This window comes from Pleurodeles waltl, chromosome 5 (assembly GCF_031143425.1).
Source record: "Pleurodeles waltl isolate 20211129_DDA chromosome 5, aPleWal1.hap1.20221129, whole genome shotgun sequence".
NCBI lineage: Eukaryota > Metazoa > Chordata > Amphibia > Caudata > Salamandridae > Pleurodeles > Pleurodeles waltl.
In genome coordinates this window covers 1516255384-1516399562 of record NC_090444.1, presented here as the reverse complement: position 1 = coordinate 1516399562, position 144179 = coordinate 1516255384, and positions in this window count along the sequence as shown.

Below are 144179 nucleotides of genomic sequence, written 5' to 3'. Positions count from 1 at the left end.
TGTGCATGTCTGTATAGTGCATAACTGTGTGACTTAGGCTCTGCTACCCAGAACCTCAGTGCTTATGCTCTCTAAATTTGTCACTATAGGCTAGTGAATTCAGTTACCAATTTCAATTGGCACACTGTACCCCCACTATAAGCCCCTAGTATATCGTACCTAGGTACCCAGGGCATTGGGGTTCCAGGAGATCCTTATGGGTTGAAGCATTTCCTTTGCCACCCATAAGGAGTTCAGACAAACCTTTTCGCAGGACTGCCACTGCAGCCTGCGTGAAATAGTGCACACACTTGTTCACACCCATTTTCAATGCACATAAGTAACTTATAGGTCACCTATTTGTTTAACCTTAATTTAATGAAGGTTAGGTGCAAAGTTACTAAGTGTGAGGGTACCCTTGGACTAGCAAAGGTGTCCCCACATAGTTCAGCACCAATTCCCGGGACTTTGTGAGTGTGGGGATGCCATTACACATGTGCACTACATATAGATCAAAACCTATATGTAGCTTCACAATGGTAACTCTGAATATGGTCATGTAAGGTGTCTAAGATCGTGCAATTGTCCCCCATTCCAAATCTGGTATTGGGGAGACAATTCCATTCATCCACTATGGACCCCCAGTACTGCCAAACCAATTCTCTGATGCTTGCAATGCAGCTACAGCTGCTGCCCCATCTCACAGACAGGGTTCTGCCCTCTTGGGGTCTGAGCAGCTTAGTCCCAGAAAGGCAGAACAAAGCATTTCCTTTGGGAGCAGGGTGTATCACCCTCTCCCTTTGGAAATAGGTGTTACCGGCTGGGGAGGGGTAGCCTTCCCAGTCTCTGGAAAAGCTTTGAAGGGCACAGATGGTGCTCTTCTTGCATAAGCTAATCTACACTGGTTCAGGGACCCCTTGTCCTTGCTCTGGTGCAAAACTGGACAAAAGAAAGTGGAGTGACCACTCCCCTGTCCATCACCACCCCAGGGGTGGTGCCCAGAGCTCCTCCAGTGTGTTCCAGACTTTGGCCATCTTGCTTTGCAAGGTGTGGGGACACACTAGAGGCCTCAGAGTGGCCAGTGCTTGCATGTGACGTCAGAGACCCCTCCTGATAGGTCCGTACCTGATAAGGTAGCCAATCCCCCTCTCAGGGCTATTTAGGGTCTCTCCTGTGGGTTCTCTTCAGGTTGTACTTGCAAGTTTCCAGCAGGAGCCCTCTGCAACTACTACTTCATCCTCTGACCTCGGATCAACCGCAGACTGCTTCAGGAACCGCTATAATAGCAACAAAATATCCAGAAGGGCTACTTTTCCTCTGCAACTTCAGCTCCAGCCAGCAACTGCAACAGTTTCCATGGTGTGCACGCTCTGGGGACTCCCTGTCTTCACCCTGCGCCCGAAGGACCGAAGCAATCTCCACCGAAGTGACGGAGTCACTTCCCTACTCACACAGGCACCTCCTAAGTCGACGACTATTTCTCTTGGACTCCTCTCCTGGCGATGAGCATGCTCCTTGGAACACAGAGGGTGGACCCCATCGACACAGACTGTCATGAGGTCCTGCTGTCCCCATTTGGAGGAGGTAAGATCTTGCCTTCCCCAAGAACGACAGTACCTCTGTGCACCGCATCTTCTTCACCTCCTGAGGCCTCTATGCACTATTTCTAAAATTCCTTCATGCATAGCCTGGCGCAGGTCCCCAGCACTCTTACCTGTGACGCTCAACTCACTGAGTTGTTCTCCGGCGGTGTGGGACCTTCTTTTGTAGTGCTCCACCAACCACATTTTGCACCTCCTTTGTCCCCGTGTCCTGGGACTCCCGTGGGTGCTATCTGGCATCCTGAGTGCTCTCCGAAGTGCTGAGAGCCCCCCCCTTTCCTCCTCACACAGAGTTGAGGCCTCCAGGCCCACCCTGGTTCCAGATAGGGCCAACTTGACGCAAAACGCAACTTTGTCGGAACTAAGGCTTGTTGGAGAATTCCAGTGCCAAAACTCGTCTGCATCCAACTTCTTTTCGTAGGACATCCATTGCATCAAGCAGGAACCCGCTGACATCTTCCTTGGGAGCATTTCTGCAGTCTTTGTCCAAACAGGGACTCTTCTTTTGCACCCTCTTTTGGGTTGGCAGGGACTCCTGTCCTTCCTGAAACTTCTTTTAACTTCTGGACTTGGTCTCATTCCCTTGCAGGTCTTCAGGTCCAGGAATCCACCATTTGGTGTTTGCAGCCTTGTTTGGTTCTTGCAAAAACTCTAAACACGACTTGTAGAATGTCCTAAGGAAACTTGCAGTACTTTACTCCTGCTTTTCTGGGCTCTGTGGTGGGTAATTTACTTACCTTTATGGTATTCTTATTCTACCAGCGATTCGGCACACACTACACTTGTCTAGGGAGGAGTTTGTGATTCACATTCCACTTTCTTAGTATATGGTTTGTGTTGCCCCTAGACCTTTTTCTTCCCATTGCATTCTATAGCGTTTCCTATAGTTTGCACTATCCTATGTCTAATTACTTTCCTTATTTTGGTGTCCAGTGTATATATTGTGTATAATACTTACCTCCAGAAGGAGTATTGCCTCTAAGATATTTTTGGCCTTGTGTCTCTCCAACCATCTCCCCCAAACCCAATATAAGACAGTGTATAGTGTATGGAGTGGTCCCTTTCACATATCAACACACAACAGTAATTTAGCCAGCTTGTTAATTTCACAGTCCATCAACTCCCGGACCTTTTAGGCATTCTTATGTATTTTTGCTAATGTTATCATATTGTGAGTCTTTTCATCAGTTTCCTCACCTGATTGAGCTGGGCTTTAGTTTTACTGAGTTGCACTTGAGTCAATTTCAGGACTTCCATATATTTACCCAGTGTAAAACCCCTCACATAGACCTTGAAGATCTTCCATACCATGGCAAAACCCATCACTGTGTCAATATTGTTCTTAACAAACTCCTCAGCAGCTCCTTGAAGCTCCTCCCAGAAAGCTGTCTCCCTGAGGGCACCGTTAGGGAAGCACAATATACAGTGGAATGGGCCGTCACTTGGGGGAAATCATAAGCATTATCAGTGAGTGGTTTGATAAAGTAAGGGGTAAGTAAGTAACCTCCAATATCCATGGTAGGACCTCAAATGAGCTCAGCCAGAACCCCACCTGAGTCCTGTTTCTCCCTCCACACATCTCTCATCCCCTTCATGTAGGAAAGTACCATCATTCTTGTTATGTTACCCCCATTTTTACCTGTATGTCAGTATCTTTTTGCTTGTCTCACTGGGATCCTGCTAGGTCAGGACCCCAGTGCTCATAGTTTATGGCCTGATGTGCATGTCTGTATAGTGCATAACTGTGTGACTTAGGCTCTGCTACCCAGAACCTCAGTGCTTATGCTCTCTAAATTTGTCACTATAGGCTAGTGAATTCAGTTACCAATTTCAATTGGCACACTGTACCCCCACTATAAGCCCCTTGTATATGGTACCTAGGTACCCAGGGCATTGGGGTTCCAGGAGATCCTTATGGGTTGAAGCATTTCCTTTGCCACCCATAAGGAGTTCAGACAAACCTTTTCGCAGGACTGCCACTGCAGCCTGCGTGAAATAGTGCACACACTAGTTCACACCCATTTTCACTGCACTTAAGTAACTTATAGGTCACCTATATGTTTAACCTTAATTTAATGAAGGTTAGGTGCAAAGTTACTGAGTGTGAGAGTACCCTTGGACTAGCAAAGGTGTCCCCACATAGTTCAGGACCAATTCCCAGGAGTTTGTGAGTGTGTGGATGCCATTACACATGTGCACTACATATAGGTCAATACCTATATGTAGCTTCACCATGGTAACTCTGAATATGGCCATGTAAGGTGTCTAAGATCATGCAATTGGCCCCCATTCCAAATCTGGTATTGGGGAGACTATTCCATTCATCCACTATGGACCCCCAGTACTGCCAAACCAACTCTCTGATGCTTGCAATGCAGCTACAGCTGCTGCCCCATCTCACAGACAGGGTTCTGCTCTCTTGGGGTCTGAGCAGCTTAGTCCCAAGAAGGCAGAACAAAGCATTTCCTTTGGGAGCAGGGTGTATCACCCTCTCCCTTTGGAAATAGGTGTTACCGGCTGGGGAGGAGTAGCCTTCCCAGTCTCTGGAAAAGCTTTGAAGGGCACAGATGGTGCTCTTCTTGCATAAGCCAATCTACACTGGTTCAGGGACCCCTTGTCCTTGCTCTGGTGCAAAACTGGACAAAAGAAAGTGGAGAGACCACTCCCCTGTCCATCACCACCCCAGGGGTGGTGCCCAGAGCTCCTCCAGTGTGTTCCAGACTTTGGCAATCTTGCTTTGCAAGGTGTGGGGACACACTGGAGGCCTCAGAGTGGCCAGTGCTTGCATGTGACATCAGAGACCCCTCCTGATAGGTCCGTACCTGATAAGGTAGCCAATCCCCCTCTCAGGGCTATTTAGGGTCTCTCATATCGGTTCTCTTTAGATTCTACTTGCAAGTTTCCAGCAGGAACCCTCTGCAACTACTACTTCATCCTCTGACCTCGGATCAACCGCAGACTGCTTCAGGAACCGCTGTAATAGCAACAAAATATCCAGAAGGGCTACTTTTCCTCTGCAACTTCAGCTCCAGCCAGCAACTGCAACAGTTTCCATGGTGTGCACGCTCTGGGGACTCCCTGTCTTCACCCTGCACCCGAAGGACCGAAGCAATCTCCACCGAAGTGACGGAGTCACTTCCCTGCTCACACAGGCACCTCCTAAGTCGACGACTGGTTCTCTTGGACTCCTCTCCTGGCGATGAGCATGCTCCTTGGAACACAGAGGGTGGACCCCATCGACACAGACTGTCCTGAGGTCCTGCTGTCCCCATTTGGAGGAGGTAAGATCTTGCCTTCCCCAAAAACAACAGTACCTCTGTGCACTGCATCTTCTTCACCTCCTGAGGCCTCTGTGCACTATTTCTAAAATTCCTTCATGCACAGCCTGGCCGAGGTCCCCAGCACTCTTACCTGTGAAGCTCAACTCACTGAGTTGTTCTCCGGCAGCGTGGGACCTTCTTTTGTAGTGCTGCACCAACCACATTTTGCACCTCCTTTGTCCCCGTGTCCTGGGACTCCTGTGGGTGCTATCTGGCATCCTGAGGGCTCTCCGAAGTGCTGAGAGCCCCCCTTCCTCCTCACACAGAGTTGAGGCCTCCAGGTTCCCCCTGGTTCCAGATAGCGCCAACTTGACGCAAAACGCAACTTTGTCGAAACCAAGGCTTGTTGGAGAATTCCAGTGCCAAAACTCGTCTGCATCCAACTTCTTTTCGTAGGACATCCATTGCATAAAGCAGGAACCCGTTGACATCTTCCTTGGGAGCATTTCTGCAGTCTTTGTCCAAACAGGGACTCTTCTTTTGCACCCTCTTTTGGGTTGGCAGGGACTCCTGTCCTTCCTGAAACTTCTTTTAACTTCTGGACTTGGTCTCATTCCCTTGCAGGTTTTCAGGTCCAGGAATCCACCATTTGGTGTTTGCAGCCTTGGTTGGTTCTTGCAAAAACTCTAAACAAGACTGGTAGAATGTCCTAAGGAAACTTGCAGTACTTTACTCCTGCTTTTCTGGGCTCTGGGGTGGGTAATTTACTTACCTTTATGGTATTCTTATTCTAACAGCGATTCTGCACACACTACACTTTCCAAAAAGTTCTTTTAACTTTGCAAAGGTTTTACAAAGTTTTTGAAACAATTTCTTCTTGTCTCTAAAAAGTGAGCTCTGTTAGTCTACTAACATTTTACTCATTTTCCTAAACCTTTTCTTTTTCAATATGTATTCTGTAGAACCTACCCCTAGAGTTGTAAAAACTACCTATGAGAATCTAAACTTTAAAAGTTTGAGGGGTCTCTGTATTGAAAGAAGTCTAGGGATTAGGAAGAACCCCAATAAGTAGTTCCTATCGAATCTTCTCCTCCAAAGATGAACAGGGACTCCGCACTAGTCCAGATTAGTACCCAAAGTACCCACTACAAACCAGGCCAGCCTCCTACACTCCAAATCTAGCATTTTCAGCAGAAATATGGAGGCTCTAAGGTGGTAAATGTGGACAGGGTCACTACTGTCAATCTCGAGGTGCAGGGCCAGGTTAAATTCCCCCTCGTAGTATGCTGAATGCAACTCTTTGACTACATAGTGTCATCACACCATCAATGATCTTGAGGCTGTAAACACTGAGAGCATACATTTTTATCAGGGTGATGTGTGCCAAGTTAACTGGGCCTTCAACAGAGAGCTAACTATAACCTGCACCTCTGCTATGCATTGCTTATGACCTCACATATTACATCACTCATGGCATGTTCTATGGCATCATTTATGATATCACTCATAACATGTTCAATGATGAAACCTTCCAAGCTTCTGATGCACACATTGTTTTATAAACTAGTATAAAATGTGTACGGTGCTGAAACACAGCATTACGTAGAATCAAATCCAAGTTTATCTCTGTAGGTATGAGTGTTGATGAGGAGATATTTGTACACTAAAAGAGGATAGCAACAATAGACTTCCTGCATTCGTGAACAAGGTCATATTTTTATATTTATATTTTCTTTTTATTTGTTCATATAGGAAGATGTTTCTTTCAATGAGTGTTGGATTGTATAGCACTAGAGTGAGTTTGTGCTCTGCGTTTTGTATTGGAGTTTTGATTTTCAATTAATTTTTGTTGTACCTATTATGCAATTGATTGGTATAATTATATTGTACATTTTTATCCTTTTTATGGGACCAAAAGGATGTAATCGAAGGAGAAGCAATTAGCTGATTGGGACACTGGTTACTTCAAGACACAGTGGCTTTTTGAATTTGTATATGATATTGGCGATTATAGTCTTTTATTCTTCTTAGCTGGTTTCCTGAATAACTTTCAGTGTGCGTAATGAGCAATGTATCATCATGGCCGATGATGCATTTTCCTACTCTGGCTTTGGAGATTAATATGAGGATACATTGTATCATTTAAAGTAACATTAATATATAATGGGCGCTGGTAACTTTAAGACACTAAACCATTTGGGAATCTGAACATGAGATTGTCTACTATAGCCTGTATTTATTTTGAGCTGATTTCCCAAATAACTTTCAGTATTTAACATAAGTAATGTATTTCATGACCAATGTATTTTGCTTTGCCTGCCATAAGAACTGAAATGAGAATGCAATGTTTCATATCCGTGTTTTGTGCCTGGAAATACATACAGGGATGTCGTAGTTAGCGTCACATTTTAAATGTACAAAACCATAGAAATTCACCTGTAAAAGTTTTAGCAAGTAACTATAACTCGTGCCATAAGGTAACTATAACTTGTGTTCTCACCATGCACGGCAGATTGCCCCACAAATTACGGCACTCTTGGCATCTTTGTGACATAATTGATAATGTCAATGTAATATCTTCTGTAAAGCTTTTGACAAAAAACTGTATATCGCGGGGGCACAAGTTATAGCTTCCTTAGGGCACAAGTTATAGTTACTTAAGATCACTCTAACTATAACTGGTGAATTTCTATGGTTTTGTATGTTTAAAATGTGAGCCTAACTATAACATCTCTGTAACCTTTAGGTTTTTAAGTGACTATATATTTGTATATATATATATATATATATTTATATGTATATATATATATATATATATATTTATCTATCTGTGTGTGTACATATATGTATAGATATATAAGTGTAAATACATATATATGTGTGTAAATACATACATATATATACATATATATATATATATATATATATATATATATATATATGTTCATTTGCTGTGTTTACATAGTCGCGCACTCTTGCTGCCGGTGCTGACGTTGGAGGTGCAACCAAACCTCCGAATCTCAATCCTCAAAGAAACAACAGGAACGTCACACTCTGGGAAGCGTTTTCACCACACTTTCTTTATTGTGTAAACGTAACTGTGCCACCACCAACGAGTTACGACTGTTACCAGACTTGTTCACAGATACTTAGTCCTTCTTTTGATTCTATATAAATAGTCCTTTAGAGATATTCCTAAAGCAAAGCATTCAGGAATCAGCAGTGCTGATTAGTGTTGACAATAAATGTAACGTGACACCTCAATTGTAGGGTGCTTTGTTGAAATTACAACACATCATTGCTAAGTGCTATTTCTGATTTAAAGCTCTGGTTTAAAGACATCATGTACATGGCCATTATTAATATTGCAATGTACTCTGAATTATGTATTATTATACTGTATTCATTTCATTACACAATGACATTGGAATTGTTAAGATATTATGAGTGTAAAGACATCATATCTTAGTGCTGTCCCTACTTGTGCCTTTAATCCTAATTTCATTATGTAGTTTCATCATATTACATTGCACTCAATACTCAGCTCTCTGTAAGTGCACATATTAATGTTAAAAAGAGGAGATCTCCTTCATGTTTTCATGTGCTAAGAGAGAGTTTTGAGGGACTAATCCATTAAAAACTAATCTAGTAAAAGAATTCTATCCACAGGGGTTTTATTCCTCAAAGTTCTTACAATGCTTCTGTGCTTGGGCATGGACTTTTTCAGTAATCGTACTTAGTTTATACAGGTTATTCAAAGGTGTATATACGGTTTCTTGTCTGTGCTTAGTCCAAACAGCGTCTTAGTTCTTAATCAAATGATATATCATGACTTTAGACGGCAAATGTCAAGGCTCTATTCCCACCTCTTTCATTTTTAGGTGCAAGTACTACTCAATAGTACAACATTGTTTTCCAGTCACTATCAACGATGTTGTACATACTGTCTGGCGATGGCATACCATGGATCTTTCTTTTGTATCACTGTTATGTGCTGAAGTATTCACTTTTTTAGTTTAAAGGTGGTGCTTCCCACATATTCCATGCTGCATTCACACTCTAACACATATATCAAATAATTTGTCTCATTAGGGAAACTGGCACTTTGTTGCAGTACCCCCCACTTTTTGCTGGCTTCTGGATACAACTTGGACTGGAGTGTACCATGATCCTGTTAACCAGGTTCCCAGTGCCAGTGTTCTTTCCCTAAAATATTTTAAAGGTAATTGGATACACCTTTAGCTACCATTATAAGTCCCTAGTAAAAGGTACTTAGGTACCCAGGGCATGGGCTACTAAGGGTAGGCCCATATGGCACTGAGTGTGCCATCCTCTAGGGCCATACATCCAGATGCACCCAGCACTGCCATTGCAGGCTGAGTGTCCTGGTGCAAGCCTAAAACACAAACTCAACATGGCACACTGTCCACCATACACTGCATTTATTATGGATAAGACACCCCTCTGGCAGGCCTTACTGCCATAAGGCAGGGTGCACCATATTGTATGTGAGGGCATAACTGCATGATCAAAATGCACACACTGTGTGGTTGCCAAAGCTGGGACATAGGCCCTCATTACAACCTAGGCGGTCTTCTCAGAAGACCACCGAGGCAGCAGGTGCCAGAATACCACCAGTGCTGGCGGTATTTCTGGATCCCTATTTCTACTTTTCCACTGGGCCATCAGACCGTAACAGTGTTACCGTCCGCTGGCCCAGTGGAAAAGTCACATCAACATTGCTGCCGGCTCGTAATAGAGATGGCGGTAAATCTGATGTGCAGCGGGTGCAGTAGCACCCATCACGCATTTCACTGCCGGAAATTCGGGCAGTGAAATGCGCGATGGGGCTATGCCTTGGGGCTCCTGCACTGCCCTTGCCAAGTGCATGGGCAGTGCAAGGGCCCCCAGGGGCACCCCATGTTCCCCTAACCACCAGCCTTTCCGTGGCGGACTCATAATCCCCAGGGCAGCGGTGCTTGCCTGGCGGTATAGTAGAGGGGCCGGCGGTATGGCCGTGGCTATTGCGCCATAGTCATAATAGCTGGCCAAACACCACCAGCCTGTTGGCGGTTTTACTGCCAGCTTACCACCAGCCGCCAGGGTCGTGATGAGGCCCATAGTGAGTGAACAGAACAACCATTCTAATACATGTGCTGGATACTGGTCAACACCGGTTTGTCCACTCTGAACCCTGGGTTGTTTAGTATCAAACAATTCAGAATGATAAATCCAAACTGGTACCAGTACTGCATTTATCCCTAAATGTACCCAAGGGTCACATTAGAGGAGCCCCCTGCAAATGGTAACTACCATGGCATGGTTGCTGACTTGTTCTATTCAAGCCAGCCAGCTATATACACCCAATCTACAATCCTTGGGGAGAGCCCTGTTTCTCTGATTTGTAGAACAATGCCGTTCCGGGGTGGAGGTTGTAACACTCCCTCCCTGAGGAATGTGCAGTGCCCTGGCTGTGAGCTTCAAAGGGTTTACCGCCTTTGACACTTGACCCCCAGGCCTGCAGCTAGCAGCAGATGTTCAGCTCCTTTGCAAACCCCCATTTTTGGTGGGAGACAAGGCTGGAAACAACACAAAGAGTAGGGGGAGTGGCCTCACCTGGCTTGCACCACCCTGAAGGTGTTGTCTGCGATGTGGGCACTCCATTTCTTTTCCTCCATCTTAGATGGAAGGATAATGGCCAATCAGGAACAGAGAAGTGACCCTTCCTACAGAAAGTGATCACTATAGTGGGTGTAGCCACCCAAAGGTAAGTGTCCCACAGGACACTACCAGGTTCCCGCTAAAGCGCCCACTAACTTCAGTGTTTAGTGGGCATCCCTAGACCAGGTAATCAGATAGGAAGGACACAAAAAAGACCAGCCCAAAGAAGATCCAAGGCATGAGAACTGTGGACCTTCTGCACAAAGAAAAGGGACCAAACCTTGCCTGCTGCACCCAGGCCCCGACAATCTCTGCTGAGGAGCTGCTGGGCAACTGGACTGACCTCAAGTAACGAAGGGGACCTCCAGGCTTCACCAATCACCCAAGAACTCCCTCCACAGTGGAGGTAGCACTCTGCAACGAAGAGGACCAGCAACCCACTGAGGGACACTTAATTGACCGGCTGCTAACTCCTGAACTGAAAGACACACCAATGACCAAAAGGCCAACATCTGCAAGTGTGCCAAGTTTGGTGGCAGTGCACCATCCAGTGAACCAACTGTACCAATACCCTGGGTACTGGTCAGCTGACATCTGACTCCAGGATAACCAGCCTACCGGGACTGAAAAAGGACCAGGAGGAAGCTCCAGTCAATGGATTCCTGGAAGACCCTGGACCTCCCACAAGAGTGCCCCGATGTCCTGCAAGTGACCCTTAAAGTGACTTACCTGCATATCTCAAGGGCCTCTTTGCACAGAGCTCAGGGCTAATTAGTTCTCACTCCCCTTGGTCACCCTGTACCCTCCAACGAAGAACCTGCTGTGTCCTAAGGATCCCTTGTTACTTTGACACTCTAAAGGGACCGCAAGGAACCACCTCTAAAGTAACCTGTGCAGTGCTTTTTCAAGTGGTCCCTCACAATGGCCCTTGCAGTGGCCCTCACCAGCTCCAGAGACATTCTATTGATGCGCCCGCAAGAACCGGGAGCTGCCGAACTTCTCCAGCTGCCACAGTGTGCCCACCAACGACCTCGACCAACCTGCAGAAGAAGAGCTTGGAAACTCAACTGTATGATTTTATTTGCATTTTTAAAGGTGGCTTTCCATTTATTCCGATAGTACTTTATTACGCACAAAAGACTATGGCCTTCATTATGACACTGGCGGTAAATCCTGCTTACCGCCAAGCTTACCGCCGCGGTGGCAGATGTCCATTCACCATATTATGACACATACACACCAATCTGACAGAATACAGCACATACACAAATCTGCCAGACCAAAGGTGCAGAGATAATCTGGCAGTCTCAAAACCCACACCGTTACGCCAACAGAACAACGCCCATCACAGTATGACCCACGAGTCACCACAGCAGACATTGAGTGGCGGTAAACCATTGGCGGTACATGCCACTGCGCTCACAATGGAAACCCACAAACAAAACACCACATTGAACAATTCAAATAACACACACCTGACAACAATACACACACCACACCCACAACACTATAAAACACACACCCACAGTACCAACAACCCTTTACGAATACAAATCATTGCCACCATACACACACCCACACCAATATAAGACACACACCCACAGTACCAACAACCCTTTACGAATACAAATCATTGCCACCAGATAGACACCAAGACTACTGCGACAACTAGACACACACACCACTCACACCCATACACCCCTCACGCACTCCACATCACACACCCCAACACATTATCCAACACACCCTCACCAACACACATCACATAACATCCATGGCACCACAAAGGCACCCCCGTTTCACTGAGGAGGAGTTAAGAGTCATAGTGGAGGAAATTGTCAGGGTAGAGCCACAGCTATTTGGGGCACAGGTGCAGCAGATATCAATAGCAAGGAAGATGGAGATATGGTGGAGAATCGTGGACAGGGTCAGTGCCGTGGGACAACACCCAAGAACAAGGGACAATATCAGGAGGAGGTGGAAACACCTATGGGGGAAGGTACGTTCCATAGCAGCAAGACACCAGCTCGCTATACAGAGGACTGGCGATGGATCCCCACCTCCTCCCTCACAACTCACAGCATGGGAGGAGCAAGTCTTGGCAATACTGCATCCTGAGGGCCTGGCCGGAGTTGGAGGAGGACTGGACTCTGATAAGTCAACTTTCAACAATTATCACCCCCATACCTGCATGATATCACACTCACTCACTCCCATCACTCCACTCCATCCCACACACCCCACCATCACATCACACTAATCCCAATGCCAAGCTCTGCATGCTGTACCAATGCATGGACACCCCTCACAGTCCTGCATGGACACTCATCACTAAAGCATGCACAGAATAAAGAAACTAACAATCCCACCATACACCAATATACACAAGCAAAAGCTGGCAGGGCAACACCAACCATAGAGGGGAAGCCAGGGATTTACAAATGTCATACACCTGAAGCAGAATACATTATTTACATCCCCACAGGTACCCCAGCCAATGTCACTGGAGAGGAGGTGCCATCACTATCCAGTCCCCCAACAGAAGAGGCCCACAGTTATGACAGTAACTCTGGACTTCAGGATCTGGATGATGTACCTGGCCCATCAGGGACCACTGGACAGTCGGTCACCCAAGCCCAGTCACAGATCACCACAGAGCCTCCCCCATCAGGAACCAACACCACAGCACCCACCCTGCATCCCCAAACCTCTGTCCCCAGGACACATTAATCAGCAGTGTGCCCACCTGTACAGGGACACCAGACCACACCTCGCACACAAGACAATCAGGGACCTGGGGTAAGTGGAGGGCACACTGTTCAGGGGGCAGAGGCACAGGCCAACAGGGACACTGGGAGGACTGCTGTGTGCCAGGGGGAGGCCAGGACCAGGGAACTGACTCTCTAGGAGGCACTCTCTGAGGTCCTGGGAGCCTACCAACATTCCCAGGACATGATGGGAAAGATTCTAGACAACATGCAGAAGAACAGGCGGCTGCAGGAGGGACAGTATCAGGGGATCAGGGAGGACTTGCCGGCCATCAACAACACCCTGATCTCCATAGCAGGGGTGCTGGCAGACATGGCAAACATTATGAGGGAGGCAATGTCACACCAGAGGGACCCTACCACTAGCCAGTCAACTAAACCGACCTCCACTTCCGCTGCCACTAGTGGCCTGGAGGTCCTGCCACAAGACCAACAGGCCACAGCACCCCTCACCCTGCAGAAGGTGACCCAACCCACAAACGTTCCCTACGAACCAGACAGAAGCCAGAGACACTTGCCAAGACCACCGCCAGGGAATGTGATTGTCTCTCTTTTGTCCCAATCAGTCACCTTGTCCACATTGAACTGCCATTAGTACCCTTCCTATGTCCCCATGGACAATGCAACTGTGCTACAAACAGATTGGAAGAATACACTGGACTTTCCTCCATCATCATCCCATTCCATTGCACTTTCCCCTCTATATTTTATCACTACAATAAACACCCTTGGATAAAACTTGACTATGAGTATTTCATGTATTTCAAATATGTATTGATTGAAACAGCTACAACCATTGCACATGAACTGTACATAGAATGAGCATAGAATTAATGACCTGTAGCTGGCTGTTGTGATCACACCAGGAGAATTTGTCAAATGACCACCATCTGCAAAATGAATATCCAGATGAAACAGTAAGAGGGCAAAGAAGTGGGAAATGCCAGCATGCCAATGCCACACAGAATACAACCAAAGTCATAGAAATGTAAAGTTGCACTGTCTCACCTGTGTGTCATTGGAAGTACTGACGTATCACGGATGTTCTGTGGGCCACATCTTCATCCTCTGCCTCCTCATCCTCACTGTCCTCAGGGTCAACTGATGCCACAGGGGCATCTCTAGTCTCCTCCTCCTGCAGAAAAGGCCCATGTCGTCTGAGGGCCAGGTTGTGCAACACGCAGCATGCCACTACTATCTGGCAGACCTTCTTGGGTGAGTAGCACAGGGATCCACCTGTTAGATGGAGGCACCGGAACCTGACCTTCAGGAGGCCAAAGGTTCTTTCAATGATCCTTCTGGTTCGCCATGTGACTTATTCTAACGTTCTTCTGCCCTTCTCCTGGCATTTCTCACAGGGGTCAGCAGCCATGATAGGTTTGAGTAACCAGAGTCACCTGCAAATATTGAGGGAAAACATTTAGCCACACACTATACTATATGGCCAACAGCATAGGCATACACCAACATACACTGGGTGGGAGCAATGGCTCACCTCTTAGCCACACCCTCTGCCTTTGTAGTTGGGAAATCACATTTGGGATGCTGCTATTCCTCAGGACAAAGGCATCATGCACCGACCATGGATACTTAGCAGTGATGTGGGAGATGTACTGGTCCACCAGGCACACCATCTGCACATTCATGGAGTGGAAACTCATAGGATTCCTGAACAACTGTTCATTCTGGCGTGGAGGCACAAATGCAATATGTGTTCCGTCAATTGCACCTATTATATTGGGGATATGTCCCATTGCATAGAATTCGGCCTTTACAGTGGCCACATCCTCAACCTGGGGGAATGCAATGTAGCTGCACATGTGTTTTATCAGGGCAGACAACACTCTTGTTAGCACATTTGAGAACATTGGCTGTGACATTACTGCTGCCAAGCCCACTGTCACTTGGAAAGAACCAGTTGCCATGAAATGGAGAACTGATAGCACTTGCACAAGAGGGGGGGTCCCAGTGGGGTGACGGATAGTAGATATCAGGTCAGGCTCCAATTGGGCACACAGCTCTGTGATTGTGGCCCTGTCCAGTCTATAGGTGAGTATTATGTTCCTGTCCTCTAGCGTAGCCAAGTACACCAAGGGTCTGTACACAGGGGTATGTCTCCATCTCCTATTCATCGGCAGAGATAGGTATCTAAGGGACAAAAGAGTGAGTAGGCTATCACAAACTGAACAATGGAGCCACAACAGCAGTCCGCAATGTGCAAACATATTATGGGACAGTGTAATTTGTGAAGTATGTTCCTATTTATCTTGTGACGCAGCATTAATCCATAGGCCTGTTCACTCCCCCTTGCATGGTGTCTGCCTGTCCTATGTGGAGGGACAGATGGAAGTGAGGTAATGCCGCTTACGTTGTGCGCCCTGGCAGTAGGCGGTCGTTAAATTCCTCATTGGTTATAATTGGGCCCTATGGGGTACAGTGGCCAATAGTGATCTACACCAGCGGTGACTGTATGCACTGCCGTGGATGTGACCACCATTTTCTATCATATTCCTCACTTGTTTCCTGACCTTCCATAGGAAAGGACCTACGCTGTAGGTGCTGCTGTGATCTGTGTCTGGAACCTACTATGGCCTGTGTGACCGGGGAAAGGGCCCCAGCATTCACTTCTGAGGAGCTGGAGCAACTGGTGGATGGGGTCCTACCCCAGTACGGACTGCTGTATGGGTCTCCAGACCAACAGTTGAGTACACTGTGGGCACGATGCATGTGGCATGAATGCATGGAGTTGTGTGTGAAGCCCTTGTGTAAGGGGGTGGGTGGATGTCCTCTTGGTGGTGTACACATTGTGTGCTGGGCTATGTGTGTGCCAATGGTGATGGAAATGGGTATGGTCGGCCATTTGTGTGACTGGCTGGACTGTTTGTCTAATGGTGTTCTCCTGTCTGTATTGCCTCTGCAGGTCAGCAGCGATCAAAAGAAGGGAATACGGCATGCCATTGCCAAGGAGGTGCGGACCGTGGGGGTTTATGGAAGGCTGAGCACCTACTGTCACAAACGGTGGGGACCTGAGACGCAGGGCATGAAAGACCATAGAGGCCCAGCTTGGGATGGCCTCCCAATGAGGAAGGGGTACCCATCAGACCCTGACCCCCCTGACGGCCTGCATACTGGCGGTGGCCTACCCTGAGCTGGATGGGCACTTGAGGGTATCACAGCAGCCACAAGGGGGAGAGTACAGTGGCTATCATTTAAACTCACGGCTGGAAGGGTGGTATCCGGGTTGTGGTTGTGTGTCAGTGGGTTCCCCTAGGCCAGACCAGACATAGCAGTGTAGGTCTTCTGGTGGCCAAGGGTTTGATTGTGAACTACTGCTTGCCTAGCTTGTTAGTATTCACTACTGGTCAGGGCTGCGTGGGTCCCAGGTGTGCTGCAGTTGGTGGTGTGTACCCCTCCTCATTCCTTGTTGAATAGCCATTTCACTGGTAGTGCCATGCATAGTGCGTAGGCCCGTTCCCTATGTGTGAGGGTGCTGTGTACGCCAATGATGGCATTGGTGCAGTTATTGACTAAGTGTATCCTTTGTCTCTCTCTCCCCTTTCTTGTTTTGTCATCCTGTCCTTATGTGCATTGCCATCATGTGGCGAAGGAGCAGAAGCACCGGCGACAGAGGGAGCTGCATCCCACAGGACCCTGGAGGCAGAGTCCACAGATGCTGAGGGCAACAGTGGGTCGGAGGGCGAGGGGAGCACCACAGTGGAGACTAGAGGGGACAATACAGACTCTGATACCTCGTCTGATGGGAGCTCCCTGGTGGTGGCAGACACCTCTGTGACCACCCCAGCGGCAGGTACAGCTGCCATCCCCCGAAACAGCACCTCCCTCCCCGGAGCACCTCAGCGAGTTGCTCGTGCTCGCTCACCCAGGAGGTTGGGCATCTCCTTCGCCCCAGGCACCTCAGGCCCTGCCCCAGTGATCCCTGCTGCCCTGAGTGAGGAGGCTATTGACCTCCTGACATCCATCTCTGTAGGGCAGTCAACCATTGTGAATGCTATCCAGGGGCTGGCAGCCCAGATGCAGCAATTTAATGCATTCCTGGAGAGCATTCATGGTGGATTGGTGGCCCAACAGATATCAATTCAGGCTCTGGCCTCGTCTCTGATGGCAGCCATTGTCCCTGTTTCAACTGTCCCGCCTCCAACTTCCACTTCCAAGTCCCATTCTCCTCAACCCCAACCCATCCCAAGCACACAGCCAGACGAGCATGCACACAAGACAACACCCAAGAGTGTTGCAGGCAAACACAAGCATCCCACTTTATCCCACAGTCATTCACACAAACACAATTCAGTTGCAGACACAACATCCACTAACTCCACTATCTCCCCCTCCTCCTCCTCCACTTCCCACCCAGTGACGTCAACTCTCACACCTGCATGCACTACATCAATATCCACTATCAGCATCACCACACCAAGCAGAACACACCCCTCACTGGCAGACACCTCCACAACATCCATGCACACGTCCCCTCTGTCCTTTCCAACTATGTGTGCGCCCCTCTCCTAAATTACACAAATGAAAGCACTCAGACACCCAACAGCCATACACCTCACAACAACAGACAGCCCATGCACCTGCACCCAAATCCAGTGGACAAAACACCTCCAACAACCACTCCTCCATCCTCCACTCCCATTACTCCTCCCTCTTCCAGCCCCAATGTCCCTAACAAGCTTTTCTTTTCCCAGATTGACCTCTTCCCTACCCCTCCACCCCCGTCCTGCATGTATCGGCAGGGTAGCAAGGACCCAGTCAAGCACATCAGCCAAACATTCCACGGGCCCAGTGGTAGCATCACCTAATCGTGGTAGAAAGGATTCCAGGCCAGCAATACTGAAGGGGAAGGAGCCTGCAGCAGCTGCAAAGAAGGGGAAGGAGCCTGCACCCGCTGCAAAAAAGAGGAAGGAGCCTGCACCTTCTGCAAAGAAGGGGAAGGAGTCTACACCAGCTGGCAGAGGGGGGAAGAGTCCATCCACCAGTGCCAGGAAGGGTAAGGGGACCCCAAACCCATGAGCAGGAGGAGAGGAGGCAATCTACGTCAGCAGCCACCAGCTGTCACAGAGCCCCCACCGCCAGCCGTGGTTGTGCAGCAATCAGAGAGTGCAGGGGCTGAGCAGGAGCCTCCCACAACCACCACCACAGTGCAGTGATCAGAAGGTGCAGGGGCTGAGCACGAGCCTCCCACAACCACCACCACAGTGCAGCCATTGTAGGATGCAGGGGCTTAGCAGGAGCCTCCCACAACTACCACCACAGTTCAGCCGTTACTTCCAGTGGACGCCATATAGTCCAACCTCCAAGGGCTGCTGTGCAGCCTGCCCCCTCCAGAACCAGTGAGCAAGTCACCCACTTGAGAGACTGTGGCCTTGCACTCCCCAGGACAAAGCACAGGGCATGTTGCCCCTTCCAAAACACCCACTTGAGAGGCTGTGGCCTTTCATTCCCCAGGACAAGGAGCACAGGGCATGTTGCCCCCGTCCAGAACCAGTGGGGAAGACACCCACTTGGGAGACTGCCCTTGCACTCCCCAGGACCAAGCACTGGGCATTTTCCCCCCTCCAGAACCAGTGGGGAAGACACCCACTTGAGCGACTGTGGCCTTGCACTCCCTAGGACAAAGAGTACAGGGTATGTTGCCCCCTCCAGAACCAGTGGGGAAGACACTCACTTGAGAGACTGTGGCCTTGCAGTCCCCTGGACCAAGCAATGGGCATGTTGCCCCCTCCAGAACTAGTGGGCTTATTTCCACATACGGCTGAGGTACCCCCGAGGTGCATGCCTATTTTCCAACTAATGCCTCTGCAGTGTTTACTCCAGATCGGTGCAGTATTCAAGTGGGGCCTTGGACTTTGCCCTGTGGCCAGGTGGAGCATAACGTACAAGATCATCGGAAAGACTTGCAGTTCGGGTTCAATGGGAGCGTGGTTCTTCCCTGTTTCTCCAAAGGTGAGTCCTTTTTCTTCTGTGATGTGTTTCTGTCAGGCTTTTGATGGCATTGGTACCGCCCCAGAAAATGTGGTGGAATCGTCAGTCGAAATATGGTAGGCAGTACTTTGTGTTCCGCCTGGCTGTAGGTGGCTACCGCCGTGGTGACTGTTGTTTCTGCCCTGGCAGTCAGTATGGTACATTGGCTGTCTATCGGCAATATCACCGTCTTGGTCATAATTTGGCGGTACTTATTGCCAGCCTGTTGGCGGTATTACCAACACTTTATCACCCACTGCCAGGGTAGTAATGAGGGCCTAGTTTCTTTAAAGTTCAAAAATCCACATCTCCAAAAGTACTTAACCAATTTTGATCATCTTGGTCTTAAAACTTAAAAATTATCTACAAAATCTGAAGTATTTTTAAAAAATGGTGTTGAGTTATTCCTTCGAATGTATGAGTTGCATTATTGACACAGTGAGTACAACAATTGCTTTGCACTTTTCCAAGATTCGCCTAACCAAGCTACCATTAATGTTAGAGCATTAGATGATCTAGTTTTTACCTCTGTAAACCAACCTGTGGTTACCTGGACCCCCTATACAGTGTGCCTAGCTCTGCACACTACATCTCACACTTATGCAGTCATTACAACATTGGCGGTAAATGCCGCTTACCACCATGCAGAACACCGCCAACACACCGCCACAGACGCAGAATTCTGCCACAGCTATTATGACCCACAGCTCGGAATCCGCCAAAATACAGACACCCACACAAGTCCGCCACACCAAAGGTCAGTGATAAACTAGCGAAAACAAAACCTCCACCGTCACGCCAACAGAAATACACCCACACTATCACGATCCACGAATCCACGCGGCGGTCTTTCAACTGCGGTATTCCATTGGCGGTACACACCGCCAAGCTCAAAATACACACACATCTCCAAAACACAGCCACATTGGACAATTCAAAATACACACACCTGATACACATACACACACCACTCCCACACACTCAATACAATATAAAACACACACCACATCACCCACAAACCCTTACGACAACAAATCACAAATGAAAGCCAGAGAGAGACACCACCATCAACAACAGTAGCATCCACGGGCACAAAACACTATCACCCACATAACTTCCACACACCTCACACAACACCCCACTACATATCAGCACACTTATCACCCCACACACCACCCCACACATCACCTACACCACCCCTTGGCACGGCAAAGACACCCCAGGTTCTTGGAGGAGGAGCTCAGGGTCATGGTGGAGGAAACCGTCCGGGTTGAGCCACAGCTATTCGGATCACAGGTGCAGCACACCTCAATTGCAAGGAAGATGGGGCTATGGCGAAGAATAGTGGACAGGGTCAATGCAGTGGGACAACACCCAAGAAATCGTGAGGACATGAGGAAGAGGTGGGACGACCTACGGGGGAAGGTGCGTTCTGTGGTCTCCAGACACCACCTGGCGGTTCAGCGGACTGGCGGCGGACCCCCTCCTTTCCCACAACTAACAACATGGGAGGAGCAGGTCTTGGCGATTCTGTATCCTGAGGGCCTCGCAGGAGTAGGTGGAGGAATGGACTCTGGTAAGTCAAAGCTTTACTATTACATCCCCCAGCCTACCTGCATGCCAGCACATACCCCCACCCTCACCCTCACCCCCTACTCCTCACAAATGTCCCACTATCAAAAACCACACACCCTAACACCAAGCCCTGCATGCAACAACAAAGCATGGACACCCATCACTAAAGCATGCCCACTGCACATACCCATACACCCCCCTAAACCATCATCACACAAGGTCCCACACAGGATTGCTAGCACTGGGGTACACGGTTACCCACCCATTACACACCTTGACACACACAGATGCAATCATCATGCTTTTATACCCCTGCAGGACCCCTACCCAACGTCACCGGACAGGAGGGTCCACACATGTCCACACCACCAACAGAAGAGGCCCACAGTGATGACAGCACCTCTGTCCAACTGGATCTAGATGACCAGCCCGGTCCATCGGGGACCTCGGGACAGTCGGTTCCCCACACCCAGTCACAGGCCACTACAGAGCTTCCCCCTCTGGAAACACCAGCACAGCACCCACCCAGCGGGCCCATACCTCCGTCCCCAGGACACGTCAATCAGCAGTGTGTCCACCACTACAGGGAACCCAGGCTAACCCACCACCCCAACAACAACAGGGACCTGGGGGCAGTGGTAGTGGGCACACAGTCCAGGGGAAGGAGGCCCAGGAACACAGGGGAACTGGGAGGGCTGCTGTGCGACAGGGGGCGGACAGGCCCAGGGAACCCACTCTCCACAAGGCCCTCTCCTCCATCATGGGAGCCTACCACCACTCCCAGGAGACGATGGCAACGGTACTGGCCAAGTTTCCGGAGATCCAGCGCCTGCAGGAGGAACGGTATATGGGCTTCAGGGAGGAATTCAGAACCATCAATTCCACCCTGGGCACCATCATAGGGGTGCTGAAGGAAGTATTCAACACCAGGAGGGACACTGTGGCACTACAAGGGGCCCCTGACACTAGCCTGGACGATGAACTGCCCACCACCTCCGCCAGTGCTAGTGGACAGGAGGCACCGCCACAGGACCAGCACCCCACCCCCTGCAGAGGAAGAACCACCTCGCAAACAGTCCCTGAGATCCAGGACAAAGACAGAGAACGATGCCAAGACCCCCGCAAGAAATGAGACCACCCTGATTGTCATCCTACTGTCCCACTTTGTCACCCTGACAATCCTTAAACTGCCCCAGATCCACTTCCTATGCCCATTTGGGCAATGTACCTGTGAGACTAATAGACTGGACTCTGCCATGGACACTCCTCCGCCATCACCCCTCACCATGTTACAACCCCCTCCAATATTGAGCACTTAATTAAACACCCTGAAAACACAAAAACATCTGGAGTCTGTCTGTGATTTCGGAATACTGTATTAGGAGTAACTGTGGCAAAAAGCTTTTTCATTGGTAATGGCAACATACCTATGTCACACAGCTCTAGTCCATGAGGAATCAAAGCAGATGTCACACAGTGGGACCCACATCTGTGAAATCGTAAGGGAAAGTGACAACTCAGTGACCATACACTGGGTGAAAACGACAGACAGTAGAGAGGTAGTAGTGTTTAAGTACATGTAGTAGGCAGGTTTCTATTCTTACCTGTGTCTCACTGGAAATATTGCAAGATCACTGAGTCCCTGTTGTCGATGTCCTCTTCTTCAGCTTCCTCAACTTCACTGTCCACAGCCTCCACAGCTGCAACAACACCGCCATCTGGACCATCCTCCTGCAGAAAAGGCACCTGTCGTCGCAAAGCTACGTTGTGAAGCATACAGCAGGCCACGATGATCTGGCACACCTTCTTTGGTGAGTAGAATAGGGATCCACCTGTCATATGGAGGCACCTGAACCTGGCCTTCAGGAGGCCGACGGTCTGCACCCTCCTAGTTCACCCATGGGCCTCATTGCAGCGTTCCTCTGCCCTTGTCCTGGGATTCCTCACTGGGGTCAGTAGCCATGACAGGTTGGGGTAACCAGAGTCACCTGCAAATGGCGAGGGACAACTGTTAGACACACACTAACCTGGAGGGATATCCCTAGACCCAGACAACCATTCCCACTGACTAGCTTCCAGGTGCTCACCTAATAGCCACACATGGTGCCTCTGGAGTTGACCCATCACATAAGGGATGCTGCTATTCCGCAGGATGTAAGCGTCATGCACTGTGCCAGGGAACATGGCATTCAATGGGAAATGTACTGGTCTGCCAAACATACCATCTGTACCTTCATGGAATGATAACTCTTCCAGTTTCTGTATACCTGTTCACTCCTGTTGGGGGGTACCAAAGCCACATGGGTCCCATCAATGGCACCTATGATGTTAGGGATATGTCCCAGGGCATAGAAATCACCTTTCACTGTAGGCAAATCCTCCACCTGAGGGAAAACGATGTAGCCGCGCATGTGTTTCAGCAGGGCAGACAACACTCTGGACAACACGTTGGAAAACATAGGCTGGGACATCCCTGATGCTATGGCCACTGTTGCTTGAAATGACCCACTTGCAAGGAAATGGAGCACTGACAGCACCTGCACTTGAGGGGGGATTCCTGTGGGATGGTGGATAGCTGACATCAGGTCTGGTTCCAACTGGGTACACAGTTCCTGGATTGTGGCACGGTCAAGCCTATATGTGATTATCACATTTCTTTCCTCCATTGTCGACAGGTCCACCAATGGTCGGTACACCGGAGGATGCCGCCATCTCCTCACATGTCCCACCGGACGGTGCCTATGAAGGACAACAGCGAGCACAGAGTCAAACAACTCAGAGGTACGTACCCACAGCTTACACAGAACACCATTCATACTCAAAAAGTGGCCTGTACGTGTGTTGAGTCTATGCCTAGGTATGTGTGACTGTTGAAAATGAAGCCAGGTGGGCCCCTGAAATGGCGGCTGCCTGACCTCTAAAGTGGGACAATGGGATTTGAGGTAACTGTGCTGGCGTTGTGCGCTGGTAGGCGGTCGAAGACCGCACCGCAATGCTGCATTGGTTAACATTGAACCCTATGGGTCCCAGGAGCCAACGACGATGTACGCCGGTGGTGACGGTACGCACCGCGGTGGACGTGACCGCCATTTTCTGTCTGTGCAATCACTCGATACCTGATCTTCAACAGGAGAGGACCTACACTGCAAGTGCTGCTGTGACCTCGGTCTGGAAGAGACAATGGCTCGAGTGTCTGGGGAAAGGGCCCCTGCCTTCACATCGGAGGAGTTGGAGAAACTCGTGGACAGGGTCCTCCCCCAGTACACGCTAGTCTACGTTCCTCCAGACAAACAGGTAAGTACACTGGGAGCAAGATGTATGGGCTATGCCTGTGTGGAGAGGGGTGGATATAAGAAGGAAGGGGGAAGAGTGCGGTGTGCATGAAACGACGGTGAGTGCATGTGCCACATGGCAAGGGTAGGGATGGGGGCCAATCACTTTGACGGTGCAGTTGGTAATAACTTTCTCTTCCCCCTGTACAAATCATGTAGGTCAGCGCCCACCAGAAAAAATATATTTGCGGTGCCATTGCCAAGGACGTCCGGACCCTAGGGGTCCACCACAGACGGAGCACCCACTGCCGGAAAAGATGGGAGGACATTCGCTGATGGAGCAAGAAGACGGTGGAGGCTCAGCTGGGGATGGCCTCCCAACGTGGGAGGGGTGCCTGTCGCACCATGACCCCCCTGATGTTCAGGATCCCGGCGGTGGCGTACCCGGAGTTGGATGGGTGCTTGAGGGCATCACAGCAGCCACAAGGGGGTGAGTACACTTGCATTCTGCTGACTTTGCGTGCAGTGGAGGGGTCTGGGTGGGTGAGGTGGGCTGTGGGTTTCCCTAGGCCAGGGCGAGTTCCGTAGGCAAGGTCCCTCTGTAAGGCAGGCCATGTGGCACCCCAGCCCACCTCTTTAGAGTGACAACTACACCTAGTCATGCCCCTGTGTCATCTATGTGTGCAGATGTCATCCATAGCCTTGTGGACCATTTCCCAGGAATTGAACAGTGAAGCCCAAGAGCGCGGCGCAGTGCAGGGGGCTTCTGTGTCGTGTCCTCCAACAGTAGCGGTAAAGCATGCACTCAACATGTCTTTCTTCTGTCGTCCCCCCTTTTTTTGGTCTCCCTGTTCTTGTGTGCATTAGCATCATCAGGCGGAGGAGCAGTGGCACCAGAGCACCAGGGGGCTGCATTCCACATGGCCATGGAGGGCCACACAACGGAATCGGACTTCACCAGTGGGACGGAGGGGGAGGGGAGCTCCACGGCGGGGACAGGAGCTGAGACCAGTGACACAGACTCGTCCTCTGATGGAAGCTCCCTTGTGGTGGCGGCAACATCTGTGCCACCCCCATCTTCAGGTACAGCCACCCCCCCCTTCTAGCACCGCCCTGCCAGCAGCCCCTCAGCCTTCGCCCTGTGCCCGCTCACCCGGGAGGGTGGGCATCACCTTTGTCCCAGGCACCTCAGGCCTTGCCCCAGTCACCCCTGTTGCCCTCAGTGAGGAGGCCATTGACCTCCTCAGGTCCCTCACTGTTGGGCAGTCTACCATTTTGAATGTCATCCAGGGTGTAGAAAGGCAGTTGCAACAAACAAATGCATTCCTGGAGGGCATTCATTCTGGTCAGGCGGCCCTTCAGCGAGCTTTTCAGACTCTGGCCTCAGTACTGATGGCAGCCATTGTCCCTGTGTCTAGCCTCCCCCTCCAACTTCCTCCACCCGACCAAATCCCCTGTACCTCAGCCTATCCCAAGCACACCTACAGACCAGCATGCACACACGTCAACACAGAAGGGAAGCTCAGGCAAACTTAAGCACCACACATCCCACGGACACTCACGCAAGCATCACACACATGCAGACACACCAACATCCACTACCTCCACTGTGTCCTCCTCATCTCCCTCCTCCCTCCCTGTCTCGTCTACACTCACACCTACATGCATTACCTCTACAGCCACTATGTCCCTCTCCAGCACACCCACCACCACACCCCACTCACTTGCAGTCACCACCCCCACTACGATTCACACGTCCCCTGTGTCCTCTCCCAGTGTGTCTGTGACGCCCCCTCCCAAGATACACAAACGCAGGCACACACCAACCCAACAGCCATCAACCTCACAACAGCCTCCAGCGCATGCACCTTCATCCAAAGTCACCAAACGAACACCTCCTACAACCACAACCTCTTCCTCCACTCCCAACCCCCTCCAGCTACCTGTCACTGTGTGTCAAAAAAACTTTTCCTGTCCAACCTTGACCTCTTTCCCACACCTCCCCCACCCCGTCCGTCTCATAGGTCCCGAACTAGCACCTCAGCCACAGCATCTCCGGGACCATTGGTGCCTGTAGTCACCGGAATCTGGAGTGCACCAGCCACCAGGGCAGCCAGTGTGGCAAGGAGCCACAGCACAGACAGTCCCCCACCTGTGAAGCATCAGAAGTTGACCAGTGCCCAGCAGGAGAGGGGGAAGACTCCATTCGCAAAGCCGCTCCCAGGAGTACAGGTGTGAATGTGGAGTCAGCTGCGACACCTTCCAAGTTGGGGAAGGGGCACAAGAAGGTCAGCAAGTCTGGGAAGAGCAGCACGGCGGAGAAGACCGCCATCATCCCAGCGGCCCAGGAGGCCACCGCCAGCACAAGCCCAGCTGGCCAGGAGGCCACCACCAGCACAAGCCCAGCTGCCCAGGAGGCCACCACCAGCACAAGCCCAGCTGCCCAGGAGGCCACCACAGCACCAGCCCAGCTGCCTAGGAGGCCAGCACCAGCCCAGCTGCCCAGGAGGCCACTCTAGCACAAGCCCAGCTGCCCAGGAGGCCACCGCTGGGCCATGAAGGACCGCCAGCAAAAGCCCCACTGGGCCATGAAGGACCGCCAGCACAAGCCCCGCTGGGCTATGAAGGACCGCCAGCACAAGCCCCGCTGGGCCATGAAGTATCGCCAGCAAAAGCCCCACTGGGCCATGAAGGACCGCCAGCAAAATCCCCGCTGGGCCATGAAGTGCCGCCAGCAGCTGAGTCCCTGCAATGGAGACCGCTGTCTCAAGCACCGCTGAACAGGGCACAGCCATCTCAAGCACCGCTGAACAGGGCACCGCCGCCTCAAGCACCGCTGAACAGGGCACCGCCGCCTCAAGCACCGCTGAACAGGGCACTGCCGTATCAAGCACCGCTGAACAGGGCACCTCCGCCTCAAGCACCGCTGAACAGGGCACCGCCGCCTCAAGCACCGCTGAACAGGGCACCGCCGCCTCAAGCACAGCTGAACAGGGCACCGCTGTCTCAAGCACCGCTGAACAGGGCACCCCCGTCTCAAGCACCGCTGAACAGGGCACCACCGTATCAAGCACTGCTGAACAAGGCACCGCCGTCTCAAGCACCGCTGAACAGGGCACCGCCGTCTCAAGCACCGCTGGGCCATGAGCGCCAAAGCACTGATGCTACTGAGTCCGTCACAGGCAGAATGAAGCACTCTGGGCACCATGCCCCCTCCAGAACCAGTGGAGAGATCCATCCACTACCTCTGTCCTTAGCAGGATGAAGCACTCTGGGCACCATGCCCTCTCCAGAACCAGTGGAGAGATGTATCCACTACCTCTGTCCTTAGCAGGATGAAGCACTCTGGGCACCATGCCCCCTTCAGAACCAGTGGTGAGATCCATCCACTACCTCTGTCCTTAGCAGGATGAAGCACTCTGGGCACCATGCCACCTCCAGAACCAGTGGAGAGATCCATCCACTACCTCTGTCCTTAGCAGGATGAAGCACTCTGGCACCATGCCCCCTCCAGAACCAGTGGAGACTTTTATCCACTTGAGAGACTGTGGCTTTGCACTCCCCACGATGGATCAGTGGGCAAGCCACCCACTGTATAGACTTGAGAGACTGTGGCTTTGCACTCCCCAGGATGGAACAGTGGGCAAGCCACCCACTGTAGAGACTTGAGAGACTGTGGCTTTGCACTCCCCAGGATTGAACAGTGGGCATGTGGCCCCCTCGTGGATTTGGCGTTGTGCACTCAACAGGCTGAGGTGCCCCCCGTTTCCCTCCCCCTGAGGTGCCTGATTTGTTGCTCTCTGATGCCCCTGCAGGGTTCTCTCCGTCATGGTCGGGGATCTTGTGTGGGCCTTGCCCATACCGTGTGGGCCCAGTGTTCCACGGACTTAATTGGAGCACCACCTGGACTACTATGCTTGGTGTATATTTTGTAAATGGTGTATATATATATTTTTGCATACTTGATTTTAATATATTACAATGGTTAAACTCATTTTCTATTGTTTTTGCATTCTTCCGGTGGGGTTGGGGGTGTAACTGTGATGTATTAATATGCATTAGCGTGTGTTTTGTAGTGGGTGAGGGTGGGGGTGTTATGTGTGTGTGTCCCTGTTTTTTCCCTCCCCCCTCCCCTGTGTCGTAGGAGCAGTACTCACTGTGGCGTTCGTGCTCCTGGTAGAGGAGCAGGAAGACTATCGCAGGTAGAATTTGGAGTTCTGGGTCCATGGTGTCCTCATTCCTCGTGGGGTGTGTAGAGGTGAGCGTTTTCCCTTCGGAATTCCTGTTTCCGCCGTATTTTTATCTGCGGTGAATCCGCCCCGGAAAAGGTGGCGGATTGGTGGGTTGTAATAGTGTGGGCGGTACATTGTCTTCCGCCTGTCTGTTGGCGGTGACCGCCGTGCTGTTTGTTTGTACCGCCATGGCGGTCGGAGTGTTAAAGTGGCTGTCTTTGTTGGTGGTTTCCGCCACGGTCGTAATTGCTAATTGTTTACCGCCAGTCTGTTGGCGGTCTTACCTCCACTTTAACAGCGTCTGCCAGGGTTGTAATGAGGGCCTTAATGTTTTGAGTGATTTTGAATGTTCAAACTCTAGAGTCCTCCACTTCTTTTTTGTTTATGCCAATGTGACATGCATTACATTTTTGAATTTCACAAATCCATGTGCCTTTTCCTCCACCCAGGTTTTATAATTCTCAGTTACAAAATTGCTCTGCCATAGTTTTTCACGTAGGGATGATGCTTTTCTGTGTGTGATGTTTGGTGTCCTACATCAGGATCATTCCTCAACTGACTCCAATGTTTGTTAAAGATTTTGTAATCTCTTTCTGTTTTTTTGTTTTATGTCAATATTATTCTTATCTTTCGATTTTCATCCATGTCTATTTTCTTGTTCTTCTTCTGTATCAGTATGTATTCTCTGTATTTTTCTTCTCTCTCTGCATCTTGTTGCACAGATTGTTTCAGATATCCCCTCTTTAGAAATATCTGTGAAACTTGCACACAGGGGGCCTGGTTTATACTTTTTTAGTGCTGCATTTGTGTCGTTTTTTTATGCAAACGCAGCGCAAACTCACAAAATGTAATTATATTTTGTAAGTTTCCGCTGCTTTTGCGTAAAAAAATGACGCAAATGCAGCACTAAAAAAGTATGAGTCAGGCCCATGGTTTCTTCATTTCTTGATAATTTCAACAGTTTTGTCTTACTCTTAAAATTTCACCCTATGGTATGCTCTTCATCAAACTTGGTGGATGGAAACTGTTCCCATGCAAGATGCTGTTTGTGGATCTGGGTTTACGATAAAGGGTAGTTTCCAATGTTTGTTTGTGTAGATAACTTAATGTCCAGAAGTTCTACCTGTGTGTTACTTGTCTTACATGTGAACTTAAGTCCCACATCATTGTTGTTCAAGATAGTAAAGAAATCCTGGAATTAAGTATCTGTTCCACTACAAATGACGAACAAGCCATCAATTAACCTTAACCATAATATTACCTTATTCATATATCTCACATTCTACTCTCTCTAAGCCACTTCCCTCTCCCACCAGCCCATGGTGAGGTTGGCATAGCTTGGAGAAAAGGAAACTCCCACTGCTGCTCTGTGTGTTTGTAAGAACAGCTCAGGTTTGAATAGAAAGACATTTTTGGTTAGACAAAAATGTATCATAGACAGTAACATATGAGAGTGTTGTAACTCTTGGATGTGCTGTTGTTTGAGGAAATATTCAATGGCACTTAGGCCCACCTCATGTCTAATTGATGTATACTGTGAGATTACATCCACTGTTACCAACAGACATTCATCATGCCACATGATATCAGCCAAAATACACACAAACAATCACCAGTATCCTTCCTTAAAGAGCTGAGTGTTGGAACTAAAGGTGCCAGATAGTAATTCCCATAAGATGATATTTTCATATAATGATATAATTTCATTTTCAGCTAGATATAACATATTAATATAATAGCTGCACAACATTATATGTGAATCTCACAGTATACCGCAATTAGACATGAGGCAGGTCTAAATTCCAATGAAAAAGAAAGTTTGATGAAAACACCTTTCAGAGTGCAACGTTTCTGCTGTTGGAAAAGGGCAGTCCCAAATCATAAAATCCCCATGCATTTTCCATAGACCTTTTTAGATGGGGCTACACAAAAACTAGTAAAAAAATTACACCAAATTTAGCAGGAAGCTAGATTCTGGCCTGCAGGTGGTGCTATTTGTGATTTTGTGATTTTGATCCATAATTTTTAAAAATCTCCTGCAATAGTAGAAAATCAAAAATGGAGCCCTGTGATTGGTTGAGAGGCCTGTTTTTCCCTTGAGCCTTCATGTTCTCGAGGGAGAAAGAGGTTCCCAATAGTCATGCTAGAGTAAGCATTTTGATTGGCTGGCTATTGGAATGTTAGAAATTAAATGTCTGCCTTAACTGTTTACTCTGAAAAATTGGAAGTGTTGTCGAAAGGAAGTAAAAAGGTGAAATAATGGGGCAGCAGAAAGGCATGCTGTCATATTAGATTTAGAAAGGCGGTATCTAAGTGATAACTGCTGTGAAGATTAAAAATGTATATGTTTTAAACTTATTTTTACGATCTCGCTAGACTCTGGTGGGATCATGAGCAGTAAAAAGAAGATGAGTTCTCAATACAATCTACTAGTAGAAATTAATATTGTGGTGCTTGTTATTAGGAGGAAGTGTATGTGTAAAAGATAAGTAATGTGAAGAGTAGAAGGTTCATTTTTATTTTTAAAAGGTTATTCTTTCGCAAGACTCTCACTGGATCATGAGAAGTAGAAAAGGGTAGCTGCTCTTTGACTGCAATGTAGTATGCACACTTGCTACTGTAGGGAGGAGTGTTTCTGGAGATGCTGTTTATTACTGTCTACTATTTATGTCCATTGGCTTAGGAAGAGTTGTGAGTAGAGTTAAGGCTCTTCCTACACACTACTTTAAACACCCATCACCTGTCATCTGAGAGAGAAGTCTGATCACACACTCTACTTTGTACACCTGTCATCTGAGATATACATCTGACTTGAGATGGCACTCTCTCTCCACACACCACAACACACACCCATCATCTGATAGTGAGGTCTAAAAGGAGAGGCTAGTCTATCCACATACCCTATTAACACCTACCCATAATTTAAGAGAGAGGTCTGAGAGGAGAGGTCAGTTTATTCACACACCCTTCTAAGTACACCTGTTGTCCGAGAGAGAGGTCTGACAGGAGAGGGTAGTTCCTCCCCATACACTACTATGCACACCCATCATGTGAGTAAGATGTCTAAAAGGTGAGGCCAGTCCATCCACACACCCTACTAAACACTTGTCATCTGAGAGAGAACTCTGGCAGGAGAGAACAATCCCTCCCCATACACTAGTATGCGCACCCAACATCTGAGAGAGTTGTCTGAAAGTAGAGGCTAGTTCATTCTCACACTATAAGAAGCACACCTGTGATGTAAGGGATATGTCAGACAGGAGAGACCTCCCCTCAATCTATTACGCACAGCCATATTTTGAAAGGGAAATCTGACAGGAGAGACTAGTCTCTCCACACTTACTACTGTGCATGAATAACATCTGAGAGAGATTTGTGAAAGGAGAGACCAAACCCTCAGCTCACCCCACTAAGCACACCTGTTATCTGAAGAGAGGTGTGAAAGCAGATGCTAGTCCCACTCCACATACTACTATGCACACCTGTCATCTGAGAGAGAGGTCTGAAAGGAGATGCCAGTACATCATCACACTATATGAAGCACACCTCCGATGCTAGAGAGATATCTAATAAGAGAGGTCTTTCATTCCCCTCAAATTATCACTTCACACCCATCATTTGAGAGAGAGATCTGACAGGAGGGACTAGTCCCTTCACACTTACTACTACGCATGTCTTTCATCTGAGAGAGAGGGATGAAGGGAGATGCCAGTCCCTCCAGAAACCCTACTAAGCACACCTATCGTCTTAGAAGAGGTCTAGAAGCGGAGGCCAGTCCCTCCCCATACTCTACTACACACCCATCATCTGAGAGAGAGGTGTCAAAGGAGAGGCCAGTCCATCTGCACCTCCTACTACTGACAACCATTATCTGAGATAGACGTCTGATAGGAGACACTACTAAACCCATCTATCATGTGAGCTAGAGGTCTGAAAGGAGAGACCAGTCCATCCACACAACCTACTACGCACACTTGTCATCTGAGAGAGACATATGATAGGAGAGGGCACTGTTTCCCTACAATCTACAATGCACACACTGACCATCTGAGAGAGATATCTGCAAGGAAAGGTCAGAGCTTCTCCACTCATTACTATGCACACACATCATCTGAGAGAGATGTCTCAATGGAGAGACCAGTCTCTCTACACACACCCCACATCCATAACCTGAAAAATAGGTCTCAGTGGAGAGGTCAGTCCTTCTCCACACAGCCTACTATGCACACCTATCATCCGAGAGAGAGGTCTGTCAGGAGAGGCCAGTCCATGTACGTAACACACTATGCATACTTGCCATCTGAGAGGGAGGGTTCAGATGAAAGGGAAATGACTGTTCATTTGCTACTATACACCCCATCATTTTAGAGAGATGTTTCAGTGGGAATACCAGTATCTTTTCACAAACCATACTATGCACACCCATCAGCTGAGACAGAGGTCTCAGTATAGAGGCCAATTGCTCCGCATACAACCTTACATTCACACCCATCAGAGAGATGTCAAAGAAGAGGCATTCCATTCATACAGCCTACTCTGCATACCTGTATTCCGAGACAGAGCTTTAAAAAGAGAGGGTAGTCTCTCCTCATACCCTAATATGTAGCCATTATCTAAGAGAAGGTTGTCAGTGGAGAGGCTAGCTCCTCCCATATACTTTTATTGTTCTATAATTGTGTTGCTATCTCGCAAGAGACTCGTGATAGCAGTGTGTAAGCTTCAGAGAATGAAGCTTGCTACATGAGGTTCATTTGATTGCCCGATGGAGCCGCCGTCAATGCCTCTGTGCGGCAGGTGCAGTTGCACCCGTCGCGCAGATCACTGCCCGAAAATCGGGCAGTGACCTGCGCGATGGGGCTCTGCACTGGGGCCCCTGCACTGCCCATGCAAAGTGCATGGGCCCCCACAGGTGCCCTGGGGCACCCCCTTTGCCAGCTTTTTCCTGGCGGGATATCCCACCAGGAAAAGGCTGGCAGCAAATGAAACATTATCCACAGGGTAGCGCCGCTACCCTGGCAGATGGTGTTTCAACCCGCTGACGGTGGGAGCCTGGCGGTGGGTGATGGCTGCCGCTGGCGGCCGTCACCCTGTTCATTATATGGCGGCCAAACCGCCAAGTACATAATGAGGGCCTATATCTACGCACAGTGTTAGAGAAAGGAATAGCAAGACCTAATTAGCAAATGAAGTAAACAGCCAGGTTTTAAGTTGTTTCCTAAATATTAAAACATTTGACTTACATCTGAGATGGTCAGGTAGTGAATGCCACCATTTGCATGTAGTATAACCAGAGCTTCTTTCTTCCGAGTGTGCGTTTTTTATTCTGGGAACAGCTACCTTTTTTGCTTTGGTAGACCACAGACTACGAGTGGGTACATACTGGAGAGAAAGAGGACCAACCTTGTGTAAGGCTTTGTGACCCCAACACAAGGCTTTAAAATGTATCTGTTCCCTGATTGGTAGCCAATGTAAATGTAAATCAGAGCTGATTTGTGAAATTGAGCAAAAGTTGGGAAGTTTCATCTGCACTCAGGTTGCTCCATTTTGAAGAGTCTGTAGTTTGTCAGTAGACCCTTCTGGATATCTACATACAAGGCATTGCAGTAATCTATTTTTGAGATTCCGAAGGCCAATATTACTGTTTTCTGCATTTATGTATGAAGAAACTGAAGAATCTTCTTCACAATGTTTAGAGTCAAGAAGCAAGAAGATGTTATCTGATTAATGTAACAGATAAATCCTAGTTTGACATTAAAAATAGCCCCTAAATTCTTTGCTTGTTGCACTGGAGATGGAAGTGATCCTAAATTGGAAGGCCACCAAGTAGTATTCTAGAAGGAAGTGTTTTTGCCAAACAATAATGCCTTGGTCTTCACAGAATTGAAGTTCAAACAGTTTTCTGCATCCACTTAACAATGTTCTGCATATAGATGTGAAATAGTTTGACCACTTGTTTGGTTTAGAAGAGACTGACACCACTATCTGTGTGGCATGGGCATAAGATAGTACTGAGAAGCCATGTGATCTAATAAGTTCAATTAAAGGGGTGATGTGCACATTAAAAAGGGTAGGACTAAAAGAGGATCCCTGAGGGACCCCCAGAAGCAAGAGTAAAAGGGAGAGAACTGAAATTTTCCAAGGCTACAACTCGCTGTTAATTGGATCAAAAAGAGGCAATTGTTTTAGTGCTAGTCCCTTAATTCCAATACAGTCAAGCTGGTTGATCAAAAGAGAATGACTGACCATATCAAAACAGTCTGCTGAAAAATGCTGCTGCATGTATATATATCTCTAAGGTAATATGCACATCTTTTATTCTAGAGACATTTAGACCCTCATTACAACCCTGGAGGTAAATCCCGCTTTACGCCGTGCAGAAGGCCGCCAACAAACTGCTGCAGCCGCTACAGGTATTACGACCCACAGCTCGGAATCTGCCACAATACAGACACCCACACAAGTCTGCCACACCAAAGGTCAGTGATAAACTGGCAATACCAAAACCGACACTGTCACGCCAACAGGAATACGCCCACAGTATCACGAATCAACGCGGAGGTCATTCAACCCCGGCAATCTACTGGCAGTTACACACCGCCGCACTCAAAATACACACACACTTACAAAACACAACCACATTGGACAATTCGAAATACATACACCTGACACACATACACACACCACACCCACACGCCCAATCCAATATAAAGCACACACACCATCTCACCCACAAACCCTTACTACCAACATTTTGAAAGAAGGCCAGAGAGAGAGAGTACCCAAAACAACACCAGCATCCACAGACACACAACACCATCACTTACACAACATCCACGCACATCAAACAACACACACCAACACATCCCCTTACACATCACAACAGACACCACCTCACACATCACCCACGCCACATCATGGCACCTCAAAGACACCCAAGGTTCTCTGAGGAGGAGCTCAGGGTCATGGTGGAGGAAATCGTCCGGGTAGAGCCACAGCTATTCGGATGACAGGTGCAGCAGACATCCATTGCAAGGCAGATGGAGCTATGGCACAGAATTGTCGACAGGGTCAACGCAGTGGGACAGCATCCAAGAACACAGGATGACATCAGGAAGAGGTGGAACGACCTACAGGGGAAGGTACATTCCGTGGTATCCAGACACCAGATTACTGTACGGAGGACTGGCAGTGGATCCCCACCTCCTCCTTCACAACTAACAACATGGGAGGAGCAAGTCTTGGCAATACTGCATCCTGAGGGCCTCGCAGGAGTAGCAGGAGGACTGGACTCTGGTAAGGCAAATCTTCACTACTTTATCCCCCACACCCCACCTGCATGCCATCACATACTGCCACCGTTACCCTCACAGCCATTACCCCAAAAACCCACAGATACCCCACTAACACAACCCACACATCCCAAAACCAAGCCCTGCATGTAACACCAATGCATGGACACCCATCACCAAAGCATGTCCAGTACAGCGACTCACTCATGCCCCAATATCAGCAATCACACAAAGACCAAGCCAATAATGCAAGCACAGGAGTAGAGGGTCACTCACCCAGTGCACAAGATGGCACACACACATACAATAACTATGCATTTACACCCCAACAGGACCCATACCCAATGTCACCGGACAGGAGGTGCCAGATCCCCCCACAGAAGAGACCCACAGTGATGACGGCAGCTCTGCACGTCTGGATCAAGATGACCAGCCTGGCCCATCAGGGACCTCGGGACAGTGGGTTCCCCTCACATAGTCACAAACCACCACAAAGCCTCCCCCTCAGGAAACACCACCACTGCACCCACCCAGCGGGCCCATACCTCTGTCCCCAGGACACGTCAATCAGCAGTGTGTTCACTACTACAGGGATCCCATGGCACACCACAAGCCCAGGACGATCAGGGATCTGAGGTCAGTGGCAGTGGGCACACGGTTCAGGGTACAGAGGCACAGGACAACAGGGAAGATGGGAGGACTGCTGTGCGCCAGAGGGAGGACAGGCCCAGGAATCCGACTCTCCAGGAGGCACTCACCGCGATCCTGGGAGCATACCAACATTTCCAGGATACGCTGGGCCAGATCCTGGACAAGATGCAGGAGAAGATGCGGCTGCAGGAGGGACAGTGCCTGGGGATTAGGGAGGACTTGAAGTCCATTAACACTACCCTGGTATCCATTGCAGGGGTGCTGGCAGACATGGCCAACAGTATGAGGGAGGCAGTGGCACAACAGCGGGCCCCTGACACTAGCCAGACTACTGAACAGCCCTCCACTTCCGTTGCCGCTAGTGGACAGGAGGCTCCGCCACAGGACCAACAGGCCACCAGCACCCCTCCCCCTGCAGAAGGAGAACCACACCGCAAACATTCCCTGCGATCTAGGCAGAAGCCAGAGACTACTGCCAAGACCCCCACCAGGAAATAAGACTCTCCTGATTGTCACCCTTTGTCCCACTCTGTCACCCTGTCCACATGGAACTGCCATTGCTCCCCTTCCTCTGCCCCTTGGACATTGCAACTGTGCTACAAATAGACTGGACTCTAACCTGAACTTTCCTCCATCATCACCCCAGCCCATTGTACTTCCCCCTGTGTAGAGCACTGCAATAAACACACTTTGAAGAAATTCAAGTATGGAGTATGTCAAATGATTTCAGAATGTATTCGTTTAACAAGGTTCAAAAATTGCAATTCAACTGTACAGTAACGTTTACATAGGAAAGACCTGTAATTTTCTGCACTGAACACACCAGGAGCAATAGTGGGGCACCAACATCTGCAAAAAGAGATGCCAGTGGGTACAGTGAGTGGGCATAGAAGTAGGAATTCACAGCCTACCTGTGACAATGTCACACACCAAACTGTCAAAGAAAAGTGAAATAACACTGTCTTACCTGTGTGTCATTGGAAGTATTTACGGATGACTGCACTTCTGCTGTCCTCATCCTCATCCTCTGCCTCCTCATCTTCACCATCCACAGGGTCCACTGCTGCCACACGGCCATCTCCAGCCTCATCCTCCTGCAGAAAAGGCACACGGCGTTGCAAGGCAAGGTTGTGCAACGTACAGCATGCCATGATGATCTGGCAGACCTTCTTGGGTGAGTAGCACAGGGATCCACCTGTTAGATGAAGACAACGAAACCTGGCCTTCAGGAGGCCGAAGGTCCTTTTTATTATCCTTCTTGTTTGCCCATGTGCTTCATTGCAACGTTCTTCTGCCCTTGTCCTGGGATTCCTCACAGGGGTCAGTAGCCATGAGAGGTTGGGGTAACCAGAGTCACCTGCAAATATCGAGGGACAACTGTTAGCCACACACTATCCTATATGGTCCACAACATTCCCAGACACCAACATCCACTGGGTGGTAACCAGGGCTCACTTATTAGCCACACCCTGTGCCTCGAGAGTTGGCCCATCACATTTGGGCTGCTGCTATTCCACAGGATAAAAGCATCATTTACTGAGCCTTGATACTTAGCATTGACATGGGAGATGTACTGGTCCGCCAAACACACCATCTGCACATTCATCGTGTGATAACTTTTTCGATTCCTGAAGACCTGTTCATTTTGCCGGTGGGGGGGACAAATGCTATATGTGTCCCATGAATCGCACCAATGATGTTGGGGATATGTCCCATTGCATAGAAGTCAGCCTTCACTGTGGCCAAATCCTCCACCTGGCGGAAAACGATGCAGCTGCACATATGTTTGATCAGGGCAGACAACACTCTGGTCAGCACTATTGAGACCATTGGCTGTGACGTTCCTGCTGCCGAGCCCACTGTCACTTGGAAAGAACCAGTTGCAAGGAAATGGAGCACAGATAGAACTTGCACAAGAGGGGGGATACCAGTGCGGTGACGGATAGCAGATATCAGGTCAGGCTCCAATTGGGCATACAGCTCTGTGATTGTGGCCCTGTCAAGTCTATAGCTGAGGATAATGTGCTTGTCCTCCATTGTTTCCAAGTCCACCAGGGGTCTGTACATGGGGAGATGGCTCCATCTCCTATTCATGTGCAGCAGTTGCATTCTATGGGGTAAAAGAGTGAACAGCTGGTCATAATCTGTACATTGTAACCACTACAGTTAAATGCATATTGTGATTCTTACAATATTTTGGTGGCATATGTCCAGAATGTGATATTGTGAACTGTGATGCAGTTAGGATCCATGGCCTGCCCCATCTCCCCTGAAATGGTGTCCACCTGTCCAGTATGGAGGGACAGGTGAAAATGAGGTAATTCTGCTGACTTTGTGCACCGTTGCGGGTAGGAGGTCAAGAACCGCCGTACAACTCCTCATTGGTTATCATTGGGCACTATGGGTTACAGTGGCCAATGGTGAGGTATGCTGGTGGTGACAGCACGCACCGCCACAGACGTGACCGCCATTTTCTATCTGCTCACTCACTTGCTACCTGATCTTCAACAGGAGAGGACCTACACTGCATGTGCTGCTGTGACCTGTGTCTGGAACCTACCATGGCTCGAGTTGGAGCTACTGGTGTATGGGGTCCTACCCCAGTACTGACTGCTGTATGGGCCTCCAGACCAACTAGTGAGTATTTATGTGAGCACGATTCATGGGGCATGAATGCCTGGAGTGGTGTGTGTGCAGGCCTCGTGTAGGGGGGTTGGTGGATGTTCCCAGGGCAGCATGCAGCATGTATGCAGGGCCATGTCTGTGCGTAAGGGGATGGGAAGAGGCATGGTGGGCCATGAGTGTAAGAGGCAGGACGGTATGACGAATACCTTTCCCTGTGAGTATTTCTCTGCAGGTCAGCGCCCATCAAAAGAAGGGTATATGGCGTGCCTTCGCCAAGTACATGTGGACCCTCAGGGTCTGCGGCAGGCGGAGCATACACTGTCGCAAATAGTGGGAGGATCCGAGTCGCTGGGCACTGAAGACGGTGGAGGCCCAGCTGGGGATGGCCTCCCAACGAGGAAGGGGTACCCATTGAACCCTGACCCCCCTGATGGCCCGCATACTGGCGGTGGCCTATCCAGAGCTGGATGGGCACTTGGGAGCATCACAGCAGCAACAAGGGGGTGAGTACAGTGCCCTTCAATACAACTTACGCCTGGTGGTTGTATCCGGTTGGGGGATGTGGGCATGTGGGTGCCCCTAGGCCAGGCCTGACATTACAGAGTAGGTCCCATGTTGGGCAGGGTTCTGATGTGAAATTTCTCCAACCTTGCTAGTAGCCATCCACGACTGAGCAGGGGTATGTGGGTCTCAGGTATGCTGCAGTTGGCAGTATGTGTCCATTCCCATGGCCTGGTGACTAGCACTGTAACTGGTAGTGTATTGCCTAGTGCGTAGGGCTGCCCCCTGTGTATGTGTGTTATGTACGTCAACAGTGGTGTTGGTGCCGCCAATGACCAAGCGTATCCTTTGTCTCTCTCCCCCCCTTTTTGTTTTGTCATCCTGTCCTTGTGTGCATTAGCAACATCTGGCGGAGAAGCAGAAGCACCAGCAACAGAGGGAGCTGCATCCCACCATCCACCAACGGTAAGGGCACCAGTGGAACGGAGGGCGAGGGGAGCACCACGACAGAGACTGGAGGGGCTAGTTCGGACATGGATAACTCCTCCGATGGGAGCTCCCTGGTGGTGGTAGACACATCTCTGCCCACCCCAGCTACAGCCCCCACCCCCGTACCATCACCACCAGCTCCAGCAGCACCACCAGCACCACCACTAGCAGCAGCAGCAGCAGCAGCAGTGGGCAACCGTCTGAGGCTGCAGAGGATGGGCTGGAGCCTCCCCCACCACCACCACCAGCTCCGCCAGCATCACCGCCACCAGCACTACCACCACCAGCAGCAGCACCAGTGGGCAGCCGTCCTAGGCTGCAGGTGATGGGCTGGAGCCTCCCCCCACCACCACCAGCAACAGCACCACTGCCACCACTGAACAGCCGTCACCACCAGCGGACATTCTGTAGACCTGCGTTTATTGTCTGTTGTGCGGCCTGCCTCCTGCAAATCCAGTGGGTATGACCCCCATCTGAGAGACTGTGACCTTGCACTCCCCAAGATCTGCCTCACAGGGCATGATGCCCCCTCCAGAACCAGTGGAGATGACATCCACTCACCCCATCCTCCCCAGGATAAAGCTCACAGGGCACAATGCCCCCTCCAGAACCTGTGGAGATGACATCCACTCACCCCATCCTCCCCAGGATAAAGCTCACAGGGCACGATGCCCCCTCCAGAACCAGTGGAGATGACATCCACTCACCCCATCCTCCCCATGATGATGCTCACGGGACACAATGCCTCCTCCAGAACCAGTGGAGATGACATCCACTCACCCCATCCTCCCCAGGATAAAGCTCACAGGGCACAATGCCCCCTCCAGAACCAGTGGAGATGACATCCACTCACCCCATCCTCCCCAGGATAAAGCTCACGGGGCACGATGCCTCCTCCAGAACCAGTGGAGATGACATCCACTCACCCCATCCTCCCCAGGATAAAGCTCACAGGGCACGATGCCCCCTCCAGAACCAGTGGAGATGACATTCACTCACCCAATCCTCCCCATGATGATGCTCACGGGACACAATGCCTCCTCCAGAACCAGTGGAGATGACATCCACTCACCCCATCCTCCCCAGGATAAAGCTCACAGGACACAATGACCCCTCCCAGAACCAGTGGAGATGACATCCACTCAACCCATTCTCCCCAGGATCAAGCACAGGGCATATTGCCCCCTCCAGAGCATGTGGGCAAGTCACCCACTTGAGAGACTGTGGCCTTGCACTCCCCAGGACCAAGCACAGGGCATGTTGCCCCCTCCAGAGCATGTGGGTAAGTCACCAACTTGAGAGACTGTGGCTATGCACTCCCCAGGATCAAGCACAGGGCGTGTTGCCCACTCCAGAGCATGTGGGCATGTCACCCACTTGAGAGATTGTGGCCGTGCACTCCCCAGGATCAAGCACAGGTCATGTTGCCCCCTCCAGAGCATGTGGGCAAGTCACCCACTTGAGAAACTGTGGCCTTGCACACCCCAGGAACAAGCACAGGGCATGTTGCCCCCTCCAGAGCTTGTGGGCAAGTCACCCACTTGAGAGACTGTGGCCTTGCACATCCCAGGACAGAGCAATCAGCATGTTGTCACCGCCAGGACCAGTGGCATTGTACCATCTGCCGGCTGAGGTGCCCCCCGTTCCCCTTCTCCCTGAGGTGCCTGCCTTTTTTCGACCTGATGCCCCTGCAGTGTTCTCTACGTGTTGTTGCAGGAGTAAAGTGGGGCCTTGGACTTTGTAATGTGGCCCTGTGCCCATGAACATTGAGGAGTGGGCAGTCCCCCTACATTTGTAAATATGTATATACATTTTGATTTGGATGTACGTATTTCTACTATTTTATCTTATTACACTCTTTTTACTCTATTGTAGTTGTCCTTGCATTATTCCTGAGGGATACGGAGTAAATATGTTATGTTGCTGCAGCTGATTGTGTGTATCGTGTTGGGAGTGGGGGTGTTGCATGTGTGTGTCACTCTCTTTTTCCACTCCCCTGTGTGCTAGGCAGCTGTACTCACCGTGGTCGTATTCGCCCTCGTTGGTGTTCGTAGTGGAGCAGCACATAGAAGAGCAGTGGGAAGACATGCAGCTTTGGCTTCATGGCAGCTTGTTTGTTCACTGAGTCTCCACAGGTGAGTCGTTTCCTTTCTGTGCAGTGTTTCCACCATACTTTTGATGTCATTGGTAATGCCCCGGAAAAGGTGGCAGATTGGTGTGTCTTAATACAATGGGTGGAACATTGTCTTCCACCTGGCTGTAGGCGGTTACCAACCGTAGTGGCTGTTGTTTCCGTACTGGCGGTCGGTGTGTTAAAGTGGCTGTGTGTCTGAGCTGTTTCCACCATGGTCATAGTTTGTCGGCATTACTGCCACTTTATAACCAAATGCCAGGGTTTTAATGAGGGCCATAGTCTTGTGTTTTTCCCCCAAGTAATATTTCCTACCAGTCATCCAGAGTACTGCCCTCATCCTGTGATATAAAGCAGGATTTGTGTAGCTGCGGCAATATCTAATAAAATAACTCTACCGTAAGGCAAAACTCCCCATTCTCTCGATATCCCATTTCCATCATCAAACCCGTGTCATAACCTAAATCACATTTCATTCACCAACATAATCCTGCCTGGTTTTCATGCGGTACAGAATTCACTCATCCAACCACTCTGACTATTTAAGCGCTGTGCCTGAAAGTACAGTCAACAAGCCCAGCGTCAGTCACCTGCATGTGTTGGTGCTTCACACTCCAGATGAACTCCCCCACCCCAAACATACAACACTCACCTTAATACAGGAACACTCTGCAGAAGGAATAATCCAGTCCGTGACGAGTGCACCTCTGATCACAGCATCTGTATAAGTGCCATCTTTGAATGCCCTTTTATTTGTATCAGCAAAGTTATATCTCGGAAACAGATTAGTCTGATTAGAAGCATTGACATTGAAATGAGATGCCACTAAGACAGTGGCACACTTCAACTTCAAGTAATCAAATTGTGATTGTTATACTTTTCTTGCTTTTTATGTTGGCGAGCAAACCAGTCCCTTCGCTTGAGTATCTAAATATACTGACTCACATTTCTGGCTGCCACTAAATATATCCAAACCTATCCAATGACGCCCAGCTCAAGGCATTCCTTGTAGGAGCAATTGACAGCCAAAGTTTTTACGACCAATCCTTCAACCATGAGTACCACAAACAGGCTAGCCTGTGTTTCTTCCATAATCCCAAAAGAAGGGCTTCACTCATGTTCACACTCTAATAGCAGATGTAGGCTCCACTGACACGATTCTCTTGTGTACGTACCATAAAATAATCGTATACATCTAAGTAGGTTATGACATTTGTTAGACTATATCAAAGTTAATTTACTTTCACTACCCATTCCGGTAGGATGGAAAAAATAACGTATTCCCACCGTGGAGGTCCATAATCACATGATCTATTTTAAAGAACTGAAAGCTCTTATATTGTACCTGAGCTGCATATTCCGTGGCATGGACCGCTATTGGGTATCATACATCCCTTGATTTAAGTGCACTCATATATTCTCCAACTCTGTATCTTAAGGCTCTAATCATGCTCATATTTGCACGCTATAATGTACACTACAAATTTAGTCTTCCAATTAATGTTTGATCTTATTTCATATTCCGCTGTGTTACCATTCCTACATGTTTTGATTTTACTAATCACCCCCTACACATCCCACAAATACCACATTTGTAAAATCCTAAAGCATGCTCTGTCAGCCAATTATTATTTGACTGTTGTGTGGGATAGCTGTGACTCTTCAATGATTTACCTTTCTGAAATGTGATGTCTGGTCTATTAGATATGGACATGTGTCTGATTGCAGAAGATGCCAAGGATTCTGAAGGCATTTGCAAAGTCTATGTGCCATCCAACTGTAATCAGTAATCAGCATTAATTTCCTTGACTTTTTCTTATCATGCATTACCTCCCTTATTGTGCATTCTCTACTTACTTTCAGAATCCTAATTGACATGCATGTTATATCCTCTTTGTAGAAATATCATCTCCACATCCTGTAAACACTTGTGGAAGTCCTGTTAATCACTAAAATTACGTCTTGCCTGCATCATCTCCCCGTAGGGGATTGCATTATTTAGGCATTTGGGATGTGCACTGGACGCATGTAAGATTGAATTAAATGAAGTTGCCTTTCGAAAAAGTCTACTCTGTATTCTATTATCCTTAGTGGAAAGTTTCACATCAAGACTAATAATCTTCTCATCTCTGTACTTATAAGTAAATCTTATAGTTGAATCATTATAATTTAGATATTCACAAAAAACATCAAGTTGTTCCACACTACCTGTCCATATCATGAAGCAATCATCTATGATACAGCCCAAATACGAAATATACTCAATCCATTTAGCTCCATGTGGGCCCCAAATCCGCTCCTCCTTCACCCACACCATGAAGAGGTTTGTGTAAGAAGGAGCAAACCTGGAATCTATCACAGTCCATTGCAGTTACATGTATGACTCATCCTTAAAAAGGAACACATCGCTATACAAAATCAGGGGCATATTTATAAGCCGCTAGCACCACCTTGTGCCACATTAGTGTAATTTTCTGGGACGCTAATGTGGCCCAACGTGACCAATATCCTTGCTGAACAATTACAAAGTGGCATAATACATGCACTGCGCCACTTTGTAACCCTTTACGCTACATTATGCCTGTGCCAGGCATAATGTATGCAAAGGGGGCATTCCCCCATTAGGAGTGCCAAAAAAAATTCTCAAGGAAATCTTACAAATTTCCTTGTGTCATTTTTTACAGCTCTATTAATCCCTGCTCAGAACAGACGTTAAAAGGGGCTTCCATTATTTACAATGGACTCTTACAGGAGCAGTGAGCAGTGTCAATTTTTTAGTGCTATTCCTGTACAGTACATCACTTGCATCATGAAAAAGTATGTTATTGCCCCCTACCCTGCGTCAGTGTTTGCTGTATTTTAAAAATGGCGCACACATGGTGGCGTTAGGGGAGTGGTAAAGGGTGCAAGGAGAGTGGCACTGCACACAGTGCAATGCCACTTTCCTTTACTATGCGCCTCAATTTGGTCATTGTTAACAACATCCGTATGCTCCCATAAACTAGCTGATCCACTGTTCAGAGTATGCCGCAGTGCACTCAATCCCTTATCATGCTTTAGATTTGTGTATAGTAACACAACATCAAGTGTCACCATCAGCATTCCTGGTTCCCATGTAATATCACTCAGTATACTCAGAATAGGTCTAGTATCTCATATATGGGAGGGTAAGTTCATCACAAAGGGCTGTCACTTCTTTGTAGCATGTCACATCATTCAATTGGGAATATATTTCCTGTTCATAATCAGAACGATTCCTGACCACAATGTTTCCTCCTTTATCAGCTTCCCTTAGTATCAACTTTCCATTCTCATATAATGCTTTGAGTGCAATATTTGAGTGCAACTCACTCTCTGGGACCTAGGTTATCACTGCCTCTGCTCTGATGCACCCAGATCATATTTTTCAATGTATGAAGGTCCCCACAAACTAGTTTGTGAAATGTGTCCATGGTATTACCACTTGTTGGCTGTGGTGTCCAATGTGACTTGTTGTTAAGTCCACTTGTTACACTAAGATCTATTTGTACATTCAACTTAGCAAGGGCATCAGCTACTGTCACTGTGTTTTCCGCTCAATCGGAAATATATATTTGTTTTACAGTTTTATGGTCATCTTGTATTGATAATTCACTGGACGCCGTACTATTTTTATTCATCAACACTTGTTTATTTTTCTGTGGGTTTATTTGAAAGTATTTCTTTAGTTTTAATCAGCTCACATATTTATACAAATCAATCTTCATGTTACAAATATCACCCCTCATACCTGGGCAAAATCCAATTCATTTTTAAGAAGTAACTGCACATCTCCAGTCAGTGTTTCATCTGATAAATTAATGATAGACACATCCTGGTTTATCTCCACTCCTACTTCTTTCTGTTCCATGACCTGGCACGCATCCTTCTCTGCTCTTCCTTGTGATTTGCCTCCTTGGACTGTTTTCAAATTGATATATAGAATATTTTGTTTGTTTTTTTCAGAATTGTACTGTGTACATTGTACTATGAGAATTACTGATGGATCACACGTTTTAAATATGTATGTATGTTAGTTTTAATGTGTTACCAAACATATGAATCTTTGATATAGGAATACATTGATCATTTTATAGAAATACAGCGAGACAGAAATTATTTGCATACATTGTTCTATACATTTTTTTATTATTGCCTATTTTAAAACAAAAATATTAAGTTCTAGTGAAATACCATATTGTGGCTTTATATTTTGGGTTACAGGGGAAGCAGTTGGCATGCCATATGCACACAAATGGGACTCTTGTTCACTGTTCTATTCTAAATTTGTACCTTACTACATATCATTTTGGACGGTTGGTGTCCTAAATATGCTGCAACAAATGCTAGAATTTGTTTTAGAGTGTGTAAGTGAATTCAGTCATAAATGCAGGTTACACAAGGACAACATATTTGGTAAAGGAATAAATGTGTTACTAAACTATTTAATGCTGAGGTTTCACCCTTTACAAAGGTGTTTTGTAGTACATGCTGAAATTAAACTCAAACATTAATTATCTGTAAAGTTGAATTATGTACACTGAAGTTTTTATCAAGTTGCACTTTATTTAATCTGTCCAGTGCTAAAATGTGTTGTGCTCTCTGCTGTAAATATAAAGGGTTGTCTTTCATAAAGCAGGTCTTTGTGGAGGGACTTCTTTCTAACAAAAGTCGTTTGCTCCTAGCATTCAGCCTGTGGAGAGGTCTCAGTAAAAAGGCTATTTTGTTAAAAACGTGTTTTACTGGTATGTTTAGCAGAGTGTTTGTATGCAGTATTTAATATGTGCTGAGGTCTCAGCAGAAAGGTAATTTTGTTAGTAAAGTGTTTTAGTGGTATGAGGCAATGTTGTCAACATTTAGGCCATATATATGTCTAAGAAAAAGAGCCCCTTGCTCCTGAAACTGAACCATATATAATCTGAGGCTTGTTAAGGTGTAATAATAGATAACCTAGTGTTTGCATAAATCCTTCTAAATCCATCTCTTATCTTCTTCAGAAATGTTAGTACACAGATAAGCTCTTTCTGATCTGAACCAAAAATACTGTTCACTCTGAGAAAACATCTCGTGAGAGACATGGGTCTATTACCAAATTCCTTCACACTCTGGACATCATCATGACTTTGACAGCCTTTTTAAAAGACCGCCAAAGCTGCTACAGCCAGCACATTGCTGGCGGTATGCTGCCCCCCCTATCAGGAGTTTTCCACTTGGCCATTGGATAAGAACAGCGTTTCCGTCCGCTGGCCCAGCAGAAAACTCACCACAACATTGATGAATGCTAGTAATCGACCCTGCGGCAATGTTGTGTTGCATCAGGTGCAACAGCACCCGTCACGCATTTCACTTCCCATAATTCGGGCAGTGAAATGCGCGACGGGGCTCTCCATGGGGGTCCCTGCACTGCCCATGCCTCGGTCATAATATGGCGGTTGGATAACCCTGTCTGCCATGGTCCGACCGCCATGGCGAGTGTGGCGGTCATGCGACAGCCACACTCGTAATGATGGGCCTCAATGTATAACCTATGGAAGGCTCTTAGGAGAGATGGTGTTTTGTTTTACATCTGAACCATTCAATCTGTATGGGCCTGTGCAAAATGAAATTACTCTTTCATGTCACAGTACCACAACCAAAGTGTACTTTTTTTTACATCTGGTAGCAGAAGGCCCAGTGTGTGTCTCTAAAGACTTCTATACTAACTCTTTACTCTCTTCAGAGATATCTAAACCCATTCATACACCAAGTTGTCACAGAGGAGACATATTTGTTCAGGAGCGAGTTACTCACAAAACCCTTTTATACCAAACCTATAACCTCCACAGATCTGTTAGTAAAGAGGGAATGTTCTGATAACAAGGATCAATCATTCCCTACATAATTATATTATAAACATCTGGTTATATATATATCACAATGTATTATCTCTCATCACTCATCTGGTAAAGTGTAGTATCACAGGGGTTAGAGTTTGTCTGAGTCATTCTACACATACTCTTTATTCTGGTCAGATATATTAGTGGAGATCTTGTTCTTTATAAAACCATATACCACAGGACGTACCAGTTTTCTAAGGTCACTTTTCAGCTGTAACTTAAATAGGCTGCTGTCACAGAGTAGTATGAGATAGGGTCACTCTTGATCCAACTGTTCCCTGCAGAATGCACTGAATGCTGAAATATACTAACACAGTGCCTGCTTATTGTCTCAGTGCTTTGACACAGACTGTGTGTCCTGCTTAAAGGAATTATTACAGAGGATGTTGTTACTGTACTAAACTGAACACCCTATTCAACCAGATAAAACATATTTAGAGATGGATGACTCTCAGTAAAGTCATTGGTGCCCAGCCCTCATCACAAAAAGCTAAAAGGTTATGTTCTCATACAAAAGATGCATTTAGCTTCCATACACCTATAAGAAAGGAGCCCTCTCTCCTGAAACGGAACCATACAAAATATGTGGATTGTTAAACTATGATAATGGAAGACCTAGTGAAGGGAGCTGGGTTCTGGTTTCAGTACCCACCCCCTACTTTTTGCCTGGTTAATTAGATGCAACTTTAACTGACGTGCACTGGGTTCCTGCTAACCTGGTCCCCAATTCCAGTGTTTTTTCCCTAAAATAGGATACCTGGTCACTTGATCCCCAAATGACCAAACCCTTCACCCCACCATTAGTCCCTAGTAAATTGGTACCCCTGGTACCTAGGGCATGAGTACTGAAGAGTGCTCTCAGAGCTGCAGCACAACGCTCAAATATGACCTGGTACACAGCTTGTGTGTCATGTTCACTAACATTACATACAATATATGTAAGTCACCCCTCTAATAGGCCTTACAGCCCTTAGGCAGGGTGCATTGTATTGCATGAGAGAGCATAAATGCATGAACAGATATGCCCCTGCTATGCCTCTGTTGATTCTGAGACAAAGTTAGTGAACAAGGAAGCCATTTTAAATGCGTGTCCTGGACACTGGTCACTACGAGTTCGCCAGCTCCATGATGGCTTCTCTGAACTCTGGGATGTTTGATGTCAAACATCTTCAAATAATAAACCCTCACTGATTCTAGTGATGAATCTATTAAAACATGCATCCAGAGGGCACATTTGTGGTGTCCCCTGAAAACCTACCAGCTACTACTGTGTTGACTGACTAGTCCTGACTCGTTCAGCCACCACTGAAACATTTCTGGACCCCCACAGTGAGAACCAGTGCTCTCGAGGCCCAGAGACAAAAGCCTGCACTGGGGAGAGGTATTACCTCCTCTCTCAGGAAGGATGGACATTCCAGGGTGGGGAACTTCAAAAGCCTTGCCTCCTTTGTGATGCAACCCAGGTCTCTCTACATATGGTGGAGATGACCAAACCACCCTGTCCTGACCCCACTTTTGGTGGCAGCACAGGCAGGAAAATGTGTTCAATTAGGAGGAGTGCCCACTCAATGCCAGTGCCATCAGTAAGGTGGACGAGCTGAAGTGGACACTACTTTTTAAATTTCTCCATCTTATTTGGAAGGAATTAGGCCACTAGGGTTAGGATTATTCCCACTTCCCAGTGGAAATGGTCATAAAAAGGGTATAGTCTCCCTGAAGGTGGTAAGCCCATTGGCTACCGTCTGGCACTCCCTATAATGCCCCTAAATTGAGTAATTAAGTGGCACCCCTAAACCCTAGAACTCAGATTCCTGACAACCTAAGAAGAATGGTTCACTACAGAGTTACATCAGCAGAGAAGATTGCTGACACCAACTGACTTGGCCCCTGCCCTAACAGCCTGTCTACAGCCCTCACCAAAGAAAACCCATCCTGCAGCCCCGCAACCTCCAAAGCTTTGGTAGGACTGCCTTCCTTCGACAAAGATCAAGATCTCCCAAGAACAATGGACCTGTTTGAGAAGAAACCACCTTTAAAAGAAAAAAACTCTGCCCTGAGGAACCACGAAACTGCCTCCAGCACCTCTGCTCCTGACGCCCACGACTCAAGTACAAGTGGCCCACTTGTCCTGCAAAGGCTCCCCAGCAATTCCGAGTTCACCACAAGCTGACCCCTTCTGAACTCTGCCTCAAAGCCTGCAGCCTCAAATTGAAGAATCCCCCTGACCGCGACCTGCCTGGAAAGCTGTTGCTGAAGCCAAAAGACACACCTGTACCCAGACTCTCTGGGTCTTGAGGGGCTGGACTTTTGGTGGCCAGCCTGTGGGGTTTTCTTTGTCCAGCCTTGTGGCCTCAGTCCAAGCCTTTTTCTTAAACCAATCTCCCCATTGATTTGCACTGGGCACCTGATGCTGTGTTGGCACTCTTCACCTGGCTGCCCCTGTGCAACTGATGGTGTAAGTTTGGTGCTACCTTGTGCCCCCACCCTGTGCTTACCACAACCCCAGGAGAGAAACTCCTGACACCACTTTACTCACCTGTGAGCACCAACTCCAAATTCAACTTCTGCACCTCGCCGTCTCTGTTCCACTGTGGTTGCACTCTTGGTACTGATTTGACCTTGCCTCATGTTGACCTAAATGCCCAAAGTCTTTATTTGTAAGTTGTGTACTTACCTGCAAAACTGCATTCTTGTTTTTCTCCCATAAGTTAACATTGCTGAACTGCAAAATTGCACTGATTTGCTTTTTGATGCTGCAGTTTATTTATCTTTTAATAATTGCTTACCTTATGATAAATGTTATTTTCCTAAATTGGTCTCAAATTTGTTAATTGATTGTGTGTCTCATTTATTGCATCTGTGAGTACAGAAAATGCCTAACATGACTTCTTGATCAGCCTAACTGCTTGTCCACACTACCAGAAATACAGCATTAGTCCTATCTATTTTTGCCTCTGCAATCCACTTGATCCACTGGACTCTCTGACAGTTTACTTCATTTTAGGGCACTATATAAAATTCCAGCTTCCTATACCTAGTGGGCCCAATTCACAAAGGTAAACATAAACCAAAAGTCTAGTAAAGTCATAGTAAAGTTAGACTTTTGGTCTACTTTTAGATGTTTGCTGTAAGTTTAGACCAAAAGTCTGAACTTCGACCAAAGTGTAACTTTATTCATAGTTAAGTTAGATTTTTGGTCTAAGTTTAGTCATTCGGTCTAAGTTCAGAGCAAAAGTCTAAACTTAAACCAAAAGTGTAACTTTACTACGAGTAAAGTTAGACTTTAAGTCTAAACTTAAACTTTTGGTATAAACTTAGGCTTTTGGTTTAAGTTTACCTTTGTGAATCGGGCCCAGTGTTTGCATTGATCCATCCACATACATCCCTTAACCTCTTCACAAGTGACAGTACTCTGATAGTTATTTTTGTTGTGAACCAAACACCCTTCTCAATCTGAGAAAACATCTGTTTAGAGATATGGTTGTATTAGTAAATGTCTTCACACCCACTGTGCAACATGCTCAAGGTTGTATGGAGAGATGGCACACTGTTATAAATGTGAAGCATTTACTCTGTATGGGCTTGTGTAAGAGGAAGCTACTCTTTCATGAAACACTATGACAACCAAAGTGTACCCTATTTAAATCTGGTAGCAGAGGGCCTAGTGCTTGTCTAAAGCCTTCTACACTTAACCTTTACTCTCTGCAGCTGTATCAGCAGATCTGTCTGCTGTCTGTAAACCAATTCATAATCATATCCTGTTAGAGAAGGGTCCTTTGTGCACAAGTGAATTACTCTCTAAACCCTTTTACTCCCAACCTACAACCTCTATACAGTTATTTGTAGAATATGGATTTTGTTTTATACAAATGAGCTAATCACTATGTATAAAATTATATTACTAATCTCTAGGTTTAAATGGAATGCTAATACTCTTATGTGCTCTATGGAAACATGTATAGTGTTTGAGACCTTCTATACACAGCCTTTACCGTGTGTCAGTAGACACCTTGCTCTTTATAAAGCCATGCAACACAGTAGGTACTAGTTCTGAAAGATCTTCTACACAAAAACATTGTCTTTCTGGTGAGCTGTCATTTAGAGAGACTTCTGCTGCAGGCTAGTATGAGGTAGGATCACTGTTTGATCAAACTGCACCATGCAGAATGCATGGTATGCTAAAAAATATTTGCACAGGGCTTACTTGTTCTTCTAATGCTTCTGTAGAGACTTTGGGGGTCATTCGACCTCGGCGGTCTTTCAGTAAGACCGCCGAGGGACCGCCGTACGGAAGACCGCCAGTGCTGGTGGTCTTCCGCACGGGCCATTCTGACTCTTGGCTGCGCTCCGCCCGTTTCCGGACGAAGCGCCGCCAACAGCCATACTGGTGGCAGGCGGGGAAGTGGAGGTAGCTCCACCTCCACCGCCACGCCAACAGAACACCGCCCAGCGAATCACGACCTGTGATTCGCTGTGGCGGTGTTCTGTTGGCGTGGTGGCGTCAGCGGAGCTGCCCCCATGGGTCCCGTTCCCTCCCGGAGGACCACCAGGAACAGGTGAGGTGATCGTCCGTTAGGGAAGGGGGGTAGGGGGTGTTGTGTGTTGTGTGCATGCATGGGGGTGTGCGTGTGTGTATGTGGAGAGGGTGCATGAATGCGTGTATGAATGCGGGGGATGTGTATGTGCATGAATGCGTGTATGAATGCGGGGGGATGTGTATGTGCATGAATGCGTGTATGAATGCGGGGGGATGTGTATGTGCATGTATGCGTGTATGAATGCGTGCGTGTAAGTGTGTATGTATATGTTGGGGATCGGGGTGGGGGACGGGGGTCCTGCACCCTTTTGGGGGTGGCAGGGGTGGTGGGGGGGTAGGGGAGGGAGTCGTGGTGGGGGTTGGGGTTGGGGGAGACCCCTATCAGTGCCAAGGAAGGAATTCCCTGCAACTGATAGTGCCTACCGCCATGGATTTCATGGCGGTCCCAAACCGCATGAAATCCATGGCGGTAGGCCGGGGTAAGGCGGGTTGGAATACCGCCGGCGGTATGTGACAACCGCCGGGCTGGAGACCCAGGTCTCCAGCCCGGCGGTCGTGACCGCCGTGGCGGTCGGAACGGTAAAGCGGCGGATGGCCATGGCGGTCACCGCCATGGTCAGAATGCACAAAAAAAGACCGCCAGCCTGTTGGCGGTCTTCCCGCAGCTTCACCGCCGACCGCCACGGTCAGAATGACCCCCTTTGTATTTTGCACAGAGAAATCATTAGAGCGGGTGGTGTTACTTTAGTGAACCAAATACCCTGTTCACTCAGACAATACATCTTTACATCTTTAGAATGTGATGACTTTGACAGTAAAGCCTATCACACCCAGTGCATTTAGCCTGTATACACTTATAAGAAAAGGAACCCTTCTCTCCTGAAACTGAACCATACATAATTGGAGGTTTCTTGCAGTGTGATAATAAAAAAGGCCTAGTGTTTACATACATTCTTCTGTATAAGACCTGTATACTCGTCAGAAGTGTCAGTACGTGGATAGCTGTTTGTGAATTGAAGCAAACACCCTTTTCACCATGAGAAATCATCTGTTGAGACATATGCTTCTATTAATAATTACTTCAATTCCACTGTTTAACCTGTACAGAGCTGTGAGGAGAGATGGTGTGCTGTGATTAATGTGAACCATGCACTTTGTATGGGCTTGTGTAACAAGAAGTTAGTGCTTTATGAAACAGTACTACAACCAAAATGTACCCTGTTTAAATCTGGAAGGAGAGGGCCTAGACTTTCTCTAAAACCTTCTACAGTAAATCTTTCCTCGCTTCAGATATATCAGTAGAAACCTTGCTGTCTGTAAAGCCATTCATACACCATGTTATCTCAGAGGAGACACCTTTGTGCCAGGATATGTTATTCACTAACTCTTTTACATTCAACCTATAACTTATTACAGATCTATTAGTAGAGTGGGAATATTCTGATACAAATGAACTAACCAATCTCTATAGAATTATATTACAAACCTCTGGTCTTATAACAAACTTTATTATCCCTCATCTCCCCTCTGAGAAGAGAACTCTTACACACACCCTTTATTCAGTTCTAGTATATTAGGACACACGTTGCTGTTTATAAGGCTCTATAGGACAAGAGGTACTAGCCCTGAAAGGACTTCTACACTAAGCAGTTGGTTTCTCTTTAGGTGACACTTATACAGTGCTGTTACAGGATAGTATGAGATTGGATCACTGTTTGTTGGAACTGTACAATGAAGAATGTGTACCTTACTAAAATGTAGTAACAAAATGCCTGTTAGACATAGCATCCTCAGTGTGGTTTCCCCTAACTTTGTGCCCTGTGACTTCCTGTGTTTTTTTTACCTCCTTTTTGATGCCTTTTAAACTCGGGGCACTTTACCTCTGCTAAACTGTGCTAAAGTGTAGGTGCTTGAAGGAGGTGAGGGTATAGCATTATTAAAGGAACAGTATAAAGGACTCTGCAAGAGACGTAATCTGGTTTTAGTGATGTTATTTTATTGTCTCATTTATTTCAGTCCCTTTGTTTCTCATGAGTTCTACATAGTCAGTTTTCTATTTGTTCTTGGTTCCTTTCTCCGGGCTTTTTGTCTTTTCCTTTATTCTCTTCCTTTATTTCTAATTCCTTGCTTTGTCTCTTTATTTCAGGAGTCTTCTCTTCGGTAAGATGCTCCCCGTCATCTGAACAGAACTGGAAGAACCACCGGGAGGAAAATCGGGAGAAAAAAAAAAAGGTAAGTGGTTTATTCAGGGACCTCTGCGGTAGGGATTAGAAGGGGAACTGTAGCGTGGTGGGTGAAGGGACAGGGAAACCCTTAACAGATTCCCAAAATATCACCAAATTGTGGGGTGTTTCTTTGTGCCCTCAAAGTTATTCTTCTGAACTTGATCAGTGAGGCTGTTATATTCACAGCCCTCGTTGGTGCCCAAAAACAATTAGTATTTCGTTCTTTATGTCAACGGTGCTGAGTTGACCTTATTAACCTTTCCCAGCACTAGTCCCCACACCACCCACTTTCTCCTCCCGTCCGAAAATTGTGTTATAGGGATTTCGGAGGGAGGTATGTACCTGGGATAGCCACGTCCCTCCAGGTACGTGGCGGGAAAGTGCTCCTGTACGCTGTTTCACCGTCAGCATCTCTGGGTCTTGACCTTCTGCGGCTTTTCTTTCGTCCTCCGGGTTCGGTCGCTCTCCTTCTCTCTCCTCTCCTCTCCTCTCCTCTCCTCTCCGTCTACGGGGTTTCTCTCAGACGCCGCCCGTGTCAGAAGTTCCTCCTTTATTTTCATGGTAACGCGGATATCCAGGTTTGTGCAGGACTCCTCTGTTTTGCTCTGCTCCTCGGTGCCCCGGGGCATTGGTTGATCGGCCCAGTGTCGATATCAGTAACCAGGGCCCTCACGACCTGGTTACAGTGCTCTCTGCTTAAAATATAGCAACAATGCCTTAGACAAAATTGGCATATCTTAATTTACTTTTATTTCCCTAGTAAAGTAGCCTACCCATGCCCAGGATCTATAAAGTAAATGCTACTGGTGGGCCTGCAGCATTGATTGTGCCATTCCTGTACTTCTGCCTACCATTGCAGAGCCTGTAGGTGCAGTTTTAAATTGCCATGTCGACCTGGCAGGTCAACTCTCTTGCCAGGCCTACACCTTCCTTTTTATTATATATCGGGCAGCCTTAAGGTAGGCCCTGGATTGAACCAAGGGCAGGGTGCAGTGTATTTAAAATGTTGGACATTTACATTTTACTTGTTCAGGTAGTAAAAAAACTCTTAAATTCATATTTCACTACTGCAAGGCCTATCTCTCTCATTAGTTAACATTGGGATTGCCTTATTACATTTTAAAAGTTTAGTTTCCAATTGGACACGTTTGGTGTTTCTGGAATTGCAATTTAAAATCAGAACTGATGGTAATGTCACAATTACACTTTTAGAAAGTTGAACATTTTCCTCCCTTTAATAATCTAGTGCCTTCTGCCTGTCTCTGAATACACATATAGGATGGCAGGGTTGAAGTAACACTTAAACCTGAATGGATTGTGTCCTGATGCCACACAAAGGGCTGCATAACCCCCTGTAGTAAGTTTGGAGCCAGGGCACAAAGAGCAGGGACTCTGTCTCCCCCACTTCAAAGGTATCACTGTATATAAGAACTGAGCTTCTGTCCTCACCAAATCAGTACACTTCTGGACCCAAGAACATGCCACGAAGAAGGCCTGCTGTGCTGCTGAAGAGACTGTGACTTTGCTGGACTCTGCTGGACTGACGCTCTCTAGTGTCTTCCCAGCTGCCTGATGCCCTGTGTTGGACCTGGCCCTTTTTGCGGGTTCATCCCTGTGAGAAAGTAGCCTCTTTCTAGCCTTGTTACCCCCACTTTTGGCCTGTTTGTGAGTGTATGTCAGGGTGTTTTCACTGTCTCACTGGGATCCTGCTAGCCAGGGCCCAGTGCTCATAGTGAAAACCCTATGTTTTCAGTATGTTTGTTATGTGTCACTGGGACCTTGCTAGGTCAGGACCCCAGTGCTCATAAGTTTGTGGCCTATATGTATGTGTTCCCTGTGTGGTGCCTAACTGTCTCACTGAGGCTCTGCTAACCAGAACCTCAGTGGTTATGCTCTCTCATTTATTTCAAATTGTCACTAACAGGCTAGTGACCAATTTTACCAATTTACATTGGCTTACTGGAACACCCTTATAATTCCCTAGTATAGGGTACTGAGGTACCCAGGGTATTGGGGTTCCAGGAGATCCCTATGGGCTGCAGCATTTCTTTTGCCACCCATAGGGAGCTCTGACAATTCTTACACAGGCCTGCCACTGCAGCCTTAGTGAAATAACGTCCACGTTATTTCACAGCCATTTTACACTGCACTTAAGTAACTTATAAGTCACCTATATGTCTAACCTTTACCTGGTAAAGGTTAGGTGCAAAGTTACTTAGTGTGAGGGCACCCTGGCACTAGCCAAGGTGCCCCCACATTGTTCAGAGCCAATTCCCTGAACTTTGTGAGTGCGGGGACACCATTACACGCGTGCACTACATATAGGTCACTACCTATATGTAGCTTCACAATGGTAACTCCGAATATGGCCATGTAACATGTCTATGATCATGGAATTGCCCCCTCTATGCCATCCTGGCATAGTTGGCACAATCCCATGATCCCAGTGGTCTGTAGCACAGACCCTGGTACTGCCAAACTGCCCTTCCTGGGGTTTCACTGCAGCTGCTGCTGCTGCCAACCCCTCAGACAGGCATCTGCCCTCCTGGGGTCCAGCCAGGCCTGGCCCAGGATGGCAGAACAAAGAACTTCCTCTGAGAGAGGGTGTGACACCCTCTCCCTTTGGAAAATGGTGTGAAGGCAGGGGAGGAGTAGCCTCCCCCAGCCTCTGGAAATGCTTTCTTGGGCACAGATGTGCCCAATTCTGCATAAGCCAGTCTACACCGGTTCAGGGGACCCCTTAGCCCTGCTCTGGTGCGAAACTGGACAAAGGAAAGGGGAGTGACCACTCCCCTGACCTGCACCTCCCCTGGGAGGTGTCCAGAGCTCCTCCAGTGTGCTCCAGACCTCTGCCATCTTGGAAACAGAGGTGCTGCTGGCACACTGGACTGCTCTGAGTGGCCAGTGCCACCAGGTGACGTCAGAGACTCCTTGTGATAGGCTCCTTCAGGTGTTGCTAGCCTATCCTCTCTCCTAGGTAGCCAAACCCTCTTTTCTGGCTATTTAGGGTCTCTGTCTCTGGGGAAACTTTAGATAATGAATGCAAGAGCTCATCCGAGTTCCTCTGCATCTCTCTCTTCACCTTCTGCCAAGGAATCGACTGCTGACCGCGCTGGAAGCCTGCAAACCTGCAACATAGTAGCAAAGACGACTACTGCAACTCTGTAACGCTGATCCTGCTGCCTTCTCGACTGTTTTCCTGCTTGTGCATGCTGTGGGGGTAGTCTGCCTCCTCTCTGCACCAGAAGCTCCGAAGAAATCTCCCGTGGGTCGACGGAATCTTCCCCCTGCAACCGCAGGCACCAAAAAGCTGCATTACCGGTCCCTTGGGTCTCCTCTCAGCACGACGAGCGAGGTCCCTCAAATCCAGCGACTCTGTCCAAGTGACCCCCACAGTCCAGTGACTCTTCAGTCCAAGTTTGGTGGAGGTAAGTCCTTGCCTCACCTCGCTGGGCTGCATTGCTGGGAACCGCGACTTTTGCAGCTACTCCGGCCCCTGTGCACTTCCGGCGGAAATCCTTTGTGCACAGCCAAGCCTGGGTCCACGGCACTCTAACCTGCATTGCACGACTTTCTAAGTTGGTCTCCGGCGACGTGGGACTCCTTTGTGCGACTTCGGGTGGGCACTGTTTCACGCATCCTCGTAGTGCCTGTTTCTGGCACTTCTCCGGGTGCTACCTGCTGTTGAGAGGGCTCCTTGTCTTGCTTGACGTCCCCTCTCTCTCCTGGTCCAATTTGCGACCTCCTGGTCCCTCCAGGGCCACAGCAGCATCCAAAAACGCTAACTGCACGATTTGCAGTTAGCAAGGCTTGTTGGCATTCTTTCGGCGGGAAAACACTTCTGCACGACTCTCCACGGCGAGTGGGATCCGTCCACCAAAGGGGAAGTCTCTAGCCCTTTTCGTTCCTACAGAAACCTCAGCTTCTTCTGTCCAGTAGAAGCTTCTTTGCATCCACAGCTGGCATTTCCTGGGCATATGCCCATCTCCGACTTGCTTGTGACTTTTGGACTTGGTCCCCTTGTTCCACAGGTACCCTAGATTGGAAATCCACAGTTGTTGCTTTGTTGGTTTGTGTCTTTCCTGCATTATTCCTCTAACACGACTTCTTTGTCCTTAGGGGAACTTTAGTGCACTTTGCACTCACTTTTCAGGGTCTTGGGGAGGGTTATTTTTCTAACTCTCACTATTTTCTAATAGTCCCAGCGACCCTCTACAAGGTCACATAGGTTTGGGGTCCATTCGTGGTTCGCATTCCACTTTTGGAGTATATGGTTTGTGTTGCCCCTATCCCTATGTTTCCCCATTGCATCCTATTGTAACTATACATTGTTTGCACTGTTTTCTAAGACTATACTGCATATTTTTGCTATTGTGTATATATATCTTGTGTATATTTCCTATCCTCTCACTGAGGGTACACTCTAAGATACTTTGGCATATTGTCATAAAAATAAAGTACCTTTATTTTTAGTATAACTGTGTATTGTGTTTTCTTATGATATTGTGCATATGACACTAAGTGGTACTGTAGTAGCTTCACACGTCTCCTAGTTCAGCCTAAGCTGCTCTGCTAAGCTACCATTATCTATCAGCCTATGCTGCTAGACACCCTATACACTAATAAGGGATAACTGGGCCTGGTGCAAGGTGCAAGTACCCCTTGGTACTCACTACAAGCCAGTCCAGCCTCCTACAATCCCCAGACTTTTTGCCTCCTTCCTCCTATTTTCTTTTACATCTTGATGTTGGCTCTAGGAATCTGAGTACTTAATCACTACTGATCAGTGCTAAAGTGCAGGTGCTCTCCCTTCTAATTTTGGCATGGTTAGCTTACACCTAGTTGTCATATTTAAGTTACCTGTAAGTCCCTTGTATACTGGTATCTCTATGCCCATGGCCTGTAAATTAAGTGCTACTAGTGGACCTGCAGGGCTGCTTGCGCCACCCACAGAAGTAGCCTTTCAAACCTGTCTCAGGCCTGGTAGTTTACTGCCACAAAGACCTGGCTTCTAAATGTTCTTGCCAGGCCCAGAACTCCCCTTTTACATGTAAGTCACCCCTAAGGTAGGCCCAAGCTAGCTCTATGGGCAGGGTGCTATGTATGTGGAAGGTAAGACATGTGCCTGGTTGCGTGGCCTGTCCTGGTAGTGACAAACAGCCTGTTTAGTTTCTCACTGCTGTGAGTTTGGCCTTCTCATAAGATAGCACTGGAAATGCCCTGCCTTATGTCTAGGGGGTATTGTCTGACTTATGAGGGCTAGCGTAGACATGTTTGGTATGGTTGTAATAGTAGTGAGGAATGCTGCTTCCAGGTATAGGTGGATTTTGTATTATCATTAAAGAGATGCCACTTCTAGAAGGTCCAATCCACATCTGGGCAGAGTGACAGTTAGGCTTTGTGCATACTTTTCAGACAGCCTTTACGCAGGGAGGGTGGAGGTGTCACAGAGGTGCATCTGCATATTGAATGGTCTTCCTGGGCTGGGAGAAGGGGAGGATGAGCACACTTGTTTCTGGAAAGGCTGTGCCCTGGCCTCACACAAAGGGCTTATTTACTCCCAACCGATATCTGGAACCTGTGCTGGCGGAGAGAGGTGACACTCCTGGAACCAGTTCTAACTGGTCAGAACCTCCTCTCCCCCTCATTGTTAAACCCTTGCAAAACTGAGTATAAGTATAGGAGATTCTTCCCCATAAAGAGTGCACAAGAAACTTACTTGAAACTGGATACAAAGTGCTGCTGAAGGGGCTCACCAGGACCTGCTAGCTCACCTGGAGGAACTGCCACTGTCTCCCTCTATTTATGGTGGTCTGCTGCCGGGACCTGTTGCCCTGTGCTCCATCCTTGTGTTTCCCAGGGGCTGGATGCTGCGGCTCCTGACCCCTGCAACTGTCAGCTTGGTTTTCGTCTTGTGGGGAACAGCGCCTGGTGAGCACTCATTGTATTACCCAAGAAAGCCCCTTGAGAAGTGCTTCCCTGATTTTATATAAAGGTTCTTTTCACCACTTTCTGGAGAACTTGCCAGCGATGGAATCTGACCTCTGCAGCCCGGGTGGGCTGTTTGCTCAAATCGCAAATAAATTGCATGGTGTTTTGCCCCCGGGGATGAAGAAAGTGCGATCAGAGTGAGCGTACTCCCATTGATGCCCTCGGGCGTAGTACACACCCAGTTGCACACCCAGGGCACCAGAAGGTTCTCATTTAGGACCGATCACTGCTGCGGCCTGGATGGGCTACAGTAGACTTGCGCACGAGGTCCGGGTCCGGGACCCAGGACTGGACGGATGGGGCCCAGGCTTCATCAGAGGTCTCCATGCTCCATCGCGGCCCTAGGTACAGGTTTGCAGGATGAGTGGGGAGGAAGCCTCATCGGAGGCTCCCCGCCCCACCGGGCCACATTTTCTTGTGTGATGGGTGGGGAGGAGGCCTCATTTGAGACCTCCATGCTCCATCCCGGCCCTAGGTACATGTTTGCAGAATGAGCAGGGAGGAAGCCTAATCGGAGGCTCCCCGTCCCACCAGCCCCCATTTTCTTGTGTGACAGGTAGGGAGGAGGCCTCATCGGAAGCCCTTTCCCTCTAGGCTACTAATTTGGGTGCTCTGCTCCCCCAGGATGGTCGGTCATGGCCCCAGAGATTGTGTAGTGCCCAGATCAGGCACAGGCCCCAAGCGGGACCACTGTATGAAATCGGAGGGGGTGGGTGCCATCCCCCTCCTCCCCAATCATCAACATGGTACCCAGATTGAGCACCAAGGCAGACCGGAGGCCCCTTTTTGCTCAACAAGGCATCAGAGGTGTCTCCAACATAGCGGCAGGTGCATGTTTTGTACCACATGTGTGTTAGACCTGACAGCCTTAGGGTGGTCACCCCTAACTTTTTGCCTGCCTCCTTCCACTTCTTGGACACTGCTTTTGCTGGTTTTATGACTTTGTGCACTTTACCACTGCTAACCAGTGCTAACGTGCATATGCTCTCTCCCTTAAAACATGGTGACATTTGTTCATACCCAATTGGCTTATTTGATCTACTTGTAAAACCCCAGTAAAGTCCACTACATGTGCCCACAGCCTGTAGATTAAATACTACTAGTGGGCCTGCAGCACTGGTTGTGCCACCCACATAAGTAGCCTCTTAACCATGCCTCAGGCCTACCATTGCAAGGCCTGTGTGTACAGTTCCACTGCCAATTCGACTTGGCATTTAAAAGTACTTGCCAAGTCTTAAACTCCCATTTGTATACATATAAGTCACCCCCTAAGGTAGGCCTTAGGTTACCTATAGGGCAGGGTGCTATGTAGATAAAAGGCCGGACATGTACCTGTGCAGTTAATGTGTCCTGGTAGTGTAAAACTCCTAAATTTATTTTTACACTGCTGTGAGGCCTGCTCTTTTCAGAGGCTAACATTGGGGCTGCCCTCATATACTGTGTGAGTGGTAGATTCTGATCTGAAAGGAGTAACAAGGTCATATTTAATATGACCAGAATGGTAACACAAAATCCTGCTGACTGGTGAAGTTGGATTTAATATTACCATTTTAGAAATGTCACTTTTAGAAAGTGAGCATTTCTCTGCACTTAAATCATTCTGTGCCTTACAATCCACATCTGGCTAGGTTACTTGACAGCTCCTTTGTGCATTTCACTCAGACAACCCTGAACACAGGCTGCTCAGTCACACCTGCACACATCTGCATACTGAATGGGTCTTCCTGGGCTGGGTGGGTGAAGGGCCTGACACTCACATTTGAAAGGACAGTGGGCTGCCCTCACACAATGAACTACCAAACCACTACTGGGACCCTGGCAGACAGGATGGAACTGAAAGGGGGCCTGGTGCACTTCTAAGCCATTCTATGAAGTCTCCCCCACTTCAAAGGCACACTTGGGTATTTAAACAGGGCCTCTGACCCTACCAACTCAGGCAGTCCTGGATCAGAAACCACTGGTTGAAGAAACTCTGAAGCACCACCTGCAACCTACCCTGAGGAACTGCATGGCTGCCCAAAGGACTCACCTGACTGCTTTTCTTCAAAGGACTGCTGTCCTGCTGCCTGCATGCCCAGGATTACTCAGCATCATCCCTGGGGCATCCAAAAACCCCGCAACCGAAAGAGGATCCCATTCTTCGCTCCAGAAATCGACGCAAAGCCTGCCCTGCGTGAAAACTTACTGATGCATCATCTGTGTGCGCCGGAAAAATCGATCCACACCACCCTGTTTTCCACGCATCATCTCCTCTGCGGTCCCTTGCAGACAATTTGAATGCAAGCCAGGTACTTTGTGCTTCCAACAAACACTTGTTGCTTTTTAAGAACTAAAAACTCCCTTTATCATTTTCTACAGTGATAATTCAAAGTGTACTTCACCCTGACTAGAGTGGTTAGGTTCTGGCTCACTTAGTTGCATATCCCTAGCCAACAGAAACCCAATTTCTAACACCCTTCTTGCCTAGGAGTGAGAAGGACTGGACCTGCCTTTCTACAACCTCCAACCAAAGTGACTCCAAGTGCTTGCTGGCTTGCTTCCTGTTCTGAAGTCTCAGGGACATTAAAGATTTCACTTTATCCTGCAACAACACCTGGACATTGCTTGAAGCAAGTCCTGCCCTCCCAAGTGGTGTCAATCAAGACCTGTGACCTTAGAAGTGGGTTTAAAGTGCTGCAACTGTAAAATCCATGCATTGCCATTGTTGTGCCGGTCGAAACTGATGCTTCTCCGCTACCGCTGAAGACAAAGACATTGCATTGCCGGCTTCAGGGCTCAATGACAATGCATCCCCTACATAGATAAGGAACCACTGCTGATGCATCTTGGATTGCGCATCTCAGAACCAATGCATCATCTACATCCAACTTGATCAGTCGTGATGCATCGCCTCCTCTGCTCCATACATCGGACTCCGTTGACAGCGCAGCCAGGTTCTTTGTCAGCGAGACAAGTTTGGTCCCTGTAGCAGAACCACACTCCTTCATGGTTGGCTTGACTCTTCAGATTTCACCAGGTTTAGTGCGACCAGATAGACCGTGTTGGAGCTTTAAGCTTTTAAGAACTAAGGGCCAGATGTAGCAATATTCAGAATTGCGACCCACAAATTTTGAGTCAGAGCGTCGCAATTCTGAATGTTGGATGGTGTCCCTGACACCATTTGCGATTTGCAAGGGGGTCACAAATGCCCACCTCATGAATAATCATGAGGTGGGTCGCAATTTGCGACCCCCTTGTGAATGGCGGCCCTCACATGGATGGTGGCCTGCTGCGGACAGCAAACCACCATGTCTGTGACTGCTTTTTAATAAAGCAGTTTTTTTTTGTAATGCAGCCCGTTTTCCCTAAAGGAAAACGAGCTGCATTACAAAAACGAAAAATGAAACATTTGCGAATGGGTTACCACCCATTGGAAAAGGGTGCAAGTTGCGATTGGTTTGCGACCGCGTTCTCGGTCACAAATCAATCCTGCATTGCACTGCGACTCGCAATTAAGAAGGGAATACCCCTTCCTAATTGTGACTCGCAAACCCATTTTGCGATTCGGTAACCAGGTTACTGAATCACAAAATGAGGTTTGTGCACTGCGATGTGCTTTTTGCATCTGGCCCTATATTGTATGTTTATTTTTAAAAATTCTTATCTCATCATCTACTTATTGGATTATATTATTTTGATCTTATTTAATCAATTAAATTATGCTTTATTTTTTCTAACCCAGTGTGGTCTAGGTTTGTTTTCAATGTTTTACTGTTTTTAGTGGTACACAAATACTTCACAAATTGCCTCCTAAGTTAAGCCTGTCTGCTCTGTGCCAGACGGTGAGCACATTTATGGTGTGTAACTCACTCATCCTGATTAGGATTGTGGTCCCTGCTTGGACAGGGCGCATACCTCTGCCATCTAGAGACATAGAGCCTCATTGACAACACTGCAAATCGTCTTGCTGCGCTGCCCTGTTTCAAAACAAAAGGGCAAGTATGTGCCACATCTACAAGAGATGGTGCATTCCTGTCTCTTTCCCCTTCACTGGTGCACAAATTGCTGCTATGCGACAACGCAGGCATCCTTGCATTGCGGGGATGATTGTTTTTGTGCAGGAATCAACACCTTCCTGTACAATAACAATCATGAAAGGCATTTTGCAGCATGCATAGAAACAGTGAAAAAACTGGGAGAAATAAAGATATTTCTCCCCGTTGCACCAACCTTATTCCACCCCTGGGGTAGGGTAGTATCTTGACACATTCCTAGGTTTACAAAATCTTGTAAATCTGGGAATGCCTCACAATCTATGGGTGTTGCATGGGAACACCCACACAATACCCATGGAATGCATCTTTGATGCAAAGTAAGCCAACGCAGTGACTTATGCTTCATTGGTATACTCCATATCTACAAGGCCCTGAAAATTCATGCAAAGTGGCTTTGCATGGCCCTGTTGATATGAGTCTGTGCCGCCAGTGTGTCACAAAAAGTGATGGACCAGCAGTACAAGGCACAATACCTAGCTTTTCTTTGTTAGTGGGTACTCTTTCAGAACCAGAAATAAATAATATATGTTGTATATTTTTTTCTGCAGAACTTCCAGTCAATTCAGGATGCCAACAAAGTTGCAGTAAACAAATACGAAAAAAACAACAGTACTGCAAACAAATTTCTAAACATGAAAGAGACTCCCAGAAGGAATTTGATTGTAAAAGAAAATTCACATATAGTAAGAGTTACACATGCTTCTTAAAAAAATAATAACATCATTCAAACTTTAATTCTACAGGTGTGACTGGAATGCAAAATGTCTTAACATCTAAAAAAAAAATACATATTATTATTCAAAAAAACATAATACCACAAGAAAGAGCCCAGCCAGACAGGTTTAACAAAAAGCATCGTAAAGAATGTTGTCAGAAGCTCTTTCATAGAAGAGTAGTATGCAATATTATGAGAAGCATGAACGCAGTAAAAAGCAAAAGCTTTGTCAAACCAGAACAATGATCTGAAATGTGTAGTTGACAGGGCTTTTGTATTAAAAAGGAAGCTATTTATTCTCATTTAAAAGAGAATGACATGTTTAGGTAAACTGAATAATTAATTGAAGAAGAAATGTCGCCTAAAGGGTCAAGTGAGCAATGCAAACCTTTACCGTATTTTCCAGGAAGAGTGGAAACACACTTCCAGTTCTGAGGTATTTTTTAGTGAGGAGAGTTATTTACAAGACACTCAGTGAGTGTGTGAAATTGATGGAGATGGTTGTAGATATAAAATCAATGGATGTACACCAATTTACACCAATTAAAAAAGAAAAAATAGTGCCTGAAATTTAGAAGAAGTAACTAATGAAGTATTAGGCCAACAACCTCAAAATCCAGTTTTTGAGTGGAAAAAGTAAGTCTATTAACAAATGTAGAATGTTCTTAAACAAATACAGCAAAGGAACAGTAGGAAAACATGAAACTACTCCAAAGCCTTGATCCTTGGCAGGTAAGGAAACTTACAAATGTTCAAGGACCTTGATGGGTTTGTTTATCATACCAGATCTCTCACTGTACTTTCCAACATATCTGAATGCTGTCTATTCACCAAAATAAAATGTATAATCTTATAAGAAGATTGTATTTTGTAAAAAGCTTGTCTCTTCAGATTAAAAAAACTAAGTGACATGCGATCAATAGGTACACATTCTGAAGTCATTTCTGTAATAGATGCAGTTCTGCTGCATTACTTTGGGCCTGGAAGGCCAAGTGAAGAGACTGAGATAGTTGTTGAGTAGAACACTGAAAATCCTAATACTAGAACACTGTTAAATAATTTTTAAAAAGTAAATTGATACATTTGCAAAACAAGTGCAGACACTCCAGATAAGGGGTACGTTCGCTGTAGGTGAACTCACTACAAACCACTAGTTTAAAAAAATGATAATTGTGAAAATACTGAAGACAGCAATCTAGTGCAATGGTTTAATCTTGGTATTTCTTTGATCGCTGAAGATAGGTTTGTTTTGTGCGTAAACTAGATCGCCTGTAAATATTGTATAAACAAACTGAATGATGATAAAATGCATGCTAGAGAAATTCAAAACAAGCTCAAAGTTTTTCCAATTCCTCCTCAGCCTCAAAAACTGAAAATGTGTGTGAGACTATTCTCATACAAACTGTACACCCATTAAAAGCCTTAGTTGGAATGGAGACTAAAAACAAAAAAAAAGGCTCCTTTTGAACTACTAAAAGGTTTAAAATGTACATTTGTATACATGCCTTTGAATATGAAGGAGAATATTGAAATTAGGGGGGGGTTGATTGAGAAGAAGAAGAACCACAAGTAGTTCTAGTGAATGAAATACCTACCAACGACAGAAAAAGTTGGCACAAACCTATCAGGACTGATATGGTTCAAAGAGTGTTAAATTACCTTAAAATAGAAAAATGATTTTACAAAGTTATTGATGTAGAAGAACATGTTACCTGTCTTAGGATAGAAAGTTCCACATCAGCTCCTTCTGCTCAGTTTGAAAAGATTGATTTAGCTAAAGCAGAAGAAATATATGAACATTACAACATTCACCATCTACATTCCAAAGATATGATGAATGATGATTTATAATTATATTAAATGAAGCAAGTAAAAGGCGAACTAGTAAGTGTGCTGAAAAAAGAGCTTAGAAGCACAGTGTTTTATGATGTTGTTCACTACCAGACAATGTGGTCATAATGATGAACGTCCAGTACAGATTCCTGTATCAGAACATAGATGCAGTAGATCGTATTCTGAAAATCCCTGCTTTAGGCAAAACATACTGTACATTTTCCACCTTTTGTTTGAGAGTGATTTATCAGTGTTATCATATGCTGTGGGCCATGGTATGAGAACATGGTTTAATGACATCACTGTAAGAGATTTTTTCGAAAAATACATGGTAATGATGAGGTACTAGAAAGTAATTTGATGAACGTTATGGCTTGCAACTGCTACTGATTAATATTGTTTCCGTCATTATGGTGAGCTACAATGTATATGATGCAATCTAGGTTTATCCAACTGGTTTGTTACTTTAAGCTGTGCAGAGTATGCTTGGGATGACCTTCATGACTTTCTCTGGCAAGCTTATGCTAACATTCCAGGGATTGATTTCAAGTCGGCATGTGAACTATGTTGTATTGATCCTGCGAATGTTTGTAGATAGTTGAAACACAGATGTGAAGCCATGCTTCATTTTATCTGCAACAAAAAGAATCTACCACTAGGTGAGGTTGTAGACTTCCTCTGGAGAAAAGAATACCAAACAATAAGAGCACCACATATGCACATGTTGTTGTGGGAGAAAGAAGCATCAAAGTTTGGTGAAGATATTAATGACTTAGGCCCTCATTATGACACTGGTGGTAAATCCTGCTTGCCGCAACGCTGATGGTTGCCAACTGACCTCCGCGGGGGCGGATATCCGTTTACCATATTATGACACACACACTGACCTGACAGAATTCAGCCACATACACAAATCCGTCAGACCAAAGGTCAGTGATAAAGTGGCGGTCCCAAAACCCATACTGTTACGCCAACAAAACAACACCCATCACATTATGACCCACGAATCACTACGGCGGATATTCAACGGCAGTAAACCATTGGCTGTACAGAACGCTGTACTCAGAATGGACACCCACAGACAAAACAACACTCCATTGGCCAATATGAAAAATACACACCTGACATCCATACACACACCACCCACAGCACTATAAAACACACACCCACATTACCCATTACCCTTTACAAACAACAATGTAGATTTTCCTAGTAATTTTATGAAGGAAAGTCTTAATTTTATTAAAGACACAGAGGCGAGTATTATGCATTCTTTTCATGCTTTATTAAAATAGCAGCAGTCAAGAACTACACTTCCCAAGAGGCTCAGCAACATGCTGACCAATGGGAACAAAAATGTAGGCATATGCACCAATGGTATAACCCCACAGACCATAGAGAACCCACTTGACTGCAAGCAGCCCTCTTTTCTTGAGTGAGCAGTTCAAATAGAGTCATGGAACAAATTGAAGCAATACTAGCAATAACCAAAATAAAGGATAACAATTCTTGGCAACAGGAAACAATCCAGAGGAAACTTGGAGAAATCCGAAGGTCATGAAGGAAGAGGATGCGGGAGACCTGTGGTCCAGAAAAAGAAGTAAGTAATGAAGAGTGACTGGCATCATCCGGAGGCAGGAGGTAATGCTGGAGTCGCTGGGAGGGAGAAAGAAAAAACACATTAGTAGAGACAGTGGTGGGATAATACTCGCCTCCGTGTCTTTAATAAAATTAAGACTTTCCCTCATAAAATTACTAGGAAAATCTACATTTTATGTCAAGACCAGAGGCTCCTATTATGCAAGTTTAAAGCATATCAACCACCAAAGATGTTGCAGTTTTAACAGGTTTACAATAGAAAGTTTTGAAAACATTGTCATTGGACCAATCGGCCGACCTCAGAATGTCCTCTAAACTAGAGCCTAATGAAAAGGCTTTGGTGGCCATGGCACCCCTAGAAGAATGGGCCCAAAAAATTGAGATATCAATCCCCTCTAAGGACATGACCCATTTAACCCAACGAGCCAAAGTCGCAGAGGAAACTGGTTTATGGGTTTTACGGAACGAAAGCAGGAGCTGATGGAGGGAGGACATTCTGTGGTTGAGAGTTTGTTTCTCATATTCTTTTAAACATAGTCCCACACAGAGTTTTGGTTTGTTGGGAAAGAAAGGAAAAATACTGTGTGTAGGTTAGTTTTTGTGTGTATAGCGATGTGGAATAAAACACCTGTAGGCATAAATTGACGAGAACAAACCTCTAATGACTTAATGTCAGACACACGTTTAATGGAAATAAGGCACAACAACATGGTCAACTTAGCTGAGAGCATTTTTAAGGTAAGGTCTTGGTTCTCAGGCCATGAGAGGAACAATTTTAGAACTAACGATACGTCCCACAGATAAGTGTATTTAGATGTAGGTGGTTTGGAACGTTTAACTCCCTTTAGTAGACGGCAGACTAGGGGATGTTCTCCAACGGGTTTGCCGTTGATATGTTGATGGTACATGGAAATAGCTGATCTATAGAGATTTATGGTTCTGTAAGATTTGACTGCACTTGCTTCAGCAGCCAAAAAGTTAATAATAAGATTCAGACCTATTGAAAAGATATTGGTACATTTTCCCATACACCAACTTGTCCAAAGAGAACAAGCTGATTTATATGCTTTCCTTGTGCCGGGGGCCCAAGCTTTGTTAATGAATTCTGAAGCTTCTGCTAAAATAGAAGAGGTTTGTTGGGACAACCCGATACCCTCCAAGCTGAAAAGGTTAGTGACTTGTTGAGAATTAGACTGTGAGGAGATCCCGAAGGGTCTAGAAGGAGAGAAGGAAATGAAGGAAAAAGAAGAGGAAAATCTGCGGATAGTTCCAGAAGGAGGGGAAACCAGACTTGAAACTGCCAGAACGGGGTCACAATGACTAAAGAGGCTTTCTGGCATCTGACTTTAGTTAAAATTCTGTTGATTAGAATGAAAGGAGGGAAAGCATAGTTGGTTGACGGGGACCAATCCTGTAGGAACGCATCTGTTGCCATTGCCAGAGGATCGGTCCGCCAGCTGAAACAGAGAGGTAAATGAGAATTGAGACATGAAGCAAAAAGATCTATATGGAAAGGACCCCATTTGTCCAGAAGAATCTGAAATACCGAGGGGTGGAGTTTCCAATCTCTGTAATCTTTTAGATGGTGGAAGTGCCAATCTGCGATGGAATTTTGGGAGCCTGGACGATATTCTGCAAAAAGGGAAAACTTGTGGGATAGGCATAATTCCCAAAGGCTTTTTGCTAGGAGAGCTAAAGGTTTTGATTTGGTTCCTCCAAGATGATTTATGTAACGGACCGCCGAGACGTTGTCCATACGAAGGAGGATTGAACATTGATCCTTGTGCTTTGCTAAACTTTTGATCGCAAAGGAGCCTGCAAGCATCTCTGGACAGTTTATGTGCAATTTGGACTCCTCTGCAGACCATGTACCGCCAGTCGATATTGGTCCACAACGGGCGCCCCAGCCCGTGAGGTTTGCATCTGATTCTAATACAAGATCGGGTGCAGAGGGGAAGATGGTCCTGCCGTTCCAAGCATCTAAATGGTGTATCCACCATTGAATCTCTAGATGAGAGTCTGAATCTAGTGTTAAAAGATTGGAATAGGTGAGACCTCGGCGAAGATGAAGGATTTTTACGCGTTACAGGGCTTGGTAGTGACAAGGACCTAGAAAGATTGCCTGGATGGAGGACGATAGAAGACCTATCACCCTTGCCAGAGATCTGAGAGAAATGTGATCTTTGCGAAGAGTGAGGATGAGTTCTTTTTTGATCAAAACCACTTTTGAAGGGGGAAGGTGGAGAGAGGATGTAGAGGAATCTATGATAAACCCCAAAAATGATATTTGTTGAGTGGGGATCACAATAGGCTTGTCCAGGTTTATGAGAAAACCCATATCCGAATGTAGAGAGTTCAATAATTGGATATGGGAGTAGAGATATTGTACATTCTGGTGCATAAGTAGGATATCGTCGAGGTAGATTATTAGTCTGATACCTAGTCATATGAGGTGGGCAACAATTGGTTTCATGACTTTTGTGAAGCACCAGGGGGCCGAAGAAAGCCCAAAAGGAAGGGAAGAAAAGTGACACGTTTTTGAGAGCCATTGAAAATGTAAAAAATTTCTGTGAGAAGGGTGGATAGGTATGGTAAGATAGGCGTCTTGTATGTTCAGTCTTACCAGCCAATCGTTTTGAAGTAAAATGTCCCTGAGATGAATAATAGTTTACATTTTGAAATGACGATAAGTTACAAATTGATTGAACAATTTGAGGTTGATTACTGATCTTAACTTTTTGTTTTTCTTTTGGACCAGGAACAAAGAGCTCATAAATCCAGAGGGATCGGGAAAAGAGGGTTGGATAGCGTTTTTTAGAAGAAGTAAGTTTACCTCTGTTGAAATGAGAGAGCACATTTCTGCAGAACATTTTGGAGAAGGCAGAAAAACGGTTTGGAATGGATGAGAATATAGCTCTATGTGATAACCTTGGACTGTGTGTAACACCCATGGGTCTGATGTGATTGAACGCCATTTTGGAAGAAAATGTTGAAGCCAGCCTCCCACAGGAGGGCCAGAAAACTGGCTTACCTTGAGAATTGTTTGACCTGTAGTATCTCTGTCCGCGGCCGCGGAAACCTCTGGATCTCCGGGGGTAGAACTGAGGCTTGAAGTCTTGAGCGTTGTTGAAGGAGCCTCAAGACTGTTGCCAGTAAAGCGGCTCCTTTCCGCAATTTCAGGGATTGTTGGGCGTTGTTTATTGAGGAGAACGTAGTAACATATCTGCTGAGATCTTTGATGAAAGAGTCTCCAAAGAGTTTGCCACCCGCTTGGATGCCAGGATCAAGAGTAGCGAGATTTGCCAGTTTGGGGTCCAGTTTCAGTAGCAAACCTTTTCTTCTCTCATGGATAATATCCGAATTGGCGTTGCCCAGGAGGCAAAAGGCTCTTTGAATCCAAAGAGAAAGATCTGTAGGGTTAATCGAAGAGTCTTCTATTCTGGCCAATTCCGCCATGTCAAAAATGCAGGCCAAAGGGCCAAACTTTTGTCCTGGCAAGTTGGCCAGGCTTTGTCAACCCCTTTACGAGAGTCCTTGCCAAACTTGGTAAAAAAGATTATAAGGGATTGATCAATTGAAGGAGTAATAGTTATATTAGATGGTAATAAAGGTCTAGGACACTCTGATTTGAGTTTCGTACGAGTTTGTTTATCTAGAGGAAGACGTAGGCGAGAAGTGATATAGTCCCCAACATGTGAACCACTCAGTGGAGTTGGGATGGGATGGGGAATAAGGGTAGGATCAAACATAGGGACTCCGTCAGAATCGACAATGGAGAAGGCCGCATCAGAACTGGAGAGTTTATTTTTCTTGGGAGGAGGGGAAGAGGAGGAAAAAATGTCACCAAGTAAGTCCAATTGAAAGAAATCATCCATATCATCATTATTATCATCATCATCATTGTCAGTGTCCAATACATTTGAAATACTAATCTTCTTAGGTGCTACATCAATATTTTTTGTTTTTGTCTTACAAGATAAGGAATTTTGGGTATTTTTTTCCCCTCCTTACAAGGAGGCCTGGGAGGAACCAAGGGCCAAATGCATGAAAGCTTCTTGCATTTGCAAACGGTGCGAATGCCCGTTTGCGAATGCAAAAAGCCATTTCAGAATGTATGAAAGGCATTCTGAATGCAATTTTAAGGAATCGCTAAAATAGCGATTCCTTAAAATTGCGACCCTGTTTAGAGAGTCGCAAATTGCGACTCTCTAAATAAGAAATTGCAAATAAGGAATCCTTATTTGCGATTTCTAAGCACATGTAAGAAGCAATTCCTAAATGAGATTTGGGCATTTAGGAATCGCTATTTACCACCAGGTTGAACCTGGTGGTAACCATGTGCAAATTTAAAAAATGCATTTAAAATGCATTTTTAAAATTGACATGTAAAGCACACAAGCCCTTTTGGCATGTGTGCACCTTACATGTTGCAAAAAATTATTTTGGGGTACAGCAGAGGGGGCCTTAAGCCCCCAGCACCCTAGAGTTTTGCATTTCCAAAATAGTGATTTCTGGTTAAGAAATCGCAATTTTGGAAATGCAAATAAATCGCAGATATGGGCCGAATGGGGCAGTTATCGCAATTTGCGATTCGGTAATAGCATTTGTGATTTTTAGGAAATCGCTATTACCGATTTGCAAATGTGATACATTGCATTTTGTGAATCAGAAATAGCGATTTCTTAAAAAAACGCTATTTCCGACTTGCAAAAGGCCTCCTTGATACATCTGGCCTCAAGTCCTCAGTCTGGTGTGAGGTAGACTCACATGTCATCTGTGCGCCAGAAGAATAAGATTTATTTTTAATTAATGGAGTCAATTTTCATTTTCTGCTTTCCCCCGCAGAATGGGCTAGTAAAGTAATGGACATCATGGATTTGACAGAACTTTCGATATTTTTGAAAATTTTGACCATAGAAGCCTGCAAGGCTTGTTCAACATATGATTGTATAAATACATTTAAATTCTGTTTAAAGGATTCCCCCATCATAATTGATATCAGGCATTAATGGAGAACTGTCAGACTCCATGTTTAAAATAAGGATATAATAATGCAGTGCTGAGATATGCTTGTACTAAGAAAATGGCAATGGAATGGTTAACTGTGGAATAGCAAAGAAAGGACACTCCCCTGAGGCGTGTGAGGAGACGATGCCAGCAAAGAGAGAGCAAGGCGGAGACTGAAGCTGTGCCCCTTGCAAACGAAACGGAAGCAGGAGACCACAGCCGGGAAGAGGCTTGAAGAACATGGGTCGAGTAAACCGAGCGGCCAGCAAAAACAAAGCTAAGCGCTTCTGAAATGAATAGCGACGCGCTCGGCGAGAGGTGAGAGGTGAGAAAAAACACACTGAAAGGAGTACGGTTGGAAGCGTCCATTGGAGCGCGCGTGCGAGCAGCCAGACGACAGTTCAAAGAAAGGGAAAAAGGGGGTGTGGAATTAAATTCGAGTAGACGAGTGGTAGCGCAAGGCTGGGAAAATGAAACGTTTGTGTTAACATAAGCATAAATAGTAACATACAATAAAGTACCACAAGATATGCAATAATGAAGAGACCATAAAAATAATAATTATCTTGACTGCGAGCAGCAAGAAAAGAGGGCTGCTTGCAGTTAAGTGGGCACTCTATGGTCTTTGGGGTTATACCATTGGTGCTGCATGTGCCTATGTTTTTGTTCCCATTGCCAGCATGTTGCTGAGCCTCTTGGGAAGTGTAGTTCTTGGCTGCTGCTATTTTAATAAAGCATGAAAAGAATGCACAATAGGAGCCTCCGGTCTTGACATAAAATTACTGCCAGGAGACTGAGAAGAAGAACACAGAGACAACTAGACACACACACCACATTCACCCATACACCCCTCACATGCTCGACATCACAGACCCAACCACATTACTCAACACCACCTCACCAACACACATCACACAACACCCATGGCACCTCAATGGCACCCCACTTTCACTGAGGAGGAGTTAAAAGTCATGGTGGAGGAAATTGTCAGGGTGGAGCCACAGCTGTTTGGAGCACAGGTACAGCAGATATCTATAGCAAAGAAGATGGAGATATGGTGTAGGATCGTGGACAGGGTCAACGTCGTGGGACAGCACCCAAGAACAAGGGACAACATCAAGAAGAGGTGGAACAACTTACGGAGGAAGGTACATCCCATAGCAGCAAGACACTAGCTCACCATACAGAGGGCTGGCGGTTGACCCCCACCTCATTCTCCACAGCTCATAGCATGGGAGGAGCAGGTACTGGTAATACTGCATCCTGAGGGACTCACTGGAGTAGCGGGAGAACAGGACACTGATAAGTCAACATTTAACACTTATCACCTCCATACCTGCATACCATCGCACCCCCTCACCCTCACTCCCATCACTCCACAACACCCCACACACTGCTCCTACACATCTGACTAACCACAATGCCCAGCCCTGCATGCCATACCAATGTATGGACAGCCCTCCCAGCCCTGCATGGACACCCATCACCAAAGCATGTACAGCATAGGGAAACTAACATACCCACAATAAACCACCATACACAAGCAAAAGCTGTCAGGACAGCACCAACCATAGAGGGGAAGATACAGAAGTACAAATGTCAGACACTTGAAGCATAATACATCATTTACATCCCCACAGGTACCCCAGCCAATGTCAGTGGAGAGGAGGTGCCACCACTATCCAGTCCCCAACAGAAGAGGCCCCCAGTGATGACAGTAACTCTGGACTTCTCGATCTGGAGGACCAACATGGCCCATCAGGGACCACTGGACAACGGGTCACCCAAGCCCACTCACAGACCACCAAAGAGCCTCCCCCTTCAGTATCCCACACCGCAGCACCCACCCAGGGCACCTACACCTTTGTCCCCAGAACACATCAATCAGCAGTGTGTCCACCTGTAAGGGACCCTAGACCACACCTCGCCCACAAGGCAATCAGGGACCTGGGGTCAGTGGCACACTGTTCAGGGGACAGGGGCCAACAGGGACACTGGGAGGAGTGCTGTGCGCCAGGGGGAGGACAGGAGCAGGTAACTGACTTACCAGGAGGCACTCTCTATGATCCTGGGAGCCTATCAACATTCCCAGGACGGTTTGGGCCAGATCTTTGACAACGTGCTGGAGAACAGGTGGATGCAGGAGGGACAGTATCAGGGGATCTGGGAGGACTTGCAGAACATTAACAACACCCTGATCTCCATTGCAGGGGTGCTGGCAGACATGGTCAACATCATGAGGGAGTCAGTGTCACACCAGCGGGACCCTACTACCAACCAGTCAACTGAACAGCCCTCCACTTCCGCTGCCACTAGTGGCCAGGAGGCCCCGCCACAGGACCCACAGGCCACCAGCATCCCTCCCTCTGTAAAAGGTGAAACACCCAGCAAACGTTCCCTGTAACCCAGCCAGAAGCCAGAGACACTTGCCAAGACCATTTCCAGGAAATGAGACTCTCCTGATTGTCCCCCTTGTGTCCCACCCTACCATGTTGTCTACCTTGAACTGCCATTGCTCCCCTTTCTATGTCCCCTTGGATACTTCACCTGTGCTACAAATAGACTGGAACAATACCCTGGACTTTTCTCCATCATCACCCCATTCCATTGCACTTTACCCTTAATTTATTAGCACTGGATAAAACTTGACTACTAGTATTTAATGTATTGAAAATGTATATTGATTGAAACAGCTACATCCATTGCAAATGACCTGTACATAGTGAGAGCATAGAATGAATTACCTTTTGCTGGCTGTTTTGATCACATCACAACATTGTTGTCATGTCACCAACATCTTTAAAATGGTAATCCATATGTGACAGTAAGTAGAGGAAACAAGTGGGTATTGCCAGCATGCCAATGCAACATGGAATACAACAATAGTCAAAGAAATGTGAAGTTGCATTATCTCACCTGTGTTTCATTGGAAGTACTGACAGATCACTAATGTTCTGTTGTCCACATCCTCATCCTCTGCCTCCTCATCCTCACTGTCTTCAGGGTCTACTGGTGCCAAAGGGGCATCTCAAGTCTCTTCCTCCTGCAGAAAATGTACATGCCGTCTGAGGGCCAGGTTGTGCAACATGTAGCATGCCGCTACTTTCTGGCAGACCTTCTCAGGTGAGCAGCACAGGGATCCACCTGTCTAATGGAGGCACCTGAATCTGGCCTTCAGGAGGCTGAAGGTCCTCTCAGTTATCCTTCTGGTTCACCCATGTGCCTCATTATAACATTCTTCAGCCCTTGTCCTGGCATTCTTCACAGGGGTCAGCAGCCACAATAGGTTTTGGTAGCCAGAGTCACCTGCAAGTATTAAGGGACAACATTTAGCCACACACTATCCTATTTCACTAACAGCAGAGGCATACACCAACATCCACTGGGTGGGGACCAAAGCTCACCTATAAGCCACACCCTGTGCCTCTGTACTTGGGCCATCTCATTTGGGATGCTGCTATTCCTCAGGACAAAGGCATCATGCACCAACCCAGGTTACTTAGCATTGACGTGGGAGATGTACTGGTCCGCCAGGCACACCATCTGCACATTCATGGAGTGGAAACTCTTACGATTCCTGTACACCTGTTCATTCTGCTGGGGGGGGCGAACGCAACATGTGTACAGTCAATCGACCCAATGATATTGGGGATATGTCCCGTTGCATAAAATCTGGCCTTCACATTGGCTAAATCTTCCACCTGCAGGAAAGAAATGTAGCTGCACATGTGTTTTACCAGGGCAGACAAGACTATTGAGAACATTGGCTGTGACATTCCTGCTGCCAAGACCACTGTCACTTGGAAAGAACCTGTTGCCAGGAATTGGAGCACTGATAGAACCTGCATAAGAGGGGGGATCCCAGTGGGATGACGGATAGCTGAGATCAGGTCTGGTTCCAGCTGGGCACACAGCTCTGTGATTGCGGCCCTGTCCAGTATATAGGTGAGTATTATGTGCCTGTCCTCCAGTGTAGCTAGTCCACCAGGGGTCTGTTCATGGGGGTATGTCTCCATTTCCTATTCATCCACAGTGGTAGGAATGTTAGGGGCACAAGAATGAGTAGGTTGTCACAATTTGAACAACAAAACTACAACAGCAGTCCACATCATGCAATCATGTTTTGGGACAGTGTAATTTAAAAGTATGTGCCTATTTATCCTGTGACACAGACATTATCAATAGGCTTGTTCACCCCCCCTGAAATGGCGACCACCTGTCCTGTGTGGAGGGACAGGTGGAAGTGAGGTAATTCCGCTGACGTCGGGCACCGAGGCAGTAGGCGGTCGTGAACCGCTGTGCAATATTCCTCATTGGATTAAATTAGGCCCTATGGTGTACAATGGCCAATGGGGGTCTACGCCGGCGGTGATGGTGTACACCCTCACGGACGTGACCGCCATTTTCTATCTCAATCTTCACTTGTTTCCTGACCTTCCAAAGGAGAAGACCTACACGGCATGTGCTGCTGTGACCTGTGCCTAGAACGTGCCATGGCCCGTGTGACTGGGGAATAGGCCTAGCCTTCACTTCAGAGGAGTTGGAGTGCCAGGTGGGTGGGGACCTACCCAGTACGGACTGTTTTGTGGGCCTCCAGGCCAACAGGTAAGTACACTGTGGGCACGATGCATGTGGCATGAATGCATAGAGATGTGTGTGAAGGCATTGTATAAGGGTGGGTGGAGGGTGGGGGAATGTCTGTTGTTGGTGTACATGTTGTGAGCTGGCCTATGTGTGTTGAAATGGTGATGGGATCGGGTATGGTGGGTGTTAGACCTGACAGCCTTATGGTGGTCACCCCTAACTTTTTGCCTGCCTCCCTCCACTTTTTGGACACTGTTTTTACTGGTTTTATACTCTGTACACAGCCCGCTGGATTGACGCAGAGCTGACCTGGGACGACGCAGCCCAACTCCCATAGGGGGATTGGCGCAGCGCCTGCCGTGCGGGAGAAAATTCCATGCAACGCCCACCAGAACGACGCAGCGCTTGTGACTTCGCTCCGCAAGCCCATGATTCAAAGCCCAGACTCCGGGGAGGCTGAAAACCCTGCACCCTGAAGAAGATCCATGACGGAGCGACAGAAAGCGATGGACAGCCGTCCCTGCATGGAAATTAAATGACGCATCGCCGTGTGCTGCCTGAGAAATCGACGCACACCCCTTTGTTTCCACGCTTCTCCTCCTCTGCGGCCCTTTTTGGAGATTTTTCATGCCTACCAGGTACTTTGTGATTGAAAGAGACTTTCTTTGCTTCAAAAAGACTTAAGACACTTTATATCACTTTTCAGTGATATCTCTACATTTACTTATTGCATCTTTGATTGTTTTGTCCTGCAAATATCCAGATAAATATTATATATTTTTCGAAACACTGTGTGGTGTATTTTTATGGTGCTATATTGTGTTATTGTATGATTTATTGCACAACTACTTTACACAGTGCCTTCTAAGTTAAGCCTGACTGCTCAGTGCCAAGCTACCAGAGGTTGGGCACAGCATAATTTGGACTGTGTGTGACTTGCCCTGACTAGAGTGAGGGTCCTTGCTTGGACAGGGGGTAACCTGACTGCCAACCAAAACCATCACTTCTAACAGTGGGCCATGTGTGTGACAGGCCGGACTGTTTGCTTAATGGAATTCTCCTGTCTGTATTACCTCTGCAGGTCAGCCCCCATCAAAAGAAGGGATTATGGCGTGCCAACGCCAAGGACGTGTGGACCCTGGGGGTCTATGGAAGGGGGAGCACCCACTGTCGGAAATGATGGGAGGACCTGAGATGCTGGGCAAGGAATACCGTGGCGGCCCAGCTTGGGATGGCCTCCCAATGAGGAAGGTGTGCCCATGGGACCCTGAGCCCCCTGGTAGCCCGCATACTGGCGGTGGCATATCCTGATGGATGGGCGCCCGAGGGAATCACAGCAGCCACAAGGTGGTGAGTACAGTGGGTATCATTACAACTTATGGCAGGTATGGTGGTATCCAGGTGGTGGTTGTGTATTAGTGGGTGCCTCTAAGGCCAGGCCTGATATAGCAGCATAGGACCTCAGCAGGGTTATGGTTGCATGGCAAATACAGTTAACCTAGCTTGTTAGTATTCACTTCTAGGGAGGGCTGCGTGGGTCCCGGGTTTGCTGTAGTTGGTGGTGTGTGCTCCTCCTAATGCCTTGATGACAAGCCATTTCACTGGTAGTGCAATGCAGAGTGCGTAGGCCTGTTCCCTGTGTGTGAGGGTGCTGTGTACACCAACGGTGGTTTTGGTGCAGTCATTGACCAAGTGTATCCTTTGTCTCTCTCTCCCCCTTTCTTGTTTTGTCATCCTGTCCTTGTGTGGATTACCATAATCTGGCGGAGGAGCAGAGGCACTGGTGACAGAGGGAGCTGCATCCCACAGGACCCTGGAGGCAGTGGCCACCGACGTCAAGGGAACAAGTGGGATGGAGGGCGAGGGAAGCACCAAGGCGGAGACTGTAGGGGACAACACAGACTCTGATACCTCCTCCGATGGGAGCTCCCTGGTGGTGGCGGACACCTCTGTGACCAAACCAGCTGCAGGTACAGCCACCATCCCCGTGCCAGCACCGCCCTCCCAGTAGCCCCTCAGCAAGGTGCCCGTGCCAGCTCACCCAGGAGGGTGGGCATCTCCTTCACCCCAGGCACCTCAGGCCCTGCCCCAGTGAGCCCTCGTGCTCTGAGTGAGGAGGCTATTGACCTCCTGAGATCCATCTCTGTAGGGCAGTGAACCATTGTGAATGCCATCCAGGGGCTGGCATCCCAGATGCAGCAATGCAATGCATTCCTGGAGGGCATTCATGGTGGTTTGGCAGCCCAGCATAGATCGATTAATGCTCTGGCCTCCTCTCTGATGGCAGCCATTGTCCCTGTTTCTACCGTCCCCCCTTCAACTTCCACTTCCCAGTCCCATTCTCCTCAGGCAAACACAAGCACCATACTTCATCCAACAGGCACTCACACAAACAACATACAGTTGCAGACACTACAACATCCACGGTCTCCACTGTTTCCCCCTCCTCCTCCTCCTCCACCTCCCTCCCAGTTATGTCCACACTCACACCTGCATACACTACATCTACATCCACTATCAGCATCACAAAACCAAACAGAACACACACCACACTGGCAGACACCTCCACAACATCCATGCACGTGTCCCCTGTGTCCTCTCCCACCGTGTCTGTCCCCCCCTCCTAAATGACACAAATGCAAGCCCTCTTCAGCGACTCCATCACCGACTTCATCTCCCCGCACGCCCTTGCCTCGCCAGACTACATCCTTCTCGGCGACCTCAACTTCCATCTAGAATAGAACAATGACCCCAACACCACCGCCCTGCTCGCCAACCTCGCCAACCTCAGCCTCAAGCAACTGGTGAACACCCCCACCCACATCGCCGGACACACGCTTGACCCCATCTTCTCCGCCAGCAAACACGTTTCCTTCAGCCACGCCTCCACTCTACACTGGAACGACCACAGTTGTGTCCACTTCACCTTCCGATGCGAGACCCGCCACCTCCGCACTCAACCCATCCCTCGTCGACAGTGGAACAAAATCCCCGAAGAACAGCTTTTCTCTACGCTCATCGACAACCAACCTACCTTCACCGCCGACCCCAACGACGCAGCCCTCAGCCTCACGAACTGGATCACCAACTGCGCAGACAACCTCGCTCCCCTCAGACGCTTTCCAAGAAAGGCCAACACCAAAAAAAAACTCTGGTTCTCTGAAACCCTTAAGGAATCAAAGAAAACCTGTCGCACCCTCGAGAAAGCCTGGCGTAAGGACCACACCGCTGACAACATGACCGCCCTCAAGAACGCTACCCGCGAACACCACCACCTGATCTACACGACAGCTTCGGACAACAGACCCAGCCGACCTACACTGAACCCACACCCCCAGCCATCACCCTCAACGCCTGGACCCACATCAACACAGAAGAAACCAAAACCACCATGAACTCTATCCACTCCGGTGCCCCCTCAGACCCCTGCCCACACTTCATCTTCAATAAAGCCGACGACATCATCGCCCCGCACCTCCAGACCATCATCAACTCCTCGTTTTCGTCTGCTACCTTCCCCGAAAGCTGGAAACACGCCGAAGTCAACGCCCTACTGAAGAAACCTTCGGCTGACCCAAGCGACCTGAAGAACTTCCGCCCCATCTCACTCCTCCCCTTCCCTGCCAAAGTCATAGAGAAGACCGTCAACAAGCAGCTTACCAACTTCCTTGAAGACAACAACCTTCTTGACCCCTCTCAATCTGGATTCCGAGCCAACCACAGCACTGAAACCGCCCTCATCTCAGTCACAGACAACATCAGAACCCTGATGGACAACGGTGAAACAGTCGCCCTCATCCTCCTCGACCTCTCGGCTGCCTTCGACACCGTCTGTCACCGCACCCTAATAACCTGCCTCCGCTCCACCGGGATCCAAGGCCAGGCCCTGGACTGGATCGCCGCCTTCCTCTCCAACCGCTGTCAAAGAGTCTACCTCCCACCTTTTCGCTCAGACCCCACCGAGATCATCTGCGGCGTCCCTCAAGGCTCCTCGCTCAGCCCGACACTCTTCAATGTCTACATGAGCCCCCTCGCCGACATCGTACGCAAGCACAGCATCATCATCACCTCCTACGCCGACGACACTCAACTTATACTCTCCCTCACCAAGGACCCCACCAGCGCAAAGACCAACCTGCAAGATGGTATGAAGGACGTAGCAGATTGGATGAGACTCAGCCGTCTGAAACTGAACTCAGACAAAACGGAAGTCCTCATCCTTGGTAACACCCCGTCCGCCTGGGACGACTCCTGGTGGCCCACGGACCTTGGCACCGCACCGACCCCCTCAGACCATGCATGCAACCTCGGCTTCTTCTTGGACCCTCTTCTCACCATGACCAAACAAGTCAACGCCGTCTCCTCCTCCTGCTTCCTCACCCTCCGCATGCTCCGTAAGATCTTCCGCTGGATCCCCGCCGACACCAGAAAGACCGTGACCCACGCCCTCGTCACTAGCCGCCTGGACTACGGCAACACCCTTTATGCTGGGACCACCGCAAAACTCCAGAAACGTCTGCAACAAATTCAAAACGCCTCCTCCCGCCTCATCCTCGACATACCCCGCAACAGCCACATCTCCGCCCACCTGAGACACCTGCATTGGCTTCCCGTCAGCAAAAGGATCACCTTCCGACTTCTCACCCACGCACACAAAGCCCTCCACAACAAGGGACCAGAATACCTCAACCGCCGCCTCAGCTTCTACGCCCCCACCCGTCTTCTCCGCTCCACCAGCCTCACTCTCGCCGCCGTCCCCCGCATCCGCCGCTCCACAGCAGGTGGGAGGTCCTTCTCCTACCTGGCGGCCAAGACTTGGAACACCCTCCCCACCATCCTCAGGACCACCCAGGACCACTCCGTATTCCGGAGACTCCTCAAGACCTGGCTCTTCGAGCAGCAGTAACCCCTTCCCCCTAGCGCCTTGAGACCCGCACGGGTGAGTAGCGCGCTTTATAAATGTTAATGATTTGATTTGATTTGATTAGACATCCAACAGCCATTCACCTCACATTAGCATACAGCACCATGCACCTGCACCCAAATCCTGCAGACAAACACCTCCTACAACCACTTCCTCATCCGCCACTCCCATTACTCTTCCCTCCTCCTGCCCCAACGTCCCTAAAAAGCTTTTCCTTGCCCAACTTGACCTCTTCCCTACCCCCGTCCTGCATGTATGGGCAGGGTTCCAGGGACACAGCCCAGCACCTCAGCCAAACAGTCCACAGGGACAGTGGTAGCACCACTTACTCATGCTGGTAGGGATACCAGACCTATGACACTAAAGGGGAAGGAGCCAGCACCACCAGGAATGTAAGGGAAGAGTCCTACACCAGCTGTGAGGAAAGGGAAGGGGCCTGTACCATCTGAGAGGAAGGGGAAGGACCTAGCACCAGCTGTGAGGAAGGGGTAGGAGCCTGCACCAGCAGTGGGGAAGGGGAAGGAGCCTGCACCACCAGGCAGAGAGGAGAATAACCCATCCAACCCTGCCAGGAAGGATAAGCGATCCCTGACCCATGAATAGGAGGAGACAGGGTACTCTATGCCAGTGGAAGCTATCAGGCAAACACCGCCACCACCACCAGCTGTCACAGGGCTCCCCACCATCAGCTGTGGATGTGCAGCCATCAGTGAGTGCACGGGCTGCCCAAGGGCCTCCACCAACAACCACTACCATGCAGCCATCAGTGAGTGCAGGGGCTGCCCAGGAACCTCCTCCAACCACCACCACAATGCAGCCGTCACCACTGGCAGACGCCATATATGCCACCCTCCAAGGGCTGCTGTGCACGCTGCCCCCTACAGAAGCAATGGGCAAGTTGTCCACTCCAAGGACTGTGGCCTTGCACTCCCCAGGACAAAGCAATGGGCATGTTGCCCCCTCCAGAAGCAGTAGGCAAGTCACCCACTCCAGAGACTGTGGCCTTGCACTCCCCAGGACAAAGCAATGGGCACATTGCCCCCTCCAGAACCAGTGGGAAAGACACCCAGTCCAGAGACTGTGGACTTGTACTCCCCAATACAAAGCAATGGGTATGTTGCCCCCTCCAGAACCAGTGGGAAAGTCACCCACTCCAGAGACTGTGGCCTTTCACTCCCCAAGACAAAGCAATGGGCATGTTGTCCCCTCCAGAACCAGTGGGCTTGTTCCCGCATCTGGCTGAGGTACCCCACTCCCCCTGAGGTGCCTGCCTATTTGCAAACTGATGCCCCTGCAGTGTACTATCCAGATGTGGTCAGGACTCGCGTTGGGCCCTAGACTGTGCCCTGTGGCCATGTGGGCCCTTTGAAAATTGGACTGGGCAGTGTCCCTTTGTGTACATGTGTACATATCTGTTTCATTGACAAATCAAATTCTTTTTTTTAATTTGATCTGATTACAATCACTTTCATCCATTCCTGTTGTCCTTGCATTATTCTGCAGTTTTTTGGGGACAAATTGATTTTCATGTGCAGCTGGTTGCGTGTATGGTGTGTGTGTGTCAGGTTTGTATTGTGCATGTGTGTGTCACTCTCGTTTTCCTCCCACCCTCTCTTGTGTGCTAGGCGGCTGTGCTCACCATCGTTGTCTTCGTCGATATTGATGTTCCAGCTGGGACATAATGTAGAAGATCATCGGGAAAGCATGCAGTTCGTGTTCCATGCCGGCGTGGTTCTTCCCTGTGTCTCCAATGGTGAGTACTTTAACTTCTGAGCTCTGTTTCTGCCAGGCTTTTGTTGCCGTTGGTACCACCCCGGAAAAGGTGGAGGTTTCATGTATCTTAATATGGTGGGCGGTACTTTGTCTCCCACATGGCTGCTGGTGGCTACCACCATGGTGGCTGTTGTTTCCGCCGTGGCGGTTGGTGTGGTACATTGGCTGTCTATGGGAGTTATCACCGCCATGGTCATAATTTGGCGGTACTTACCACCAGCCTGTTGGCGGTATTACCACCACTTTATCACCCACCACTAGGGTCATAATGAGGGCCTCAGGATTGTCATTCATTAAAGAAGAGTCTCAGAACAGACTTCTTAGGTAAGAAGTCTTGAGATTCCGGTCACATACATGTGGCAAATATTGTTGACGGAGATACGGAGCGAAAGGAAATACTACTCAAAGTGTTGTTTTGGATTCCCTGGGTGTGGTATCTGCAAAAGAGGAGCGAACAGTTTTATGTCTGTGTTCTAACACCCTGTTACTGGGAAATCATCTAAATATACACATAAACTGAAAAGCAGTGTGGCTTTAAAACTTATCATTGATTACAATCCAGTAATCCTCCCCATGTGGACTATCCACATGGATATTCAGCTTGTAGCAGACAATTGTACAGCTGTAACTTGACACGTCTCTTCATAAATACCAAAGTCCGAAAAGACAGAGATGAAGGTCATATGGGAAGAGACAGCAGCAGAGAAGCCTTTAAGTAAAATGTTTTACAGTTTCAGTTTAAAGATGCTGTCACATAGGGAAATTGGATTGTATGAAGCTTGTGACAAACCTAGTTTTTCAAGTTTATACTTGGAATCCAAAGCAATGATTTGTGCTAATTTAAGCTTTGCATCAACAGAAAAATGTGCTTTGAGACTGCTTCCTGAAATTGAGTGTTTTGCTCAGTTTGATCCAGAAAATACTGGTCTCTTTAAAACAAAAATGATCAACACTTATCCTAATTTAAGTGTCCATCTAGAAAACATGTGTTTGCAAGATTACTGTAGTACTACAAAGATAGAAAGAATGTAGATGAGGACATTGAGCAAGGGAATTTAGGGGTGACTGGCTGTAATATATGTTTAATGAGACTTGCAAAGCCAAGTCATATTAATCATTGTACATTTAGATATCATACAAGTGGGAAAAGAAAATTCTTTTATGTGGTTCTGCTGCAGCTTTTTAAACATTGGGATCAATAACTGACTGGCTGGGTGACCATGACTGCTCTGAAGATACTTTCATTGCAGTCAAATATAGCATCCAACGTGGAGCGTTTTCAACATATCAGATAATATTCAATGATTAAATTCAACAAGAGGAAACAATTGCTATAGAAGTTAAAAAGGGCAGCTCACAAAACAGCCTAGGCTCAGATCCTAATAGTCAAGATCCCCTTGGCAAGCCTATTGTTGAAAATGAGGCATCCATTGTTATGAATGAAGTAGAAAATACTATGGGTCAAGTGAGTTTTGAGCACATTGATATTGAATCTGTAATATTGCAGCTAAATGGAGAACAGCTAATAAAGTTTCACCAACTATCTAAATCTAAACTAAATATTTAGAGCATGAACTCCTACATGATAAGTCTAAATGTACTTGTAAAACATTCAAGCCTACACTTCTCTATATCAGTAGTCAGGCAGGTAACAAGATAGGTTTTCTGATTAAAGTACTCACTGCATTTGTTCAGAGAAAAACTAGTGTTGACCTATCATGTGTTGTGACTTCTTCTACTGGACTAGCTGTTCAGAACATTAAGGGAATTACATTGCACAGACTACTTATGTTGCCTGTGGAACATAAAAGCAATCTATAATGTCTAAAGTTATCTGGTAATGATTGACATACATTGTCCAGAGTTCTAAAGACATTGAAATTTCTGGTTTTTGATGAGGTTAGTATGGTTTCTAACCATATTCCAGCTTTCACCCATCTGAGGATGCCAGAGATCCTCGGGACTGACTATGATGTTTTGTTTGGAGATAAACACGTAATTGTTTTTGGTGACTTTCTACGGTTGACACAGGTCAAAAGTCAACCATTTTTAACAAACCTGTGCATGAAGAAAATAAAAAGTATTTAGGGATTATTGGAAATGTTGACATATGATTACATTTCCAGTATCTTGAGTTGATGTAAAATATGAGACAGACAGTAGATGTAGATGTAGCAGATGTAGAGTATGGGAATATATTAAAAGGCATTAGAATGGCAATAATAAGCAAACAGGTTAAAAAAACTATTGCTTACTTCTCACATGGTTAGAACTCTGTTCCCACTCGAGAAGTCACCAGTTTCTATAATGCATCAGATTATGAAAATTCAGACACAGATAGTGTTCCTAATGCCAACATTTGATGAGTGTCACTATTTAACTTAGAAATACTTCATTTGAAGGAACAGTAGATGGCGACTCTTAATAGAAAGGACAAAATGGAAAATCAAGGTTCATACTTACCACTATGTCAATCAGGGGTGATGAAACTGGAATCTTTAGAGAAAACCCTTTCACATACTGCTGGTAGAGAGAAGACTCTAAACTTTGTAAAAAATTGCAGAATACATTTGCAAGGAAATGTGAACTTTGAGGTGGGATTTGTGAAAGGTTCAATGGAGAATGTGATACAAGTCATTACCAATCCCAATAGAACAGAGCATGAATATATTCTGAAAAAATAGGAAGGCACACTGCCAGATATCTCCTGGGAAATGATCTGTATGTGAAAAGACAACTATTTCCTCTGTGTTTGGCGTATGTAGTCACCATCCTCATATCTCACAGATTACATTTAGATAATGCTACGATACTTAAAAAAATAAAAAGTAATGAAGTCAACAATGTAATAGGTTTTCCATTTTCTAACACTTCTGGAGTTTCATGTTAATATAATGTAGTCATTGAGATTCTATTTCACCCACAGCTAATTTTTTAAAACATTGTTCAACACACATTGAAATCATTATGCCAAACTTTGACAACTCCTTTGAATTTAGTGCTACTGAAAAACACACTTTGTAACTCTACTGCATTTATACGTGATATGGTTGACCACTATAATGGTGGTAGACAGATCACTTTGAACATGCAACGAGATGCACAGGAGTTTTGAATGTAGTGCTAAATGAGTTAGAAAATGAGGGAATAGAAATTAATGATTTCTTTCCAACAAACTATTCGTGGAACCATATATGTGCACATTGTTGCAATTTTGGCAGAACAGACATTCAATCAGAGCGATTTGTGTACCATACAGTTTGCAAGTCAGTGTGATTTGGAAAGCTATTTGTGAAATATGTACAGAGCAACTTCTGTCCACACTGCACATCAGAACTCTTGCCTACATTGGTTATAATGCACAGTTCAAAATATCTCATCCTCATGCTTCAAAGATGAAGAGCTGACTGTAGCAAAATCAGTACTGATGTCACCAACTGCAGAGCTGGTCGGAAGTCAATTCAAAAGATAAACTATTATGGTTATTATTTTCCATTATGGACACTCAATTAACTCTGGTCACTACACAGCCTGCCTTAAAAATGTATCTGGCTGAACTGAATGTGATGATTCTTCTCTAAGAGTAAAGCAGTTAATCCCCTTGAAACTTTCCAGTTTCTATCTTATACTTCTACATCCAAAATTCTAGAACAAAACAATGGGCCTGATTCACAAAGATAAACTTAAACCAACAGTATAAAAGTTTAGTAAAGTTAGACTTTTGGTCTAAGTTTAGACCAAAAGTGTAAAGTTAGACCAAACGTTTAACTTTACTCATATTAAAGTTAGACTTTTGGTCTAAGTTTACACTTTTGGTCTAAACTTGGACTTTTGGTCTAAGTTCACCTTTGTGAATCAGGCCCAGTATTTTGAAACATGTATGTCAATATATATAGGCGCAAAAACATCAAAGTTTATTTTCGTGATGTGGCATTCCAAGGATAACAACTACATAATTATTTAACTTTTTATAATAATAAAAAAAGAACTTAAAACAAATAAATGAGTATAATGTGTGTTCTGTATGAATGATGGTCTCATGCTCATAACACATGTTTTTTTTTTTGCATAAATATATAACTATATTTTTTTCCCCACATTTATATAATGGATTGCATTTCATTAAAGTAATTATACTGTTAGTATCCTGGTTTATAGAAACTTTACATACTACAACAGGATATATTCAGTATAAATGCAAATTACATTATAAAAGGTAAAATCTCTCCAAAGCTTCATAAGAGAAAATCAGGAAGCACTGCCCCCTTAGACTGAACATCAGAAATTGACTCCTTGGCACGCACGAGCTCTCATGAGAGGATTGTGAGAGCTGCCTATTCCAATGGCCTTCTCTGGCTCTCCTGAGACTCTCAGGAGAGTTTTTAAGAAGGGAAAAAGGGAAACATAGTGCAAATGACATATATCAAAAAATCTGTTTTTGTTCACAGTTTTCAACAAGTATAAACTTTTTGTGTTCTCAAATATGTTTGATTCTTTTTTTTTTTTTTTAAAGGTACAACAAAAACATGCAACATGAGATGCTCAACAAACACTAATAGCATCTCCTTAAGAACAAAAATGAGAAAAAGTTACAAAGATAGATTTAAAAGAAAACTAATGCTAGAGGGACACTTGCGCTCTTAGACAAGGTTGTGCTGGGAAGACCTGCTTGTCTCTGAAGAAAAAGTATCTGCTTGCAAATATAGAGCTTTATTCATAAAAGCAGGGTTATTATTCGCCTGTGCACCTAGAACCAGCAGAAGCACACTATGGGGGTCATTCCAACCCTGGCGGTCGGTGTTAAAGCGGCGGCCAACCCGCCAACAGGCAGGCGGTAAAAAAAATGGAATTCTGACCCTGGCGGGAACCGCCAACACAGCCCGCCACTTTAACACTCCGACCGCCACGGTGGGGCAAACAAACAGCGCGGCGGTCACCGCCAACAGACAGACGGCAGACAATGTACCGCCCACCCTATCACGACCCACCAATCCGCCACCTTTTCAGGGGCAGGAGCCCCGCCGATAAAAACACGGCGGAAACAGACCACGAACGGGAAAACGCTCACCTCTATACACTCCACGAGGAATCTGGACAGCATGGAACCCGAATTAAACATCCTACCAGCCATTGTCTACCTGCTCCTCTACAAGGAGCACGAACGCCGCCGCAGGAGACAACGGTGAGTACTGCACCTACGACACAGGGGAGGGGGAGGAGAAAAGAGTACGGGCACACACATACGCGACACCCCGCCCCCCCCCCAAATCGCCACACACCAATGCAGAGCAACAAGTCAGATTTACACCCCCCAAACCCCTGGAATAATTCAAAGACAAAATAAAATGATCATTAAAATCGAAGAACTTAAGTGAAATATGAGATTTGTAAAACAAATAAATCACAACAGGAACAATGTACACATAGTCCAAAAGTCCGGCACATATTGGCTACATGCCATTGTTTGTGGGCCAATGTGCATTAACACATGGGCAAAGCCCACACACGAGACCCGATTCCATTGGAGAGAACACTACTGGGGGCATCAAATAATAAAACTACAGGCACCTCAGGGGGAAGGGAAGGGGGGCACCTCAGCCACATGAGTCCACGACGCCAGATCCACGAGGGGCCTCCATGCCCACTGTACCATCCTGGGGAGTGCAAAGCCACAGTCTCTCAAGTCTCTACAGTGGGTGGGGTGCCCACTGTACCATCCTGGGGAGTGCAAAGCCACAGTCTCTCAAGTCTCTACAGTGGGTGGGGTGCCCACTGTACCATCCTGGGGAGTGCAAAGCCACAGTCTCTCAAGTCTCTACAGTGGGTGGGTTGCCCACTGTACCATCCTGGGGAGTGCAAAGCCACAGTCCATCTGGTGGATTACAGACTCCACTGGTTATGGAGGAGGCATGGTGCCCAGAGTGCTCCGTGAAGCCCTGCCCGACACAGATCCAGCCTTGCCAATGGGCCAGCGGTGCTTGACATGAAGGGCCCAGTGGAGCGGTGCTTGAGATGAAGGGCCCAGCGGAGCGGTGCTTGACAGGAAGGGCCCAGCAGAGCGGTGCAGAGACGGCGGGGCCCAGCGGAGCGGTGCTTGAGATGAAGGGCCCAGCGGAGCGGTGCTTGACAGGAAGGGCCCAGCGGAGCAGTGCTTGACAGGAAGGGCCCAGCGGAGCGGTGCTTGACATGAAGGGCCCAGCGAAGCGGTGCTTGAGATGAAGGGCCCAGCGGAGCGGTGCTTGACAGGAAGGGCCCAGCGGAGCGGTGCTTGAGATGTAGGGCCCAGCGGAGCGGTGCTTGACAGGAAGGGCCCAGCGGAGCGGTGCTTGACATGAAGGGCCCAGCGGAGCGGTGCTTGACAGGAAGGGCCCAGCGGAGCGGTGCAGAGACGGCGGGGCCCAGCAGAGCGGTGCTTGAGATGAAGGGCCCAGCGGAGCGGTGCTTGACAGGAAGGGCCCAGCGGAGCGGTGCTTGAGATGAAGGGCCCAGCGGAGCGGTGCTTGAGATGAAGGGCCCAGCGGAGCAGTGCTTGAGATGAAGGGCCCAGCGGAGCGGTGCTTGACAGGAAGGGCCCAGCGGAGCGGTGCAGAGACGGCGGTGCCCAGCGGAGCGGTGCTTGAGATGTAGGGCCCAGCGGAGCGGTGCTTGAGATGAAGGGCCCAGCGGAGCGGTGCTTGAGATGAAGGGCCCAGCGGAGCGGTGCTTGACAGGAAGGGCCCAGAAGAGCGGTGCAGAGACGGCGGTGCCCAGCGGAGTGGTGCTTGAGATGAAGGGCCCAGCGGAGCGGTGCTTGAGATGAAGGGCCCAGCGGAGCGGTGCTTGAGATGAAGGGCCCAGCGGAGCGGTGCTTGACAGGAAGGGCCCAGCGGAGCGGTGCAGAGACGGCGGTGCCCAGCGGAGCGGTGCTTGAGATGAAGGGCCCAGCGGAGCAATGCTTGAGATGAAGGGCCCAGCAGAGCAGTGCTTGAGATGAAGGGCCCAGCGGAGCGGTGCTTGACAGGAAGGGCCCAGCGGAGCGGTGCTTGAGATGAAGGGCCCAGCGGAGCGGTGCTTGAGATGAAGGGCCCAGCGGAGCGGTGCTTGAGATGAAGGGCCCAGCGGAGCGCTGCTTGACAGGAAGGGCCCAGCGGAGCGCTGCTTGAGATGAAGGGCCCAGCGGAGCGGTGCAGAGAGACGGCGGGCCCTGTTCAGCGGTGCTTCTCACGGCAGGCCCTGTTCAGCAGTGCTTCTCACGGCGGGGCCCTGTTCAGCGGTGCTTGTCACGGCGGGGCCCTGTTCAGCGGTGCTTCTCACGGCGGGCCCCTGTTCAGCGGTGCTTCTCACGGCGGGCCCTGTTCAGCAGTGCTTGTCACGGCGGGCCCTGTTCAGCGGTGCTTCTCACGGCACGGCCCTGTTCAGCAGTGCTTCTCACGGCGGGCCCCGTTCAGTGGTGCTTCTCACGGCGGGGCCCTGTTCAGCGGTGCTTGTCACGGCGGGCCCTGTTCAGCGGTGCTTCTCACGGCAGGCCCTGTTCAGCGGTGCTCCTCTTTTGTTCCTAGGGAACCAGATCTGGGCAATCATTTCCGCTCAGTCGCCATCCGACCTATCGCTTGCGGGGCCCTCCTGTGCTGGACTCCTGGGCCCGTGGGTGTCCTCCGTCACACCCCAAATGGGGCTGGTGGGGCCCTCCTGGGCAGCTTGCCTGCTGCCGGACTTCTTCGCCTTGCTGCCCTTGCCCTCCTTGGAAGAATCTCTGGGGCCCTTGCCCTCCTTGGAAGAATCTCTGGGGCCCTTGCCCTCCTTGGAAGAATCTCTGGGGCCCTTGCCTCCCTTTGTGGATGGGCAAGGTGACGGTGCAGGGCTGGTGTCCTTGGGGGCAGCCGTCTCAGGCCTGTGGCGCCGGCCCTTCCCTTTCTTGCTTCTTTTCCCAGGGGGTGGGCTGGCTGTCCCCTTGCTGCTGGCCGATGTTCCTGCACTAGGAGCTGGTGGACTCCAATAGCCCTGAACGATGGTCCGAGTAGGTGCAGAGCTTGTGGTGGCTGAGGTGCTGGTTGGAGTCTTATGAGATGGAGGGGGTGGGTCAGTTGTTGGAAAGAGGTCAAGGTTGGAAAGGAAAATCAATTTAGAAAGACAGGGACGGGTAGTTGTAGTGGGTATGGGAGTGGAGGAAGAGGATGTGGTTGCTTGACTCTGTGCTCCATGTTGTCCTTCCTAGGCACCGTCCGCTGGGACTTGCGAGGAGATGAAGGAATCCTCCCGTGTACAGACCGCTGGTGGACCTGTCGACAATGGAAGAACGACATGTCATACTGACATACAGACTTGACCGAGCCACTATACATGAACTGTGTGCCCAGCTGGAGCCAGACCTGATGTCCCCCATTCGCCAACCCACAGGGATTCCCCCTCTGGTGCAGGTGCTGTCAATACTCCATTTTCTGGCAAGTGGATCATTCCAAACAACAGTGGCCATATCATCAGGGATGTCTCAGCCTATGTTTTCTAAGGTTTTGTCCAGAGTGTTGTCTGCCCTGATGAAATACATGCGGAGCTACATTGTTTTCCCTGAAGTGGGAGATTTGGCTACAGTGAAGGGTGATTTCTATGTCCTTGGACATATTCCCAACATCATTGGTGCCATTGATGGGATCCATGTGGCTTTGGTTCCCCCCAGAGAAAGTGAACAGGTGTACAGGAACCAAAAAAGTTATCATTCTATGAATGTCCAGGTGGTCTGTTTGGCTGACAAGTACATCTCCCATGTAAATGCCAAGTTCCCTGGGTCAGTGCATGACGCGTACATCATGCGAAATAGCAGCATCCTTTATGTGATGGAACAGCTACAGAGACACCGTGTGTGGTTAATAGGTGACTCTGGTTACCCCAACCTGTCGTGGCTACTGACCCCAATGAGGAATCCCAGGACAAGGGCAGAGGAACGGTACAATGAGGCCCATGGGCGAACTAGGAGGATTATAGAAAGAACCTTCGGCCTCCTTAAGGCCAGGTTTAGGTGCCTGCATATGACAGGGGGATCCCTAATGTACTCACCACAGAAGGTGTGCCATATCATCGTGGCCTGCTGTATGCTTCACAACATGGCATTGCGACGTCAGGTGCCTTTCCTGCAGGAGGATGGTCCAGATGGTGGTGTTGTAGCAGCTGTGGAGCCTGTGGAGAGTGAAGAGGAAGAGGACGACAGGGACGACACAGACAACAGGGACACAGTGATACAACAGTATTTTCAAGAGCACACAGGTACGAATCAACCACGCCATTTTACATTTACTTAAAGTCTCCTGCCTCTCTACTGTCTGAGTTCCCCCCCCCAGTTCCTGTTAACTGAGTTGTGACTTTCCCTTCCGTTTTCAGAGCTGTGGGCCCCACTGCGTGACCTCTGCTTTGTTTGCCCATGGACTACAGCTGTGTGACAGTGGTACGTTGTCATCACAATGTAACTGAACATTTTGGCACCGTTATGTCTAATACATTTGTTAATAATACAAGCAGACTCCAGATTTTTTTAGTGCAAGAAGTGATTTAATTCAAGTGCTAAATTTAAGGAACATGAATGTAAAACGGGGATGGGTGATGGTGGAGTAATGTCCATGGCAGAGTCCATTTCTCAGTCGCACAGGTGCATTGTCCATATGCCTGTGGAAGGATGGAGCAGGGGCAGTTCAAGGTTGGACAGGGTGACAATGTGGGACAGTGGGATGACATCAGGGGGTATCGTTTGCTGGTGGGGGTCTTGCAATCCTACTCTGTCTTCTTGTGAGATCTCAGGTTCCGCTTGCGCGGTGGTTCTTCTTCTGCAGGAGGTGGGGTTCTGGTGGCCTGTCGTTGTGTGGGGGCCTCCTGTCCACTAGCGCCGGCGGAGGTGGAAGGCTGTTCCTGGTCCAGGCTAGTGACAGGGGCCCTTTGTGGTGCCACATGGTCCCGCAATGTGGTGACTATCTGGGTTAGGGCCAGGACGATGGTCCCCATTGCGGAACTAATGTTCCTCAGTTCCTCTCTGAACCCCATGTACTGTTGCTCCTGCATGACCTGGATCTCCTGGAACCTGGCCAGTACCGTCGCCATCGTCTCCTGGGAGTAGTGATATGCTCCCATGATGGAGGAGAGGGCCTCTTTGAGAGTCGGTTCCCTGGGCCTGTCCCCCCCCTGTCGTACAGCAGCCCTCCCAGTTCCCCTATTTCCCTTGGCCTCTGTCCCCTGGACGGTGTGCCCACTACCACTGCCCCCAGGTCCCTGTTGTTGTTGGGGTGGTGGGTCAACCTGGGTGCCCTGTAGTGGTGGACACACCGCTGATTGACGCGTCCTGGAGACAGAGGCATGGGCCCGCTGGGTGGAAGCTGTGCTGGTGTTCCCAGAGGGGGTTAGGTCTGGTGTAGCCTGTGGCTGTCTGTGGGGAACCGACTGTCCCGAGGTCCCCGATGGGCCGGGCTGGTCATCAGGGTCCAGGGAGACAGAGCTGCTGTCGTCACTGGGGGCCTCTTCTGGGGGTGGGATGGACATCTCTGGACCCTCCGTGGCGGTGTGGTGGCGTTCGGGTCCTGCAGGGGTGTAAGAGTATGGTTATTGCTTCTGTGTGAGGCATTTCGTGTAATGGGTGGGTGGCCGTGTCCCCCAGTGCTGGCATTCCCTTGTGGGGGCTTTTGTGACAGTGGCTTGTGGGGGTGATGGGTGTGTGCAGTGGGCATGCTTTGGGGATGGGTGTCCATGCTTTGGGGATGCACGCAGGGCTAGGTTTTGGGATGGGTGGGATGTGATGGTGAGCCATTTGCAAGGGGTTGGTGTGATGGAGGTGGGGGTGAGGGTGGGGGTATGATTTGGCATGCAGGTGGGGTGGGGGGAATGGAGTAGTGAAGATTTGCCTTACCAGAGTCCATTCCTCCGAATACTCCTGCGAGGCCCTCAGGATGCAGGATGTGCAAGACTTCCTCTTCCCATGCTTTGAATTCTGGGGGAGTAGGCGGGGGTCCGCTGCCAGTCTTCTGCACCGCAATGTTGTGCCTTGATACCATGGAACGCACCTTCCCCCGTAGGTCGTTCCACCGCTTCCTGATGTCGTTCCGATTGCGTGGATGCTGTCCCACAGCATTGACCCTGTCCACTATTCTTTGCCATAGCTCCATCTTCCTGGCAATGGTGGTGTGCTGCACCTGTGCCCCGAAGAGCTGGGGCTCTACACGAACTATTTCCTCCACCATGACCCTGAGTTCTGCGTCAGAGAACCTGGGGTGTCTTTGGGGTGCCATGGGGTGGTGTGGATGAGGTGAGGGGTGGCGTATGTGTTGTAGTGTGTGGTGAATGTGGTGGTGTATGGTGTTTTGTGCATGGATGTGGTGTGGGTGATGTTGTGATTTGCCTCTGTGTGATGGTGTACTCTATGCTGTGCTCTCTCTCTCTGTGCTTCTTTCTCAATTGTGGTCGTAGGGGTTTGTGGGTGATGTGTGTGTGTGTTTTATATTGTATTGGGTGTGTGGGAGTGGTGTGTGTATGTGTCTCAGGTGTGTGTATTTCGAATTATCCAATGTGGTAGTGTTTTGTAAAGGTGTGTGTATTTTGAGCGCGGCGGTGTGTACCGCCAATGTAATACCGAGGTTGAAAGACCGCTGCGGGGATTTGTGGGTCGGAATGGCATGGGCGTATTTCTGTTGTCGTGACGGTGGAGGTTTGGTCATCGCCAGTTTCCCCGCTGACCTTTGGTGTGGCGGACTTTTGTGGATGTCGGGTTTTTGGCGGTTTGCCAGTTGCGGGTCAGAATGTTGGCTGCGGCGGTGTTATGGCGGACTTCTGGCCGGCGGTAAGCGACTTTTACTGCCGAGGTCAGAATGACCCTCTATGTGCTAGAACAAATTATATTGAAGCCCATGTAGTATTGTCTAGCTCCAAAGCAAAAGCCAACACTGCCTGTGCAAGCCTTTGCAGATGCATATATCTCAGGTATCTCCACATTCCTGTGGTACTCATACTGTATTGTTTATTTCTTCTCCCCCAGCTGAACTCTCTGCTGCCAACTTTACATGTAATCTACTTTGGAGAAACATTCTTGGTACCTGGCCTAATTTCAAACAATTGAAACACCAAGGGCTCTTAGGGTGGCTGAGGTGGCTGAGCTGGTGCAAACGTCTCTGGCTGTTCACCTCAATCAAATGAAGACATCTTTCTGTTGAAAGGGAAACGGGATAGGAAAGCTTGCCAAATACATCTGCTCTCACCAAAGTCCAATAGTTAAATAAAGCAAAAAGGATGACATTGTCTTCTTCCAAATAAAGGCATACACATGAACCAATCAGAATCCTTCCTTAGGGTGTACTTCCTCACCCTGACCTCTCACAAGTTTCTTATGGGTGTCTCACAAGATCATAAAAAAGTATTTACTTTAAATGTTCTATAAAACAGTGCACAATTTATTTTTCTACCTTAAACAACATGTGTTAATCTCTATTTCGTTCAACATTATGGTAAAACACTGACATTAACTTAATTCTAAATATACAATAGCAAGAGTATTTTGGGGGAGGTGAACAGAAAGCATAGCACCCTGGGAGTCCATGCAGGATATTGTGCATCTGACTCCCCAAGCATCTTGCGAAAGCCATAATTTAAAAAAAGTAATTAAATAAATAAATATCCAAACATGTTTGATTCACTTCCCTATTACAGATTAGCATTACATAACAAATTACATTACTTAAATTATTAGGCATAATAAAATATATATTTTCTTTTAAAAGAAAACCTTATAAACTAACTGAAGAGGCGAAAGGTTATAATAACGTTGTAGTTAGGGGAATTTCTAGCTGCCAATGTTAACCATTTGAACACAAAAACTAGAAGTTCACCAGGGGGGTGCTCCCCGAGGCCTGGGGGGATCCACAGTACCCCTCCTATTGATTTTTCTCTTTCTTGTTCCAGGGAGGTGGTGGTCCCTGAGGTGTGGGGGTCCATGTGGTCCCCCACATATTATAATACTGTAGCCCTGTGGAGGGGGTGGTCCACTGGGCCCCACCTATTCATTTTCAGATTCTTGCCCCAGGGAGATGGTGCCCCCTGGAGCCCCATGGATGAATGCATTCCCCTGATACTATAATATTCAGCCCCAGAGAGGTTGCAGCCTGGCTCTGTGGAAAATCGACTGCGCAGTGCACAGACTTTGACCGTGCACCGTGGGGTTGGTCACAGGGACTGCAACCATTCCCTGTAGCCAACCCACCTAACAACCCAACCCTGAGAGAGAGAGAGAGTGTGAGGGATTGATGGAGAAAAAAATGTAGGCTTTGATGAATGACTATAGCTAGAATGAGGTATTTCGGGACACAAATTCAAAAGAAAAACATTTTTGTTAATTAAAAAGAGTGAGATCACCTTTCAGTATTTAACTTACATATTTATAGTTGAAAATAAACTAAAGCAGGAGATGACCACAGACACAAACCCTTAACCTTTAGTGTGCATGTTTGAGACATTCACCACTAGGCCAAAGGTGATTCCTTACTGTGCAGTGTCCAGGGTTAGCTATGGCATTCAACCTACAGATTTTGAGGGGAAACATACTTAATTGTTCCATCACTACAAATGTTTAACAGTGAAAATTCTAGAAAATAAACAGACACACTGCCAAGCAATACTAGGACTTGAACCTTCAGTCTAGTGATTGATAGCAGAAGACCTTGACCATTAGGCCAGAAGTCACTTTGTTCTGCTCTGCATCCAAACGTAACTATAATATTCTTACCAAATATCTTGCTAGTCTTACTCTTTGAAGTTATTGTATGGAGAGACCATTGCAGTAGCAAACTCTCTCTCTTAAATGCCTTTATGTGCTAAAAGAGAGTAACAGGACAGATGGGGGAACCTCAGTCGGCTCCACGTCCTGTGGGGGGAAGGGCGACTCCCCCCTGCACACATAATGAATTTAACACTGGAGAGGAGGCAGAGGTGGCTGCCACATCTCCCACTGATTTTAAAAAATATATATATTTTGCTCTGGGGCTCCCTTTATAAATCCAGCAGCAGAGCTAAGGGGTCAGGGTGTCTCTACCATGACTGCTTTTTCATCTTTTTTTCTGGGACTCAGCTGAAGCCAAGTACTAAGACAACTGCTAACACTCCCTTGTTTAAGTGTTGGCCGCCAATCAGATCTCAGCACGAGATTGGGAGGGTTTGCAGAACCTGTGCATCCCTATGTATACAAATTTGTTTTTTCTTTAATTGTTCACAAACACCAGAATGGATTCACACCAAAGAACAAAAAAGTCTCTTTCTATACCAAGAACTACCTTCCTGACAAATTTTGTGCAATTCCTTCCAGTGGATTGGGCGCAATACCTGTTCAAAATCCCTTTGGAAAAATGCACTGGGGAAAAGTGTTTTTGGACTCCCCTTTTTCTAGGTCCCCGCTTAACGATCACTCCAAAACTTTCCAGACAGATGCTGAAGTGAGTGTTGTATTTTCTTGGAAATATTTCTGACGATTCATCAAACAGTGCCAAAGTTATTAGCAAAGCATCAAATGCTTTTACTATAGAAACTAGGTCCTAACTATAACTACCTAGTGGTGGTACTTCAAGTAGCTATAAGTTGTGCCCCAAGGTAACTATACCTTGCACCTCCGCCATGTACAGTTTTCTTCTCAACACCTTTACTGCAAATGTTACATTGATATTATAAATAATGTTATCAAAGATGTCATGAGTGTTGCAATTAGCAGTGCATGGCAAGGGCGGGAGTTATAGCCTAGCTATAGTGACCCTGTAAGCTTTTGTTTTTTTTATGCATATTACCTACTGCCGATAGCCAGTTGGTAGTTTTAGTTAGGACCAACTTTTTCCATTGAAGGAGCTTTGTTTGTTTTGCCAATAACTGTGCTGCTGTTTGATGAATCTTTATGATATTTTTAACACTGATAGGGCAGTCAGTTCAGCTACTGTGTTGAAAATGTTAGGGTGATTTGTAAACTGGGGCCGAGAAAAAGGGGGAGTCTCAAAACAAAGTTTTCCCATTCAATGCCTATGGGATTTTCTGAATTTCTGAACACAACTACAACCCAAACCACTGAACAGATTTACACCACATTTGGCAGGAATGTAGATCTTGGTCCAGAAATCAAGCTTTTCATAATTTGGTGAAAATCCATTCTATTGTTTTTTGAGTTATTTAAGGTTAAAAATATAGATATCTAGGGACACAAATCCAAGGGAAAAGCAAGGCACTGATTAGCTGGCCGCAACCTGAAAGGAAAGTTGTAGCCACTATTTTGTTTCTTGCATCAGCTCGGGGGAGGTACAATTATAGTGAAAAAACATACAAGGGGTCAGGATATAGATATCTTGACCCCATAAGACACATGAGAGGGTTTCATAGAGACATCTCATGGGCAAATAATTGCCCTTCTGCTTTTTGTCTGATCTGTGGAGCCACAGAGAGGCTTAGCACGTCTCCCTTGTGTAAGCTTGTGAAGGATCCATGGATCCAGGGAAAACATTTAAAAATATATATCCACTGCATCTAATCCCATGTTGCACACTACCTGGACAGTTGTTATACTAATGTGTATGATAAAAAAATCCATAGAAATTTACTGAAAAATCAAAGGTTTCAGGGATGTTAGAAGTAGGCTGGCATTTTACCCATGCAAAACCAGTGAAATTCAGCAATTCAGCAGTATATATATATATATATGTACCATCACATATTATTCAAACGCTGCCACTCCATGCAGCTACTGTTCTTTATTCACATCCAGGAATCCATTTCATTTCAAAGAATTCATCATGACACAAAAACAAGAATGGGGCGACATGTTTCAACCATCACGGTCTTCTTCATTGGCCCACAACAACAACAAATGCACAAACCATGTGGCCCCTCCTATTTCCAATATAACAGCTTCTACATATCATGGACATAGAAGAAATTATTTTTTTAATTTTATTTATTATATTATTTCTCTTAACTTCTCTTTTCACCCTGCCTTAATTGCTTCTTATTTACTCCTCTTATTCCGTAGAAGGGGGTTGTGATCCCCAAGTCAGCTCTGCTTGCAGTGCTGCCCTGGCAGATTAGGACACCAGCACTGCCAGACCGTTGTGTAGATGTAATCGGCGGTGCTGGCGGTCTGAGCACAGCACTACCGCAGCAGTCGTGATATGGCTCTCGGACCACTGCATTGGCACCGATCCAACCACCACCGTGACCCTGGAGGTCATTAGACCACTAGGGTTGTAATGAAGCCCTTTGTGTCATATTTTAGAATTTCTGCAGTTTCAGTGCTTATATCTTTGTTCTCACTGACATGCTGGACAGTGTTTTCTAGTACCTCAGACACATATATTTGCCTTATTTCCGCTCGTTGAGCCAATGTGCCATAAATGGTCATGGATCAGCCACTCTGTATCAAAGCTGGTCTACTGCCATTTGCCATGCATTATTTCAAACTATCCAGTAAACAATGGTTGAGCCAGAGCAGAGCCTGCTGGTTGTGATATTCTTTGTCTGGGAAACATTAATTATGGCAGCAAGAGCATTAGATGTACAGCACTGGATGTACAGGTGGAGAAAAGTGCACTTTTTGGATGATTTCCTGTTACCTTCTTCGTCTAAATCAGACCATAAGTATATAGTTTAGCTTGCCAATAATAGCAAATAATAGATGAAAAGTATTAAAAAGCAGTCAAAATAAAAAAAGATAATATAATATATGTAGAATTGTAACTCTTATTGGCACTTATAATGAATAAACGTGAGCAGTAAAGTAGAAAAAGATACCTGGATATATTGAGTAATGTTTTGCTAAATTTCTAGTGAAGTTAAGCTATTTGAAAATGAAAGGAACCTTCTAGAGTGTTTCTAGAAGCTGCATTTTCCATCAAGCCTCTTTATAGTTTGGCGTTCATATTATAGACAATGAATATCGACGTCGGGGGATTACTCTTCATTTTACGATAGGGATAGGCTTGGCTGTTGCTTTGGGGGGGATGTTTGACTTGTGACACCCCCAAATTAAACGTATTCTTCGCTTTGTAGTTGGCTCTTGGAGCAGTGAGCGGGGTCTCCTATATCTGTTTTAGATTTCTCATTTTGCACCAAGAATAAAAGACTTAAAAGGGTCCTTGGATGTAAAACAGAAGGGAGAAAGGCAGAAATACACATCTGGTGGCTGAATTGTAAAATGTGAAACCAGATAACCTGGAATCAATACCTACAATACTGTTCCACCTATAGTACAAATCTAGGGGACTTACTTAGATATTTGCAGATAGGGTACTCCATCACAACAGAGATGGATATCATGTCTGCTGAAATCTAAATCCCATTATGTCCTATGGGATTTAAACTTTGGTGAACGGGATATCCCTCACCGTTGTGACAGAGTAATCTGTCTGACAATATCTAAATCAGGCCCCCAGCCGTGGTTACACTTTATCTAACTACTGACTTGCCGTTTAGTTAATCAATGGCATTGTCTTTGGGGGTGAGCCATTAAGGTTTCTGTTCATGTCTAAAAATGATCACTTTTAATGAATGTCTATTTTATAGTGATAAAATCTGATGTTATAAGCTTCTGCTTGTTAAACAAATAAACTTTTTGAATTTCGAAGACTTCACCATGTTTTTAAATTATGTGTGTGCAAAATATACATGCCAAACGTTTTCATGGCTAGGCTCTTGCATGATCTGTTAGAGCCAAGGAAGTTCCTTGGCTCGTTTCGGGCTTGGTCCACCCTATTAGGTTATATATCGGAACCATGGGTGCGTCAAGCACCCGTGGCTCAACAACGAGGTCGGAACAATGACCTCGCTCTAACCACCAATTCCTTTACCACGAATGCATTTACAACAAATTTACCACTGTAAACGCATTCCTGGTAAAGTCATTAGCAATCAGAATGCATGATCCAGCATGCTTCCCCCCTAGCCCTCCACCCCCAAAAATTACCGCAACCCCCATCCCCACAACAACCCCAACCCTCCACCCCCAAAATTACCAGAACCCTAACCCCCTCCCCTAAAACCTAAACCACCCCAGCCCCCCACCCCACCTCTTAAACCTAAACCCTTACCCCTCCCCTCCCCTAAACCCTAATCACCCCAGCCCTCCACCCCACCCCAAAAACTAAAAATACCCCGAGTCCCCACCCCGCCCCTAAAACCTAAACACCCCAACCCACCCCTTAAACCTAAACCCTGCCCCCCTAAACCCTAATCACCCAAGCACCCCACCCCCCCAAAAAAAGAGCCCCAGTCCCAGCTCAACTTACCTCCTCCTTCACCACGTCCACTCTGACTCCCTTCTTCTGTACCTTAACCACACATATACGTTGTTCAGACATGCGTGGTTAAGGTACCAAAGCCAGGAAGTCATGGAAAACGAAAGAGTTGTTTCATTTTCGTTTTTCACAACTTCATGGTTCTGGACTCGTTCTTCCGGGTGTTTCCCACCCTATTAATTTGCTAATGTACCCACCTCTATTTTCAACCTGGGTTTAGTACATGGGGGAGTCAATCACTTAATAAAATGATCTGTAAAAGGCAAGGACTGGGAACATGAAACCCTGCCTACATGCACCAATTTCTCAACTCTACAATCAAGGCTTTTCATAGCAGTGACGGAGAGTGAGTGTAGTAAAAATACATTTAAAATAAGGGATACCAGGGCTGGGACTCCAGGCTATTGTGTCCTATGTGACTGTAGTCATGAGTTCCCAGAGAGAACTACGAGGCCCAGGTGGGACATGCAGGAGCCTAGCTTCAAGGAGTGTGACACTCCAAGTAGATTCTTGGCTTTACAGTTGGGTTTAGGGGCCGTGAGTTAGGTTTACTGTCTGTGTTGTTTTTATCTTGTTGTTATCATTTTGCTAAAAGCTTTTAGCTTGTTCATTTTTTGAGTGGTTTACTAAAGGTAGTCTCTGCACCCACAGAAGTAACCCTTGAATGAAGCACAAATTAACAATCTTCTGGCATTGGCACTAGTAGGCTTGAAAGACGGTGATAGTCTCAGGTTACCAGGCATACTATTGGCAGTCAAACACCCAAAAGGTGATGGATGAATCCCTGTAAATAGATGTACCAGTGGAAATTGCTTCTGGTGATATTCCAACCTTTTATCTGTTTGTTGCTCAGTGAGCCACTCTAGACAGTGGCCCACTTAATGCACATCAGTACTGACCCTTTTCCACATGGAAACAGTCCATCCTGAACCTTGGTCATCTCACTCCTCCACCCTGCAGTCTACTGCTTTTGCATTTGGGACATTTAAGATTCATCTCCCTGGTTTTCACTGACTAAATTACGCCCCTGGAGATAGCCATTGATGACATTTTTCAATTTAGTTTATTTCAAACTGTGGGATGTCAATTTGAAGAAGTCCTGGGGTGCTTCTTTACACAATCTACGTGGTAAGTGTTTTCAAGTATTGTTGTACAGGAATATAGAGGGGTTACTGAGTTCAAAATATAGTACATCTTAAGTATATTTTGTTCCTGTATGTTGTGAACTCTACCTGTGTATTTATCTCTATCTTCTCCTCTGAATACTACCTGTGTTTGATTTGTTTGTTCCTTAGGAAAGGTTGTGTTCTGAGAACCCTGAGTTATGTGATGTAATATTGATTGAGCAGTGAGTTAAAAATACTCTCTCAGGTGTTGCTGTTGCTACCTAGTCCATCTCAAATTTCTTCTCATAGTTTAACACTACAGAGTTTCACACTACAGTGGGTGTCACTCAATATTGCTTGTAGCATTCATGTTATAAATCCAATTATCATTAAGTTGATATCCCTTCACATTTGTTATGTGCTCTCACTTCATTGGTGGCAATTATTGTATGATAAAGTTATGTAGAGTGTTTACCATTGTTATACTTTACGTCTGTCTGTATTGTTTACCTTTCGTGTTGCTTATCTTGGCATAAAAGTGTCTTAGAATATTGCAAAGTTTAGGCTGTGGGCTTTTTCATGTGTAATGCATGAATTAATCAATTTTCAGACCGCCTGTTTCCTTCATATTTCTGCTACTTGTGGCTCTTTTGTTTGTTTAAAAATGTCTTCTGTTTTTTTTTCAAATTTTTTATAAAACTGAGCTTGTGCAGCTTTGACGACTTCACCTAAATATTGTCTCTTTTTCAATAGATTTAATGAATGACAATGACAGCATGTTACATACTTTTCCCATCACTCATCTCCACCAAAAGTGACATTGCTAGATTTCCAATAATCCATCTGCACAGGAAGTGTCATGACTGGTTTCCCCCAAAACCATCTTTAAACAAACTAGTTGAGCAAGAAAACTTCATTTTCCCTCATCAATCTGCAAACAACGTGACATAGCTGGAGCAACCTCCATTCATCTACACAGGAAGCTACATAACTAGTTTCCTGTTGAAACCATCTCTAGAAGAAGAAAAAGCCAAGCAAGAGGACTTCGTTTCCAATCATACATCTGCACAGGAAGCTACATCACCTCATTTCCCATCATTCATCTAAAAAAAAGTGGCATCACTGGTTTCCTATGAAAATCATCTATAAAAGAAGTAGCCAAGAAAGAGGACTGCAGTTTCCATCTTCATTCTGCACAGGAAGTAAAATGACAGGATTTTTCATAATCCATCTGCACAGTAAGTGACATCAACTACAGTGTTCTAAAAGCCCATTGCCTTGTTCGCCCTAAAATGCCTGGGGGTCAGGCGACTTGCCACCACCTTGTGGGACCAGTCTGTGACCCACGATCACCACCACTTGGATCAGAGGCTTTCTTCGGCTGGGAGGCCATCTAACATGGCAGACACGGCGTGGTGGAGTGGGAGGCAGCAACCTAACCCTGCCTCCTCTAGACCCCCTCTCCTGACACTGTTCCTGCTGATGTGAGGGGTCGCTGGCCATCCATTGTGCTCCCAGGGACCTGACAGCACTCCCATTGTGGCAACAGTGGGTAGATTGGCCCACACCACCAAAACAAGTGCTGCACCGGTGCAGCAGGGGACGGACTGCACAATCGGCATGCCACGTTTGGCCGAGGACCAGGAGGCATGGGATGCAGTCAGTCTCCATCTCCACAGCTTTCTTTGACCCTGACACAGAGTGCCGTTGGGCTCTGCAGGAGCCCCTCACATCGCACCAAAGTTCCAGCTGTTGTATGGCACAGGCAGGGGTCTGGGGCTGGCAGTCACTGTTCCCCCACTGCACCATCTGCTGTGGGGACTAAACCTTGTGCTTAATGTGGGCCCCTGGGCACTCCCTCTTTTTCCTCTGGCCCATTTTCAATAGCATGAGAGGACAGGGGCTCTGTAGGGACCTGACCTGTCGTGTGGCCTCAGCGCTAGGAAGTTGTTGCCCAGCTGATGGGCTAACTCACAGGGGGCCACAAGGAGTTAATCAGACCTCTCTGGGCCACAGAACGTACTGATGTGTGGTGTTTGGGGTGGGGGTGGCACCTCTGCTGCCTCCCGATGGTCCTGGGGGTCAGGGGCCCCCTCACAACAACAGAAGGCAAGACGGTACTCTTAATTGGACCATGGCAATGCTGATCCTCTAGTCAAGGAGCAACCACTGTGGCCTCCATAGCCTTTGGCAGGGCCTGCCACATTTGAAGACTACCTGAGAGGGACAGAGGAGCAGTGTGACCCTGCACCACACAGGGGCGCAGGGACTGCTTTGTCAGAGCTTCTACTTCCCGGACGGCCCCCATGGATGGGTTTGAGAATTCTGGATTGCAGGTCTCATGATCTGACCTTTCCATGTACTGTGAACATGACAGCTTGCTCCCAGGGCCCTGCTGATGGTCAGGTCTGCATTGGGACTTCCTACTGCTAACATGAGCACTGCTTTTCTGGACCTCTAATATGGCACCTGCTAGGGTCAAGAAAGATTGTTCTCTCAAAGACATGGTTCCAAAACCCACAGGGACCCCGAGTGAAGATGAACATTCTTCCTGCTGCTTGGATCTCCCTCCAACTGACCAGGACCAGGAGGGACACCGGTGACTAGGTTCTTCATGGAAACTTTCTTTTCCACCATCCAAAAAGATATCCAAGCTGTGAAGAGAGATCTGTCAGCTGGCCTGAAAGGCATGTGATGCAACCTGGAGGAACTAGGTGACAAGGTCTCTGCCACAGACATCCAATGGCTTGTCGGAGTTGACAGCCCCCAGCATATGAGGGCCGGCACACTGGCGCAGAGTTGGAGGATCCCAGACCAGCTCCATGCTGGACCAGGTGACAATGGCTAAAGAGCGCCAATCAGTGCTTCAAACCCTAGCAGCGGACACCAAATGAACATGGGCACAGTGGGTGGAGAATCATTCCCCCAGTTCAACTACTCCCCTGGACTTAGGAGCACTTGGCTGGCTGGCAAGGACGAGGGGTCTCCAGTACTAAGAACTGGAGTAACCCTCTGTCCTCAGTGGACCAGCCTCCTTGTTCCCATCTTCTTAATCACCCCAGATGACATCCATCCTTGATGGACTTTTTATTGTTATTTGAGGTTTGCTGTTACTTATTTTTCATTGTTCAAAGGGTACTATTCCTCCACCTTACAAAGAGGCAATCTTCGACAACCAGCCTATGAGGGGGAAGGTTGGCAAACAGACTGTCACCTCAGTCACACTCAACCCGAGGACAGATTTTGGCACACTCTTAGTATCTCCATTGTGCCATGACCTTGGAACTTAAAATCTTGATCCTTAAAGTCAGAGGCCTTAACAACCCCGTCAAGCAATGGGCCATCTTGTCTCTGCTAGAGCGCTAAGGCAGCGACATATGTCCCCTTCAGGAAACCCACTTACTAGTGCAAGAAATGTTTTGCATGCATTCCTCCTGGTTTACTAGACAGCTGTGGTTCTGAGGTCTTTCTAAGAAAGGTGGGGTAGCCATAATGCTTTCTTCACGGTTAAGAGGGGACATTGTCACTAAACCAGTTGAGATCAAAGGATTATTCCTAGCCTACCACTTTCGAGTGGGGACCTTCCACGTCGCATTAGAATGTATCTATGAAAGCGAAAGACAAGAACAATTCATCATGAGTGAAATTGCACTTCTCCTAGAGACAACCGAAGCAGCAGTCCTTGTTGGCAAGGACCTAAAGTTAGTGCTAGATAACGCGTTGGACTGCTCTGCCCAATGCTTAGACCCAATAGGGGCTCTGTCCCCACAGGGGGTGCGCTGGCTCTCAGACTGTGATCTCACGAATGTCTGACATACTCTCCACCCCACTGCAGGAGACTACACGCCCTACTCGACAGCCCATAAAACATATGCCAACATCAACAACTTCTGCCTTCTGCTACCTCCTTAGTGACTCTACTATTGAGCCGAGATCTTTATTGGACCATGCCCCCGTTAGCCTTAACCTGCATTTAACAAGTTTTCATTCCACCCCTTCCACCTGGTGTCTCAGAGATTACCTGTTTCAGCACCCTGCCGCAACAGCCACTATTCAGAAAACCATCACCGACTACTTGCAAATCAATGATTCTGGGCAAGTTGCCATAATGTCTCTGTGGGAGGCATTGAAGCTAGTGGTCAGAGGAGAGCTTATCGCTCTCTCAGCTCATGAGAACCAACTCCGAAAGGAAAAGCACAAAGAGCTCGAACTGAAAGTTGCAGAGCTTGAAATGATCCATAGGTGCACTGGGGCCCCTATATATGGAGGGTGCTCGAATGCACCCATGCTCTCCTTAAGCAAGATGATCTATATATATCGGAATACGCCCTTGTCTACATCAAGCACAAGTACTATCTCAGAGGTAACCAATGCAGCAAAATGCTAGCTCACAGTCTGCATACTAAAATACAGTTGCAGTCCATTTGCTCTATACCCCCTACTCCCCAAACGGAAGTATGCAGATAGCCGAAGCTTTTCACCACTTCTACAGATCTCTTTACTCTTAAATGCCTGGTGCCTCAGAGGACTCCTCAGATTACTTATCCCCTTGACCTATCACCACACTCCCATTACACTGCACAGACTCCCTTGATTCCCCCATTCACTTTCACTTTGAGGAGGTTATCTCCACAATTTCCCACCTCAAGTCATTGGTGTCTCCTGGACCTGATGGCTTCTCCTCTGCATTCTATGAGGTGTTTTGTCAAGAACCTAGCCCCAGTCCTCACCACATCTCTTTAATTCTTTTGCAACATCTGGCACACTCACAGACACCATGCTTGAGGACTCAATATTGATAATTCCCAAGCCCTAAAAGGATCCTACGCTCTGTGGTTCCTACAGACCCATATCCCTCCTTAATTTTGATCCTAAAATCTTCACCAGTACCTTGACCCACCACCTCAATCCGCTCATGCCAGGTCTAACATCACCTGATCAAGCAGGCTGTATACCTATGCGACAATGCAAGGACAACACCAGATGCATTTTCGATTTGATGGGTAAAATTACACAATCCCAAAAAGAAGCCCTTTTTCTATCAATAGATGTGGAGAATGCATTTGACAGGGTCCGTTGGGCCTATCTGCACCATACCCTTGAGCTATTTTGGCTTTTGCCCTTCATATCAGTGTTAGGTCTGTAGCATTTACAGCACCCCATGAGCCACCGTAAGAGTAAACGGGCTCTCCTCTTTGCACTTTTCCATTAACAGAGGCACACATCAGAGTTGTTCCCTCTCCTATTCACCCTCTATATGGAGCCTATGGCCCAGCAAATTTGCACACACCCCATCACAGGAATCTCATTTGGAGGTGAAAAACACCTAATCAGCCCCTATGCTGATGATGTCATATTAGCTATCTTGGACCCTGCCTTCCAGCACTGGTCTCCAAACTCCAAACCTTCAGTACTCATTCAGGGAGATTTCTTAGTGGCTTCCAGTGCACGGTGAATGCAGGCAGCCCCTAGAGCATGCACCACCATGAAACAGTCGAGAAAGCAGAAAGGATTAGGTGCTACAATGTCACTGGTAGTCTTCTGGCTACTTTGTTGCAGTTTTGCAGGCGTCCTGGAGCAGTCAGCGGTCGATCCTTGGCAACAGTCGAAGAGAGAAGTGCAGAGGAACCCTGATGAATCCTTGCACGTTCTAATCTGAGGAAAAAGCCCACTGGAGAGACCCTAAGTAGCCCTCAGAGGAGGATTGGCCACCTAGTAACGTATGCACCTATCAGGAGGGGTATCTGACATCACGTGCTAGTACTGGCCACTCAGAGGCCTCCGGAGTGCCCCCACACCTCTGAATACAAGATGGCAGAGGCCTGAGACACACTGGAGGAGCTCTGTGCACCACCCCTGTAGTGGTGATGGACAGGGGAGTCGTCCCTCCCCTCTCCTTTGTCCAGTTTCGCCCCAGAACAGGGACTGTGGGTTCCCTAAACAGGTGTAGATTGGCTTATGCAAGGAGAGCAGCATCTGTGCCCTTCAAAGCATTTCCAGAGGCTGGGAGAGGCTACCCCTCCCCAGCCTTTAACACCTATTTACAAAGAGAGAGGGTGTAAAACCCTGCTATCAGAGGAAATGCTTTGTTCTACCTTTCTGGGACTAGGCTGCCCAGACCCATTGAGGGCAGAACCCTGTCTGTGGGGTGGCAGCAACTGTATGTGCTCAGAAACCCCAGAGAGCTGGTTTGGCAGTACTGGGGGTCCATAGTGGAGCCTCCAGGATGTATGGAATTGGCTCCCCAATACCAGAATTGGAATTGGGTGACAATTCCATGATCTTAGACATGTTACATGGCCATATTCGGAGTTACCATTATGAAGCTACATATAGGTATTGACCTATATGTCGTGCACCTGTGTAATGGTGTCCCCGCACTCACAAAGTACGGGGAAATGGCCCTGAACTATGTGGGGGCACCTTTCGTAGTGCAAGGGTGCCCTCACACTTAGTAACTTTGCACCTAACCTTCAGCAAGTGAAGGTTAGACATATAGGTGACTTATAAGTTACTTAAGTGCGGTGAATATGGCTGTGAAATAACGTGTGCATCATTTCACTCAGGCTACAATGACAGTCCTGTGTAAAGGTTTGTCTGAGCTCCCTATGGGTAGCCAAAGAAATGCTGCAGCCCATATGGATCTCCTGCAACCCCAATGCCCTGGGTACCTAGGCACCATATACCAGGGACTTATAAGAGGGGTCCAGTATGCCAGTTGAAATTTGTAAATGTAGTCACTAGCCTATAGTGACAAATTTAAAGGCAGAGAGAGCATGAACACTCAGGTTCTGATTAGAAGAGCCTCTGTGACACAGATAGGCACTACACAGGCATACACATTTAGGCCACAAACTATGAGCACTGGGGTCCTGGCTAGCAGGATCCCAGTGAGACAGGAAAAAACATACTGACATACATGTAAAATTAGGGGTAACATGCCAAGAAAGATGGTACTTCCCTACACATCCCCCCCCCTCAAACGAGGGAGAATAAGGCTAACCTTGCCCAGATGAGTCTTCATTGTCTAAGTGGAAATATCTGGAGAGTCCATCTGCATAGGAGTGGGTACTCCCAGGTCTATGTTTCACTGTATAGTCCATTCCCTGTAGGGAGATGGACCACCTCAACAATTTAGGGTTTTCACCTTTCATTTGTTTAAGCCACAATAGAGGTTTGTGGTCTGTTTGAACAATAAAGTGAGTCCCAAAGAGGTATGGTCTCAGATTTTTCAAGGCCTAGACCACAGCAAAGGCCTCCCTCTCTATGGCAGACCAATGCTTTTCTCTAGGGGTCAATGTCCTGCTGATAAACACAACCGGTTGATCCTGGCCCTCTGTGTTTAGCTGTAATAGAACTGCCCCTTCCCCTTATTCAGAAGCATCAGTTTGTACAATGAATTGTTTGGAGTAACAAGAGCTTTTGAGGACAGGTGCAGAGCACATGGCCTGTTTGAGCTCATCAAAAGCCTTTTGACAGCTAACTGTCCACAATACCTTTTTAGGCATCTTCTTTGATGAGAGGTCATTCAGAGGGGCAGCTATAGTGCCATCATTCTTGATGAATCTCCTGTAGTACCCAGTGAGGTCTAGGAAGGCTCTCACTTGGGTCTGAGGTGTAGGGGGAGTCCATTCCATAATGGTTTGGATCTTCCCCTGCAGTGGTGCAATCTGTTCTCCACCTACCAGGTGGCCCAGATAAACCACTTTCCCCTGCCCTATCTGGCACTTTGAGGCCTTGATGGTGAGGCTGCCTTTTGTAGGGCCTCCAAAACATTCCACAGGTGGACCAGGTGATCATCCCAGGTGGAGCTAAAGACTACAATATCATCTAGATATGCTGCACTAAAGGCTTCCAATCCTTGGAGGACTGTATTCACCAACCTTTGAAAAGTGGCAGGTGCGTTTTTCAATCCACATGGCATAACTGTGAACTGATAATGCCCTCCAATGGTTGAAAATGCTGTCTTTGGTTTTGCATCTTCTGATAACTTATTCTGTTAATACCCTGCAGTTAAATCAAAAGTGCTTAGATACTTGGCAAAAGCCTGTGTATCTATCAGCTCATCTGCCCCGGGTATACGGTGAGCATCAGTTTTTGTTACTTGATTGAGACCCCTATAGTCCACACAAAACCACAATTCTTTCTTTCCTTCTTTACTATGAGGTTTGGGGACAAGCACCACTGGGCTGGCCCAGGGACTTTCAGAGAGTTCAATCATTCCAAGGTCCATCATTTTCTGTACCTCTTATTTGATACAGTCTCTGACATGGTCAGGCTGTCTATACATTTTACGTTTGACAGGTAAAGATAAACTGTCTCCAGTATTAATTGTGTGCTCACACCAGGTAGTTGTGCCTGGAACTAGTGAGAAGAGGTCAGAGAATTGCCCAAGGAGATTTATGCAGTTGTCCTTCTGTTCAGCAGTAAGGCAATCTGCCAGTACAACTCCCTCCACTAAGCCATCAGCTTCAGTGGTGGAGAAGAGGTCATGGAGAGGGTCACTCTCTTCTTCCTGCCCCTCATCTATGACCATGAGCAGGGTTAAGTCAGCCCTGTCAAAGTAAGGTTTAAGGCGATAGACATGAATCACCCTAAGGGGGCTTCTGACAGTGCCCAGGTCCACCAAATAGGTGACCTCACCTTTCTTCTCCACAATGAGATGGGGTCCACTCCATTTGTCCTGGAGTGTTCTTGGTGCCACAGACTCCAATACCCACACCTTCTGTCCTGGGTGGTATTGTGTCAGGACCCTTCAGGTCATGCCATTGCTTGTGGAGCTCTTGGCTGGCCTGAAAGTTGTTAGTGGCCTTTTTCATGTACTTAGCCATCCTTGATCTGAGGCCAAGCACATAGTCCATAATGCCTTGTTTGGGAGCTTTTAAAGGTTGTTCTCAACCCTCCTTCACAAGAGCAAGGGGACCTCTTACAGGGTGTCCAAAGAGGAGTTTACAGAGGCTGTGGCCCACTCCTTTCCGGGGTACCTCCGTATTAGCAAAAAGGAGGCATGGCAACAGGGCATCCCATTTCCTCCTGAGTTTTTCAGGGAGTCCCATGATCATGCCTTTGAAAGTCTTGTTAAATCCCTCAACAAATCCATTTGTATGTGGATGATAAGGGGTGGAGAACTTGTAGGTAACACCATATTCCTTCCACTTTGCTTTGATATATGCAGACATTAAGTTACTACCTCTGTCTGATACCACTTACTAAGGGAAACACACCCTGGAAAAGATTCACAGGAGGGCTTTTGCCACTGCAGGAGCTGTAGTGGTCCGAAAGGGTATAGTCTCAGGATACCTACTGGCATGGGTCACTACTACTAGGATGAATCTGTTTCCTGAAGCTGTTGGGGGACAAGAGGGCCAACAATGTCAACCCCTACCCTCTTAAAGGGCACCCCAACCACTGGAAGTGGAATTAAGGGGGCCTTAGGTGTGCTACCAGTCGTGCCACTGGCTTGGCAGGTCAAACAGGAGCGACAGAACTCCTTTGTGTCCTCTGACATATGAGGCGAGTGATACAAAGGAACAAGTCTGTCCCATGTTTTACTTTGGCCCAAATGCCCAGCCGAAGGAATGCTATGAGCCAAAGTCAGAAGAAACTCCTTATACTGCAAAGGGATGACCAATCTCATGGCAGCTCCAGGTTTAGGGTCCCTTGCCTGAGTATAAAGAAGTTGTCTTCCCAATAGAATTTGTGGGTATCAGTGACACCTCCATTTTGCTGTTTGACAGCTCGCTGTCTTAGACCGTCTAGTGTGGGACAGGTCTGCTGTGCCACACTGAGCTCTTGCCTAGCAGGCCCCCCTGCACCCAAAAGCTCAGCACTGTCAGTTGCCAGCTCCTCTGGTATAGGTTCTGCACAGGGAGAGGATTCCTCTTCCTCAAAAGGGGAATCTTCTGGAGATGGAGGGATAGTGGGCAAGGATTTTCCCTTTCTACCACCTGATAATGCCCTCCAATGGTTGAAAATGCTGTCTTTGGTTTTGCATCTTCTGATAACTTATTCTGTTAATACCCTGCAGTTAAATCAAAAGTGCTTAGATACTTGGCAAAAGCCAGTGTATCTATCAGCTCATCTGCCCCGGGTATACGGTGAGCATCAGTTTTTGTTACTTGATTGAGACCCCTATAGTCCACACAAAACCACAATTCTTTCTTTCCTTCTTTACTATGAGGTTTGGGGACAAGCACCACTGGGCTGGCCCAGGGACTTTCAGAGAGTTCAATCATTCCAAGGTCCATAATTTTCTGTACCTCTTATTTGATACAGTCTCTGACATGGTCAGGCTGTCTATACATTTTACGTTTGACAGTTAAAGATAAACTGTCTCCAGTATTAATTGTGTGCTCACACCAGGTAGTTGTGCCTGGAACTAGTGAGAAGAGGTCAGAGAATTGCCCAAGGAGATTTATGCAGTTGTCCTTCTGTTCAGCAGTAAGGCAATCTGCCAGTACAACTCCCTCCACTAAGCCATCAGCTTCAGTGGTGGAGAAGAGGTCATGGAGAGGGTCACTCTCTTCTTCCTGCCCCTCATCTATGACCATGAGCAGGGTTAAGTCAGCCCTGTCAAAGTAAGGTTTAAGGCGATAGACATGAATCACCCTAAGGGGGCTTCTAACAGTGCCCAGGTCCACCAAATAGGTGACCTCACCTTTCTTCTCCACAATGAGATGGGGTCCACTCCATTACTACTACTAGGATGAATCTGTTTCCTGAAGCTGTTGGGGGTCAAGAGGGCCAACAATGTCAACCCCTACCCTCTTAAAGGGCACCCCAACCACTGGAAGTGGAATTAAGGGGGCCTTAGGTGTGCTACCAGTCGTGCCACTGGCTTGGCAGGTCAAACAGGAGCGACAGAACTTCTTTGTGTCCTCTGACATATGAGGCGAGTGATACAAAGGAACAAGTCTGTCCCATGTTTTACTTTGGCCCAAATGCCCAGCCGAAGGAATGCCATGAGCCAAAGTCAGAAGAAACTCCTTATACTGCAAAGGGATGACCAATCTCATGGCAGCTCCAGGTTTAGGGTCCCTTGCCTCAGTATAAAGAAGTTGTCTTCCCAATAGAATTTGTGGGTATCAGTGACACCTCCATTTTGCTGTTTGACAGCTCGCTGTCTTAGACCGTCTAGTGTGGGACAGGTCTGCTGTGCCACACTGAGCTCTTGCCTAGCAGGCCCCCCTGCACCCAAAAGCTCAGCACTGTCAGCTGCCAGCTCCTCTGGTATAGGTTCTGCACAGGGAGAGGATTCCTCTTCCTCAAAAGGGGAATCTTCTGGAGATGGAGGGATAGTGGGCAAGGATTTTCCCTTTCTACCCCTGGCTTTTGGGAGCACTTGGTCCATTTTTCCAGGATCCAGGTTTCCCTGTCCTCCTTGCTTCTGGGCCTGAGCCCTTGTGAGAGCAAAGATATGCCCTGGAATGTCCAGCATTTCTGCATGAGCCTCCAACTCCACTTCAGCCCAAGCTTATGTTTCCAAATAATTTCCTAGTAAGCAGTCTGCAGGTACATCAGTGGGTACCACAACTTTATTTGGGCTAGTAACCCCCCCCCCAGTTGAGATTCACAACAGACATGGGGTGGCTAAGAGTGTTGTTATGAGCATCAGTCACTTGATACTGCTGACCAAGTAGGTATTGTTCAGGGGCAACCAGTTTCTCTATTACCATGGTGACACTGACTCCTGTGTCCCTGTAGGCCTAAACCTCAACACAGTTTATTAGGGGTAGTTGCTTGCACTTACCCATATTAAGGGGACACGCAACTAAGGTGGCAAAATCAATACCATCATCAGAGACTAAAACAGCCTCTGTGGTCTCCCTAACTAGACCAAACCTCACTATATTACCAATGGTGAGTCCAGCTACACCCTTTGACTAGCTAGTTGGAGTGTTCTTACCACCACCACTGCTATTACCAGGGGCACTAGTGGACGCAGTTGGGGTTGTGGTGGTGGGAGCCTTGGTGTTTTTCTTTGGGCAAGTGGGATCACTTGCCCAATGGCCTTTACTTTTACATAAATAACACCATGGCTTCTTTTGATTGTGAGAAGAGGATTTGGACCCACCTCCCCCAGAGGATTTTCGTGGGCCTGATGATGACTCAGAATTATTTTTGTCTTTGTCCCCACCCTTGTCATGAGACTTACCATCCTTCTTCTTGCCATCCTTGTCACCCCCAGTATGAGCTTTTCTGCTCACTCTTGTTCTCACCCATTTGTCTGCCTTCTTTCCCAATTCTTGGGGAGAGGTCAGATCTGTGTCAACCAAGTACTGCTGCAACAAGTCTGACACACAATTATTCAAGATATGCTCTCTCAAAATGAGATTATACAGGCTTTCATAGTCAGTCACCTTACTGCCATGTAACCATCCCTCCAAGGCCTTCACTGAAGAGTCTACAAAGTCTGTCCAGTCGTGAGAGGACTTTTTTCTGGTATCTCTGAACTTTATCCTGTATTGTTCAGTGGTTAAGCCAAATCCACCAAAGAGTGCATCCTTCAAAACGTTGTAGTTGTTGGCATCACTCTCCCTGGCAGTAAGGAGTTTGTCCCTACCTTTGCCAGTGAAAGATAGCCACAATATAGCAGCCCACTGCCTTTGAGGGACCAACTGTACTACACAGGCCCTCTCAAGTTTAGAAAACCACTTGTTAATGTCACCCCCTCCTTGTAAGGGGAGACAATCTAATGCAGGTTTCTTGAATCTGTTTCTCTAACAGGATGACTATCAATATTGCTGCTGTTGCTGCCACCATGGGGAACTAACCATAACTTTTGTCTTTCTCTCTCTACATCTAGGATTGCCAGTCTAAGGCCAACTGTTGCTGCCTTAGCCTCAGTCCTGGCCTCTTCCAACCTCAACTTTCTGAGTTCCCTGTCTAGGGTGTTCTCCTAAGGCTGGGGGGGTTTGGGAATTCTCTGATACAGAGGTAATGTGAGCATGTGCAGAAGTGGACCTTTCTCTGATTACCTGAACCCCAGTGACCTGGCCTTTAGGAGTGAAAGGTGTCCTACGTTTGTGTGACCCTCTCCCACTACCAGCTTCAATAGATGTCCTGTTAAGTTAGAGGTTTTTGGAAGTACCCTCCTCAGAGTTCTCAGGACCCTCCCCTGGATCTATCTGGGTACCCTCCTCCTCTACCTCCTGATCCTGGGTTTGACCAGACTGACTATGGTCACTTTCAAGGAGAAGGTTAAGAAGGTGATCTTTAGTAGGGTTCTTACCAATCCCCAAACTTCTTTCTATACAGAGACCCCTCAAAATGTTAAAGTTTATATTGTCAGAAGTTGTCTTCACAACTTTGGGAGTGGCCTCTACCACAGACATGGTGAAAAGAAAGTGGTTAGGGCTAAGGGAAAAAGTTTAGAGCTTTCAAGAACAGGGAGAAAAAACATTTTCAAATGTTTTAGAAAGTTATTAGAGTGAAAAGAAGACTGTTAAGTTTACTTGTGTATATTTCTAAGTATTAGGAATATGATTTTCTTATGAAAATCACCAATGACACAGTTGTAAAGCGGTTACATGTACTTATCTAACCACTGCACCACCAATGTAGGAGGCTGGCCTGGTTTGTACTGGGTACCTTGGGTACTTACACCAGGTCCAGTTATCCCTTGTTAGTGTGTGTATTAGTGTTCTAGCAGCTTAGGCTGATAGAGGTAGCTATAGAGGAGCAGCCAAGGCTGAACTAGGAGACATGCAAAGATTATGCAATACCACTTATATCATATAGGTTCTATATCATAGGAAAGACAATACTCATAGTTACTAAAAATAAAGGTTCTTTATTTTAGTGACAATGTGCCAAAAATATCTCAGAGGATATTTTCCCTTAGAAGATAAGTAACATAAACAAAATATACACAACTAACCAAATCAGGTAGGTAAAACAGTCAGAAAATAGTGCAACACTGTAAAACACAATAGGATGCAATAGGCCTAGGAGCAACACAAACCATATACTAAGAAAGGGGAATGCGAACCACAAATGCACCCCTAGGCAAGTGCAGTGTGTGGAGGGTCGCTGTGAGAGTAAGAAAACACTAAGGGTGTAAAGCAGACCCCACCACAAGACCCTGGATAGTAGGAGTAAAGTACTACTATTTCCACAAAAACACACTAAAGTCGTGATAAAGGGTTTTTCAAGGACCACAACAGAGTGCAAAGCACTGAAGATGGATTCCTGGACCTGAAGACCTGCAAATGCAGTGGACCAAGTCCAAGAGTCGCGAAAGTGTCCAGGGGGGCAGAAGCCCACCAAACCCCTGATGAAGGTGCAAACTGGTTGCCTCTGGTTGGTAGAAGCTGCAGGTTTTGAAACAACAAAAGGAGGTAGGAAGTTCTTCTTCTTGCAGAAGATGTCCCATGGCATGCTGGAGGATGCAGAGTTGTTTCCTTTGCAAAATACCGCAAACAAGCCTTGCTACCTGCAAGAGTTGCTGTTGGATAAAAAGGGTGCTGCCCGGGCCCAGGAAGGACCAGTATGTCGCCACTTGTGAGAGGAGACAAAGGGGTCCCTCAGCAATGTAGAGAGCCCTCAGACAGGAAGGAAGCACCCACAGAGTCCTTGAACATGGGTTCAAGAAGACTGAACATGGTGGTCATCGCAACACTGCAAAGAGAGGTCCCACGACACCGGAGACCAACTCAGGGAGCTGAGCATCACAGCACGGAGTGCTGGGGACCTAGGCTCAGCTGTGCATGCAGGATTTCTTTGAAATGTGCACAGAAGCCCTTGTAGCTTCAGATCACAAGGTGCACAGGATTACTGTCTTGGGAGGGGAGAACTTACATCCTCCAAATTTGGACAGTTCACCCACTGGACAGTCTGGGTCACTTGAGTCCACCACCTGTGTTCCAGGGGCCTCACTCATCAGGATGAGAGGGGACCCAAAGTACCAGTGAAGCTGAAGTTTGGTTCTTGCTGGAGCAGGGGGAAGATTCCGTCGACCCACAGAAGATTTCTTTGTGGCTTCCAGTGCAGGGTGAAGGCAGGCAGCCTCCAGAGCATGCATCACCAGGAAACAGTTGAGAAAGCGGACAGGATTAGGTGCTACAATGTCGCTGGTAGTCTTCTGGATACTTTTGTGCAGTTTTGCAGGCGTCCTGGAGCAGTCAGCTGTCGATCCTTGGCAGGAGCCGAAGCGATTAGTGCAGAAGAACCCTGATGAATTCTTGCAAGTCGTAATCTGAGGAAAAGCCCACTGGAGAGACCCTAAATAGCCCTCAGAGGAGGATTGGCCACCTAGTCAGGTATGCACCTATCAGGAGGGGTCTCCGATGTCACCTGCTGGCACTGGCCACTCAGAGGCCTCCAGACTGCCCCCACACCTCTGAATACAAGATGGCAGAGGTCTGAGACACACTGGAGGAGCCCTGGGCACCACCTCATGGGTGGTGATGGACAGGGTAGTGGTCACTCCCCTTTCCTTTGTCCAGTTTCGTGCCAGAGCAGGGACTGGGGGTTCCCTAAACCGATGTAGACTGGTTTATGCAAGGAGGGCACCATCTGTGCCCTTCACAGCATTTCTAGAGGCTTGGAGAGGCTACCCCTTCCCAGCCTGTAACACCTATTTCCAAAGGGAGAGGGTGTAACACCCTGTTCCCAGAAGAAATGCTTTGTTCTGCCTTTCTGGGACTGGGCTGCCCAGACCCCAGGAGGGCAGAACCCTGTCTGTGGGGTGGCGGCAACTGTAGCTGCAGGGAAACCCCTGAGAGCTGGTTTGGCAGTACTTGGGGTCCATAGTGGAGCCCCCAGGATGCATTGAATTGGCTCCCCAATACCAAATTTGGAATGGGGGGACAATTCCATGATCTTAGACAGGTTGCATGGTCAGATTCGGAGTTACCATTGTGAAGCTACATATAGGTATTGACCTATATGTAGTGCACAAGTGTAATGGTGTCCCCACACTCATTGGCCCTGAACGATGTGGGGGCACCTTTGCTAGTGCAAGAGTACCCTCACACTTAGTAACTTTGCACCTAACCTTCAGCAAGTAAAGGTTAGACATATAGGTGACTTATAAGTTACTTGAGTGCAGTGAAAATGGCTGTGAAATAACGTGTGCGTTATTTCACTCAGGCTGCAATGGCAGTCCTGGGTAAAGGTTTGTCTGAGTTCCCTTTGGATGGCAAAATAAATGCTGCAGCCCATATGAATCTCCTGGAACAGCAATGTCCTTCATTGGTTTCGCCATACCTTTCTAACCAACATTTTTGTTCACATGGGCACCTCTAAGTCCTAAAAGATACCTATCACCTGCTGAGTCCCCTAATATTTCATACTGTCTCTTGGTGTCTTCAACCTCAATATGAAGTCATCTGATGCTCTACACAAAGAAATATGAATCAGGATTCACCAAAAGGGCATTTAGATACAACTCTACTTGAAAGTCTTTCACTTCAGATATCAAAAGCCTCAAACATTGCCTGCACTTCATCCATACCGGGGTATCTAGCACTTATCTGAAGCTCACTCCAAGACAGAACTCCTTACTTGCCAAGAACAAACAAGAAACAGCACAAGAACTTGTCAAGAACAAATAAGAAACAGTACAAACCTGGCTTAATGGCATGAACCTTGATAATTTTAAACACAAAAGCTAGGTCACTTGGATTCCCCCTCGACACCAATACCACGCTGAAGGAACGCATTATCAAGAAAACACAAATACAACCTGGCACAAGGTCTCTCTTCTGAAGAGTGTGACTTAAAAACTATGGTTTAAAACCTTCTACTCTCTAATCTGGAAGGTACTAACACCCTCCGCCATGGCCTCTCACACTCCTTATTGGCATCTCTTAAGGATATTCTACACAACTCATAGGTCTTATTCAGGGGCTGAAGAAATATGATCACTTCATCCCCATCCTGACGGAGTTCCAATTGCTTCCTTTACTTCACTTGACTACCAGCACCATCTTCAAAACCAGTTGCATCATATACAAATCTATCATGACCGGTACTGTTACTTATCTTGCAGATGAAATCACCACCTTCGGTGATGTTTGGCCCATCTGCAGTCAGGACACTATTAGACTGAAGACTGTAAATAAATTGAATGCCTTTTCCATCTGTGCATCAAGGATCAGGAACAACACCAATGCATTCACCAGGACCACCCCAGTGCAGCTCCAATTTAGAAAAAGGTTGAAGACTCACTTCATCTTCTTTGCTTTTTAGCCAGATATCTACAGTTACTGGACAGTACTAGAGCATGGCACCTGACTGCTAAGTCTTAAATAATGTGCAGCATAATTTCATTTTTTTCTGTTTATCCATAATATTGTTCAATTATGGTCTACAGATTATTGTGGTATTCAATTTAGATGGCATTGTTATTTTGTTTTTCATTGTATTGTGATATAAAGGTGTGTTTGATTGATTATTAGTTTTTATTTGTTTTTCTTTTTTGTTATATAATGTTACAGTATCTCCTCAGTTGTGGGTTTTTGGGGGTTTGTATGGGTATTATATCATGGATAAAGTATTGCATTGGTTGCTTCAGTCCTAATAACTTTTTTAAATGTGTAATAGGTTTGTTTATTTCTTATTTACAATTGATGTTATTTGGTGTTATATTTCTAAATCTTGAGGTTTCTGTACTCTAAGCTTTTTAACATATTGTGTTGGTCATGAGATTAATAGGGGGCTGTTTGGGTGGTGTTTTCAAATTTGGATGATCATTTATTTTTAGGAACATTCAAGAATAATTCATTTGCTTGTTGGTGGAGTGTGTGATCTTCTACACTTTGCGTTATTACTTGGAGGTTTTTTTTATATCACCATTCATTTTATTTATACATTACATTTTTTTGTATTGAAAAGATTGGAGTTTTCAGTTGTTGGGTTTTAAAGTTCTTCATCAGATACTTTGGTCTTCTGCTTTGGTAAAGAATCCCCACAATGTGATACATTTTGCAATTTTTACATTTCTTACACAATTTATAAAAGTGACAGTAGAACAGTTTAGCCCTCACCCTCGATTTTATGCCCTTTCTTTAATTGTATCGGGACTGCACTTACAATACAAATTTTAGGACTTTGATGTTTTGCAAGTTCAACAATATTTATAGGATTGCAGTTAGAATAGCATCTTCCTCCCACACATTTCTTTACTTTTGCCAAGGCTGTGAAACTTGCGTTACATTAGTAAATCATAAAACCCAATTTTTATACTTTCTGTAATAACTGTGGGACTTCAGTAACACACATTAGTCTGATTCACCAAATTATGCATACTATCTTCAATGTTTTGGGATTTGAGTTACAAGAGGATCTCTTCTTTAATTTACACACTTTTCCCAATATTGACTTGAATTTGAATAGTAAACCTTGCCCCCCAAATTTTTTTTTTTTATAAAGTTTGGGGGCCTGAAGTTAGATCAGCAAATGTTACCCTCCCTGTTGATTTACATTTCCCAATATATTTATGGGACTGGAATACATCAGATCCTTCAAATGTATGCACTTTTTCCATTGTCTGTGGGAATGGAGTTGGAGAGCATACATTCGCCTCCATCCCATTTACACACTGGTTTTGTTCACTACACACTGCATGCAATATAGGTAAGCCATCCCTCTGGTAAGCCTTCCAGCCCTAAGGCAGGGTGCACTACACTGTATGTGTGGACATAGATGCATGAGCAATGTGCCCATTCTGGGTCCTTGCCAAACCTAGGACATAGTAAGTGAACAGAGCTGCCATTTTAAATGCATGTGCTGGAGACTGGGCAGTACGAGTTTCACAGCTTACATGATGGCCACTCTGAACCCTTTGGCATCAAACAACTCTGAACAATAAATCCAAAATGGTATCAGTATTGATCTATTGCAAAATGTACCCGGGAGCCACCTAGCAGTGACCCCTGCAAAGCTAACTAACCCTGGCATGATTGCTGGCCATTCACAATGCCTGCCACCACAAGACAAGATTCTGGAAACGTGGGGTGAGAGCTTTTGCTCTCTCTGTTCAGAAAAACGAAGTCCTTCCCAGGTAGAGGTGTTACACCTCCTCCCCCAGGAATGTGCACTGCCCTGCCAGCGAGCATCAAAGGGCTTGCTGCCATTGAAACTCGACCTCCAGCTCTGCTGCTAGCAGCAGATAAACACCCCCATAGCAAAACCCCAATTTTGGCAGGAGCAACAGCAGGAAAATGCACAAGGAACGGAGGAGTTGCTACCCCCAGCCTGCATCACCCCTAAGGTGTTGCATGCAAGGTGACCCCTTTATTTAATTTTCCTCTATCATGCATGGTAGGAAAATAGCCAATCAGGGATAGAGAAGTGACCTCTGCCCACAGGAAGAGGTCATATAGTGGGCGTATCTACCCTAATATAGATTACCCATTGGTTACATACAGTATTTAGTGGGCACCCCTAGACCTGCAGATCAGATTCCAAGGACACAAAAAGCCACCAAGAAAGAAGACCCAAGGCTCGAGAACTGCAATCCTGTTGCACAAAGAAAAAAGCACCCAGAACTAAAAAAATGCCACTGAGGGGTTGCATGGACATTGGATGGACTCTAAAATACCCCATAGGACCCCCACCCTTCTGAAAATCTCCAAAGATCTTCCTCCAGATTGATGGCATCACTCTCTGCAACAGAGAAGCAAAGACCACTGAAGTCATGAAAGTGTACGTTTGGTGGCACTGACCTCCAGTGGCTAAACTGTGCAATAGCTGGGGGTACTGGACCCCCAACATTGGACACACAGAAGAAAAGTCTACTCTGGACTCTCTGAGGACCAGAAGGAAGTTCCACTCAAGGGACATCAGGACTCATAAGAACCACCTCCCAGAGTGGCCCTGCTGACCTGCAATCCACCCTCAAAGTGACCTGCCTCATGGTTCCAAGGGCACCTTTGGGCTCAGTTCTCAGCTCACCTATCTGCTCTGCACCCAGCCTCCCTCTGCCTTGCACTGGATAACCAACTATGCTCTTAGGGTCCCCAACTCTTGTGACCTCTACACTCCAATGGGACTAACCACAGACTCACCTTAAAGTCCGCCTGTGTAGTGCTTTTCCAAGTGGTCCCCACAGTGGTCCTGCACCAGCCCCAAGGACATTTCAGCAGTGCTCCTGCTGAAACCGTGAGCTGCCCAAACTCCCCCAGCTCATCCACAGGACATCTCAACAACCTCGATCTAAAAATGAAAGAATTAATTGGTAAACGTACTGCCTGATTTTATATGCATTTTTAAAGTTTTCTCTCATTGATTCCTATGGTGTGCAATTACGCTAAAAAAAACTACATTTGCTAAAGTTTGAAAAATCATAACTTAAAAACTACTTACCCAATTTTGATGATCCCAGTCTTAAAAATTTAATAAAAATGTGAATTATTTTTGTAAATTGGTCTCGAGTTATTTTTTTGAGTGTTTGTCCACATTCATTGATACTGTGAGTACAACAAATGCTTAGCACTTCTCCAAGACTGGCCTACCTGCTCGACCAAGCTACCATAAACGTTAGAGCACTAGGTGGTCTAGTTTGTATCTCTGTAAACCAAGGTGGGGTTGCTTTGACTCTATGCACAGTGCACATTGTTTTTGTACACTATACAGAGAGCCAGCCTCCTACAATATTCCTCTCAATTTATGCATTTTTCCGAATATTTGTGGGTCTGTGGTTAGAACAGTAAATACACCCCCAGTTTTGCACTTTCGCTATTATTTGTGGGACTGGAGTTAGAATATCTCCCTCCAATGTCTGCACTTTGCCCAAAATTTGTGTAATTATAATAGTAAAATCATATTGCCCAATTTTTACTTTTTTATTAGTTAATGTGGGGCTGAAGTAATAATAGTATATCTGTTCATTCATGTTATGTAATGAGCCCACTGTTTGTGAAATAGAAGTTATGGCCCATATGTTCAAAATTCAGAAATTGTGATTATCAAATAGTGAATCGTGGAAATCGCTATGTGGGAATTGCAAAATGGAGTGCATGTAACTTGCGATTTCCTAAAGTGATTCCTATGGGTTTGCATTCGTTATTAGGAAATCACAATTTAGGACATTTCTAAATTGTAATTTCCTAATTGGTATTCCAAATTAGGAAAAACATTGTGTTTTCTGCTGTTTCTTATTCCAAAAATTGTAACATAGATTTGCACCAATTTTTTTATTTGGCATTACCCCTGGCCAAAACTATGGCCCTCATTATGAGCATGGTGGTCCGTTACGCTCCACCGGCGGTGGCTGCAGAAACCGCCAACAGAGGAGTGGGCCGGACCACCAAATAATGAACCAAACGAAAGTCAGGCATCCCGCGAACCACCCACTGACAGCAGAGGAGTGCCGACGACGACGTCAGAGTCTGCCCACAGGCCATCGGAAAGGCCCAACCCGCCCATCAAATTATGAACCACCATTCCGCCGTCTGTTCTGGGTGGGAACCACCGCCACACAAAGCCAGGCGGAAACAAACCAAATATAAGGAAACACTCACAGGAGTCCCGCAGAACGCGCCGCGGCAGACATGGATAGAGACCTGCAGATCATGCCAGCCATGCTCCTTGCCATATACCTCCACGACTGAGACCACCGACGAAGACGACGATGGTAAGTACTGCAACCTTCTGAACAAGGGAAGAAAGAGCACAGTCATATACCCACCCACACCCCCCGTAACATCCCCCATCCCTTCACAGCAGCAAAACCCATACCCCCCACATCAAGAGGTACTTACCCGACACAAGGCCAATCCAACATGACCACAGTACCCCACATCAAGAGGTACTTACCTGACACAAGGCCAATCCAACATGACCACAGTACATACAAATGCCCCACAACCATAACAAATAAAACAAGTGACCAGGGTTCAATGGCGTGCAGCCCAAACACAGGCCACACAGAAACTTTAATCTGAAGCTCAACGAGCCAAACAGTCTAAACAGGACCAATGGCCAGTTCGTTTGTCGACAATTGCAATGGGCCACAACGGGCACAACCTGACTTCCACAAGTGCACGGTACTCCACTCATGGGGCACCATATGGGCATCCAGGCACCTCATGGAAGGGGGAAAGGGGGTGGTGGGGGTGGGGATTTTCGACGGGGGTGGGCCTTTGACTTTCGTTTGGAAAGTGGAGGGTGGGTGGGCTTGTCCTTTGAAGGGGGTGGGGGCTGTTTAGAACAGGTGTTGCTAGATGGCCTAGGCTCAGGCCGGGCCTTTTTCTTATCTGGGGAAGTGTCACAGGAATGTGAAGGGCGGACAGGGGTGGGCTGTGATGTGGAAGGAGCAGAAAGGGCAAGGAGGTGGGCACGTTTGGGGACAAGATAGGGTGGGCCAGTGGTTTGGAATAGGTTAGCACGGGAGAGGAATAGTTTCTTTGGAGCAATTGGGGTGGGCATGGGTAAGGGCGTGGGAGTGGAGGCAGAGGGAGTGGATGTATGTGTTGTAGGGGGTGCGTGTAGTGGGTGCAGGTGACTGCTCAGTATGCTGTTGTGTGGTAGATGTCTGATGGATGGGTGTCTTGGTGCGTTTGTGTGGTTTTGGAGTTAGGGGGAAGACAGACAGCTAGTGTGGATGTATGTTGTGTGGGTGTCTGCAAGTCTGGTGAGTGTGCTGCATGTGTCGACTACAGTAGTGTTGGTGAGTGCAGGTGTGGTGTATGGGGCATTTTCCCCTGCAACACGAGGCACATCCATAGCCAGAGGCAGGCCACAGAAGTACACAGAGTGGAGTACCTGTACACACGAGATCAGGGAGTCAAGTGATCAAACGATGACGAATGCGTGTACGTTCTCCGGCGGTGTGCACCGTCACTGCCGGCGGCGATCATGTTTCGCCAGGATTCCCCATTGGCATCCATGTTAGCCAATGAGGGTGCAAACAGCTGTAAACACCGCCTTATGGTATGACGTCAACCGCTAGCGGTATGAGGTCACTTCCACAACAAAAGGGCAGATCTACAGTGGGCAGACATTTTGCCATCACCTAGGCATCTAGAATTAATTACTACTCACAATGCAGGCCCTACTAGCCACATGAAGCACCTAGGCCTCTGTCCATGAAGTATAGTAGCACACATGAATTACTCTGTTCCCGCCTTGTGATGTACATGTATATCTGTCAGGTAGCAGTTATTGTCTAGGCACTACAATGAACAATGCAGTGCACAAATGATGACAAGTGTGCCTAGGTATGTGTGTTCATCACTCCTTTTTGTTACCCCTCGTAGATACAGACCCTTGTGGTGAGGAAAGGCACCTTTGGTATACAGACCACTTGTGGATATGGGGACCATGGTGGAATTTCAGATCAAAATCACTTACAGACTCACACGTGCAGCTACTCAGGACCTTTGTGCATTACTGGATCCTGCACTAACTCAGGGAAATCGTAATCAGCATGCCCTTCCAACTGAAGTGCAGGTGCTCTCCGTACTCCATTTCCTGGCCACGGGCTCATTTCAAGTGACAGTGGACATGGGTGCTGGTTTTTCACAGCAAATGTTCAGCATGGTACTGACAAGGTTTCTGAATGCATTTGTCCGACATCTGCAGTCCTATATGAGGTTTCCCCAAAGTGCTGACCTACCTGCCATTAAGTCTGAATTCTATGCCTTTGCCCATGTGATAGGTGCCATAGATGGCACCCACATACCGATCATCCCCCGAAGAGTCAGCGAACAGGTGTACAGAAACAGGAAGAACTTTCACTCCATGAACATCCAATTGGTATGTACTGCAGACCAGAACATTTCACATGTGAATGCCATGTTCCCAAGTTCAGTCCATGATTCCTTTGTGTTGAGGAACAGTAGTGTGCCACAGAAGAGGGAACAACTACAAGAGGACAGGGGGTGGATAATAGGTAAGTGTGCATGTCAGTAACTGACACATTGCAGAAAAACAGCCTGTCTGACTAAGGGTCATACCAATGATTACTCTGTATTGCACCATTTTCTAGGTGATTCTGGCTATCCCAACTTGCGTTGGCTCCTGACACCTTGGCTCCTGACACCAGTGAGGAATCCCAGGACGGATAGAGAGAGGAATTACAATGAGGCCCATGGATGTACTAGGAGGGTATAGAGCAAACTATAGGTCTCCTGACGGCTAGATTCAGGTGTCTACACATCTCTGGGGGTGCCCTGGCCTATGGGCCTGATAAGGTGTGTAGAATAGTGGTGGCCTGCTGCATGCTGCACAACGTGGCAGTAAGACATTCTATCTCCCTCCTGGAGGTGGAGGGTGCTATAGGTCCTGATCAGCTACCTCAGAGAGGTGAGGAGAGTGATGGCGATGATGAGGAAGGGGAAGATGTCAATTCCAGGAACCAACTGATACAACTCTACTTCCAGTAACTGTGTGGGACTTAGCCCTGTCAATGGGGTTAGTGACTACTACTGTCAGTGTGATCAGTCATATGGGGGGGTGGTAATGATAGGTGAAACATGGCCCACTTCTGCATGGTCCTGACTGAAAATACACACATTTCTTTCCTGCCACCATATGGGCACACAGGACTGCCATCATGCACAGATTGAACAATAAAGTTGTTCTCTGCCAGTTGCATCCATACTCCACTTGGTTCACAATTTAACACAGGTGACAGTGTTACAGGTGTGAAAAGTGTTTTATTGGTTGAAGTGAGTGAATTGTGCAATTTACAGTAATGTGAAGTCGTAAGGGTGGGGTGTCCTCAAGACCAACATGGTGGGAGCCTTGTTGGTAGTTTTGATGTGTCCATCTTGCCTCTCAGCAATGTGTGGTTGGTGATTGGGTAGGATGGTTGCTTTGCAGTTGTTGAAGAGTTAATTGTTGGAGGGGGCCTTGTTCTTAGCTGGGGTTCCAGTGCCATAACGTGGCCTGAGGGTCCGTTTGGGTGCCTGTTGTTGAGCTTCATGGGATGACATGGTAGGACCTTGTGTTTCCTGTGTGGGTAGTTCCTGGGATGTTTCTGCTGCTGGGGTGATCTGATTCTGGTTGTCCAGTGCTGTTGTTGGGGCCTCTTGTCCTGTGTGGGTGTCAGACTGTTTTTTTTACCAGCTGCAGCAGTGCTCCTGCTATGGTGGCCATTGTGTCATTGTGTTATTTCCATTGCTCCATGGCCTGTTGGTGTTGTTCCTGCTGCATACTCTGACTGTGCTCCAGGGTGGGCACAATCTGTGCCAACCTGTCATGGGTATGTTGGTAGGCCCCCATTACCTCAGAGATCATGTACTGGGCTGCTGCATCCATCCTGTGACCTCCCCCCAGCCCACTGCGACTGCGACCCTTGCACTTGCCCTAGCCCCCTGTGCCTGTGTCCCCTGCACAGGTCTGGCAGTACCACTTGTACTGGGACCCTCGCCTTCCTGCATGTTGGGAGTGGGAGACTGTGGCCTCTGTACCTGTGTTCCTCCAGTCTGTGCCCTGGCTAAACTGGTGTGGGTACGCCTGCCCTGTGCTGCTGGTCTTGACTGGGTGGTAGGGGTGACAGTGGTTTCCTGGGTGGGGCTGCTGCATGGTGAGAGTCCAGGACTGTGTGAGGGGCCTGCCTGCTCATCGGTGTCCAGGGATCCTTCACCAGTGTCCTGGGAGGTGCCTCTGTCTCCAGGGGGGGGCACTGGCACTCCTTGTCCTGTCTGTGAGGGTGGCATGGGTGGTGGTGACTGTTGGGGGACATAGACATGTCTGTTACATCTGCATGAACATTTGAGGTGTACAGGACTAGGCTATTTTGTGCTGGTGTTACTTTCAGTGACCTGCCAGGGTGCCTTTGTGAGGTTGACATTGCATTTTGTGCCAGGGTGGGTGTGGTCGGGGGTGTCGTTCCATTGTGAGTACGTGCAGGGGTGGGTGACTGTGCACAGGGGGAGGGATGTGGGCCTATTAGTGGGTTTGTGGTCATGCAGGGGGCTAGATGTAGTGGCTAATGCCTGGGTGGGGTGTAGGTCCGTGTGGGTGGGGTGGGGTGGTGCATTCATTACAGGTGTGGTGGATCTGGGGTAATTGTAGATCACTTACCCGAGTCATTCCTCCATTGAGTCCAGTGAGTCCCCCTGGGTGCAGGATGGCCAGTACCTTTTTCTCCCAGTCAGTGTAGTCGGGTGGTGTTGGTGGCGGTTTTCCCCAACTCTTCTGCACTGCGATGTGGTGCCTTGATGCCATGCCCCGGACCTTCCCCCGCAGGTCATTCCATCTCTTCCGGATGTCGTCTCTGGTGTGTGGATGGTGTCCCACTGCATTGACCTTGTTCAGAATGGTTTGCCACAGCTCCACTTTCCTTGCTTTGGGTGTGTGCTGCACCGCAGCCCCGAATATTTGTGGCTCCACCTTCAAGATCTCGTCCACCATGGTCCTTAACTCCCTTTCGGTGAAGCATGGATGTTTGGGGGGGACATGGTGAGTGTGGGGAATGGTGTCGGCGCTGGGAAGGAGGTAGGGGTGCTCTTCTGTGGGTTGGTGTGCGCATCCTGTATGCTGCCGTTCGCTGTCTGGCTCTGGTGCTCTCCGTCTTCTTTTGTCCTGCTTTTGTTGCAAGGGATTGTGGGGTGTGTCTAGGGGTGTCTTATGGGGTTCTGGATGTGTGTCAGGTGTGTGGGTCATACGTTTATCCAATGTGTGCACTTCTTGCTTTTCAGTCCACTTGCCGCCCTGGCGGTCGCAGCCACCAATGGTCGTCCGGCCTCCACTGTCCGCCGAGGTGATTTGTGCTTTGGAGGGCGGGATGTGGGTGTGCTTGGCGGAAGCGGGATGGGGAGGTCCGGGATTCCCACCAACAGAGTCATGACGGGGAGTGGTGGATTGGTGATTTTTGGCGCGTTGCTATTTTATTTCATTATATGGCGGGGTTTCATTCACCGACAACGTCGGTATTCTGTTCACTGCCACCACAGCGGTCGGCGGTCTTTCCCACCATGTTCATTATGACCGCCTATATCTCCAGTCTGAGGGCCTCATTACGAATCTGGCAGTCAAAAGACCGCCATGACTCGCAGTGGTGCTCATGTCCGGTGCCAGTTTGGTGGTCCGACCGCCAAATTGATAGTTTGGCGATCCAAGCGCCGAACAACTGCCGTCTCCGCTGTGAACAATGTTCTTGACGGGCTGAAAAGGGTGCAGGTCATAATCAGCCAGGGCGGTGCTGAAGTCAGCGCCACTCTGCTGATAACAACCTAGTAATTCACCCAGCCTTTTCATGGCAGTTTCACCACAGTCAGAGAACAGATGCCCCTGCACTGCCCATGCTCATGACATGAGCAGTGCATGGGTCCTGCTGCCCAGCATCCTCATAATGTGCATTGTCTACTATGCAGACAGTGCGCATTACAATAGTGCTGTTGCCCCCTGCTGGCATCAGCATTGCCACTGGCTCGATTACAACACTTTCCCACTGGGTTGATGAGCAGGAACCTTGGTTTCCACCGATCAGCCCAGCTGGAAAGTTGTAATAGGATCAGTGGGGAGGTCACCAGTAAGGCGTCAACCTCCCAGTCGGAAGTTCCGCGGATAGGTCTTCCCATCCGCCAAACTCATAATAAGGCCCTTAGTGAAATTTTGACCAGTGCATTTTACCTGTCAGTGAGCAAATCTGTACTACTGGATAATGTATATGCAAAGCTATTTCTGGGACACCTACCATTAAAATCACCCTTCACCCAGTCTGATATCCTCAAGCCAGTTTCTAAAATTGCTTTGCAGAGACAAGTATTTGTTAAGAATTTTTCAGTTAGACTCAGAAGGCAGAGTCAAAAGTGTTAGCGATACAAATTTTTTTTTTCCCAAAGTCTAATAGATTGAACAATAAATACAGAGCTGTTTCTGTAAATTTACAATAGTTTTTGGGGAAGTGATTACATGTATCATGAATTCAACTTTGTACTCTGCAGTGTCCGAAAGGATTCTGCTTGAGAGCAGAAAAAATGTAGCCATATATGTCAGTTAATAAAAGTGCAGTATGTATTTATGTGATACTGCTCTAGTGCGGACCATAGCAAAAGGTGCTGTCAGGATGTTGCATGTTGACTAGTACAAGTGACCACAGCCCTTGTAAACATACAGACACACAACCTGTCTGTCACCAGCATTCTGCTACCCCCTGAGAGTAAAGGTAGACCTAGCATCAGTGCCACATGTATGCAAGAGGGATGCTGTACCAGGCATACATGTCAAAACACCTCTGGATCTGACACGCCCCCTCTCCACAGCCCAGTGTTTTTGAGAAGGCAACCAACCCCCAAGGCCAGAAAAAGTAAATCCACTGAACACTCAGAGTAATGAGTCTACTTTGTTTTGTTTGTTAAGGCATACATTGCTGCTTTGTTGAAACAATGTACCATCAGCAATAGATACAGTTGATTTAAGAGAGATACATTATTGTCACATTCAAAATAAAAGGTGATCTTTCAGTGATACACTGTTCATTACCATCATGTGTGATGTCTATATCGTAGATGCTGTAATTACTGTTAGCTCAAAAATAATTGTTGGTGATCCGTGTGCATTGTGCACAAGCCTCTGCTACATGTGTCCCAACATGCTGCACCTGTAGTGGTGGTAATTCATCATTTGAGTCGGATTTGGCCTCTATGTCAATGTTGTGCAGACCCGTGCTCATGGCTATGTTGTGGAGAATGGCACATGTGGCAATGATTTTGCAACATATCTCAGGTCTGCAAGGCAGTGCTCAGCCAGTCTTGTGGAGACATCTGAACCTAGACTTCAGTATGCCAAAGGTACGTTCTATGATTGTTCTTGTTGTCTTATTTGCCCTGCTGTATTTCCTTTCAGTTCTTGTTCTTGGATTCAAGTGTCATGTCAGCATCCAAGTGTGTAAGGCGTATCCTCTGTCTCCTTTAATATTATGAGAAGGATAAACCATTGTCACATTACAAACACATTTATGGACACTGTATGAATTTAGTTTGCTATTCTCTCACCAAGTAAAAAGCCATCACCGAATTAACACTGAGACAGTCGATTAGTTCTTCAGCTGTTGGGGAATATGAAAGAGTTGTGGGTGCTGGCTGGGAATCTGCCTACAAAGTCACTGATGATGCTTCAAACATCACACACTACTTGTACATTGTGTGAATTGGTGTTTTTCATGTATCTGTATATTAATTCAGTTGCACGGGGCACATGGCAATATGTGTGCCATCAACACAGCCAGGTACATGGGGAAACTGTACTAGCCTGTAAAACCTTACTTTACTTTGTTGCAAATATTGGTGCATAAATGGTAAGCATATGTATTAATTTACTTTTCTAACCATGATGTCCAGAAATATGTGACACACCTAGAATGCACTTTGTGACATTCGTCCTGTCACTGCTATGACTCCTTGGTGACTGCATGATGTCAACAGGTGTAGACAGCACTATAGTTGCACATGTGGAGTGACTGCACTGCTTTTGACTGTTGAGGGTCTGTAGCTGAGGTTGTGACTCAGCAAGTAATTCCAAAATTACCTCACTACTGAGTTTGTGCTTCCCATATATCTCCTTCTGAGCCTGTTAAAAAGACTTACCATCACCCTAAATATCCTCTCATGTCACCAGCTCCTTCCCTGTCTACTATCAAAAATCCTCCTCCTCCTTGCAAGGACATAATGAGCCACATTCTGAATAAGCCAGATGCCCTTTGGGTGATTTGTTCACATTTCCACCTAGTTACCACCAGATCCAAATCAATGGTAACTGCATTTCATAAATTACCTTTTTGTGACCAGTCCAAATTAGGAAATCAGTTGTACAGTCAGGGAATCACAATTAGGAAATCCATACTTGGGATTTCCTATTTTGTGATTTCCAAAATGCAATTTCTACTAGGTAGAAATCACATTTTGCACTACTGTAAATGCCATTTGTACATATCAAAATTGTATTTTGCATTTGCCAAATGTGATTCACTCTATTAGGAAATGCAAAATGCCTTCATACATATGGATCTATAATAATAATTCACACACCATTTAGGCAATTCCTGAATGATTCTGGGACTTAAATATGAATAGTGAATCATCCTCCACTCCAAAATATTTGTGTACTTTTCCCAATGTTTATGGGACTAAAGTTAGAATTCTTATTCTCCCAATTCATTTTCTTTTCACAATATTTGTAGTAATGGGGTTGGAACAAAACATCATATCCTCCCAATGTATGCACTTTTCACAATGTTTATTGGGTTGAAGCTAGAATAGAAAACCCCTTCCCATCCCAGTTTATGCACTTAACCACATATTTGTGGGAATAAAGTTGCAACTTGTCCTAATATTTGTTAACCTAAAGTAGTCCACCCCCCCTCCCCCAATGTATGCACTTGTTTCCAAGGTTTGGGGTGTCGCGTAGGCTCTCATTATTCTAATGAGACTACTGGATTTGGAGCAGCAAGATCGCCCACGGTGTGGGAGACTGAGTCTGACCCACTGCAGGTGACACCTGTCACTCTAAATCCGGGTTTTGCTCCGCTAACTAGCAGTGCCTCATCTCCACCAAGAGCCAGAGATGATTGGGCATCTGAGCGCATGACATATTATACTTCTCGGGGAAGTCGTGGTCACTCAGGTCACATCCGGTTCTCTCATTCACAAATCGGTCTCATATATAAATGACAATAAGAAGCAGTATGAGTTTTAAAGACTGGTTTAATAAAACGACTGAGTTTTAGATAGCAAATCGTGAGCTGCAATAACCAGGACAACACAACCTGACAATATTAAAATGGTGATGAGGAGAGTGAAGCATAAGAATAACGCTATCATATTGTCACTAGAATCTATGGACTATTTCCTACCTAAGTCATAATCTGCACACAGCACATCAAGCTCTAATTCTGCCTCTCAGGTTCCCCCGGGAGGACATCAACCTTCATACCTGAGCAAAGGCCTGTAGTCTGCGTTAGCATCTGCAGCGAAGCATTCAGCAATCAGCATACAGTTGTGGTTCCCTGGCTGGAATCTCCCTCTTTACGTGTAATGGGAATAGGAAGACTTTTTATAATAACATAGCTCATGTTCTGAGAAAATGTCCCTAAGTAAGGATGAGTATTTTCTATGAATGTTGGGGACTAAACTTCTACCACGTTCACCGGCAATGTACCAAACTGTAGCCTTGACTGAAGCACAAAGTGATCAAGAATGTCTTGTTTGAGAACACAGTGCTGGGCTAAGCAAAAACAGTTAGATATATGAAAATCAAACCAGAACGTAAAACTGGTTAATGTAAAAATAACAATGCAAAGCCAAATAAAATATATCTAGGTCAAAGTGCACAGCGGCCTAGTGTGTTAAACTAACGTGCATGGAGCTCTAACTAAAATGGCTACACAACACCCTCCCCTTGTAGGTTAAAGTGGTTCAAAGCCAAAACTAAAATTTTATTGCTAAAAGCTCAACCTAAGATATATATAAAAACCAGGTCAATTTTGACAAGTTAAAAGGACACACAAGCATACTACGTGGCAATTTAAAACATGAGCATGTGGCTTATAACTGAATTCAACGGACATGTCAATTTAGAAGAGTTCCAAACTAAGTACGAGCCATGGAGAACAGGAGATCTTCCACTTCGGCAGGTGTCAGAGCCGGAAAGTCAGCGCAAAATTGATCAAGGAGCAAGTGTGTTCCATAGCCCCAGCGTCAACCAAGGCAGCATCCTGTGGAGTGCCCATTGATGAGTTGTTTGCCTTTGTTGCCATAAGTGCGCCGGGTATGCCCAGACGTGGGTCCCGGGCTCACTATGCCACTGGATTCAAGCTAGCCTGGCTGATGAAGGGTGAAACCCTGAAACTGGTCCCAGGATGCTTGTTTCCGGTCCAGGGAGTACCTGGCCTGGCAGTTCGGGCTGCACTGTTCATGAGGAACAGTGTCAAAACTGATTTGGCTGGGTCTAAACTGGGGTGGCATGGTGAGCAAAAGAACGATGGATTAAACCCAGATCTGTGACTGGAGGTGAATGTTTGATTGGTTCTGCATTCCGTCCATCATTTGTGTTTTGCATTGATGAGTTGTTGGCAACTTCCTCCAGGAAGGGTAACTCATAATTAGCTTCACTTAGCAACCGCAACCTCAGTGCGCATGTCTGGTAATGCACGCTCAACAGATCAGCATCTATTGCTGGGGGGTGCTGCTGTGAAAGACAAACTTCCAGTGCGTGTTCGAAAGAGCACTAGAGGCACCGAAATACGGGATGCACACAATACAGAACCGGTCTGAATGACAAAGACCAGTCACACTCCAATTGCTTCAGGAGTGTTGCTCCAAAATGCTGCATCATACGCTCACGACACAGCTGCGCTGATGGGACCACCATCATTTCTCCTCATTGCGGCGGGACAGCCATTGCACATAAACAACAGCAGGATGCCAGCTAATAAAGCCAAATTTATCAGAAATCCCCCAAAAATACTACAGAACATTGAGTGGAAAGCTGAAGGTATCAAACCGAATATGGAGGAGAAAGTGTGAACGAAACCAGAACCAACAGCTTTGAAAAAATGTGCGATTCCAGTCGTACTGGACGCATTAAATATTCGTCCCACAAGTTGACGAAAGTGTCTCGGAAAGTTCGTATTTAACAGGGACTGTATTTCTTCTGATGACCTTGCCACTTGAAGTGCGTAGGTCTCGCGCACAGAGGTAAGGGCCACATGCATTTGAAACAGTAAAGCCTTGAGTCTACTCAACTTGTCAAAATTCATGTTTGAAGTAGCAGTGTAAGGCCAAATATCAGCTACCTCCTTAAATTTAGTGGGGGGAAACAATACGTCCCCGCAGCATGTAATGACCTTAGAGACCGAAACAACGTAAACTATTCTGGCCCGCATGCCATGTCAGCTTTAACTATTGAGAAGAACGTAGCTGCAATTTGAAAGCACCTGGAACGTGGGTCTAATCAAAGAGACTGGGACTCCCTTACGATAACAAGCCAAGTTTGCAGCGGAGGCATTACATGCCCCATGCAAGGACAGCTGTTTGCAGATCATCGAATGGCTGACTGAAGTCTTGCATTCACTGCCCCTAAGAAAGACCTCTTTCATGCCATTGAAGCATTTGTATGAGAAGGGAAGCTCCCACACCTCATGGATGTAACTATCTCCCAGCTTTTCATATCTGCCTACCGGAATATGTTTTAAAGAGGAGGTGAATTGTAGTGTGGAAATAGGCAGATTAATAACCCCATGTATTAACCACTCAGCCGATGGTATTTTGGCCACGGTAAAAGGCAACTTTTCTAATTTCTCTATGTTAAGCATGACATAAGTTGCTTCCTTTTTAGCCATTAAATGTTGTTGTCGTGTTAGATTAAAAGAAGAAAATATCTCCCTTGCACTGATGTGCTGCCATGGAACAGGACGCGCCTTCAATGTTTGAAGCGTCCAACCTAACTGCATAATGGACGTGATCCAACTGTGTCCATGGTATAAAGAAGACATCGGATTGTATAATGTCTATGGCAGAAGAGACAATGTTGTTAATTGTATATGTCCGGTCGGACAAGTTGTTAATCCCATTATCCACAACGGCTAATGCCCTTTTTTAAATGTTCCTGATCTATATGCCTTAACCGGGCAGCAGCATCTTGTTGGGAAAGTTTCCAAATTTCATTGTATACTGCATATAAGAAACGCTTCCTATGTGGTGTTCAGGGGCCTGACAAGAAATCTTGTAGGTCACTGGAGTTAGAGAGGAGACTGAGGTGTTCTCTAACTGCATCTAGTGGGGATGATTTTAGCCACTGCTGGCATAATTTTCCCACACTATGGCCCTCATTACAACCCTGGCGGTAAATGTCGCTTACCGCCGTGCAGAAGACCGCCAACACACCGCCGCGGAATTCCGCCACAGGTATTACAGCCCACAGCTTGGAATCCACCAAAATCCAGACACCCACACAAGTCCGCCAAACTGAAGGTCAGTGATAAACTGGCGATAACAAAACCTCTACCGTCATGCCAACAGGAATATGCCCACACTATCATGACCAACAAATCCACGTGGCGGTCTTTTAAATGCGGTATTCTATTGGCGGTACACACTGGCGCGCTCAAAATACACACATATATACAAAACACCACCACATTGGGCAATTCCAAATACACACACATGAAACCCATACACACACCACTCCCACACACCCAATCCAATATAAAACACACACCCACATTACCCACAAAACCTTACTACCCAATTTTTTTTACGAAGGCCTGAGAGACAGCACAGCAAAGACAACACCAGCATACAGAGGCACACAACACCATCACACATCCACGCACAAAACACCACACACCCCTAAACATCACACCACACATCACAACACACACCACCTCACACATCACCCACACCACCCCATGGTACCGCAAAGACACCCCAGGTTTTCTGAGGAGGAGCTCAGGGTTATGGTGGAGGAAATCATTTGGGTAGAGCCACAGCTATTCGGATCACAGGTGCAGCACACCACCATAGCTAGGAAGATGGAGCTATGGCACAGAATCGTGGACAGGGTCAAGAAGTGGGACAGCATCCAAGAACACGGGATGACATCAGGAAGAGGTGGAACGACCTACGGGGAAGGTGCGTTCTGTGGTCTCAAGACACCACATCACGGTTCAGAGGACTGGCGACGGACCCCCACCTCCTCCCCCACAACTAACAACATGGGAGGAGCAGGTCTTGGCTATACTGCATCCTGAGGGTCTCGCAGGAGTAGCAGGAGAAATGGACTCTGGTAAGTCAAATCTTAACTATTACATCCCCCACCCTACCTCCATGCTATCACACACCCCCACCCTCGCCCTCACCCCCATCATTCCAACTCCTCACAAATGTCCCACTATCACAAACCACACATCCCAACACCAGGCCCTGCATGCAACAACAAAGCATGGACACCCATTACCAATGCATGGCCACTACACATACCCACACAGACCCCTAAGCAATTAGCACACAAGGTCCTACACATGAATGGAAGCACTGGGGTACATGGTCACCCACCCATTGCACACAATGGCACACACAGATGCAATAATCATGCCTTTACACCCCTGCAGGAACCCTACCCAACGTCACCGGACAGGAGGTTCCAGACATGTCCACTCCTCCCACAGAAGAGGCCCACAGTAATGACAGCAGCTCTGTCCAACTGGATCTAGATGACCGGCCCGGCCCATCTGGGACCTCGGGACAGACAGTTCCCCTTCACACTGGCACAGCCCACCACAGAGCCTCCCCCCTCAGGAAACACCAGCACAGCACCCACCCAACGGATCCATACCTCTGTCCCTAGGACACGTCAAGCAGCAGTGTGTCCACCACTACAGGGAACCCAGGCTAACCCACCACCCCAAGAACAGCAGGGACCTGGGGGCAGTGGTAGAGGGCACATGGATCAGGGGAATGAGGCCCAGGAAAACAGGGGAACTGGGGGAGCTGCTGTGTGACGGGGGAGGACAGGCCCAGGGAACCCACTCTCCACAAGGCCCTCTCCAACACCATGGGAGCCTACCATCATTCCCAGGAGACGATGGCAATGATACTGGCCAAGTTTCAGGAGACCCAGCGGCTGGTCTTACATGCTATTTCCCACATATTTGTGGCAATGGAGTTTCAACTGTAAATCTAATTCTCCAAGTGAGTGAACTTCTCCCACTGTTTGTGGGACTGGATTTAGAACAGTATATTTGCCCCTTTCTACCTCCAACTTACGCACTTTTTTCAAGACTAAAGATAATACAGCAAGAGAATATTAAATCTTAACTACTTTCCTAATTTTGGCTTTACTTAATTATTTGTGAAAATGGGGTTAGAATACTAAATCTCGCCTCCCCTCCTAGTATGTGCATTTTCCCCACTGGTTCAGGTATTGGAATATTTGCCCTTCCCAGTTGATGGATTTTTCCCAAGGTTTGTGGTACTAGAGACAGAAGAGCATATTCCCTCACCCCCAATGTTAGTTCTTTCCCCAATATTTGCTGTACTGGAACTACAATAATAAATCTACCCACCCTCATGTTTTCTATTTTCCCCAACGTTTGTGAGACTATTTAGAATAATAAATCTTACTCCAACAGTTTATGAAATGTCTCCAATGTTTATGGCATTCAATTAGGACAGAATAGTACAGCCCCCTCCCCCATTTATGTACCTGCCACAAGGCTCGTGGGTGGAGTGGTTAGAATATTATAATTCATCCTTCCAAATATTTACAAAGTGGCGCAATGCATGCATTACGCCACTTTGTAATCCCTTGCGCCACATTATGCCTACGCCAGGCATAATGTATGCAAGGGGGACATTCTCCCATTAGGAGGCCCGAGAAAATGGTGCAGTGAAATTTAAAAGATGCCACTGTGCCATTTTGTCTGTCATTTTTAAAGCCAGCAGAGCAGGTGTTAAAATGACGCACCCATGTAAATCAATGGGCCTGCTTGCACTTTGCTACACTAGCGTCAACATTTTTGACACTAGTGTAGCAAAGCACCACAATAGCATCAAACTGTTTGACGCTATTGTTTAAACTACCACCATGGTGCACCATGTCTTAAATATGGTGCACACACAGTGGCGTTAGGGGGCGCAAGAAAAGAGGCATTGGATTCAATGCAGCACCACTTTTCTTGAATTCTGCCCTTAGTGTTTCCACTGTTTGTTGGTCTGGGGTTAGAATAGTATGTTTGCCAATGCCCTCCCCCACCACTGTTGCACTTTGTCCACATGTGGCGCGACTGCAGTCTGGTAACTCCCTTTCTCCCATTTTTTTCACTTTCACTAATCTTTGTGGAACTGAAATTATCCCCCAGATATGTATGAAGCCCAATATGTATATGATTGGAGTCAGAATAGTATACCCCCCACACTTATGCACTTTCCATTATATTTGTGGTACGCTTGTCAAAAAAGGACATCTTATCCTCCCAATGTATGCACTTTTCCAGTGTTTCTTGTGATGGAATTAAAGTTGTACACTTCTATTTGCTCTCCACCCCATCTTCTCCCAATCTATGCACTTCCCCCAAGAACTGCAGAACTGGAGTTAGAATACTAAACTTTAACCCCACTTCCAAAATGTTTCTATTTTCATAGAAAGTTAGTAGTGAGACTTGATTTAGAATTGTAAATCTCACCCCACCAATGTATGCAATCTTCTTAACTGACGTGATAATGTATTATAATCATATATTTCTCTCCTCCATTCATGAACATCCTGCAAGGTTTGTAGAAGTGGATTCTGAATAGTACATAATACCTTCTCCCATTTACACATGCTCCCACATGTTTATGGCACTGTGTATAGAATAGTAAAAATCACCCTACCAGTTTTTAATCTTTCTTCAATTTTTGTAGGAGCGGACTTACAATAGTAAATCATAATTTAGAATAGTAAGTTTTACTATCCCAAATTAGCCACTTTCTCAAATGATTGTTGGTTTGGAGTTAAAGTAATATATCAAGATCACAGTGGAGGTGGCCACTGTTAGGATTTGCAGATCTTGAATGGCAGAGTCCGATGACAATGCACCCTTATCCCCAGGGCGTATTTCTACCCATATGTAAATAAGCATAGATAACAGGATGAAATGTTGGAGGAAAGGTGAAATAGGAGTGAGAGAAAGAAGAGACAGCTGGGGTGTCAGAGTCTTGTCCGGTGCCTGTCTTTTTGATTTCAGGGGAGTCAAAATAATGTTCTTATATGATAATATCCTATGTGAGTCAAAAGCAAAAAAGTTTACTATACTTAACAATCAGAAGCAAAACGTTATGCTTGCAGGCTTCAGAAAGACAGGCTACTGTGTACCTAATCGAAAATGGAAGAAATAAGTATCAATAATGGTGAACTGCAGTTTGAAACAAATTCTAGAAGAAACATAACAGGCAGCAAAGGGCATGCTAAGCAAACTAAGGGCCTGATTTAGAGTTTGGTGGATGGGTTACTCTGTCATAAATGTGACAGATATCCCATCTGTCGCATTACAATTACCATAGGCTATTATGGGATCTTAATACTGCAGACAGGGTATCCGTCACATTTGTGATGGAGTAACCTCTACCGCCAAACTCTAAATCAGGCCCTAAGTCAAATTGTAATCAACAAATATGTTGAAGTTCATGCAATAAGTCAATTGAGTTTTTGCCAAGAAGTACGAAGCACTATTGGGGATATCTGGTCACACTGGACCATGGCAAAATCAAAAGTTCAGGCTGACTTCAATTGAGCATTGGCCAGGTACAGAAACCCAGTTAGGCTCGCTGAACCAAAGTACCTTAAATCCTGGTTTCGGAGCATTGCATGGTTCCGTCTCGAAGATGCGACACACAGCCAAGGCGATGCACCAGTTCCATGATGCAGCAATGCTGCAGCGAGAGGTCCTGTTGCTTGGTTGTCAAGGATCCTGCTGACAAGGAGTTTTGTGTCATCATTGAGGCTGCAATCAACAGGAGATGCAAGGAGCTTGCAAACAGAAAAATGTCTTGTAATAGTGGTTCCGAAGGTGATTTGTTGAACCCAAGATTTGGGATGTGCCCAAGATTTGGGATGTGCCAGCAATGCAAGTCTGTTGCCACAGGATCAATCCATGCAACATTGCTGATGCACCAGTTGGGCTTGAGGATGTGCTGCTCAGCCAAGGAGAATCACCAGTTCTGCTCAGGGATGCTTTGCACAGCAGAGGCTGCATCGGTTCAACTGAGAAAACACCTTAGTCCCACTTCCAAGGGCCCAGGACTGGGGGGGGCACCATTTGGCAGGTAGACTCACAGATAGCAGAGTCCAGGTGCAGGAGCAGGGTGGTGTGAAGTTTTTTAAGACCCTGAGACTTCAGATCAGGAGGCCAGTCAATTAGCCCTTGGAGTCACTCTTCGTTCTGTGTTCAAGTACTGCAGGCCCAGTCCTTGTCATCCAGGCAGGGGGCAGCATGTCAACACACCAATGCAGGGGTCCAGCAGAGGGCAGTCCAGCAGAGTGGTAGTCCTTCAGCAGCACATCATTTTTTCTTCCTGGTAGAGTATCCACAGGTCCAGAAGTGTACTGAAGTTGTGATTTTGGAAGTCCAGTACTTACACCCAGTGGTGTCTTTGAAGTGGGGGAGACTTCAAAGACATGCCTATGAAGTGCATGGAGATCTTGCCCTTCCTGCTCTGGCTCCAGACTCACTACAGAGCGGTATACAGCCCTTTGTGTGTGAACAGAACATGGGTTATTCAGGTGTAAGTGAGGCAGTGCCCAGCTTCTCCCTCCCATCCTGCCAGGATGGCCCATCACACATCTAAGCTTCCATTGTGTGTGGCTGTCTAGAAGGAATTCACAAAGCCCAGCTGTCACACACCCCAGACATGTGATCAGGGACAGCCAGAAGGCACCAAATGGCTAAAGTAAGAAAATACCAACTTTCAAAAGGTAGCATTTTTGGAATTTAAAAATCCGAATTTACCAAAAGTTTGGATTTTTTAAATTGTCATTTCAGAGACACCAAACTTGAAAAGTAAATATCTTCAACATTGGGAATAACACTCCTAACATGAAATAAGGCTGTCCCTATTGGAAAGATAGGCCATGCTGCAATGAAAAACGACTATGGGAGATTTTCACTACCAGGACATGCAAAACTCAAGTGTACATGTCCTGCCTTTTAAATACACTGCATCCTGCCATCCGGGTTGTCCAGGGCCTACCTAAGGGGTGGCATTTATCTATGTATATAAAAGGTTCGGACCTGGTGAAAGGGTTATT